Source organism: Blennius ocellaris (assembly GCF_963422515.1).
Source record: "Blennius ocellaris genome assembly, chromosome: 1".
Classification (NCBI taxonomy): domain Eukaryota; kingdom Metazoa; phylum Chordata; class Actinopteri; order Blenniiformes; family Blenniidae; genus Blennius; species Blennius ocellaris.
The window spans coordinates 7,614,228-7,758,406 of NC_137650.1; the positions used below are offsets into that span (position 1 = coordinate 7,614,228).

At 40.1% G+C, this 144,179-nt stretch overlaps 1 protein-coding gene across 1 annotated transcript; it reads left to right on the forward strand.

Annotated features, from left to right (window-relative positions):
• Positions 1–3,533: 3,533 nt before the first annotated feature.
• Positions 3,534–117,140, forward strand: unc13c (unc-13 homolog C (C. elegans); the record flags this gene model as incomplete). Its single annotated transcript, XM_080499578.1, has 32 exons — positions 3,534–7,602; positions 19,959–19,981; positions 20,665–20,711; positions 23,131–23,209; positions 27,017–27,088; positions 32,451–32,670; positions 35,019–35,246; positions 40,458–40,599; positions 43,303–43,472; positions 46,728–46,843; positions 47,019–47,182; positions 51,991–52,147; positions 53,040–53,108; positions 60,803–60,892; positions 61,930–62,058; positions 69,331–69,464; positions 71,457–71,542; positions 88,028–88,154; positions 92,179–92,275; positions 93,496–93,639; positions 93,875–93,952; positions 96,408–96,485; positions 97,278–97,304; positions 100,392–100,480; positions 100,889–101,026; positions 102,063–102,186; positions 102,552–102,611; positions 105,667–105,747; positions 108,793–108,940; positions 111,865–111,957; positions 114,518–114,677; positions 115,577–117,140. The coding sequence occupies 32 exons, from the start codon at positions 3,534–3,536 to the stop codon at positions 115,860–115,862; spliced, it is 7,725 nt and encodes a 2,574-aa protein (XP_080355704.1). The 3' UTR covers positions 115,863–117,140.
• Positions 117,141–144,179: the final 27,039 nt, after the last annotated feature.

Genomic DNA, 144,179 nt, shown 5'->3' on the forward strand with positions numbered 1-144,179 from the left:
TCTGCAGCTTCTGCAAAGGGCATCAAAAATTAGATTGACCAGAAAAAAAAGAAGGGAAAAAAAAAGCAATACTGCTATGATATGTGGGGAAGACCCAGTATGGCTGACCCATTACGCTGATGTTATAGCTTGTCGAGAAAAGCTTCACCTCAGCAGTCATGGCAAATAAAAGCGGCTCTTCCTGCTTCGGAGCCATACCCTCAACCACTTTCCTGTAAAGGCCAAATTCAACTCAGCTTCTTGAAACATCCGAGGGGACTGAAGAATATGACACCAACGTATTCTTAATGTATTATTTACTCCATTAGCTTATAGTCAATATACTTGTGGAGGCCATCTGCTATGTTCCTATGTATATTTGTTTCAGTAATATATATATATATATATAGTATTTCAAATCTATATTCAGCTGCCATCCAAAATGAAACTCATTTTGAATGTACCCTGGTTTAATTTGACTTCATTTTGCTGTTTTTAACTCACTGCCCACTTGTTAGGATTGTAATCTTCGACTTTCGTCATGTCCACATTCCATTCTGCTCATTATATTGTGTTATTCATGTGTGTTGATAATAAGTATGTAAATGTAATATGGCTGCCAGCTTTAGTAAGCTGCTGTGAAAAAAACAGAATAGAAATCGGCTGTTTCCCGCTGACTATAGCAACAACATTTCTTTCAGTAATAATTATAAACTAACCTGATTTGACAGTGTATTATTAATTCCCCATCTTTGTGAAGTTTAATAACTAAGTCCTGCTTGATGAATAGAAAGAGACCACTGAATCAGCATTCAGCGTCATTGCATTTGTCAAAGTGATGACGGCTGACATGGAGAATATCTTGTGTAACATATAACCCTTCACTTCATCACTATAGTCTGAAATGCAAGAGTTTGTTAACAGAACCGTCAGTGACGTGGGACCTTTTGTTTATGTTAAAAATCCAAACTTGGAACAGCCAATAGACATGTATGCTACTTCCATCTATTCATCCATCTTTGATATTGCTTTATCCAGATTGGGGTTGTGGGTGTTGGAGTCATCATGTGTGTTGTCTCTTCTTAATTTAGACATCAACAGTTTTACCTCAGGGAATGTTTATTATTTTCAGTCGTCATTGTCACAGTACATGCTCTTCAGATGACACAGTTTGCTGTGATTTTGGTTTGGCCCAGCTTGTAACTCTTTCCTTGTTCAGCATCGTGTCGACAGATTGCACATACTGTAATTCAACAGTGGTGCAAGTATTGTCTTTATTTAATTTTCTTTTCTCTGAAGTTTTCCGCAAACCCTGAACTTTCTTCAGAGATGATTAAAAAGGCCTTTACCCTTGTAATCTGCAGATATCCAACTCTTGTCTGTGGCATTAACATCATTTTCCAAACTCTGGTTCACTTTGGTGGATTGTTGTTTGGCTCATGGTTTCCATCCATTTTCAAATTCAGAAAACAGCACTGATATTAAAACTAATCATAGCAATTTAACAGCATGTTCATACAATACCCAATGTCAGTCACTTATGGGGGCAGAGTTTTAGGTTGTGACCTATCCGTTGTAAAAGGCAGATTGTGGCTTTATGCCAGTCAGCAAAAGAGCTGCGTCATCAACCCCCTTTCTATCATAAATTATAGTGAGGACCTGCTTCAAATTGTCACAACATTTCTACAGTGATTCTTTTGGATGATTTAAAAATGAAACACTTTATAAAATGTTATTGTGGATGCCTGTTTAGATCCCCAGGCAATAAAACACACAGGTTTGCCATTCATTTTCATTATCTGGTCAGTTTGCAACCTTGACATAAGTGTACCATAACTGGTACACTGATGGTTTTGCACAAAAGCTTATTTTAGTTTTATTTTTTTAACAATACATTAACGAGTGTTTCATTGAAGGAATCAATTTTCCACTCGGCTAATTTCTTTTCATTTTATTTTCTTCAGAAAGAAAAGAGAAAAAAAGAATCATGTTGGAAAGAGGTATCCCTCTTATCATCTCGTGTTACTGCCACCCACCATTGGAAATCATTCAACAAAACCTATTGATAATATCATGACTTTTTAAATAAATAAAAAAATGCTATGATGACTACACTTAATTAATTGACTACTTTGTAAGGTACTTATCTTAAAATCCACCAATAAAACTAGTACTATTGTACTTTGAATTGAACCAAGATATTGATACAGAATTTTAATCTGCTGTGATGGCAAAATATACTGTATGTGGCTGATAATGGGAACCAACATGATATGTTGCTCTGTTTGCCAATGTGTGACCCTTCTTTGGAGGGCAGCAATAAAAGCTAACTGTGAAGCTGTGTTTCACAGCTCTTTTAAAGTGAGCATGTCTGTGTGGTCACGAGACTGTCGACATGTCAAGCTCTAAACCCCAGAACTAATGTGAAGCAGCTGTCAGATCCTCAGCACAACAAACATCCTTCTTTCGATCCAGTTGACCAGTTTCACTTTATAGAAAACACACACCTCTAGGAGCCACTTCAAGCTGTAAGGGTTTGACACTGATGATTGCAGCATGATCTGGCTTTTCCCTCAGTTGAAGGCAGATGTTTTGTTATCTTTGATCTGCCTCAGGAGCCTAATTATTACAACTAGACTAATTGGGACATGAACTTATGACAACACAAGCCATTTACTAAATCACATTAATAATTGAAGCCACTATATCATCCTAAATATAATCTGTTTCTCAAAAGAACAAATGCACATTTGCTTCTTTTGTTATTTTTTTTATTGTCATGTGTTGAACAAAAGTAGTCAGGTTACTGTAATAACATCAGGCATTACAATAACATGTTCCTATTTTCATTAGGACAGGTACTTATTAATCATGTAGTCATGATTGCTGTATGAATACTCTTAAGTATGGTGATTATATTTGGTGCTGCGCATGTTCATAGCTATAGACTACTGTAGTACTGAGGTAATTATAATAATTGGCGAAATAGATATACATCAATGCAGTGGGCCTATTGGCCTTGACTGACAGACGCACACACATGCACACATGCACACATGTGATCATACACTTCGTCATGTTCCTCTTATCTAATGTCTTTCTTTCCCATGAAATTAATGTCTGTGTGCGATGAGTGACTTGAGTGATATAACTTTAAGAAAAAATATGCCTTAAGACAATTTTCAATAATGCTTCAAATGAAAAAACCCAGTTCAGTCGACTGAATGAGAGACATTGTCCTCCTCTGAGATTTCTATGTCTTGGTGAATGGACTGTAATAATTCATCTGCTGTGTTGTAGGAAAATGCACAACAACATTTTGAAAGAGATTCTCTTTGTTTTTTCTTGTTTTGCAGAGAGATGTTCCTTTTCCGGAAGAAGACCACTGGATTCAAGAGTATTTGTGAATCTCTACGCCGACTGTGGTTTTAGAGCTTGTGAGCTGAACCCGCACTGTCAAGCACAGGTTGATTGTGCTTGGCTTAGTGACGCTGCATTTCCAGCCAACTTCTCCTTTCACTAGATGACAAGAACTGTTCACTGGATTGCCATCCATGGTTTCTGCCCTAATCAAGACTATATCTTCCTACTTTGAAAAGATTTGCAAAGGAATGTTTACAAAGAAATTGGCAAACCCAACAAAGAAGAAAGAGAGAAGCGAAAATAAAGAGCCCAAATTGACCACTGATTTGCAAGCACAGAATCTAACGATATCCACCACACTGAAGACAACAGTAAAAAAGATTTCCAAATGCTCTTCGGCACGTAACATATCGCTTGAAGAAGACGACGGAAAGAACGACTGCTCATCCCTGTCGCCCACTTTCAGTTATCGTGTAGCTATAGCCAATGGACTTCCGAAAAGCTCTCTGTTTTTAAATAATAATGAAAGTATCTTTCCTGAGGTTCTTTCAATTGACAGTAGTTACTCTGACTCTTTGAGTGAGACCAAACCTGTGCGGAGACTGGATGAGCATAAATCACACACTATGCCAGTACGACGAAATAGGAAGAGCCTCATCAGTTTGGCTCCCTCCGATGGCAGCTCGGAGGGTGAACGAGTGGAACGCTCCAGTCTACACACACTGAGGCTTGGTGCTCTACGCAAGCTAAGAAAATGGAAAAAGAGTCAGGAATGTGTCTCCTCAGACTCGGAGGTGAGCAACTGGAGAAAAACTCTGGGCATCAGGAGCAAATCCTTGGACCGTGCTGGACGGCAGCAAAAAAGCTCGACTCTGGAGCCTGGCTCCTCCTCCACAGGTTGCATCAGTCAAACCCAAGATGTAATGGAAATGATTTTTAAGGAGCTTCAGGGTATCAGCCAGATAGAGACAGAACTGTCTGAGCTTCGTGGCCACGTAAATGCCCTGAAAAGCTCCATTGATGAGATTTCTAGCAGTGTAGAAGTAGTTCAGAGTGAGATTGAACAACTTCGTTCAGGTTTTGTCCAGTCTAGAAGAGAAACACGCGATATTCATGATTACATCAAACAAATAAGCCACCAGGCTAATAATTCAACCTTGCGTTTCTTAAACGTTCCTGAAGAAAAGTTGGAGAAAACCGAGAGTGTAATATATAAAATCCTGAAAGAGAAAATGGGTCTTGCCGATGCCCATAAAAACATTAAAATTGAGCTTGCTCATAGGCTGGGGCAACAAAGAGAATGTTCTAATGCAAAACCCCGGCCTATCATTGTTATTTTTGCAACACCTCAAGATAGAGACGTAGTCCTGAAAAAATGCTATAAACTTAAAGGAACAGGCATTACGGTTTCTACTGATAGTTTAACTCACGATGGAAAAGAGAAAAAAGACAAAGCAATGTCATCCTCACAAACCTATGAAAGCATGGATATAAAGGTCTCAGGAAAAGACAAAGTAGCAGAAAGTGATGACTGGGATTCTATGGACAGTGATAAAGAACTGGATGAATTAAGCAGAAATAAATATGCAATGGTGATTTCCAAGCCAGTTCACAAGAGCAAATCAGAGAAAAGACGGTCCCATGACCATAGCCGGTCAGGAGATGATGCAGGCTACTCAGGCACAGTTCACTATGCTGATGACACTTACTATGACCCAGACAAACATGCAAAGGCTTATTACTCTGATTTGACCCCTGGTTGGCTTTCCCAGAGTGACTATTCCACCCCCAAACTCAGTCGTTCAGAGTCTGACTGCTCAAAACTTTGCCAGTCATACTCAGAAGACTTTTCAGAGAGTCAGTATTTTACACGGGCAAATGGCTGCTCCCTGCTCTCTTCCTCAGATCAGGAACTTTGGCAAAGAAAACAAGAAGACATGGCCTCTTCCTGGTATGCTAGCCCCACTCACCCTCTTGGCCATGGGAATCATAATGAGGTTGAGACAACAGAGACTATTGACAGTGGGGTTAGCAATGGGCTTGTGTGCATGTCAGGGGACAGAAGTCACTATAGTGGCTCCCAGATTTCTCTACAAGGTGATTTATCACCCTGGAAAGACTGGCATCATCTGGAACAAGGGGCTGATTCTGGTTTAGAAGCCTCCATAGAAGTTAGCAGTCCCTTTGACCCATCAACCATTCCAGGTTTTCCTGAAAACATCACTAAATGCCAGGAAGTTGATTTGCAGTTTGAAGGCGATGAGGAATTCATGATGCTTGACAGAGAAGCTTCTCTACCACCTATTACTACCCACATCATTGCTCCAATTACAGAACGGGAGTCTGTCATCAAGACATCTACAAGGCACTCCAAAGATGGGTCTAAGGTTATGACAAAAGAAAGCACGAAAGTATCATCTAAAGACACCACTAAGACTACTTCTAAGGTGACACACAAACAAACTAAAACATCTCAGAAAGAAGAGACTACTAAAATATCCCAAAAGGAGACCCCCAAGGTATCTTCTAAAGTTCCACCTAAAGTGACCTCTAAAGCAGCTCCGAAAGAGCAAATAAAAGAGACTTCAAAACAATCGGTTAAAGACAACTCTCATGCCCTGCATAAAGATATTCCTAAACATACATCAAAAGACACCCAAAAGCCCACAGTCAAAGATGTTTCTAAAGTGACATCTAAGGCAGGTTCCAGTGAAACTGGGAAAACGTCCTCTAAAATAACCCCAAAAGACAGTCCAATAATAACTCCCAAAGATAGTCCCAAAGAATCACCTAAAGAGAGCCCTAAAATAACTCCAATTGACACCCCAGTCTTGACTCCATCCTTGACTCCAATCTCCACTCCTAAAGAGTCTCCTAAAGAATCTCCCAAAGAATCTCCTAAAGCTGTTGTTAAAGAACCGCCCCAGCTTGCACCTAAAGAAATTCCTAAAGCAGCTGCTAAAGAGGTTACCAAAGAAGTGCCAAAAGTACTCCCAAAAGAGGCTCCAAAAGAAATACCTAAAGTCAAATCTAAAGAGACTATTAAAATCCCCTTGAAAGAAGTTGCCACAATTCCACCTAAAGAATCTGTCAAGGTAGCCCCTAAAGAGATCCCTGTAGTGACCCCTAAAGAGACCCCTAAACCAGCTCCAGCAGAAGCCCCTAAAGTAGCTCCAAAAGTAGCCTCAAAAGATTTATCTAAGGATACCCCGAAAGTGGTTCCTAAAGAAAAATTCCCTGAACTTGATGTCAACCATAGCTTTCACCAGGCTCAGAGTAAGACTTCAAGCATGTATCGTAGTCAGAGTGAGATCCGAACAGAAAAAGTTGAAGAGGTTCCAAAATCTTGGAGCAGTAGACTCAGCATCGATCTCAGTGAAAAATCCTTTGGCTTTGGTTTTGGCTCTACGCTGCAACGAGCAAAGTCAGCTCTGGAGGTTGTTTGGAAGACAGGTTCTCAGCCGACTCCCACTCCACCTGAAGAGCCAACAAATTCCTCAGCATCATTCATGGGGCGCTTCCGCACCCTGTCCACTTCTGGAAACAACTCTACTACTACAGTAGACTCAGATGTCAGCACAGAGCCTGTCTTCGTCAAGGCTGAGGAAGAGAAAGCAGCTGCAGAAGCTGGGGAACAAGAGGATGGTGAGACACATTATGTTGAAGTGATGGAGCAGGTATTAGCTAACCTGGAGAATAGAACTAATACTAATGAAACAGAGGAAGCAGATGAGGCTTTTCAGGAGTGTGAAACTTCTCAGGACTATGACGTGTCTGATGACATTGAGGGCTCTCAAGACAATGATGCCCAGGAGGATTTTGAGGCTTCTCAAGATATTGAAGCCCCAGACTATGATGCCACTAAAGAGGCACAGGTTCTGGAGTACGATTGCAATTTGGATGAGCCGTACGATGAAGAGTACAATGAGGATTATGACACCCATCTTGCTGAGGACACTGCTGAATACGATGCAATGGTGGAGTATGTAGACGTAGAGGAACCTGATGAGACCGAAGACAATGATGTGACAGAAGAGATGGAAGAAGGCGAGGAAGAGATCTTGGAGGTTGAGGAGATAACAGAAGAGGTTGCTGAGGTGTCTCAACAGCAGCAGGAGGATGAAAACAAAAATGTTCCAGAGGAGGAAAAGCCCGTGGAGGCACCACCTAAGAAGCGCATTCGACCTACATTCAAAGAGGCAGCACTGAGGGCCTACAGGAAGCAGATGGCTGAACTGGAGCAGCAGATCCTGGCCGGGGGTATGAATTGTGTTCTCTTACTCTTTGTTACCTACGCAATCATTTTGAACAGTTTTAAATAGTTTTGACATACTTTTCAATATGCTATCATTTGCAAACCATTAAAGCTACTCATGGTAGATTAACAAATTGCATTGGTAGTGAGGGGTCAATAGTGGTATATTTTGCACTCTTCTCTTATTTCTACTGTAGTTTCTACTGGGCATTGAGTAAAAAAGGAATCCTGCTCATTATAACCATGGACACTTGAGAAGGAAGGTAAAAGTAAACAGAAAGCATCAACAGAGTACATAAGCACTAGTACATGTCTGTGAAAATTTAATATGCATGTTTCGAAACACACAAAACAAGTTTCTTGATTCTAAGCATCTGTCAGAAGTTTTTTTGATGTACAAACCTGTTTTTATTTTGGATGGTGGAGAAAAGCCCAGGACTTGACATTTCATGGTTGTATATTTATGGATTTGTAGGAACCTTAGACTTTGATCTATCTGAAGGACATCTTTGAAATGCTCATTTGTTTCAAGTGGAAAGACTGAACAGAGGGGATCTCTCTGAGGGTGGATGGTAGTGCTACTGACTTCATATTTGTATTCTCATAGCACACTACTGGATTCTCTTGCAGCAGACTGTGGCTCAAGGGATAAGGCTGTCACATTTAAAAAAAAAACTTTTTTTAAGGTTTGTCATTTACCATCAAACTTTGATAGACACTAAAGGTTACAGAAAAACTGACCTTCAAAAGTAATATCTGTTTTTCTAAATGGGAAAAAAGCAAAACAAAACTTGACTGTACTGTTTTACCAAGTGTGGATGTGTTGGCAAAGTTGCTTTAATGGCATCTATAAACATAACGACTCCAATGACTTACTGCAGAGAGTGCTTTTCTCATGTTTGCAGGGCTCAATGTTAACACCCACCAGCCTGCCAAATGCGAGTGGGAAATGGTCTTGGCATCCAACTCAGCTAATGTTACTAGCCACAATAGTGGGTGACTATTTCCTCTGCACTGTCTGTCTTTTTGTAATAAGAACCTGTGCAACCTTCCCACAATGCACTAGGAACTATGAGTCTGATGCGCACAAGCTGCACATATGATTGCTTATCTGTCTAGTCAACGTCTAATTTTAGGCACATGGCCTGATTAGAAGTTTTAACCGATTTCCTATTAGTGGATAAAACAATCCAGAAATTAAATGGCAGTCCATGGTGTTCAGCTATTAGGAAGATGGGGGAGTTGTGGATCCACTGCATCCATGTGGAAAACAGGACAGCCAACGCTCTATAAATGGGTCAGAATTATGATGCTTCTGACATTGCACAATTCATGTGTGGCATCTTACTGTAAAACCTGAATGCTTTGTAAATAGTAAATAGTTGTACAACATAGCTAGTAGTTGTACAAGAACACCTTAGACATGGAATCTGTGAATTTAAATTAAGAAAACTTCACAGAGCATGTTTGTCATTTACGGCGGATTAAAAAAAGGTTCAAGAATGCTACTAAGCTCAGCAGGGCCAATTATAGAATAGTAATATTTTAGTTCCCATTATTACATTAAAATGGTTTTAAATACTGTTTTGCTGTTAAATTGTAATCCCGCAATAAACTTCAATCAGACAATAACGTGATTTATCAACACAACAGTTGTGGCAAGTGGAAATCTGTACTAGCCACAGTGGCTTGTAAGAAAAAAAGTTAGTGTTGAATCATCCATGTTAAATAAGATCATTTCCATCAACTCTAATCAGCAGATTTGCAGAATCGTATTTCTTTATTAGTTTATTTCCAGAGGATAGTGCACATTAATGGACACTCAGTAGTCACTTTTTGTAAATGCACCAGATTTAGCTATAGGCTACTTTCCATCCGTAGTCCACGTACATTTAAGACAACAATTATTTAAAAACAAACACACATGGACATGAATCGGTTGGCTGTGCCAGGTTAAACTTTGCACCAGATCAAACATGTGCATCATATCTGTGGTGACACAGAGAAAGGAGCAGCACGCCTCACTGCTTTGCTACAATGCTGGACTTGAATTAAAATCCTGTATAGCTGATGGGACAAGGCTTACCCAAAAGAGGGATTGATTTATGGATGAAATGCTGGGAAAAAAAGATACCAGGGAATAACCATGCATACTAAAATCAGAAATCTCTTGACCTACATATCTGGCTGTAACTGTGGTGCTCATGGTGATGCAAGTTACCCCAAGGAAAATCATAGCATAACATGGCACTGAGGAAGTGACGTAGAGTAGATGCAAAAATCTTTTCAGTACATCAAGTTACTAATCAAAGAATACAGTCACCAATACCGCCTAAAAACGATAATTGATCATGCTTCCTATGCTTCTAAGACAAACAATTAATCAGATATATGACATGTAGAAATGGCTGTACACCATATACAGTTATTCAGAAACAAATGTCCTTCATATACTGACGTGATGTCATGCATGAGGGAGCACTGTTGTACCAAATGCTTAATAGATATTTACAACTAATATACTAGGGTGTTCAGTATAGCAGCAGGAAATTGAATGCTCTTCAGATGTTAAATTGCATTAAAATTACTCATATCATTTCACTTCCTTATTTAAGAATGTGTTTGTCTGTGCTGACATAAAATTCTGAACCATTTGATTGTTGCAAAACAGCAAAAAGCTTTTCTGGACAACATTTCTTCACTTAGTTTTTTTTCTTTTTTCTTTCTACTCTGTCCAGTTTTACTCCTTAAATCTTATGCATTTTTTTGTACAATTCTATTCTGTGTGCAACCACAGTAGACAAAACCAGATAGAGGTCTTTGTTTTAGCTATCGAGAGTAAACCCTTATCAGTTTCAATAGCTTTATTTGAGACGGCTGTGAGGCTGAAAACCCTCACACGTGTGATGTCTCTCATCCAATCACGTTCTTCTCATATTTAGCTCTCTTATTTTATTTTTTTTATTTTATTTTATCAAGTGAAAACTTTTCATACCAAAACAAAACCTTAGTGACTGTACAATCGTAGTCAGTCCTTTCCATTGCTTGACCAAACTATTAGCTAAGAAGATGTTGATCATAGTGACTGACTCACTGTCGGACTAAAGTCACTCATCGCTGAATCACACACGTGTGAGGTGTCATCCATCAGCCTCAGTTTTCAGTTTTTTTCTGTTTTTACACCTTTTATAATCACTCTGGTCTTATTGTGCAGTGATGCTGAATAGTTGACACTGTTATGTTTCCAGACTTTGTGATCATTGTTAAAGTTGAGTGTTAATTTTCTCAGCCAACGGTGCAAATTCATTTAAGAACATTGTTGAACATTTTGTGACGAGGAGACATAAGAGGAAGGAGCTACTAATGAAATGCTAAATTACTGTTAGTTTGTTCTATGGTCTATGAGAAACATATCTCTCACAGATCTCTGACAGTGTGTGTCTTTGGTAGATTGTTTTAATTGTTGGAACAATCCTCGGCACTAAACCATATATCATTGGAAAGCCTGATTATTTTCGGGATTATTTTTGTAGGCAGATGTGGGATTAACATCAGAGTGGGGTTAGAAAAAAAATATAATGTGAAACCACTCTTCTTTGCAATTGAGTTTTGCTTGGTGAAATGGATGATTGAAGTTTGCAGAGGCAAAACATTTTGCCAATTTAATGATTTATTTATTGAAGAAACAGAAGCCTTAATAGTGTGTGGATGAGCCATACAGTGTGACAGCGACCTGGCCCTTTCTCCTGCTGGTGGTCACCAGCCTGCTCACACTCTGCTGTGGGAGGGCATCAGCTTTTGTCACAGTCAGCACACGTGTTACTGTTGGTCACTGTCACTAATGGCTCAACCAAGCTCATCCCACAAGTGTTCAATGTGTCTGAGGTCAGGACTACTAGTCGGTCATCCCATCCTCTCCAATCCAACATTCTGGGTGTAGTCTCTGACAGGTTCCGCTTTGTGGATGGAGGATAGAGTTTAATCCCACACTGTGAAGAAATGAGATTGCCAGTGGTTGCAGAATTTCATATCTGTATCCTTTTTAAAATGAGAAGTGTCAGTTATACCACTATTGTTAGTGCCTGGGGCCACCAGAAGCTTAAAACAAGAATCAAGAATCTTTCATTGGAACGAATGACATACTCAGCTCTACACCTCATCTTTTATTGCCTAGAATCATAGGAGCAGCAAAGAGATAATCCACCAATCATCAATTTCACTACTTTTTCTGTATAATTTATTTAAACTCTCCTGAGATAAAGCCAAAACATTTCATTCCCTCCCTGTGTATTTTTGCAGTTTATTTAACAACCCTCACCCCCAATGTGTCAGCAAATTAAAGATTATTGAATTAAGAAAATAAACCAAAATCTTAAGATTTTTGAAAAGTTTTTTTTTTTTTTTTACCAAGAGATTTTTCTTACATTGATAGAACGAAACTTTGTTAGATTACATTTATTAGTGTTCATCTTTCTGATTAATTTTGTCGGAAGTATAGTTGATGCTTTAAAAAGGTGTCAAATAATGATTGACAGCTGCTCTAAGTGAAGTAGACATGATGACTGAATCAATCGGGTGTCTGGGAAATGGACACCGCTTCCTGAATACTGAGACTAGTTTTAGATGTTATACCAGTGAGTCTGCAACCTCCTCGATCACGCTGCGAATTTATAATACCGCTGCCTTTGTTGGCTTGTTTGTTAAGATACATATTGACAGTTATAGGTTGTATGTAACTACATCTGCAGTCCTATGGTTCATCTATTGTCTTGTGCTAGAAACCACTAGGTGTGCTGACGTTCTCCTGCTCTGCTAGCATTCAGAATATCGCTTAAAAGTTTTGTTGGACGTGCCGTGAGAAATGCTGTTACTCCATGTAATTTTCAGTGGCTCCATCTTGTTTTACCTACAATTATCCGACATCCTACTGTTTTACTGCCTCAGAAAGTCCATGGGAATACACTGAAGTTGTACACATTCGTGCCAGTAAGTCCAAACTGCGTATAGTTTATTTTACTAGCGATGGAGAAACAACCACAGATGCATGCAGCCCCTATAACCTCCCTCATTAGCTTCATGCCTCCATGTCTTGTTGCTGATGTGTGCTCATCATGCTCGTGCTCTGAAGCGTGCTGGCCGTTCTGTGCAGGAACAGTGTAGGGAGCCTCGGCAGTACTGCCACTCCTGCCAGGCCTGTCTTCAACTGGCTACAGCAGCGTCTGTATTCAGATGCTAATTCACGCTCCCAAGGGCATTCTGTAACCAGGTCAGCCTTGCTTGGAATATTTATAGAGGTCTGCTGCTCGTGAAGTTTGCCGATTGCTCCTGGGGGAACCAAAGAGGTAGACCCTCTTTATGCTTAGTGCACCATTTTTCGCGAAAGTGGGGATATGAAAAATGCAGATTGCAGGAAATGAAGAGTCTCTGTCGTTGTTTTAGGTGATACCATCTTACTGATTTAGTTTCGTTGTTGAGGGCAGTGGAAAAGGAAAGCCTCCTCAACAACATTTACATGCCCTTGCAACTTTTATTAGCTCCAACTTTCAGAGTAAGCATTTCTAAAATCATAAATTCATGCATACTGTTGATCCGCATCGGGTTTAAATTCTTCTCCTTGTACATGGAATAGCATATTTCTCCAATTTTTACAACAAAAACAGAAGAAATGTTATTTTGTGGAATAAATGACTGGACAACAACCTCTTTCACCCCATCGTATTCTTGGTTCATACCCTCGGAGTCTCTATTTTTGCCCTGAAATATTGAAGTAAATAAACCCTCTGACATCAGCCTGCTACAGCCTCCAACACTTAGTCATAGTTGGGGGGGAAAAAAGATGAGCTAAGGGGAACAGTCAGTGCGGATATTGCACACATACAGTCGTTGATGTGTTTTCTTCCATAGTGGGAAATGCTGTGGTCATGTGCAATTATCTGAGTCATCGTAGAGGCAAGGAGCCTACGAAGTGGCTCCATCAGCAGCCGGGACATTCATATCTCTCTGAACTCTCACACAACACATATTTATTAATCCTCTCATGTTTTGTATTCAACATTTGGTTCCCACGAAGTAATTCATGTATATTTCGAAGATGCAGACTGCTGATAAAATTAAAGGTTTTTGCACGGCCACTATCTGTGTATTTCCTCGCAGGTCAAGGTGATTATTGTATATCACAAATTAAATATCCAGACTCTGCTGCCAACAAGAATTTATCAAGCTGCAGAGATTGTACATGCCAAAAAACAGCTTTGAAAGAAGTGAAAGCAATCAGAATCTATCATAGAAAAATACCAGTATGGCATGAAATAGACTTTTTTGCAATGTACTATAAAAAGCTTTCTGTTGATTCAGATGACTTACTAAACAGCATATTGCCAGGAAACACTCTGTCAATCAGATTAGGCTTTACAGTACGATCAATACAGTAGTAACAGAGAGACTATTAAAGTCCAGGGAAAAACAAATAGATTAAAAACACTTTTGAAGAAGTAACGTAACTGGACTAAATAAAATGGTTAATGTTAAGTCCAAAGACAAAATATAGATAGAACAATTGATAATAAAAACAATGTAAAACCTGTAAACGTGACCTTGAAACACAAAATATGTCGATAAATTATTAATATGACAAAGGTTGTGTGCAATGTAACTAAAAATGACGGGCTAGATATATGGCAGAAATATAAGATTACAATAGCAATGGAAAGCTATAATGTAAGAAGAGGGTCATTTTTTGTTTTCAATTTAATCGATTTTTATTTGTTTATGATTAATTGTCACAACACATTTAAGTAGGAGAGTTTTTACCGGGTGTGCTTGTTCGCAGGACCTCAGCCTCCCACATCCCACACAGTGAACAAACTCCTGGGTACAGGTGTTATGTTTAGAAGTGGAAGACAACAGTAAAGAAAGATGTCTGGTTCCTTGTTTGTCAAAGCTTCTCTCACCAAGGTGACTCCCTTGGGAAAAGAAAAAAGTTTTTTGCATTGTAGCTCATTACAACATTACGAGTTGAGAAACAGTGGACACATCCAGTCACGATGTTCCTACTCTCGCTCTTTCTGAGTAACATAATATGAGTATGTTTTCTGCTGCATTGCATTTGCAAGAACAGCATGACTTATATGCATAGGGAACATTGTAGGTGGAGGGAATATAAATGTGACTCACTGAAACAGTTGAAAAGCATCTTTGCGGTCTTTCAAAGCTGTCATATGTTTTTAATCAGGATCCCAACGAGTGTGTCTTGACAATGTTTAATTGTTTGAGCTCTGCAACACCTGAAACATGTCCAAATGTCCTGGATCCAGTTCAAATTGAAAGCAGCACGACTTCAAGCTGGGTTTATACTTTGTTCCCGGCAGCCACAGCGGTCCCGTTTAACTGAAACGTAGTGCGCTGTGGGATTTTGGGGAATTCTAAGGAAGGTCTGGCACACGTATCACATTCTATCAAGGCTTTGTACGGATGAAATGTGGACACCGGGTCATTCTGAAGCACGTTTATGCCCAAAAAGGTAATCATTTAGAGTGTGTACATACCTCTTGATTTGTTTTTTGGGGGCATACCTTGTAGAGGTGTTCTGTCGTTGATTGCTCAGACTCGAATGAAACCCCCCCACCAGGCCCGGCTCCTCCCAGACGGTGGCGCCGTGGCAGACCGGAGTAGAACGCAACGCGTCTGGTCCACAAAGCGTCACATGCCGGGACGATCCGCGATTGAACATGATGAAATGGCTACCATACACCGTAACTTGCTGTGAGAATCGTAACGAAGCACAACGTGATAAAACGCGAAGCAACTGTGAAACAACCACGATAGAACGCGCACTTAAATGTCACATCCTGTTTACCTTCCCGTCCCGCTATGGACCACCTCCAAGTTCTATTACGGCCAATTATGTGCTGCCATGTGTCGTGACGTTCATCCCGGTTTGCTGCGGCCTACTGGGTTTCTCATCTGTACTGTGGCCGCTATTTTTCGACAGTTTAAAAATCTGTCAATCATGACCTCTTATGTTTGCCCATCCCCCCCCCCCGCCCCTGCGTTGTCTGACGTCCATCCCGTTTTGGCCTGTAATGTGGCTGCTGGGAACATGGTGTAAACCGAGCTAAAGTCAAAGAAGTCTTAGAAAATGGGAACTCAGACTGCCTATCTACTATAAAATATCCACTCTCAGCTGCAGGCTGCTCAATGCTCTCACTGAACCCAGTGAAAAATAATACTAGTTTCTAAGGTGGCTGCCATGTAAACCAGCCAGGTTTCTGTTGCTAATTGTCCACATAATAAAAACAAAAGAGGAACCCTTGACGTGTTTAATGGAAGTGGCTTGTGCAATGAAAGGTTTTGAGCCTTGTTCTTCACAGCAGAAGTAATGGACCAAGTATTGTCCAATAGTAGGAGGCCTTCTCATTATTAGTTAATTTATAGATCATGAAAGTGACAGTTTTGTTGGAGCTAAAATACATGCATGAAATCCACATCCTTTAAAAAAAAAAAAAAAAAAAAAAAACATAAAAAAAATCCAACAACTATTAGATGATCTGAGCCACTTGGTGCTAAAACACACAGTATAGTGAAATGTGACAACTGGAAAAATAAGGCTAAGAGTAAAGTAAATGTATATTTAATTGTCAATGTAATGTTTCAGTTCTTTCAGTTAAATTGAACATTTTGCTGTAAATGTTTCATAACTAACTGTAAGCATGATGACATAAAATCACACATAATTACAGCACTCTATTTTGTTCAGATGTTTTTATTTATATAGTGCCAAATCATAACATGACTCATTTAATTTTTCACTCATTTTTCAATAGTGAGGTGAAGGCAGAGCAATAAAACAGAGAGACTCGACAATTCAGGAATTCCCTCCTGAGCAACAGTTGAGAGGAAAACCTCTCTTTAACTGGAAGAGGTCTTCCACAGAGCCAGACTCTGAGGTGGGCGGCCGTCTGCCGCAGCACAATGAAAGGAGATACAGAAAAGACGAGCTCCAAGAAGCCACATATTGTGTTTAACTCCAGATATTGAGTTCATTTGTGGTGCTCGTATTTGACACCTGAGACTCAAAACTCTGTATTAAAGTTGTTGTTGTGCTTTGGCGCCGTTGATCAGTTCCCAACTTTTAGACGCCAGTGACTCCACTTCTGTGCAACACTTGCACTTGCACTTGCACTCCTCCCCCTCCTCTTCCTCCTCCTCCTCCTCCTCCTCCTCCTCCTCCTGTAAATAAACTTTATGCTGGCAGTACAAATTCAGTTGTGTTATGGTGTCACGCAGGTTATAACACAAACTGCATTGGAAACATAGACGAGAGCTAAAATGTGAACACAACCTTGCTTTCTTTTTAGTGAACCCAATACTACACTCATAATAAAATTACAATTTACTGTATAAGCTAAGTGGATATGATGTGCCTGATATAACTATGCCTTTAAGTTAAAGTCCGATACCGCATTGATGAACTGCAGATAGTTTAGAATATATCAAGAATGAAGCATGGTATATTATAGAAGCAATAACAACATTGGCATCAATATTATCTCGGTTATAATATCTCTTTTTGTTGTTGTTGTTATATGTGTGAAATGTATTCTACGCCACAAACCTGTTTAAAGCCTTGAGGCTGTTCCTTTCAAGAGCACATCAAACAATCCCCTACATTTAGGATTTGTCCATTCACTTTTCTTCCTGTCTGACACTCATATGTGAGCCCTGAGCTTCAAAGTGAGGAAAGAGGTTTTAAAAGACTGTCGCTGTGCTGAGCCCTGCTTTGTTATCTCAATTTCCCTCCGATGTCCTCGTGCCCTCTCACGCTCACACTGCCGTACTGTTATCATGGGATACTTTGTCACCGTGCTGAAAGCTGAAAGAATATCTTGAAATATAGTGTCTCTGAAACTAGATATCATCTTGATAACATGATTTTTGCACTGGTGTCGTTGTATATGCTGGCCACACGTGTGCATACCAACATGACAGGGTAAGTGGGGATCTCTATAGCGGTATTCATAAAATATCGTACTTGATTGCAGTGACTGATCTTTTCTTTATTAAGTAGTGGAGTTGCTTTACTAATTGATAAGGAAAGTAACGACTTGGAAGAGGAATTTGGGTATTACTTAAAATTCCCTGCTTCAGTTAAGATGCACTAATAATGTGCTCATAGTTGCATTGTGGTGTAGCTTGACACATTAGTGGAGCTGTGGACATTGTATGGGTCATTCGAATGATGGATTTACTCATTAAGTCCAGCTTGTATTACAGCAATTAGTTGGTCGTCAAATGGTTGTACAGTCATGTGATTTTGGATTGTTTGAATCAATCAGTTATGATTAAAGTACATTACTTCCAGTAGCTCGAGCTCCCATGAGGAGATTTACATTCCAGCTGTAATAGTTAACTTGCCATTCCTACAATAATGATCAATAAACATATGAGCAGCTGCAATGTTTCTGTCACTTCTGAAATCAAATACTAATACGCAGACAGCAGCAGGCAGCTGTTATAAAGATAAGGTGAAGTTTAATTTGTGCTGAGATTTTGTCACAGACACGCTGGAGCTGAAGCCAGCTCAGGCAAGCCAGAGAGACAGCAGCTTACCATGTTATGGGTTTTATACTCTTTGTTGTCAAAAGTAGTGGTGTTCTTTTAGTCGTTTGGTCTAAAGAGCTTCAACCTGAGCATGTTGTGGCCAGTTGCTCTTTGCCCTCTACACATGCACAGGCGTGCACAACATAGACATGACCTGTCAGTTAATTCTAACTTTGTTCCACAGATTTGATAGCCCCTGTGAAATGAGGTCTGATAAAATAAGATGCTTAAGCTTTTCTCTTTGGTTTGGCTTTATTTTGTTCTGCAGCTGCAGATCAGTTGGCTCTTCTTGCACCGCAGTTCTGAAAGTGGCTTGGCTGGGAGCTGTCCATGGTATCAATTGAAGCTCAGCTCTTTGGGTGCAAATTGTAGGAACGTGTGCGCCGCCGTTAGTTGTTGCATTGTTATGTTTCTCCATTTGAGCAGCACAGCATACTAGTAGTAATATTTTAGTTTGATGTTGTTCCTAGTTAATCCTTCTACACATTCATTGGTGATTTAAGTGTGACAAAAGTGTGATCAAGCTAACAGGCCACTTACATGTGAATAAACAGACACGGATTCTGACAATAACAATCAAAAGCTATAATATTAAATAGGAGTTTATTCCATGAATTTAAACAACAACATATTTGGTTATGTAAGACTGCACGGTTTGATATTTTCCATCCATGTTAAAAAAAAAAAAAAAAAGTTTCCAGCACTTACTGGTTGAAACACACACAGTACATTTTATCTTTCCCAGATGGAAAAAACTTATAACATCTCAACTCCATTGGATCTGTCGAAAAAATAATACATATTCTGATATTTCTCTGTAAATTGCAAACAGAGACCAAATTCATGCATCAAAATGACAATATGCTGCAAGAAAATCCCCCCCCCCCAATAAAATACACTGAAAACAATATCTATGTTTTCTACTGTACACCGTTGACTAGAAAGCTTTTTAAATCCAGTGGTACTACGAAGACCACTCATCATGAAAAGATACACTCTTGTGGTGAACAATAATGGCATTACAAAGCACTTTGGCTTAAGGCATACCCCCACTACTGCACACTGCACTCTCAATCAGTGCCAAGGTCTCAAATTATTGTAGCTTTAATAGTTATCAATTGCTATTTTACTTTTCAACAAATGTTGCTGTTCAATCTAGAAGATAAAAGGCGATCAAGCAGACATGGTGAAATCAAACGGAGATATTATATAACAGCCTTTTCTTCTGTTAGTGATGCGGTAACGGCACGTCAACAGCCAGCGCTCTGTTGTATCATTTTAATTAGGATGGCAATTTGATCTTTCTCTTGTGAACAGCTGTTTTCTGTTTGTAACACATTAGATCATGATTATGCTGCTATTTATCACCCATGGATCAATAGCACAGTAATTGCACCGCTTCAGTATGGCTTATTCAAAGGGCTCGTCCTCCTAGAGTTCCTCTCTAAAACAGAAAAGTGACACCAGTGGGTTACGCTTACCTAATGTCCTGTGTCTCCACATGAGAGTTTTAAGTTAGATGTTGTTGAGCTTTAAAGGAATCTGGGTGCAAGGACTGAAGTTGGGATTAAAATCTCGTGTTGTGTTGTCTACATTTTGCTATATACATAATTCCTCTGGTCATGAGCTACACATTCTGTCTCCAGTTCTTTTGCTAAACCGTGATTGTGTCATGAGGTTGTATTCGATTTGTGCCCCCCCTTAGCTGTATGTGGGGTCAATCTTTGTGACTCTTCACCTTTTTCTCATTCTCTCCTTCCAGATGCCAGTGCTTTGGATACTCAGGTTTTTAGTCACCATTTATCATTGACTAGTTGGACACTTGTGATCGCATGTGCATGTCTGTGCTTGTGTGGTATGCTTGAGAATCAAGTGTCTGTGTCTCCTCTACCTGGGTGTAACTGTGAGTGAGTGAGTGAGTGAGTGAGTGAGTGAGTGAGTGAGTGAGTGAGTGAGTGAGTGAGTGAGTGTTAAATGGTGGGATAAACAAAAGTAATATGTGCAGGTATGAAAAGGGAATGCAGCATGTGCCTTAGAGCCGTCACCCTGTGCTGGTTGTTCCTTTCCCCCCCCCCTATTTTTCGCAGTAATGATTTGTGTTTCAAATGGGAGATTTGGTCAGTGAGGAGAGCGCGTTACACAACAGGCAAATCTGCCCCAAAGCACCGAGAGCAGCAAAACTCTCAGTCTTGAGCCCACAAATTACATTGATGTGGAATAATTTGGTCTTTTGCCTGTGGTGTTTCCCTCCCCTCTCCCTGTGCTGTACTCCTCCTCTCCTATCATTTATCTTATCCCGAACTGACCTTCAGATGTACTGTATTTTCCCACATATCTTTTGTTGCACTGTATTTTTCGACTGTACACCTCTTCTGTTTGATGTGGCTGTTGTTTGCTTTGTGTTTAGTTGGGTGTGTGTGCTAGCCCTGGATGGATTGTTTTACGCTGTGTGTCTCTTCTCTCCACAGCCTCGCAGTCTTTTGGATCCAAAAGTGCTCGGCTTACAGTCTGGAGGGTGAGTGGTGGCTCGCTTCCTGAGCCAATTGGTTTCCCAATTAAACAAATCGGAGCTGCTGTGCTGTTTTCTGTTCTCTGTTCTGATGCAGGGGCACATGTTGCTAAAATGTCAACAGCACACCAGCTCACGAGCAGGACGCCCCAATTAACATATCAGAGACGAGACGAACATCCCAAATGTTTCATGCCTTCACGGCATTCGTGGAATTTCTCTCTGAACCTCACGTATCTGATGAAATGCTTGTTCTGAAAAATCGACACACGAAGCCAACTGTTGTCGTACACCATATGGGATGAAACAGTTAATAATCATCTTTAGCCTTCATTACCCCAGCACATGTCATGGCTGTACAGCCATCTGCAGCATGCATCGCACATATACGGGGGGGGGGGGGGGGGGGGGGGTCAGAGTCCTGGGGATAAGGCCAAGGCCCGTGCAGCATGTCACGTTGCGTATCTTTAGGGTCAAACCACTGATGTCGCTCAGAGGCCTGACAGAAAAGCTTGAGGAGCTTTATCTGTGTGGAAGCATTGGGGCCTTGATGTCATGTTGAGGTCATTAGAGAGGCTTTGAGTGACAGCTGAGGTGATGCCACTGAGAACCTCACGGGAAAACGGAAGACTGGTGGGAAAGCAATGAGGGAACAGTTGGGTGCACACCAGGGAGATAGAAAATAGAGAGAGCAAGAAAACCGGAGCCGAACTGCTCAAGTGTTTTATCCTGGCAGCAGCTGATCTCGAAATGGAGGTTTTTGAGGCTTGGAGTCGCTTGTTTTACAAATGTTTTTCTTTACAACACACTGAGTTATGCATTTACTGTACCCTTGATGGCCATGATTTCCAAAGATCCTGTGTGTGTGGAATTTGTTCTGTAGGTGATTAGTAGTAACCCTGGAAGTGATTTCACATGCAAACAGGATTATTTAAATGTGGGTTATGCGTGCATTACATACTGCTTACATGAGAACAGTCTGCTGTTTATTTGCTAACGTTCACCACTGAGTGATTGGATGGAGTGCTCGTCTCTAGAAGCACAAAACAAATTGTGATACCCTGGAATTGGATTTGTTAGTGTAAAACGTTATAAAACATGATGGCGCGTTGCAGCAAATAAATCTGTGTAAAATAAACAAATAAATAAAATGCAACATGAGAGATTATTAGTCACGTCAAAGGTTTGAGGTGCAGCACGGAAAATATTGTAAGACCTTATAGGAGAGTCGTTGGGAGTTAGCTGAGAAAACGAGTCTCCAAACCATAACAGAAACACTTCCACTGAACGCTGAGCTGGTTTGCAGCTTCTTTTCACGTGTTTATAAGAGAAGCAATTACAAACATTGCAAACAGCTTCATATGTCATTAATGGAATAGCCCATTGTATATTACTCACTTAAACATAAACTTGCTCAACCTCTTACATGTATATGTATGTACATGCAATATTTTGGAAATATGCTCGATATTCTACATTCTGAAGGAGAACTTGCTCAGTGGATTGTGTGTTATTTTATCCTTAAAGCATTAATAGGTCAGCTTTCACACGTGCTGCCTGAAATATCATATTTGCAATTATTATGCAAAACTGTTCAGTACATTAGGACCATAGTCTGTAATATGGCAGCGGCTTTTAAAGTCATTGGTGAGAGTCGCTCAGAGGCGCCAAAGAGAACAGGGAGAGCAAAGTAGGAATCTGGAGGTTCGGAGATGCCTTTATTTTTATTTTTTTGTTTTGACAATATTTCATCATAATAAAGAAATATATTGTGTGCAAAACTGTTATTGTTATATCATTGTAACTATTATTCTAACTGTGATTTGGCATACATATTAGTATGAGTGCTATTGGAATAGATCTAAACCTCAGTTGTTAAGATCAATGAGACAAAATAAGATTTGGAAAAACCTTTTTTTATTAATTTTTTTACAAAACCTCAAGTGTAACAGTTGTAGATTGAGATTTACCAAATATTTAACATTAGCATCATTTAGCATCCACATGAAATGGTCTGCTTTTTTATTGTCTTATCATATGAAAATCTTTAGGTCCAGCAATAAACCAAGTCCAGCAATAAACCAAAAATTACTACTTGGTGTGAGAGTAGAGGGGCTTGGGGCCACATTGTGGTTTAATCTCTTTTGCAAATTTATAACAACAAGTGGCATTAGTGAAGTCATTGTGGGAATGGATTCAGCATTTAAAATGGGGAAGTTCTAAGTGAAATGATGAGGGAATCCTCTGATTTCCAGTGTCGGTGGTCTCCACCGGGCGAGGTGCAGAGGACAGGTTATGAAGGAGGTGTGATCCATGGGGTTTGCCGGCTGCGTAAATCAAGACCCCCCTTTTCATCCCAGTAATGTCTCCCCCAGCATGGCATTATTATGATATTAATACACCTTAAATCTGTCTTCTTCTCCAGGGCTGGCAGTATTCTTTATGGTATTGACAGCATGCCAGATTTACGCCGCAAGAGGACAGTGCCTCTTGTCCGAGACCTGGTGAGTCATCTGCCTCAACAGGGTTATGTGTGATTTATGTCAAATCTATCTAAGTGACCCCATGTTATACCACAGTGGTGGAATCCTGTCCCGTGTGAGTATGGACCCGTGCCGAGAGCAATAATATCTTTACTGGCACCCGGATAAAATATGATAGTGGTCCAGAGTGACACTCGTTATTGTAGTTATATAGCGTCCTCAGTACTGCCATAATAACCTAAAACAATGTGACTATTAAGCAGTTATTAAGACGTGACTCAGGTTGGCGCTTATTTACTGCACCTGTTATGGCATATCACTGAGATCATTCAAAACACATTAAATGATGGTGAATTTTACATATTGTGTAAATATCCCAATGTGATCAAATAGACCTTGTAAGAAAGTGATTGGTGATAAACGCTGGCTATTTCATTTCGAGCACTACTTTATGATAATGTTGCTATGGCCATAAGTCTATTGCTTGATTAATTACTTGAGTGAGGGTGTTTTAAGACGTTGCATCGCACTGACGCGTGGCCATTTGTTTTTATCGCAACATAATGTGTCATAAGATACCCCACAGAGAGGCCTGTTGCAGTGCAGTCCATTTCAGCACTGTGCCACATGGTTAGTCTTTATGACAGACGACAGTCAGCGGTGATGCCAGTAGCATTCATGTGTGTGTTTTTATAACTGTTTGTTATGTGCTGCACAGTATGTCTGTCCTGTGTATGTCCGTTTCTCATCATCATGTATTTTAGCCAAAACATTTAACGACTTTTGACACAACTCTTTAAAATTAAGCCTCATAAAAATGTTTATCACGTTGAACACATACAAAATGCATTTTAATGATAAAGCAGCTTGATGTCATACACATAGATGCTGATGAATGTTTATATCACAGTGAACAACATGAGTTGATGCTGTATTTGTCCATATCTCTCATGAAATTAATAACCAACAATGTCTTGGTAAGTATGGGTTGTCGTTTTTTATTTAAATTTTTTTGGATTTTGCGTGTATATATTTGCCATTCCTACATAGACCCATAACAGCTATGGGTAATATTTTTCTGTGAGTTGTCAGATTTCAGCCTTGCCGACGCTCGCAGCAGAGCCATTTCTCCACCCCTTTTTTTTTGGTTGTTCGGCAGGTGTGAAAACATTTGATTTATAACTTGAAATGTTGACAACTCAGCCCAAAAATATATCCGTGAGACTTCATTGACTTCTGATTTAACTGTGTGGGGCTTTTAAATCATGTAAAAGTGACACTGAACAAGCCTTTTACACGTGGGATGAAGTCAGTAGTCAGCAAATTAATTGGTCCCCTTTCATGCCTCTCCTTTGTCAATGTCCCCCATTTGCTGTGTGATTGCTTCAGGGCAGCAACAGCGTTTGATTGGAATGGACAGCAGGGTTCCCGCACATTCCAGCGGGATGCAAAAACATTAGCAACAACAAAAAAAGTTGAAGATTGATTCACAACGCTATATTGTAGCCATATAGATAATATCTGGATACCAGGGTTTTATTTGTATTGCCCGCAGCAACCTCAGCAGTGCTGGTGCATGTTGATAAACTTACATCAACACTCACGGTTCATGTAGAGGTCACGTTCCCTTCTACATTTTCCATGGCTTCCATGGATCTTTACCATAGCTGGGCTGTACAGACGAGAGGGTCGTGGTAAAGACTGATCCAATATTGTCAGCTGTCCATGTCTGCATTCCTCTGTTACGTAACTTCCCTCAGTATGGGATATATGTTTATCAAACTCTGCTCACCCACACTCTATGGATATTAATATAGCTGCTAATCTATGTAAGAGTGTGTGTGTGTGTGTGTGTGTGTGTGTGTGTGTGTGTGTGTGTGTGCGTGCGTGCGTGCGTGCGTGCGTGTGTGTGTGTGTGTGTGTGTGTGTGTGTGTGTGCGTGCGTGTGTGTGTGTGTGTGTGTGCGCGTATGCGTGTGTCCTGTTTCTGTTTGAGTGTGCTTCATGTGGGTGTTTACTTGTTTGTGTGTTCATGTATGTTTGTGTGTGTGCGTGTGCGACTCGGTATCGTACAGTACAGCTGGCTTCAACCATACGTGTGTGTGTGTGTGCGTGCGTCTTGTGTTTCTCTGTTTGTGTCAAACCGATGTGCAGAGCAGACAGCAGAAAATATGATCAAAGCTTCATCCAACAGAGAACTGAATATAAATGCCAAGCATGACTGCAGTTTAGTGACTTCCAGTGCATGAGTGAATAAAAAATCATGCAACAGCTGTATAAACTCTCTTTGAGAATAGTTGAATCTTTTTAGAGCTTCATGCCCTAACCAGCAGTCCTGCATGGCAGTTGAAGCACCTCTGCGCTCAGTATGGATAATAAGTTCAATTCCTCTGCTGTTTGTGCTTTCAGCAGCCACCCTCCCACTGCCTGTCTAATTCACTTTCATTCTTTCTTTCATTCTCTATTCATGACCTCCTGGAAAAAACAGGCTTTGGTAAGTTTGCGCACTATTTTGTCCCTATGCTGAAGTTACTTTTCTTTTATTCATAGTTATTGATTTGCAAACTAAGTTCTATGCATGAACAGTCTTTTTTGTATTGTTCGATTTAGAAACCAAAGTAAATGTTTCCATTTAGTGCAAGTGATCCAAGCACCCACCAAAGTCCAACCATAAACAGAAAGTCTGTAGAAATGAAAGCCGCAAACAAAACCCTAAATAGGAAGTTGACTTCAATTACAAAACAACTAAAGTTGCTGGCAAATCCAAATCCAAAAACTGGGGACGGTTTTCTAGTTTGGGGACTTAGCAAGATAATTAAGGAGCTGAATGACTATAACTGTGCTACAAAGTGAGGTTAACATATCAAATCTCTTCATTATCTGACTACACTTGCCCAAACATCCCAGAGGGAGACACGTGGTGCTCCAAAGTCAGGTTATCAACATTATAACTGAAGCCACCTTTTTCCAAACTCCCTCTGCACAACATAAATAATACTGAGTGGTGGGATAACAATTTCCTCACCATCATTTCACTAGTAAATTCCACTTAGTGTGTGGTAAATATGTTTCTGAACATTATCATTGATCGTTGTGTTCTGTACGATTATTTTAGCTTAACTATTTCAGTGAGCAAAAATAAGTTGAAAGTAAATAGTTCAGTTTACTTATTATAATATATGATTGCACATTTTATAGGTGTTATGGAAACAGGAACTTCCAACACATTGCAGAAATGCTGCAGTTTTTTTTTATAAAATACTTAATTTGTAAAACCAAGAGAGTTATATGAAGCTCTGAAAAATCTTGCTCTCCTAAGTGTTCATCAGGCATTCATTCGTAAGAGAAACAATTGGTCGATATGTGGTCTTTTTTCCCCATGAGCTCTCTCTGTGATCATAACATACTCAAGTGCAGGTTATGTCCAGAATAAGCAACAACAGCAGTGTACACTATAAAAAGTGATCTTTGTAGTTGTACTAATACCACAGGGTGAAATCGACATCCCGATTTGTTGTACAGCCCTTAGGAAACCAAGGCAGATTGAGATTTGTGTGACACCAACATGGAGAGGGATATATATATATATATATATATATATATATGACCATGAAACACCAGAACATGAGGAATAATGAAACATCAAGGCAATATATTGACAAACCATTAAGATATAAATCAAGTTTAACATCTAAAAACACAGAGACCATGGCATTTAGAGTTTATTTCTTCGTGCTGTTCTTTGCAAATCCATTAAGATGCCACATAAAACTGCAGACAGGTAAAATGGCTCAGTGAATTTGTCTCTTTCTGTTCCTCCGTCCATCAGACTCTCACTGCTCGAAAGGCAGGCATCTCGTTCGCTCTGGTGAACCGGTCCACCCTGAACAACGAGGAACTGGTGAGTAAATAGATATGATTGTGTTGTTATTGTGGAGTCTCCGTGGGCGATGAAGAGTTTCGCAGGGACGAAGGATGCTGGATCCTCATTGTCACGGGCGGGGCGTGGAGAGAAATGTTGCTCGAATTCTGGCAAATGTTTATAGCTGTGCGGTTTGCTGCTGCCACTGTACTTTAGGGCAGAGAGTCGTGTTGCCAGGAACACAGGGATCCAAAAGGAAAATGAGATGGACTGCATTAGTTGAAGGCCTTATTTCTTTGGATACACATACAGTATGCCATCATCTGTCTGTCTGCCTTTTGCTGTACACACTGCAGTTTATTAAATGGGTCTGTCTGCTCAGTTATTCATTCGTTCTACTGCGGACCTTTCTGTCAGATGATTTGGTCGAGTTCACAAACAAAGCGACGGCCCAGTCCTAGTGTTTACACAATGTCCTGCGATTAATAAGAAGCACTGTACATCGAGGGTGACTGAGCCACATGGAAAGGGCAGAATATCTCAGTCGATGGTGTGAGACACTTTTGAGTTGACCTCTAAGGCTCCCTCTGCATTAATTGATTGCAATCCTTCCCTCCCAGTGGGAAGACGGCGTAACAAGAGGCAAATGGCAGGAGAAAGCAGTTTCTCATTGAGACAAACAAGCAGACAATTTCATGTCCTCTGTTGTGCAACATGGCGCTGCCTAAGCCTTCAAGATTACTGGATTTAAATCTGTTCTGTACATAATGCACACAGATTTCATCTTTTCAAGCAAACCTTAATACAGTTGTCCCTGATTCGTTCGTATATTCAGTCAAGTCAGTGGACTCACACACGACTCGTTCCTCATGGTCCACATGCCCAGTTGCCCCGTGGTGACAGGGTCTTGATTGCTTACTAAGAGCCGTGGGTTTGATTAAAGGGGCTTTAGGGATGAACAACTCATATCCTAGATGAGGGAGAAGTGACGTGAATGATGCAGTGTGTTAATTGGTGTGCGAATGGAAATGATTCTTGGGTAACATTAGAGATTGTGCTGCTGTTTTAAGAATGAACTTGAACTATAAGGATAGATGTCGAACATCCTGATTGCGGCCAAACATTGAACAATTTAATAGTTGGTCAAACGGAGCGGAGATGTAGATTGTGTGGTCTTGGTAAGTAGGACGAGCAGATGTCTGAGTTTTATCTGCTGCATTAAGTCCAGGAGAGTGCTTCCCTGTGAGTGCTGAGAGAGAGTAAACAACCATATGCTGTTGGAGAGTGTGGAGGAGTTGAGGAAAGGGAGGCAAAAGAAGGAGGAAGGGACAGTGAGGAAAGGATGGAAATTAGGAAAGAATGAGAAAAGATGGGAGGAGAGCATGATTTGTCACTGTGACCCGCTGGCCCTGATGCCACTGATCAGGCAGCCATGCTGAACAATTTGCACTCCCTGGAGAGATGTTTGGTTCTATTTAAAGTGCTCCATACCCTTTTCACTTTCCTGTCTGCATCATCTCCTCTAATTGTTTTTACTCTTTTACCTTGATACATCTACAACATGATTAAAGATTGTATTTCACTCATGACTGATTAGTAGACCCCATCCTCTCGTTGTTGTGCTCTCTTTGCGTCATGTGTCTCATGCATCTGCTTTTTAGAGCAGAAAGGAACATTATGTGTGGGCCGGCTAACTCCTTATTTGTCTGTTCAATGTTCCTCGCTGCATGTGATCTGAACACCAGAGCCTTTTAAATGTTACTGTCAGCAGAAAGTGAGGCCACGTTTACCTGCTGAGACAAGTCGAGGACTTTTACAAAGGAAGAAGGAAGCCACGATCTGACATGGGTCAACGACTATCTGGAAATAAGATGTGATGTGTCACCATAAGTCAGGTCAGATAGCATCAGGCAGGTTGTTAGCAGCAAAATATACACTATTGATTTTGAAATGCTTTTCTGTAAGTTCTGCCCAAGTAATTTTGGATGGCTTTGTGAATCTTGTTTTCTAAGATTAGGTTTAAAATCCGTAAGGTCATGGATATGGACTCCTTGTTAGGGCTGAGACAGTGAAGCAGTTAACAAAAGACTGGAGGTCTTGAAGGCTGGCGAAGGATGCGCAGGATGGGGCTGTCGATGAAGGGGTTGGCAAGGACAATAGGTGGTGAAATTGGAAAGGAGGGGCAAAAGGAGGAGGGTGAGATTAGATCCTTCTCCGACATGTTGCTCGCAGGCACAGGCTGCGGCTGTCAATCAATTCCAGCACTGTCTTGCACAGAAACACCAGGGTTACCTCACAGTCTAACACATGCAGCGCTCTCCTCACATCTGTTGCACAGTCTGACATACAGCGTCAGGGCTGGGAGTGAGGAGACAGCGAGAGGCAGCAAGTGTAAGGAAGACGAGGACAGACAGTGGTGATGAAACCAGCGCTAAAATATTCTCCATGCAGTGGAAAAAGAAATCTAACGTGAGATAAGACATACACAGTACCACTTCGAACTCCACTGTCAAATTTCCTTCAGGAGTCACATATCACCCAATTTGATTTTGAGTGACTCTGACCAGTAAAATGATAACAACAATCTCAACATAAAGACAATTTTAATGAAACTCATTGTTACGAAATACAGTGAAATGTCCAAAATCCTTATCATTAAATTGCATGTGTTTACAATTTTAGCTCCAGAGTACATTTTTGATGTACCATATTTTCCACACTATAAGGCGCACCTAAATACCTCAAATTTTCTCAAAAGCTGCCAGTGCGCCTTATCACCCGGTGCGCCTTATATATGGAAGAATTGCTCTACTCGAGACTGCTATTTGACAGCTGAACAACCAGAAGCTTTTATTTTGACAACTCTAGCTTTGCAACTGGATCTTCAGAGCGGACGACACTCCACACAACACCTTAATCACTCATGGTTGCACACCAACATTCTAACAAACCAAAATAAACTAGATGAAATAATTACTCCCTAAACTGGGGAACAAAAACACAGCATAAACACAATCAACACAACACCAAGCCCAAGAACAACCCACAATAACCTCCAACAACACAAAACATGAATTCCCATCATGCCTTGCATCCTGAGCTCCTCAGTGCAGCCGATAGCTGCAATGAATTATGGGAGTTTCTGTTTGTGGTGTTTTAAATGCAATTATTGGGGGTTATATTTGGTTTGTGGTGTCGGTAATAATTGTGTTGTGTTGTGTTTTTGTTGCTTAGTTCATGTAGTTTAGTTTATTACCAGTAGTTGTAAGTTGTCAACCAGCAGTGAAGAAGGTTTTGTGTGTAGTGTCCTCCTGGCATAGGCTGTAGGTAGGACTATCAAAATAAAATGCATGCACCTCTCTGGGTGTTAGAATCAATGGAAAATGTAACCTAATGGCTCTGAGCTATAAATGTTGCTGACCACTGGTCTATTCCATGCACCTTATAATGCGGTGCGCTTTATATATGAACAAAGTTGTAAATTATGTCAATCAATGTAGGTGCGCCTTATAGTGCGGAAAATACGGTACCTTGCAGTAGTGGTAAGGTTGGCAACTTTTAATGCTGCATCACCCGTCTTTAAGTTTTGGTGTCAGAATGACTCACTAAAAAATGAGCCATTTCCTCACAAGGTGTGTTCTTTACAATGTCATCCAGCGAGAGGAAGCTGACCCTCTGGCAGGCCAGCCTCAGCGCACGGGCCATAGCTTTGACAACCATGACTTCGAAGATTTTGTTAAAAAATAAGAGGCTTAAAACTCAGTTGGCTCACTGATGAAAACCGAGCAATTTCAGCTTGGAGAAAGTTTGATTCACTCATCTCCTCCCGACTGTGCCAATATTAGACGTTTCTGTATCAAATTTGGTGAAAAGCAGGCTTCTGAGTGTTGCTGTAGTCAAGCGTGTGTTGCAAGTTGTGGATAAATCTCAGGCATCTGCTTCCACTCATCGTCGCCAGATTATAAAGGAAATCTCTGTGTCGCTCTCTGTGTTTCATTAAAGGTCCTGCAGGGTTCAGCAGCCTCTTGTGTTGTGTCAGCGAAGTTTCACAATGTTAGATCGCCTTGTTGTCCTGTCATCTGGTGTCATTTAATCATCTCCACAAGCGTGTGTGTGTGTGTGTGTGTGTGTGTGTGTGTGTGTGTGTGTGTGTGTGTGTCAGAGTCGTCCCTGCTGTTGTCCTGATAAAGTACACAGCTACTATTCAGGTGTTGAAGCACGTTGTCAACACACTGGGGGCTGGTGGCAGGAGGAGGGCTGAGGAGTCGGGCTGAGGAGAAGTGGAGAACAAGTAGCTCCTGAAGATTTATTTAAGCTGCCATAAATCATCTTCTCTTTCTGTCATTCTCTCTCTCTCTCTCTCTTTCTCTCCATCCCTCTCTCTCTCTCTCTCTCTCTCTCTCTCTCTCTCCCTCCCTCCCTCCCTCTCTCTCTTTCTCTCCATCTCTCTCTGTCTCTCCCTTTTTTCTTTCCCTCCTTCTCCCCCTCTCATTCTCTCCCTTGCCCACTCAATCTGGATAATGCTCACTTTTAAAAACCTTATTTACAGCATCCATTGATCCTGCCTTCAAGAATTGGCAAGTCCCTGCCTTTCTTTTCCAGTCCTTGAAGAAGGCAAGGCTACTGCAGTGAAGCATTCAATTTGAAGATGCTTCAGTTACACAGCAATCAGTGTAGACAGGCCTTCTGTAGACTTTTAGTATTTGGTTTGGGGGGGGGGGGGGGGGGGGGGGGGGGGGGCTTTAGCCAGTAAACCACTCAATCAGAACAACACCTTTGGGCTAAGGATGCTGTTAATCTAAGCTTAATGAGATGTAAGGCTGATTTACTCTGATACTGCTGACCTCCCCTTTGGCGATAAGGCCGTCCGAAAGGGATCAACAAACCCCCCCGTAAAAGGTGTCTGTTGGAAAATGTACCAAGTTTAACCTGTTTATCTTAGGTTTGTGAAGAATCACCTGTTGGAAATGCTGCATTTACTGCATGAATGCTGTAATTAAATCAAGTTATATTATTATGGAGAGAAGAAAAAAGTTGTGAATTCAAAATTCCAGTTGCAATTTTGTTTGAACTCAATCTCCCGAAGCTGCGTTCCTATTAAACGTTCAGACTGTTTTAACCCCGACTTTATAGAATCAGGTTGCTGTGTTACCTTAGCAGGAGCAGGAGTATTTCTTTCTTGGATCGCAAGATGTATTGACTATTTCTGAAAAGCAATTTAAGAACAAGCTTGTTTTTATTAAATTTTGAAGTTGTTATGAAGTCTTACTTTTCCCAGCTTGCAGTGCCATGAGACTGTAGCAGCATCAGCCTCTCTCCTCTGTCTCTCAAATCCCTTCCATCAATCTCTTCATAACCTTATTATTTGCTCAAGCTTTTCAATGTTTTGTCTTTCTTACAGAAACTGCATGTCTTCAAGAAGACTCTCCAGGCCTTGATCTACCCAATATCATCCACAACACCCCATAACTTTGAGGTGTGGACGGCAACGGCGCCAACCTACTGCCATGAGTGTGAGGGTCTACTGTGGGGCATCGCCCGGCAGGGAATGCGTTGCTCCGAGTGTGGCGTCAAATGCCACGAAAAGTGCCAGGACCTGCTCAATGCAGATTGTTTACAAAGTAAGGAAACTAACCATACATCTATTCATCCACCCTCAGACAGTCTCAGCTGCTCCCGTTTTATTACAGCCATATATTTTTTCAATATGAAGTGCAACTTGAAACAAATTACTCACCAGGGAAAGATACTGGTGTTGAAAGTCACTGCACATATTGGATACGACTGATATTTATAAACTGGTGCCACAGATTTATTTCACTGATTCGATCTGCTTTAGTTATTGGAATATTGTGACATGAACATTGTGGAAGGACTAAATACATCTTTTAATCACAGTCACAGATCAGGGATTAAGAGGTTTGTTTGAGGTGGTTAGATGGTTCAATACCTACTTCAACACAACTATTTCCTAAACCTAGCCCATTTATGGTGCCTACCCTGAAACAAACTGCTGCCATCACTGAATTTACTGTTGTCAATGTGATGATAAAGATCAGTGGAAACTAACACTTTGAAAATGGAGTTTTCCATGGTTGCAAGTTGTCTTTATCTGTGTGTGAATTTTCACTGTGCGCTGCGGTTTTCTCTCACTACTTCAAACACATGTATTTCAGGCTAATTAGTTGCCTTTGGTGTGAATGTCAACGTGTGACACTCGTTTCCTTTTACTTTGTTTGTCCTTGGACAGACTGGCGATTTGTCCAGTTTGTACTCTGCTTTCACAGACAGTCAGTCTGGATCCCTGCAGCCCCAAACTAGGAGGAAGCCATCTTAGGGATTACAGTATGAATTGAGAGTGCAAAAAAAGGAATAAATAGATTTTATAAATAATACAATATTGGTTTTATAAAACCATGTTGTCCCTCTGCATGTGTGGGGTTTCTTGACACTAAATTGCTCTGAGGCGTGAATGTGAGTTGTGTAGCCTTCCTTTGTCCACAGTTGGCTGGGATGGGCTCCAGTGCTCCTGAACAGGATAAAGCTGTATAGCAAATATACGGATGGAAATGTTGAGAACTGAATGTGGTATAAAGCTAATGAAGACAAATAAAAAATTTAAAAATGAAATGATTTGTAGTGAACAACCATAAGAAAGTATGATGACAGTTGGAGACCCACATATGTACATCCCTACTTGATTTCCTGTTCCTAATTTGGGTAAAAGCAATGATAATCATTTTGAAAGCCTATTACCACCAAAATATTTCCATTTTATTACAAACTATGGCATCAGCCAAAATCAGGCACTGATGATCTTGGTTTACAACATACAGACATTGAATGTGTTTTCCAGGTCTGCAGGCAAGGTAGCATTGATCACTCTAAGAGAGATAGATTTGATCCATCCTTGTAATTAAATGGATTCAGCAGAGGAGGGGTTGTGTCGACCAGGGGGGTGCTACATATCCTTTGGCAAATAGCACCGTGGATATGTGTGAGTCAGACACTGAGTACAGTATCTCACATTTGTAGCTCAAACAGACTTATGCTGTTGTCTGATTAAATAATAATGCTGAACCTTTGGCCAGCTAATGGGCAAATCATGACTGTTCATGTTAAATTAGTTTTATTTTCCATAAATTATTGTCGTTGATAATGCTTACATGCTTCTCCATCTTTATTGCTCTTGTTTAAATTATAGAATTAGATAAAAACATCCTCATTTGGCAAACAGGATACATGCAAGATGCTATGATGGTTAGCATTACACATACAATTTGTCCTTGGATGTATTATGTGGTGTGTTTGAACAACTCTTTCCATCACTGGCCCTCCTTACGGTCTCCAATCAGTGTTTACAATCAGGCAGACCCCCGTTGTTACAGTGTAGATTAATGGGAACAATGTGACATGGGGGCTTCAGGATGATCCCCGCGGCAATCCTCACACACTCCTAAGTGGATTAGCTACACCGTGGCGCTACTAAAACTCTGTGTGTTGTGACACGTTCATACCAGCCTAACAATGTTTTACGGTTCAAACTGTGATGCATCTTTATCACGGTTCAATCTGCAGGCATACACACACTGCAGACTTGTGATACTCCAATCAGATAAAAAGAACAAAAGCTGTCATGTGGGCCTCTTTTGTCTGATAGACACATAAAACACTCCCACATTCACAGTACCATGAAAGTAGATGCAGCAAGAATTTCAGTTTTGTCATTTTGCACATTCACATGAGAGCTGTTGTGCTGCTTGATGTCGATTCACTATACACACTGTGCACTTTTCAGTTACACTTAACGGTGGAATATTTTAGAATAAACAAGGTCAGCTAAGCTGAGTTGATTAAAAAAAATTGACTAGAGAAGGGACGATCAATACATATGACAGATACCTTATTAAAGTGGCCAGCAGATGTTTAGCCCACCGATCTTAAAGCCTTGGGTTTGGTTTTTTTCCAGGGGCAGTGGAGAAGAGCTCCAAGCACGGCGCAGAAGACAAGACCCAGAACATCATCATGGCGATGAAAGAGCGTATGAAGATAAGAGAGAAGAACCGTCCTGAGGTGTTCGAGGTAATCCAAGAGATGTTCCACATTTCCAAAGAGGACTTTGCCAGCCATCTGAAAACAGCCAAGCAGGCGGTGCTGGACGGGACTTCCAAATGGTCAGCCAAAATCAGCATAACAGGTCAGCCTGATTATATCAGAAAATCCATTAATTACGCCACACATTAAAAATCTCAATAGAGAATCACACCGTAATCAAAACTGCCAACTATGATGTGGGGCTTTGATTATCTCCCAGTTACACATTAATCAACAGCCAACGGTTGTAATGTACCAATACTGCTCTGTGCGACTCTTGACCTGCGAACCATGACCTTTGACCCTTTCCACCAAGACCAAATCATCAAAAGTGCTATTACTCATCCTAAATGACAAACACTTTTATTCTAATTAGCATTCATTTGTTATTAACCTCCAGGGCTTGGTCGTTAACCTCTGACAACGAAGCACACCCAGCACCGCACATTCATGCTGATATAGAAATAGGAATTGATTGGTTAGAGCAGAGAAATAGTTTGTTGATAATGCCATCAAACATGTCACTGCAGACAATCATGGATGATGTTTTGGTCATCATGTGAAGCCAGTGAACTCAGTAACTTCAGGTGAAGTAGAATACGAGCTGATCAGCGGAGAACTCGGGGTTCACACAATGCTTGCTACATTTTAAATAGTTGCACTTTAGATGAAAAGCATGTGTGATGCTGTGATGAAAAGACAGTGGCCCACTGCAACTGACAGAGCACTTTTTGGTTTGTTCTCTTCTCCAGCTCAATAGCATGCTAATCTGTCCGATAGCTTTGTGCAGCGCACTTTGGAAAGGAGCCGCCCTGAGCCTCACCTCAAGCTCTCTCACGGATGCCAATCAAAATGTCAGACCTGCGAGAGCAGTTTGACATTATAGCACATAAGAGCATGTCAGAAGGGAGAAGGATTCAGTCATTTTATTTCCTCTTTTTAATCCTTTGAGCTCGTTTTAGGGCCCCCTTTGTTTTTCAGGTCATGTAGAGATTAAGCGCAACTGTGAACGTCTTGTATTTTTGGTGTCTCCAAGGCGAAATTAATTGGGACCAGACTTCTTCCTTTTTTTTTAACCTAACTTCTTTTGTCTCTGCTAAGCAGCATTCTGAGAGAGATGGAATGAAAGTTAACCCAATTTTTATATTGTCAAACTTTGGTTACTGCAGTTATTCATTCATACTGCCGTTTTACTTGCAGCCCACTCTGAAATTACACGTGACGCCTACTGTTCAAGGCTCTGGATTTCACAGATTTGCTTGAAGGTTATTCTTTACTCTGCTTGCACAGTATGTAGGAGGGTTGTAGTCATGCTGCAGAATGAATTTCACATACAGACCTCTGAGTATTCACTGAATTTGTGGGTTTATTCTCAGTGATATCTAATAAACTGGCTCCTGAAAGAAGGTCAGAAAGTTATATCTGTAACCACACCCTGGACTCCAATCCATCCCCGTGGTCGCTGTGCCAGGTCCAACTCATTTATTGCCCACGTTGCATTTCTCACAGTGTCAATACGGCAGAGAGAAATAGCAACAGAGAGGGGGGCAGACAAATAGAGATGGAGTGAAAAATAATGGGAATTGAGAGGGAGAGGACAGCGAGAATAGAACTAAATTGAAGGAAGGAAGAAAAACAGAAGGAAAAAAAAAAGGAGTGAGAGACGTGACAGAGACTCGGGGATACCTCAGCCAACTTTCCACAAGCTTATTGAACGCCCCAGTTTAGAATGCTGGTATTGAGCTGTTTTATATTTACTCAGTCATTCATTAGATAAAAACAGACTGGTATCGGTTTCTCGGGCACTGTGGTCATGAGGAATTCTGCATGTGATGAAGCTGTGCATTCTCACAGTCAGCCAGTGCAGGGTTTGGAAAGGGTGATCTAATTCTAGGTTTTTTTATTGTGTCTTCAGGGCGGTGGGGGTGGTGGTGGGGTTGGGGGGGGGGTGAGCCGAGGGCAGAAGGAGAGGCAGATGGCGGGTGAAGCCGGTTGGAGAGGGCTGCTGCTTGGCAATGAGCATGGCAGAGTGGAGTAAGTGGAGGCAGGATGTGCTGTGAAAGCAGGGGAGGGCTGGTTAGTGAGAGAAGCTGAGCAGGCAGGTGAAATCCCCCCAAAAGTTGAGGATAGAGAAATGGCATGGGGAACAAACTTTGAATGTGCAATTCTTCGCAGCCTGGTAGGACAAATCCCACACAAGCTGACAGGAAAAACAGGGGAGAATAGCGGTGGGACCATGGGTGATAAACTGCAGATTGATGAACTGATTGGACATAGGCGTACAGGGGATTGTGCAGCCAGGGAGCTGAGAGGAGGAGGTAGTGCATCACAGTCACAGAGACATACAGGGAAACACGGAGGAAACGGCAATCACAGGAAACAATGAGGACAAAAACAGGCATCACAGCCAGAGCAGCGACAGTAAATCCTTATCACACCTGTACTGATGTCTTTACATGGAAACACTACTTTGTTCAACTTTTCTTTCTTTTTTTTTTTTTTTTATTCCTGTTCAAACATTTATTTCCTTCAATTGCTACAAAACCAAGTACGATTTTGTATAGGGGCTATATATCCCAATTTGATCCCAAAATGGTGCACATGCATCTATAAATAGATGCATATGCATCTACACCACAACTCAATCAACAATAAATTGACATTTTTAAAGTAAAATTAGTGTCATTTTGATATTGTACTATTCTTAACAATGATTTTAATTTTGGTGCATCCAAATGCAACCATTTACTTGGTTTTGTGTTTTTTTGACATATCTGGTCTGGCCAAAGATCTAAATAGGAGCCTGCCCAAGTGTTTAGTTTCAATCTAATGTTGGCAGCATGCATGTTTTCACATTACATCTCTTGCATGTGGTTCTGTCTGTATAGAAAACTAATAAACAACAAAAAAATCCACAACCAACGACAACCCTCCCCATTCAAATGTGGTGTCCTCCAGGGCTCTGTCCTGGGCATTTCCTTTTCATTATCCATCTTCAGGCCATATCATCAGGCCATTTGATTTGCTAAGTAATCACTGTTAGCAAGTGCTCCACTTTGTGATTACTTTTAGATGTTGTTGCAAATTATTTTTATTGAACGACACTGGTGCTTCCACCTCTCATGACATGGGTATTACAAGTGATCTTTAGACTGTTTTCAATTAGCCACTGGAATATAATAATAATAATAATAATAATAATAATAATAATAATAATAATAATAATAATAATAATAATAACAATAATAATAATTATTATAATGACTACTACAGAAAAGCCCCTAAAACCACACTATTATCATTACTTCCTTGTTCCTAGAGCTATACTTTCCATCCTAATAAATGGTACTATGGTTATGTGATGAAATATTAGTGATGCACAGGGAGCGTGTGTAAAATCCAATTTTGTTCCACTGAGGATCCAGATAATTTAGAAGTGAAAGCAAATAGCCTCATAATTGTTCAGCCATAATTGTAATGATATTGGTGAATTTGAAATGATAATATATTTTATATTGCACTACTTCAAATTGCATTTGATTCCAGTAATAGCTATATTGTAACATATTATATTTGATGGAATTTCACACATGCACTGATTGTAGTATTTGACTGTGCAAATCACCCTAAGATAAAGTATATTACAGGAGTATACATCAGTGATATTCAGTTTAATTATTTTGTTATATTTTTGTTATATCTTATGACAGATTTCAGCGTTGTTTTGTTTTTTTTATTTTTAATACTTCAACACAGAATCTCACAGATCTCCATAGTATATAAATACCCTGATGGTCATTTTATTATTTAGTCACAATAGTGACAATCTAATATTTCAATGTGCATCAAGTCTAATTTGAAAGTATTGAGGTGAAATGTTTTGGTGAGGTGAATTTATTTGAAGTGGTTAAAAGTGTGTTGTTATCCAAATATTTATGGACCTGACCAGGGTGTTATTTAACAGGCAATGAAGTGAGTTTAGTTCTTTTAAACAATCATTTGTTCAGTAAAAATGTGAAAACTTGCTCTGAAATGCCAAGTGAGATTCATTCTCACCTTCAGTGAGATTTGATTTGCGATATTCATTCGTTTTTTCTCGATTTGACACAGAGAACTGAATAACAGTGAAAAGAGTTGTGAGGATACGGGGTTTAGATGACATTAGATGATCTACTAAGCATTTAGTTTGAAGCATATTGAGCTCTTTGCAGATACATCACTGTCTCAGGCCCCTCCTTTGCTATTACAAGGCATTTGATTTTGAATACTCCTTGAGCACGCAGCCTGCGACTCCTCCAAACCTCTACATCCTTCCCACCGACTCCTGTCAGCATTGAACTGAAGGATATACATGTGCCCTGAATTATTTAGACTGTCACTGATGCATATTTAATGCAGCAGTGTCCTTTTTCCCTTTTATGGCACTGTGAAATACTACTGTCTGTCCTCTGCACTTTCCTCCATGTGTGGAAGTAAGATTATCAATCACTGATCTTTCTCTCAAGCCGGGGATTAGCAACATGTAGCAGGGCGCAAACACAAGGATGAAATCCACTGGAGCCTCATCATAGGAATTGTTAAAAAAATATATATATATAAGTATATAATATATTAACACATACAAAAGCATCTACAGTTTCTCTTCAACTGCCACATAATAAATATCAGTGAAACAATAAATATACAGAAATGGAACGGTAACTCACTTAAGTCAAGAGGGGTATGCTTTTTTTTTTTCTTTTTTTTTTGCAAATGAAGTAAATTTGTAAATGATTGAGGTTATTCAAAACCATATAAAACTTTAAGTGGAAATATGCAACGCATGAAGTATTAGTGTAAGATTAGGATTGAGTTCAACGGTGTGTACAAGATGAACAGAGGTTTAAGTGCCTTCCTTGCTATTATGCTCTGTCGGGTGTGGCTGTGGTCGGTAAAAATGATCAATAAATACTTTTAAAGAGTGAACATGTCTCATTTGTGAACCATGCCTGGCTAATCTGGTCAGCCTCTGCTGCTTTCTATTCAGGTTGGTCAAAGTGGCAGTACCGTCAAGAGTGGGTGGAGGTTTCTTTACAACATTCTACATCAGTTTACAAGTCTGGTAAAAATCAGTTCTGCTTGTAAAGATCCAGAACCGAGAAAATTAAAACAAAATAGATGGTTGAAATCCACACGACAAGCACATTGGAGATGGTGTGGATCAGCCCAGTGATTCCTGTTTGTGACTTTTAGTGTAATGGTGCTTACCTGAAGCTCATGAGTTACTGTTGGTGGTGCTTACATGACTTTTCCGTCTTTTCTGTTTTGTCTTCAGTCATGAGTGCGCAGGGTTTACAAGCCAAGGATAAAACGGGCTCCAGCGATCCGTACGTCACCGTCCAGGTGGGCAAGACCAAACGCAGGACGAAGACCATCTTTGGCAACCTCAACCCGGTCTGGGATGAGAAGTTTTACTTGTGAGTGCTGTCTAGTAATGTGACCCCTGTTTGATCTCATAATCCCTTCTAAGCTTAATACTCATCTGGGTAAGGATGTCTTAAGACACTGGTAAATAAATCCTTTTTTTTTTTTTTTTTTTTTTTTTTTTGTAACAGCTCAGTTCTAACACAGCAGTTGCTGGACATGCAAACAAGAATCCATCAGATTAAATAGTTTAACCCAACAAAATTGTATTTCACCTCTGATTTTAATTTCTTTAGATGTTCTTGTTTGACTTCAGGAGATTTTCCCTGAGTACATACACTAAGACACAGAGAAAGTTTCTCTCAGAGTTATTATATGTACACAGTGGATCCTCTCAGCTTTCTGCATCTGACTACATTTTATATTCTCAATTTATTTTGATCCAGCAACAACTACTAACTTATGACTGAATTACTTATTTGTCAATCAGATCTCATGCATTGGGAGTCGATGTCAGGAGACGACTGAAAACTTTTACTTTACTGCTAATAGATTTTGCAGAAAATATGGAAAACCTGAAACGTTAATGGACCCAAAGGGAGGCTAGTTCTTATCTTGTTTTCAAATGCTGGAATTAAATGTAATGCTGACAGGGAAAGCTGTTTTTTTTGTTGTTGTTTTTTTTCATCCCAGGAGTGACAAATATTATGTACCATTGGATCCTGGGGGTTGTTGGGCAGCCTCATGAGCACCACATGGATATGTTTTTCTGCTTACAGCCAGAATAATTAGCTAAACCACACGTATATAGGATAGATTTGTAAATACTCATTATGCAGCTATAGGTGAGCAAGTCAGGCTTTCGAGATCTGTCTGTAAAAACCAACAACACAACCTGGAGATATAATTTTACCGAAGTCAGGATCAAACCCACTGGGCATCAGAATGTGCATTGCATTATATGTGTTCTTTTTCTTTTCTTTTTTTTGTTTTGTTTTTATTGTAAACCTCTGTGCTGAGATGATGCACTGGGGAACAGCAAAGGTTTGTCACATTGAGTTCAACCAAACACAGCAGTTTATGGCATTTTTTTGTTTTTATGCCATCACATCAATTGCAGCCAAAAGCTGAAACTAAACACTCATGTTTTTTGTTTTTTTTTAAAATTGTGTTTAAAGTAATATTTATGCCTTTATTTTAGTGGTCCAAAGTATGCACTCTGGAGGACTACTGGTACATTTCAGTGCACCCAAGTCCTCTTTTGCTATTTTGATAGAGAATTACCTTCGTGCATAGTCTGACACAAGGTTCAGAAGATTACTTCTTATTCTCTTGTGGGATGAAAAGATGAAAGTCTGAGCTCACTTTGGGTAATATTTCACCGACCTCAGGTAAAAAGAAAATGCAAACAGTGTCATTTACTTCTCTTTTCTGCACCATTCTTGTGTTGAAATGTATAGAACTTTAATGTTAATGATATGCTACATGCACTGACATGTTTAAATACCCCTCTGGCCTCTTTTGGAAATGCACATAGAAGCTCCTGCTATAAATATGTCATAACACCACAAGACAGAGAACAAGTTAAGCTCCATCTGTGCTGGCTTTTTTCATTATTGAGTTGCTTTCTTATATGAACATAGTGACATTTGCTCAATTAGTAAGAATAGAACCTTCTGTCATACACTCAAAAGCTTTTTTGGAACTTGTCAGTTGCGTTTCCGTGTCTCAAGAAAGCAGAACATCCTCAAGGCACCTCACCGAATCTCATTATTCTTTCATTCATTCTATGAGGTGATGCTCTCACTATTTCCACTGTAACCTTATAATTTCACTGCACATATGTGTATTTATATACTAGGAGGCCTGTGTGCCTGCTAAGCTATTTACAGAGATGGCTCCACACCTGTAATGAGACTCCAGTGGTGGCTGTAATAAAACTCTTTCCCATTACTATAGGGATGTAGATTAATAGAGCGATACATTACTGTGTGCTTGGCAGAGACCAACATACTGGACTGGCTCAACAACAGAAGCAGTCAGATCTTCCACCAGAAAGGGATTAGTTAAAAAAAAGAAAGAAAAAAAAAACTGCAGATACTGTTGCTCTGGCTGTCACACCCAAGATGTGATTAGAACAAAATGTAATCTGTTGGTTTTAATTCCCAAGCCAAACAGCCTGACCCCACCCAAAGTGCTTTGGCCACCTCTGTTTAATTTTGCACTGTCATTATTGCGAGATGTCTGTCAGCTGCACAGACAACAGGGGGAACAAAGCCATGGGCATTTTACAGTGGAAATATCTCCTAAATGGATAATCCCTGCTGTAAGTAGTGCACAGTCATTCTGGTGAAACACTCAGCTCTTCTCTGATGATCATAGCATGTATCAGGAGAGAGGGGGAAAAACCCCCCACAGATGCAGAATAAAGGTCATGCAATGTCTTGGATTAATTCTCCCTGCTAGCTTTCAAAAACCTCCTCACAAATATATGCAAAGCATTCAAACAAATTCATACATGTGCATACAAATATCTTACGGTCTGGTATTTCAATCTGAATAAGAAGCATTTTAGACATGATCCTCATAGAATGGTCAGTATATGTTAATTGTATTTATGCCCCACTTGTGCGTCAGACTCCCATTCTGCTCATCAAGGACCTGACGAGCTGGTACTGAATCTGCTGCTACTGCCGTTGTTGTCAATGTTATCGAGATTGTTTTGACACAAGGCATAATCCTCTTTGAATTTGCAGTGAATGTCACAACGCCACGGACCGTATCAAGGTGCGCGTGTGGGACGAAGACGACGACATCAAATCACGAGTGAAACAACATTTCAAGCGCGAGTCCGACGATTTCCTCGGCCAGACGATCATCGAGGTTCGCACTCTGAGCGGAGAGATGGACGTCTGGTACAACCTGGGTATGTTGCTCATGTGGTTAGAGAATACTCGTTTGGAAGTCATGGTGGTAGCTACCGATACACCGTCACCTAATGTGACATGCTGTTGTGTGGTATGTGTACATTTTGGTTGCAATGTGGCATCATCAGCTCTCCACAAAAACCTGTACCAAATTAAAGTCAGTTAAATAAGTGAGGGAAAAATGAATTACATGTATCTTAACCGGCCAGTTAAAATAGTGGCAAGGCCATGGTTCCTGCTGATGAAGTGAGTGCCTGCCATCAGCTTCGTGTGGAAATTGCGGGTATACGCCACATGTTTTGATTGCACTTCAGACAATAGAATCAGAATCAGAATAGTTTTTATTGCCATTGCTTGTAAACAGGTTCACAAACTAGGAATTTTTCTTGGTGAGATGTGCAACATTAAATATAAAAACATATAAACATATACTTTAGATAAAAAAAAAAAAAAAAAAAAGCTAAAAAACTTTAAGCTATAAGGCTTTAGGAATATAAAAGGGAATATAAAAATAAATAAGCTAAAAATAAAAATAAGAGGTAAAATGGTACACGACAACAATAATCGTTGTTTTTTTTACTTCTTATACGTGTATGGATAATTACACACTTTAAAATTTTTCTGTAAAAATGGCACTTGACAATTATAGTTTTGCACGAGAGCTAATACATGTGCTACAATAAATAATATTTTATATTTGTCCACCATCTTATTTTTGATCATGATTTAAATTGAAAATGTTTAAATTGTGTTTTAAAAATGTTGACGTTGGATTGAAACAGTTGTGTTTTTAACACGACAGAAAGTTCTCAAATGTTGAACTCTGCAAATGCCCATAAGAACATCTCGCCTAAACGCCATAAAAAAAAAACAGTTGTTTAGGGAAACAACAGTCAGTTGTTTAGGGAAATTTAAGAGAACATGTTAAAAACAAGAGAAGCAAATATATCAATCATTCTACTACAGTCACAACATTGTAAATATATATATATATATACATACACACATTTATATATTTTTATTAATTTTGACTGACAGTTTAAAGACCTGTTTTCATAAAACAAATTACTCATTCATGGCACTAAAGCTAATGTGGAGTGCTGCAATTAAAATGACCCAAATAAAAGAGCAATTCATATGGTCTTTAAGGAATTTTTTAACATAGAAATGATGGTGTAATATGATGATTGTGACAAACTCCCAAAGCTGTCAAAGTACTACATGCTCATTGAACTTTTTACATCAACACCGTCCATTTGTTCTGTAAACACTCAGACAGTCCAGGAGGGAGACTATGTAATGAGGTTCAATGTGATGATGGTGCTGTCCGTGCGCGGGGCGGCGCCCCCTTGCTGCCGGCGCTTTCGTCCGCCGCTGGTTTCACTGCGTTGGACGAGGCTGAATGGCAGAATAATGGGAGCTCCCACTCCGTTGAAGTATTATGACTGGCGGGCGCTGTCTTTGTTTGTCTCTCCAGCTAAAAGGAAGCAATTTGTGGTAATAGTGACCCCTGCCCACTGCTGATGCTCGGTGCCTTTTTAAATGTCCACAATGAATGTTTAAACAGGCCTTCGCTGGTGTGGGTGTCCACCCCCTCCAGCTGCTCTCCTCTCCAAGCCTCTTCAGCTCCTCTTCAATCTGGGCTTTTGCGTAGCGCAGCGCTCGTCTCTGTCGCTTTGTCACGTTGTTGTATTTCACTTGTCTGTCTCTTGACCAATGGACTGTAGAGGAGAATTACACTCTTTTGACAGAGAGCAGTTGTATTGTTTATGAGAGCACAGAGGGGGAGGCTTTAAAGTCTACTAACTGTCTCCAAACTGTGAATTGAACCACTCTCTGATCGCACTTCTGTATTTATATATTCATGCCATTTGGCTACATTTGTGTTATCTTTATGTTCATGTATATTTCTCTTTTATATACATGTAATGAATTAGTTAGATCTCTTGAATCTACACAACTGCTTGCATGGATTTAGACATATGTGATTTCACTCCCGTTTTATAGTACATGCTGTAATGCTTTTATTGTCCCCTGTCAGTGTTTCAGATCATTAAATCAATCAGTATTTTATTTTATGTCTCACTTTCATGATGTATTGAAGGGCAGATCTCCACTGTGAAGACAGTAATGTTGTTTATTGAATGGTAGATTATTTTACTAAAGTGCCATCTCATGATGTTTCTTCTTTTTAACCTTTCACTGGTTTCATCATCTTCTGCTGTGAATAACATTTGTCAATGTGAGGCAAGACCAGAACGTACCTGTCAGGACGTTTACATGTACAGCTACATCGAGCTTTGGTTGTGGCTTAACTGAGCCTTTTAATTGGACTTTTGTCTTTGTACCAGCATACATACAATACATGTGAGTGCAGATGATTTATTGTTGAAATCAAATCTCACCTCCACAACAATCGGTGGTGATATACACTCTTCCGGCTTGTCAGTGTTCTATCATTTCTGTTTGACTTGTGAACTTAAACAGCAAAGCACAAGCCAATAGCGATGAAGTTTGTCTTTGTAACTGCCCAAAAACAAATTCCTGTGTTCACCGTTAAAAATCAGCCATCTTCCTCTGATTGAGCTTCTGTTTGCACTTTTACATGCTGCTTGTAATAACAAACATCAATTTTAGTAAAGCTAACATGTTTATATGCACCTTTTAAATCCAGCTATAGACAGATTGATGCAGTAATTGTTTTGTTTTTTATCGGTGTCATGTAAAAGCGGCTTCAGATAAAGTTATCAGACCATCTTTGGCTTTGCTATTGCACTACAATACTGTTTTCCAGCTGCCTCTGATGTTTGGCATTCCTGAGTCAGAAGCCGAGAGTTTATCACAGCATTGCTACACAGACAGCAAATAAACAGCGTAATTTCTTCTCTGCAGAATCCCTGGAGCAGAACTGTACCTACGAGTCACTGAAACTGTAAAGGAACTTTTATGTGCTGTAAAAATGAAATTAAAGCATTTATGCTGACATGCCACACTGTGTGCAGTCATCTTGAAAACAAAACCCGGAGCTCTGGATCCTGCCCTGAGTTCACCCTCTGTATACTGACCTAAAACTCTTCTTATTTTGTTGCTTCCAATCTGCAACACTGAAAACAGCCTAGTAATCTCAGTTGTGAAGCAGTGGGAAAGCAGAAATATTTGCACCTTCACTAGGATGTTGCTTTTACCCAGAGTTTACTTTCCTAATTGTTGTACATTATGCCAAGTGGCTAATCCAGTCCGATTTTCTGTTCCAGACAAGAGGACAGACAAGTCTGCAGTATCTGGTGCCATCAGACTCAAGATCAGCGTGGAAATGAAAGGCGAGGAGAACGTGGTTCCTCCTCATGGCCAGTACACCTGTTTACATGAGGTAACAGCATGTTCTCATTTCTGTTTTCAACTTTAAGGAGCTGAGGATTATGATTGCACCGACAGTAACATCAGTGATAAGGCTCTTCATTAATGCTGGGCTTTTCACACGGCTATGGCGCGGTGCTCCATCATCCGTGCTCCAACATTCCTCTTATCTTTGGTGCCACTCACAGAACCTGTTCCACTACCTGACGGAGGTGAAGAGCAGCGGGGTGGTGAAGATCCCGCAGGTGAAAGGGGACGAGGCGTGGAAGGTCTACTTTGACGATGTGTCTCAGGAGATAGTGGATGAGTCCGCCATGAGATACGGAGTGGAGTCCATCTATCAGGCTATGACGTGAGTACCACCCTGATCTATGGCCTTTTACCTCACCAATTTGTCATTGTCTCATTCGGTAGAGTGGAGGAGAGAAGGAGATAAGAGAAGGAAAGCAGGAGGACAAGAGGAGTTGTAAAGATGTCTCCTCAGCAGAATCAGAGCTTGGAGGACTATCGAGCTTCTGTATGTGATTGATTCATTCATGGACTCCTGTAAAATAAAAACCCTCCTAACTTACCGTGGTCACATTGATCACGGATGCACATAAACATCCTTGTTTCTCTCTCTCTCTCTCTCTCTCTCGCTGTGTCTCTGATCCTCCGTGACCCCTTTTCATCTATAAATGTCTCTCACACGCACGCACACGCATGCAAACACACATGCAAAGGCACCACTTGAAACATTAAAATCATTAAATATTGATCAAGGTCATGAAATGCCATTTTACACCGCAGATTGCTGAAATAATGGCTACCACTGCAGAACTCTGCCTGTGTGTATCTATTGTCTGGTTCACTGACAGCTGCAGCTCGAGTTACTTCTTTATAAAGCCTTAAACTTCACTTCACAGACACTGTTTCCCATTGAGATGTCTGTATGTAGCTCATCTAAATACAGCTCTCTTGGCTTTAAAATAAACATTCATTGTGCCTTCAGAAAAATTGTTATTGGTTACATGCTGGATAAACTATTGATTAAAAAGCAGCATTTACTACATAGAGAGGGAACAAGCAGTTCCTGACTGGGATCATTAAACCTGAACGTTGCACTGATGCCCACAAAGCTGGTTACCAAAGATTCCAGTGTCACTCCTGAGACTCAATTAAAATGTGTTCGCCTTCAACTCCAAGATTTAATGTTAAACTTTATGGCTTAAATCCTCATACTTAATTTTTTGTTTGTTTGTTTTTAACAGCAATCTGATCTTTTTGAGAACAGAAATAGCCTCAACCACAAAACAGTTAGGAAAAAAAGTGTGGCAACTAGCCAATTAAATATGGACATCACACGTATTGTAAATTAAATAGTTTACCATTAATTAACAGCTGTTGTCCAATTTGAAATTGATGTTGTTGTTGTTTTTTTTACAGCATATCAATGTATTTTTTTTGTTTGTTTGTTTGTTTTTAGTTTTGGCGTTTTTTTCCCGGAACTTCTCCAGTTACTGTTTTAGAATCTTCAAATAATGGCAGCTCTCACAGAAAAAAATATCCATGATTGAAGTCCTGTCCCATGGATTTTCTGAGTGGACTTTGCATTTTTATCTCTGTGTATCAGTGTTTCTTTCTTCAGACTCCAGTTTGCTCTCAACTTTGATGCAAATTGGTGACTCTGAACGTCCCTCTAGGTGTGAATGTCAGTCTGTCTCTCTGTGTTCTGTTCTCGAATGGACTGATCATTTGTCCAGGGTGTGTCCTGCTTTTACCGATAGTCATCTGGGATCGTTGGTGCCAATATGGCTGCGTCAGATGAGTGGTTGATGAAAATCTTACAACAATGTCCATTATGCTTGTTGTTAATCTCCTGAGCACCACCCACTCGTTTTCCATGACGTATTAGCAGTCACATATTATTGACCTAAATTTGATACAGTACGCTTTTTTATCCAACTGGGTGCACAAGTACAATATTCAGTTCAAATGTTATTGTATGTCTATTTCGTATGGCAGCTAAACAAAGAAGAAGGAGACATATTTTTTTCCATTAGAAACTCAAGAACAGGTAACTTCACAACCTTCAACCCATGTTTAAAGTTTCTCAAAGTGGGTTCTCATTCATTCCGCTTGCAGTAATGAGTTATCGAGTACCTCTGAAGCACCATCTGAAGCAGTCATTCCAGCCAGATCTGTGGGTTGAGCATCTCCTGTCACTGTCACTACCAGATTGCAGCTTTTCTGCTGTTTCTCTAAATGACTAAATGAAACTTTAATTATTTATAAGATTGTTTCAGTAATTTGACTGAGAAGTTAAGTCAATACAGTACAATACATATATATATATATATATATATATATATATATATATATATATATATATATATATATATTACTCACGACATGCCATGCCACTGGCGCTCTCATACCAAGGCTTAAGCCCACAATATATTCCACTGCAGCTCCTTTATCTGACCTCCTGCTGGCTCTCCTGGGCCAATCTGTCAGCGAGTGTTTGGCATTAACAGCATTCATATCCATAAGAGGAGAAAACACAGCTGTTTCACCAACAGCAAGGATACAGCTTTACTGTGGTTTTAGTTGCAGAGATGTGGGGTTGCTAGGCGACAGGTTGTTGTTTCATGGTGACAGCTTATTGCAGCACATTAAGGATTGCAGGCTTTTTTTAAGTGCAGGCGAGTGATGCAGTAAGTGGCCTTATTACCAGCGTTGTCACGTGGAGTGAGTTAACGCTCCAGGCTTGCACCTTGTTTAAGCTTAGCATTTTTTCATATCTGCTCTTATTATGCTTCATCAGGAATTTATGAAAGGCCCTACCGTTCTGATTTCTTCATCATAGAAACGTTGACTCCCAGTAACTCCTTCCATGATGGCTGCATAAATCACAGCTGATGCCCCCCCATCACATAACAGCTTCCACCATACTCCTCCCTCATGTTATGTTCGTTTTTCTTCATCTCACTCCATCACCACTCCCTAACCTCCTCCTCACCTCCCTCCCCTCCATTCTCCTCCATCTCTTATTTCTCATCATCTCTTTCTCATTCCTCCAGGCCATTTGAAACCATAAAACGATGTGCGAGAGTGTTGCATAGTATGCCTCATCCGCTGGTAAAACCCAAAGCATGGGGAACACGAGGGGATGCAATGTCTTCCCTCTTGGAAATTGGCTCAGGAGATCCAGCACTAAAAGCACCGCGGGAATTCAGCGGATGCCATCATCACTCTCTCCACATCACTCTCTTTGCTCGCCTAACCCCAAGTGCTCCTGGGTAATTTGGAGGCTGAAAGCAGAGTAATTAAATAGGCCTCCCTATGAGAACATACTTGTGTGTGTGTGTGTGTGTGCATGCGCGTGTGCGTGCGTGAGCTCCACTCAGGAGGAGTAAATCTGTAGTCATTACTCCACATAACTCTGCGCCTTCACAAGGCCACTGAGCAAGATGTTAGCACCTCAAAATGTCTCTCCAAGTTCAGTGCCCAGCTTTTGCAAAAGCCTTTGGTCACACACCACTCAGCTTGAATGGAAAAACCTTCATTGCATATCCGCAGAGATATTACAGGATATATAGAAATATCTATTTTTGATTTGTATTGCTCAAATATTGAATTATAATTGATGCGATTTGGTACCTAAAATGTCAAAATATAATATTTACCATGAGCTACATACTATGAAGTTCAATTTAAAAAAAATATATATAAATTCCCTCGATGTGAAGAATTTGCCCGGAAACCAATGCTATATTTGAAGAGCTCAATCTGTTTTTTTTTTGTGGTTTTTTTTCTTGCTTCAAGCTCTCAGGCATCTTTACAGTAAAATGTGCCCAATGCATCCAGCTGTTTGGTTGCTAAGAGTCATGCCACAGGCTGATAAGGAAGCTCCAGTGTATCTTGTTGTCTGATGCATAGAATTAAAGCACACAGATTCTTGCACTTTAAAACGTGGTATATCATAAAGAGTCCCGACAATCCATTTTCCGTGCTGTATGGATATGTTTGAGGACGGCAGCCAGCTTTCACTATAAGTACTGCTGATTTATATGTAGGAGGCATTCCACATGGCCTGTGAAGAAGCAGGATGAAGTGTTAAAATGAGCATATGCTCTTCACTCAAGGCAGTGATCTCTGCTCAGACCAGGACTCTCAGGCTCCAGCACTTCATTATTATTGGGTAGCACTATTGCACATGTGTCTTAGACAGAGAGACGGGATTGTAGCAGCGCTAAAGAGGTAATACTCTCCTGCCATGTGCGGCTCAAAGAGTTAAAAAGGCACTCGGGAAAGGAGAAATAGATTTAAGATTTATTCAAATGGGAGGCATCGAGTTTGCAACAAAAAAACTGCTTCCCTCAGTCCTTCCCCTGGGAGAGATGGCTTGTGTAATTTCAGAGCAGCCTGATGCATGTTCAGTCTCCCCAGTGGAAAACACTTCAATTGGCAAGAGCAAATACTGTGCAGGAGTTTGTCTCTGTGGTGTATGTTACAGAACTAAACAGCAAAGTTTTTAAAATTTACATTTTTCACTTCCGTTCCTCTGGGGGTGATTGCATCTCAGCCCCCACAGCATCAACTGATGTACTATCACACTTGTTTGTTCCATCCATTACTGTGGCGTTTCATGCCATTAATAGTGGAGCTTATACAGTATTGATTTATTGCCTAATTTGTCAAAGATAGTCATTGAAGACACTTTTTTTCACTACACGAACAGGGCAGTGGACTACTTACGTGCTAACTCTTCCTACAGGAGTAATTGTTTGGAACATTAAAATATGTTCTGTCTTCAGCAGTCAGGAGGTGAAAATAATAAAGTACTGCAGCATGTCTGCTCACTTTTTTTTTTATTGTAGTTACTGCGGTGCAAAGCGGTTGATAGCAGCAGGACAAGTGAGATCCTTCAGCATTTTACTTCAAATAATGTTCGTTTAAACTGTAATTATGCATACACTTCATTCAGCACAGTTACGCTTGTGGGATTTTACAATCGTGATCATTTTCTCTGAAATCATCTTGTTGGTGTGGGGTCCTAAATTGTCCAGAGTTCTTCATGTGATCACATTTTGCTCCTTGGAGGGGACATTATGTTTAATTGCTCAAAATCTCTGAGCCGGTTGTAGTAGGATAATGGCTGTTTGTTCTCCTCCGCAGGCATTTCTCTTGTCTGTCCGCCAAATACATGTGTCCTGGTGTGCCAGCAGTTATGAGCAACCTGCTTGCCAATATCAATGCCTACTTTGCCCACACCACTACCACCACCACCACCACAGCCTCCGCTTCCGATCGATTCGCTGCTTCTAACTTTGGGGTAAGTGCAACTGTGACTGTCTTGTTGGACCAGAGTGACGTCGCAGCAGTGATGCTAGCAGCCAAGTGCCAAAGTAATTCTGTCCACTGAACCAACTTCAGCGATAGAGCACACAATGTGATGCGAGGAATTTCGAAGAGCTGTTTGTAAAATTGGTTAAAGAACATGTCCAGAAAGAGATTTTCGAACGGGATAGCAAGAATCACCCATCGCTCTGTTTGACATCCCACCTTTATCTCTCCTCGTAGTGATTAAAGCAACTTCACTGACCAGACAAAACACTTAAAATAAATGTGCTTTATAAAAAAAAAAAAAAAAAAGAAGAAGAAGAAGAGAAGTCTAATTTCACCCTGAGCTCCTTTTAATATTGGCTCATTTTATCAGACTTCATAAGGAATTTCACATTGAAAGATTGTGTTGGTAATGAATGCTGAGAGCCATTAAAAATGAAGAGCATTATCAGAGCTGTGTTAGTAAGAGGCTTTCACTCCGACAGTGGGATTTAGATGGCTGGGTCCTTATATATAGGTCTGCAACCATTGACCCTGTTACAGTAAGTCTTTGTTTTCTGTACTAAACTAGCGACAAAACTGAATTTTCTGATGAATCTCAATCATTTGTCCACAATAAGCTGTGCATTCACAATCAACATCAACATCTCTGAGGTCTGCCAGTGTTTTCCATTTAAACTTTTAATAAGCTAATGTTGTGAGGCATCAAATAATATTTTCAGGCACAACGCCCAAGTGCGACACTATATTTTGTTACCGGGAGTGCAAATGAATCATTGCAGGCGAAGCTTTTGCCACAGGACACACTGTTATAAATTTTCAGCCACAATGCTTTTTGTGTGGTGACTCTCGACTGAATTATTCACTTCTCATCCTGACAGAGGGAGAAATTTGTCAAATTACTGGACCAGCTGCATAACTCACTGAGGATCGACCTCTCCAAATATCGGGTATGTGTGATTTTCTTTTTGTCTTTGTGAGGCACAAAACCTGACAGGTGACAGCATATGCTAACAAATACATTTGTATAAATGTATTTTAAGGACTCGGATGTGATTTAATGGCTTAAGCATGTGTTTAATTGTGGATCCTTGTGCGGCTCAAATGCCAGGTACGATGTCATTGTCAGTGTTGTTTTAGGGCTGATGCTGAGGTTTCATAAGCAGTGCTATACAAATACTTGTGTCAGGTGTGTTTTTCAATCACCAGAGTGAATAAGGCCTCTTGGGAACTCTTGTCAGTTTAGGGACAGGGTGAGGAACGAAGCATTTTTGGCTTGAATGGCTGTTAATGTATAATCTGTTAAGGTGTGGTATCCCACAAAAACCTGACTACACTTATTCTGTGTTCATATAGTATGTTAATTTGTGTCTCTGGGATGTCTTCTCCTGAGGATCTTCTCTACAGATGCTATCAAATTAGCACTGACATCCTCATATTTAACAAAAACATGTTTGTCTCTCAAATTTCCTTAAAGTGGTTTACAGTTGACAAGTCTGTGTTTACCATTCACATCTTCTAAAGCTGTCTGTTAACACCATATTGTAGTGGTGTTAATAATAGTAGTATACCACATAATTTGATTAATTTGATATAGTCACTTCTCTTCATATTACTCTGTCTACTTCCTGTGTGTTTATGGCAAGAAACTGCAATGCAGTTACGCTTCGTTGTTAATGCCAAGTGTGTCTTTTGTCTGTGGGGACCTACCAGACTCTGTGTTTTTTTTTTTTTTTTGTAATCACAATTCAGGGTTTGTGTTTGAAATGCACAGGGGGGCGCATTTATGTCAAGTGTAAATATGGAGACCAAGATGAGGTAAATGTCATGGTAAATGTGCTGATATCGAGGATGCCAAGAATGACATTTGATAATGTCACTTGGGCCACACTCAAGTTCCCTATTTTCTGACTAACATTAACGGTATGTGTCCTCAAACATAATACTACAAGCTGTGAAGATGAGCAGAGGAAAGGCAATATGTGCTACTTGTTGAAATGCTGAAGTACAAAATATATACACTTATATACGATGATCTTGATATTAGTCTGAATATGGCTGCACAGCATTGTAGTGCTCTCGTCTCACAGAGAGGTTTGCCCTGGTTTGAGTCTGATTGGGCATCTTTCTGTGTGGCGCCTGCATGTTCTCTCTGTGCTATCTCTGGATATTCCTACTACAGATGAAAAGCATGCTTTTTAAGTTTAATATGTCCCACTATTATTCCTATATTGTGTGGTTTGTCTCTATGTGGCAGCCTGTGATGTGCAGGCAACCTGTTCAAAGCGCACCCTGCCTTTTCCCACAGCTTAGAACTGGTTTCATGGCTCACAACCTTGAATTGGATGAAGTGGTATAAGAGGGATGGATGGACTTGAATGATAATCATCCAGGTTTCTTTGCAGTTTTCTGCAGAGAGCGGAAATTGGTGTAACCAGGCCCATGAATTTCATTATTCAGCCCGCAATGTCCAGGAAGCCTTTTGGCATCTTCAGAAATAGTGGTCTCCGTGGTCTCATAAATAGACACTGTATTGAGCATCTAGCAGTCTGGGTGGCTTTACCTGGGGGGCATCTTCTGAAATCTGTGTGGTGGGAGTTGTGCTTCACATTTCGATCAACAGCCTCTGGTTGGTTTGAATGTTGTTATTGGTATTAACATATACGTTGATATATTGTTTGTTATATTACTGTAAATATGCCCACTGTCTTATTCAATGGTTTCGTTGCACTGTCCTGAATCAGAGATTTGTCACAAATTCTCACCTGCTCACGCTGCAGCAGGAGCGGACAGCACTGTGAAGCATCCACTGGAGAGGCAGAATTATTTATCAGGATGTCACACTATAAAGCAGTTACCTGTCCAATCAAACATCATGGTAGTAAACATCTGTTTATGGCAGCTGTTATTGTTATTGTTGCTGTGTTATAGAGGCATTGAGTCAAATTTATGATGTGTTTTCCATTTTTGAGGCCCTGGTTGTGGCCCAAATGGATTAATCTGCATGATGACGGATTAGCCTTTGTCCACCCCGCGCCTTACATACCTGCGGAGAACAATTGTTACCGAACAGTCATTTGTTTAGCGATTGTCTCTGAATGAAAAGCTTTTCACATCTTTCTACTGAATTTTCTGGTGGAGTCGTCTCAACAGTTTGAAACAAACTGCTTTTGCCATGTTATAACATTTGATAATATTTTGATTATATATGCCCTGTATTGTTTTCCATGCCATGCCCCTTCTCCTTCAACTCTTGCATGCTGCTAATTCAGAAGTTTTAAATCAAACGTGTCAGCTCAAGAAATAGTAAAATGAAGAAAACCGATCGTTGATTTTTCCAGAGATCTGCCACATTGAGGCCAGCAAAGGTGCTGCTGCATCCTACTCAGACAAATTGAAATCCTGACATACCGCACATAATCTTCCTGAACAATCCCAGGAGAGCTAATCCCGTTAAACACCACTCGCTCACATGCACAGGCGTGCACCCATTTGGCCCACCCTTCATACCTGCATGTACATTGATCACCGTGTTCACCTCCAGGTGTACGACATAAGTGTGTCTCTCTCTTTCCCCTAAGTCTTTGCTTCACACAAACCAGATTTTAAACTCCCAAGTGTGCAGATGCCTGTACGAGTCCACACTTCCTCACAGCTGTTGGCATGAGACGGTGAACTTTCGCTGAAAGATGACCCTCTCACATCTGATGTGACACAAAAGACAACGTGTGGTCGAGTGGGAGATTGCCTCAGCTCCTCTGTTCTTCGCCACAGTGCTCCGTGTGAAACCACGTGTGATTACAGGGACACACCCTGCCAGCAGCAGAGACGGCTGTGTACCAACCAAGAGGGAAAAGAAAAAGGAAGGATGAGCTCAAGACATTCAGGGAACCGCAGAATGAACTTGCAAATGGTGACGGAAGGATAAAGAGGATTTAGACAGAGGGGTGGACATAACAAGCAGAGTTGTAGGAGTCGGGATTTGCAAGAAAGAGGGGAGAGGGTTGGAGGGAAAACAATAGATTCTAAAAGTCATGAGAAGAGAAACAGATGAAGAATAAAAGGCATGGGTGGGCAGCAAGAGAAGGAGTGAAACGGTTAAGTGAAGGAGAGATGGCCTCCATTATTTTCAGAGGGCCCAGCTGTCTGCCAATGACACCTCCACCCAGAAAAGTCACCGAATATCACATTGCCTTCACCTGCCAGCACCGCCCTGCTGCTCTCTTGTCAAACCTGACACAGACCAGTGCTTCATGCACACACATCCACTTCCACACATGGTTCATACTCCCACTTTCATTCTCTCACTTTCTGAAGCCATCCCACAGAGCCTGCCTGCCACGGCCGGACAGTAATAAGATTCAGATCTGGCTGCTCTGCCCGTTTGCTGTATGGATTTCCCTATAATGGCATTCTGAGGGAGATTGAGTTTGCTTTTGTAAAACAGAGGGCTTGAATCAGCATAGCGGGAGCCGGAGTACAGCTGCCACTCTACATTTTGCTACGTATGCAATTCTTCCTCTTCAACTTTACTCTAACAGTCCTGATACATGGTGACACCTTGTATAGCTGGGCTGTCCCAGCAAAATTCTCAGGGGGCGAACATAAAGCCTCAGTATTCAGAACATGCTGTGAGGGATTAGGGCTGCTGGCTTATATTTGGGCAGTTTGATATAAAGTGATGTTTGTTCATTGAGCACCGCTGGGTGTTTGGTCCTGCTCTGCTAAAATGGCACTTCAAGCCCGGGGAGAAACGTACTTAATGCAAACAAACGGTTTGCTGCTTCATGTGTTTCTTCACTATGCTTCAACCAGTGAGAAGAATGTGTAGTATACACACTACTGGGGGGTTTCAGGAGTTTATGACCCTCTGAAAGTTGAAGTTGAATATGCTAAACCAACCATAATATACACAGATTAATTATTTTATTGATTGGTAATAAGGACATCTGTTTGAGGAAGGTGTTTGCTTCCACTGTTGACCTTGCAGCAGATTTACAGGTATACACTTATGTCTCACCCCAATTAGTAATTATTACTTTACATTAAATTTTAAAGATGGTAAAATATTTATAAAATATATATTAGCATTATCTTGTTTTTATTGGTTTTTTTAATCGGTTTTGCCTCAGAAAGTAAAGATTACACCAATAAAAAGTTCAGATCCTTCCCTTCCCTCCAAAGAAAGTTGGCCAATCCAGTGTTTGTGCCAGTGAAGTAGTGTTGTTTTAAACTGTGATCGTAGCTGTCAACAAGATGCTGTAGCAGCATAGTCACTCATCCTGCGGCTAATACTATATATATGTTGAAGCATCAAACGGGCAACAAAAGTTATACCTCTGGGAGACATGTAAGCCAAGTTGAGTAGAAACCTTGACAAAATGCACCGACGGACATTTGCCTGCCGCAGAAGCATTTAACTACAGTTTGTCATCCTCACATGATTCATAAATATGTAATTTTACAAGCTCCAGAGTAAAAAAAATGTTTTGAGAACAAAGAGTATATCAGTGCTGTTGCAAATATTTAGAGTAATCCTGTTTGTTGCAGAGCAGAACCAGCATAATCCAGCGCTCACCCTTTGAAATTTCAAAGTGACATGGTGAATATTCAAATAGAGGAGACAAGTTTGGCTTGTCTTTCACAGAGGACATGAAATAAGTAACCTACATGCCAAAAGTGATCATATATAGATCTAATATGGCATGTGATCCCTTGTGAGAGCAGTCGTCTTAGGTCAAACACGAGACATAAAAAGCCAGTCAGGTCGGAGAAGCTTTCTCTCGGACTGCAGGGTGACCAGTGCAGTGCTCCTGTGGCAGCTTGTGGTCCGGCGCCCATCAGAGCATGACTGCTTTTCAATCTCTCTTTCCACATGATTACCTGCACTCACTCGCTCTACTTGTTGCCCCGTGTTTGTTCCACAACTTTTTTGTTTGATGCTCGATCCTTTAATCTGCACAGACCAAAATCAAATCCTGTTGTGATTGTGACTTAATCCCACACGGAGACATTAAAGGCAGTTGTGTCAATTTGAAGAAAAAGCTGTACAGTGTTTTGCATACAACAATGAAAACATCTTGCACTTTTCTTTTTTCTTCAGTAATCTCCTGACTTCCTTCGTTTTTGGTGACGAGTTATCGCACACCTAACATAAGCTGTGGCCCAACATAATGTTCATGTAGACTTGTATAAATACAAAAGAATAACTGAAATGCTCATCAACATCATCGAGACCTCGTTTCATCTCATAATGAATTTTCTCTCATCTTTGTGAGGCAGTGCTGATGTTGTCTCTACTTCTGGACCAGAGATTGATTCTTTGGGTTTTTAATATGCTTGTCTGCTTTGGGCAATAAATCTGTTTTCTCCTCCTTTTCTTTTTCGTTTTTCTGCTGATGAAGTGAGACCCGGTTTTTCCTGTTTTCAGCATTGTACAAGGGTTAAACAAAGTTCTCTTCACTGTTGTTGCTGCTTGTAAATACATCTAACTCTGAGCGCAGTGTTTCTGCAGAGCAGTGGTGCACTTGCTGCAGCATTTAATTAGCCACTTTTAAGCCCGAGTGTGGGTGAATCTCTGTGGTATGTCTGTCAGCAGGAGAAAGTAAGACTGAAATACAATGCTTTGTGTTTGTCAGTCAACAGTTTACTAGTTCACGATTGCCTACTCAAACTTTTCCCAACCAGTTTTGAATGCATCTGATTCATTTTCCCACTCCTTTATATACAAGTAGTGGGGTATTGAGTTGTTTTTGTGAACACATAGTATCTGCAGTCAAAACAGATTGTCAACTGTCAGACAGATTGGTAGCTGGGATGACAATATTTTGAATGTACACATTCATTTGCTGTTGCTGGCTTTGCTGCAGCCAAAGTGAGTGTCAATAGGCACTTGACATCACTTAACTTCAATCGCCATAATTATACAGCTCGATTACTTTTTGATGTCAGAGAATTCGCCACGGGAATTAAAATGCTCAAAATGCAAAAATATGCAACATTCTCCATTTAAATGTATGGGATATGATATAAGATGTTATTGTGTGCAATTTGAATGAATCGTTTAATTTCATGAGCAGCCGATGGATCAGACTCCTGTTATCAGTAAAATGCAGATTGGCAAGTAGTTGAAACTGCCCTTTATTTGAGGGAGAGCAGCTTCAGCTCTTTCTGAGGTGATTTGTCTCTTTCAGATCAAGATGTTAATGTCTCTCTCTTTGTAAAAAGCAAGAACGAACAGATGAGTTTGACATTACTAGAGGAATGCAAGAGCCCATGTGGATTACCTTTAGTTTTCAAAACCACTGCTTACAGTCACACAGTAGTCTCAATTAGTGTTCCCTCTATACAAGCTCCAGTTCTTTTACCAGATACTGAAGTATTTCAACATATGTTGAACTATCATTGTGGCACTATGGCAACATTCAAGGTTGCAGTGAGGTTACTGTAAAGTGTTCATGTTTCAAAAGAATGAATAGATAAATTGTACTTGTGTTCTAAGGCTACATATTGCGTGTGAATAGCTATTGTATGATTTGCTTGTTGTCACTGAAAGGGGACAAAGTGAAGTGATGGCTCCAACGAATACGAGTAAAGAATAAGAGTTTTTGTGCAGGGGACAGTTTGCGTTATTGAGCTCAACCCTCTTAAATCACCTTTTAGAATATAAACTGAATGCAATTCATCTGCTAAAAACAAATGACGAAATACTCCCCAAACTGAATTGTTGATGCAAAAGGAAATGACGCAAACAACATTTTATCTGAGGCAAAGAGAAACAACCATGGCTGCATGTGTTTTATTTTTTACGTCAGCAGCCAAATATAGTACAACTGGTCCACATTGCTAATGCAGAATGTGTGTCAAGCTTGTTTGCCTGGAGGCTGTTTCCTTTATTGGGGACTAACTTTCAATACAAAAATGGACTTCTATCAGTCATGAATTTGGTGGATGTACACTGAGAGGGTTATAGATTGCTGTCTGTCTGCCTGTAGGTGTTTTGCCAACCAATCCTAAGTTTTGTTGAACAATTGTTTTCGGGAAAACTCAGCTGCCTCTTTTGTGTACTTTACAACTTCTTCGTAAACTGGGCATCTTGAATTATCGACCAACTCACTCCCTGAGCTGCTCATGTCTAAAAGATATCAAGAGAGTTTTGCCTCTGCTGATGGGCCTTGATCTCAGATAGATCTCCCTTGTGGTTGTGCTGTCAAGCCTGCAGGCAGCTATAAAGATTTGGCTCGGTTTCTGTGTGCATTTATTGACAAGGTTGAGGAGGGTAGAAAACAAGCAAAATTTTATTAGAGCACTGAGAGAGTTGGAGGTATAGGGTAATGTATGGGCCAACGATGCCTTTCCTCGGAACTGTCAGAGCTTTTTTTATTTTATTCACCCCGTCATGGTGCTCTGCACCATCTGATGGTTTCATGGCCCTGAAATGGAGCTTTTCATCAGCAGAGACCTCCCTTGTCCACTAAACGATTAGACAGACAGTCATTTTGTTATGATTGCTGGACATTGCTCTGTAATCAATTTTATTGTTGCGGCCTGAGCATGGTGACGTGATAGCTGGAGATATGAAGTAAAAAAAAAAAATACTCCTACAAAAGAGACGTAATGTCATTTTCCTCTGTTCCTGCTTCAGGATAATTTTCCCGCTGGAAACCCAGAGCGTCTGCAGGATCTGAAGTCTACCGTGGACTTGTTGACCAGCATCACTTTCTTCAGAATGAAGGTAATGTGTGCGTATGAATTCATGCATGTACGTGTGTGAGCACAACTATGTCGTTTGTCATGGCAACGAACAATCTAAAGGAGTCAGAAAGTACGACTTTCAATTTCAGAGCATATTAGAGAAACTAACACTGCATTAAATATTTACAAATTATTTCTAGCAATCTATATTGGCCTCTGTTGCCACCTGAGTTATTTTCTTTGTCACTGAAGAACCTTGACTGAGTGATTCAGATGCCTTCACAATGGTCACAGATATTAATTTCTCAACATTCAAACATAAATCCAAAGGCACATTGATTTCAATCCATTCAAAGTCATATTTTCTGAAAACCTGTCTCATGCAACACCACTTCTTCATATCCAGACAATTTATTGTTGCACAACTTCATACCAATGCAGCTCAGTTGACTTTGTGTAATGCAGTGGCCTGCATTTGATCATGAACCAGAATGTTTAAAATGCACTCAGTACTACCTTGTTCCCTCCCCCATCAACCATCCTCCCCTCACAATATAAAGTACCTGTCTCACACTATATGAACAACCAGGCTCTATCCGGGTTGTAGAACCAGAGCACTGAGGAATAGTAAAGATGGCAGCTGTGAGCAAAGGAATGAAAACTGTCACTTCAGGTTACTAAAGCCTTCACTCTATGTCATGACCATGCTGAGGCTTACTGTGTATACAGTATGCATCGCTGCTCAAGTACTGCAATACCAAACCCTCCTCACATTCCTCCTAAATGCCAGTCTGTCCATATGCCAATTACAGTATTCATAATACATGTAACTAGCTTGCCTTCTCCCACAAGGAAGTGGCATGTTGGTATAAATGTTTCAAACTTTCAAGTTGATATCATTACATCATGAGTGGAACAAACTAATGCAGACAGTGAAAGCATCCCGGCTTTGGTTTTTGGGGTTAATTTCAGGCAATTTGTATGCTATGTATGTGGTTTGATACTGTGTAGGAGGTGTAACCCCCGAAAGCATACCTCTTGAATTTTAATTATGTGTGTACTCGTACATGTGTACAGGTACAAGAGCTTCAGAGTCCACCGCGAGCCAGCATGGTGGTGAAGGACTGTTGTAAAGCATGTCTGGACTCTACATATAAATACATCTTCGACAACTGTCATGAACTGTACAACCAGCTCCTGGACCAGGTAAGCATCTTTGATGTTTTCGAGGTTAAACCTTATTAAACAACACATCAGGCCTCTGTCTCTTAACCACAAATTGATACACCGTGCACAAACTGCTTGTAAAGCTGTGGCACTTAAACACATTATGAAATCTCACTCGAATGTTCTTTTCATGAATGTTGAAAATTCAAGGTTTCCTGCAATGTTGCTGGAAAAGAGATGTGTTTTCATTCATCCATGTCAGAGCATTTTAACAGATTAAGGTGCCAAGTGGTTTGAGTGCCAACAATTCACAATTCTGGGCACTTCCTTATTGTAACTTGTGGGCGGAATAGCTGCATATTACAAGATCTAAAGCTGCAGCCTGTAGTCATTTCGAAGGTTTGGAAATACTTATCGAAGATTGGCTGGTTGGACACTGAAACCTTTACCCTTGCCTCAAGAGATTTTGAGAAAGTTGTTGGTATTAGTATAAAGTATTATGCTTAAATTTGGTTTGATCCCATCGTAATAAAGTTGGGCTGATGCATGGCCACTGAACGACAATGATTGTGACACGCCTGATCTTGACTCACTGGAAGATTAATGGGTATGACCACAGATGCGAATGACACAATACACAAGAGTTAATGTGACAGACACATTTGACATTTGTGTTCGGGAACACACTGGGTGAGAGAAACTGCCAGCAAGTCAGCCTTGTGATATTACCAATACTGATGACAAACAATTTTGCGAACACCAATAAAGGCCAACAGATGAATGAATGTATGTACTGTAAAGTTAAAGCTGTTTATTAAGTTAATTTATTGTTCATATACAAGAGTGGAAATGCAGCTGTTTGCAGCTAATTAAAAAAATATTATTTGTCATGTGGATCCAAAATCTAACAGACTCCAATTTCATATGTCAATAACTCTGTTTGTACATATGTGCATAGGGCAAGAAAAAAGAAAAAGTATGTGGGCCATTTTCTTTCAATTTTCATAATCTTTTCGCTTGAATTGTTGATAAAATGTGATATGATCTACTTCTAAGTCACAAGTATTTATTCCCACTCCTCATTTGTCTGTTCTACTTTCAATGAAGACAAATCTCCAGAATATTCTCAGAACTTTTTGTCACATTGTGAACACAAAAAGGTTCACTGGGATCAAATGCAATATCTTTTGAAAGCCTACCTCGTACCATACCTTATACACATTTTCATTTTTACCCTTTTGTATATTACTACAGATAAGTTCAGATGTACTTTATAGTCAACAGTGACTTTGGTTATTGGTCGAGGCATGCAACCCTTAAGTGGTCGTTGTAGCTTAGATGTGCAGTTAGTGGTTTATTTCTCATCTGGAGGCACATTTCACTAAAGAACATTTTACTTCAATCATTTGTAGATCCAATAAAAAAGTTTTTAACACTGACCATTATGAACACAGCAACTGTGCCTTCTTTTAAACTTAAATGTTCTTTTGTGTCTGTTATCGTGATTGTGGGGGTTGCGGTTTCTTTGGGCTTGAAAACTATTATCCTGCCCACTACATTACGAGAAACAAAGCAACAAAAAGAGACAGTTGCAGAGAGGAAGGCATGTTTTTAATGAGGCAACACTTCAAAAACACCAATAAACATGAACATAAAGCGTGAAAAGTAAACATAGCCACCAGCATAATATTACATTGATTGATTCAAGGAAGAAACCTGCATAAGATAAGCAGTTACAATATTCAATTTCCTTCGAAACCTGTAGGATATAAGTGAACTTCTTGCTTTATTGCAGCTCCTAATTTAATAATTGGAAACTGACCTTGAAAACACTTACTATGTTTTCAAACCTGTATATGCAATTTCTTTATCGTCAGTGACATATGAGTGCTTTCTGTTGAGATGTGAAAATACGGTGAAATCTATACACGTTGTTACAACTGGCACTCACCTGACGACAAAATGCACTTGGTGTAGATCGCAAAGTTTGCATAAAAATGTCCCTTGTATAAGAAACATGCACTTTGCAGCAGAGAGCTATTTGAAAACAGCCACGCATCAGGCGCCGCTTATTTGATGCAAGTCACGGACAATTCCCAAGCTTTTTTAGCTTCCAACTGCTCACATGGATAATGTATGAGAGGGAGCATGTCAGCATAGATGTGATGTTGTCCTTGAATGAAAATATGATGCTATTCTCTTCCTTCATAAAAACATGGAGCAGAACATCCACAGCATATCACAAGCACCAAGAGGGCATGTTTTTTTCCTAAAGTTTTGGAGACACACATTTTCTCTATATTGAAGAAATGCAGCATTACCAAGTCGTCACATGCTTTTCCAAACATGTTAATATTTCCACGCTCATTTACTTGCGCTTTGGCCTTGCTGGAGTGAAAAAATAATCAGTCAACAGGCAGCTCTGCCTGATTATTTTACGGTTTACTTACCAAGGAGAATGGCCTCCACACCATGGAAGATAATGTCTTCTTCCGTTGTAATAGGGTGCAATCTGCTCAAAAGTTGAATAATAAGCTTCCTTTGTTTAAACTGCCTGAGGGGTTGTAAGCAATTACCAAACCGGTGAGATAGACACTCACGCTAATTACATCTCCGTCCACCCCGGTTTCACAGCAGACAACCTCTCTGTCAATGTTTTCTCTGCGGAAGAGGAAGAAGACATCAGCTTCACCCCGACGTAAACCTCACTGTGACTATAAATTATTATGTTCACATGCACTGGGTAGCCTCTTCCACAGCAGAGACTGCATCCCGGACCCCAATTCTCCAGTTTGTAACAGTGATGGAGTGTAGTGACACAAGGGCTGACACTGTGGCCAGCGAGCGGTGAAATATCCCGGCCACAATGAGGCGTCTTGCATAACACAACAACAAAGCTCGCTGCTACTGCCTGGGCGTAAAATGACCGGGAGGGAGGAGGAGCTGCGGCGAGATCTGTTTCTTAAGTCCTGGCAGTAAAGAGGGGATTTAGAGAAGCAGGCGAAAGAGGAATTGGAAATAGAGCAAAGAAATCATTGAAAAAAGACCACAAAAAAAATCAACAATAATGTTCTTGTTATTCATCCATTATGAAGGAATGCAGAGCAGGAGGGATGGTGCATTGAGTAGCCATAAAAAATGTACATATATATGTGCATGTTTGTATGCATTATGCAAATAATAATGCATAAGTAGGTGGAAGAATGGAGGCAATTTGGTTTTGAAGAGTCAGGTTGCTGATTGTTGACATGCGTGCACTGACTCTGTGCCTCTTTGTGAGAAGAACCACAGAGGAGCCAGAAGACTACTCCACTCACCGAGCAAGCAATTCAAATTGATTTGATAAGTGCGTCTCTTACGAGCATTATCACATATTCCCCATCAGTGCCCGAGTGGTGCATTCAACTGCATTTGAAGAGTATGTTGTTTGATTTCTAAATAGGTGGCATTGAGTAGGATTTTCCTTACAGACCATACATGCACATGCACACCTATTTCCCCTGCATCTTTAAATGCATCGCAGCAGTTTCAGCTCAAGCCACTGTGCATTCTCTCGGGAATTTGATCACATTCTCCTCCAGCATCCTTCAATCAGAGACTCTGTAATTTGTGTCAGATTGTGGGAATTGATGAGGAGCCACTTGTATGCTAATGCTGATTCCTCCCACACAGAGACTGGAAGTGATAAACAATGAACATAAACCACCAGCGACCCTGCAGAGAAGTTATACTCTGCTCCGAATATGTCTGCTGGCTCTCCTACAACATGTGGCGTCATGAGCAGTGAAAACTCACCGGACTCTTCCTCGTGCACTGTGTTCACCTCTAACTACCACTGAGAGTGAAGCCCATGGGTGTGTTGTTGACTGTAAAAGACAGCGGGCTATTTAATCACCTCTGACAATGCATTTGTTCTGACTTGAAGGGAATACTAATGAGCAAAGAGGGACCACACTAGATTTTAGCGGGATGCATACTGTATGTAATTTACTGGGGTTGACACAACCTTCAGTGTCCTTCATAAATGCATATAGTTATGCATAAGCACGCCCACACAAACACATGCCCACTGATAGCTTTTGTATAGCTGGTTCATCTCCTGGAGAGACATTTGTTTTAATATTCATATTTCCAATTTAAGAGGAAGTGTATCTTATAATCCAGTATTATAGTTTCTCTTTGTTGTCCTGGGCCTCTCACACTATATGATACACCTTCTCTTTGATGCTAGGTTCACTGTTTAAGTTCCACAGACTACTACCTACTTGAAATCCCTGTGATTTTCACATTTACTTCAGAAGTGTTGAGAATGCAAATTCAGGATTTACCTTCGTTTGATCACTATGATTCATGTGATGGAATCTCCATTGGAATGAGTCATTATCTTGTTTCATGTCTCTTGCACGTGCGATGATAGACTTAACTTTTGCAGTCCTAAACCCAAAATGATTAAAGTAATGAACCCTGGGTCGACATGATCGACTGTCGCACAGTCACCCGTAAGCTCCATCTGCGTTTCTTGTTCCTCTGAGATTAAATTCGGAAGCAAATGCGACGTCAGCAAGACATGCGACAGAATAGCCCGCCTTGCATCACCATATATTTAAAACAAGAATTAACGTCATCAGACACAAGTTCATTATTGTCGGAATTGATTGGTCTGTAAGGATTGTTTTGAGGATAAATTGCCTCATGTTGCGTTTTCATTTCCCCGGCTCCCTTTTCATCTTCGGTGTGTGTGCTGCACCACGGTCAATACACTGGAAGTTCTTAAATAATTAAATTCAATTATTCAGTGCCTGATCTCAACATGTTTCATTTCTGACTGATTTTTTTATTTTTTTTTGTAATCAGAAATACATTCTGCCCCTGTAAGAATTACCCATACACAAAATTGAATCTGTTGCCGCAGCCTCTTAAGAATGGTAAAAATCAACACTCTTGGATGATATCATTCACAGAGTGAAAGCACAACCCAGGTGGTTCTTCTATATTAGATGCAGTCAGTATGTGGGAGTTTGTGGCATTATATGAACTCAGCTGTGTTTCCATGTCTTGCGCATCTTTTTTTTTTTTTTTTTTTTTTGGTGGAGCCTGTCGTGGCAGGCTAAACGACGGGGATCAGTGCGGTCGTACTCAGTGTGGGGTGAACAGATGGTGGAAGCAGTGAGAGGTTTTGGATTCAGCATCTTTCACCTCAACACAGCAACACAAATTCCTGCTAGAGAAGTCAACACGCACAAATGTTTTCATACACAGACACCACTCACAATTGAGCTGTAATCTGTTAAATCTTTCCCCTGGAGACTTTGATCGTGCGCCATGGCAATTTTGGTAGGAAACCTCGCAACGGCACAGTTAAAGGCTTTGGTTTCCCAGCAGAGGGATTTGTACGTATGTACACTACAGTTTTGATCTGAACCAGAAAAAAAATGGTTTAAGTTGGTAATCTCATTTTGTCCTCACTACATTATCATTTCATTCATTTATGACAATGGATATTTTAATCAAATGAATAAATTGATAAGTCCCTCCCTCCCAGTTATTTAAAACACATACTCAGCAAACCACAGCATGGTTTTGAAAAAAACGACAAAACTGCTAAGGAGGTTTTTGCTTTAAATTACTCTTAATTTGCATTAAACTATAAAAAGCATGTATTTACAGAGCTGAATTGACGAAACTATAATTGCATTACATACAGTATTTATTTTGGTGAATTTCTTCAGTGTGTAACAGTCATTGGCAGACGCATCCCTTAAAGTTCACTATCATTGTATAACACAGGAACTGTGATTGTGATAATTATGACCACTGTTTTACAAATGAAAAGAAACATCTGATAAGTATTCTAATTTGGGATACATGACTTAGAAGCTGAATTTCCCTCCATCCATCTTCTGTACTGCTTCATTTAGTTTATGGATGCGGGGCACTGCAGCTGATTCCAACTAACAAACCGTGAAATCATGGGAAAAACCCCGGACAGGTCATCAGTTCACCACAGAACAAACACATAGACACAAACCTGGATTTGAACCTCTCGTCTCCATGACTTCTTGATGACACCACTGTGCAGCCTATATAAACTAAAATGATTGTGATAAAACAAAATGGACAAACAAACTGGTCTTGACAGGTTTACATGGTTTAAATGGTTTCCTAGTTTTCTCAGGTATTCACCACCTCTGTCTATGTTTTCTGAATGTAATAAATACGTCATATTATGCTGGTGCTGATATACTCCCGAATGTTGGAACTGTTGTACATGGACACTTCACAGCACATCACTCATCCCGTGGTTGTAATGTCCCTAATGACAGCTAACTGGAACATAATGCTGACAGATGAAGCTTTATTTCTGTTGGCACACATGGAAAATATCACACAACTAAATATACAAGAATAAACAGGCAATAATCTACAGTAATATAGAAATACTGTAAATAAGATGTGTTTTTGCAAGCAAAAGAAATGATGAAAGAAATATTTTTTGGTGTATTTTTGTTCCTGTCAACCAATACATAGTTTAACTGTCTCCCTGTCAGTCAGTCAGTCAGTCAGTCAGTCAGTCAGTCAGTCAGTCAGTCAGCCACTCAGTCAGTGACGTCTGACAGCAACTGTGTGATTGTGCAGGAATTTGAAAAGAACATTAATGTGGAATAGCGAGCATACCACTCTTCCATCTTCTGAGTTCAGTACTTGAGTTTCTTATAGAGTATGAAACATCTTAAGCAGAGCTGACTTTGTTTTTGTTCTTGACAATTTCTCAGTTTTTGCAGAGTTTGTATCCACGTTCAAGGTTGTACGGTTGTACTGTAAATCAGCATCGTTGTCATTATCCGTCCAAATCACATCAGGATAATAGCAATGGTAAATGGTCTAGATTTATATGGTAAATGGTCTAGATTTATATAGCGCCTTCTAACCACACTAAGGTAGTCCCAAAGCGCTTTACATATCAGCTCACTCACCCATTCACGCTCACATTCACACACCAATGGGACAGAGCTGCCATGCAAGGCGCTAGTCGACCACTGGGAGCAATTTAGGGTTCAGTGTCTTGCCCAAGGACACTTCGACACATAGACCGGTGTAGACTGGGATTGAACCTCCGATGGTGGTGATCATATGTAATCCAGCTTTCCCTCTTGTACAATATTGATTAATGGAATGTCTGCTTCTGAAAGTCTCCTCATGATAAAATATACATTTCTAATATCAGCTGTCATCACATAGATAATGCAAATGTTAATCCTTGAAGATATTGGTCCAACCTTCACCTCACCATCCATGTTTCCTTCTCCTCAGAGCCGGAAGCAAGATATTCCCAGAGAAGAGCAGGGTCCATCGATAAAGAACCTGGACTTCTGGCCAAAACTCATCACTCTCATGGTGTCTGTAATCGATGAGGACCGCACAGCGTACACCCCAGTCATTAACCAGTATGTACTTGTTCTTCAGTGAATCTTAACCTATGTCCAGACTGCTCTTTGCAAATGCCTTGCCAGCTTTTTTTTTTTTGCCAATGAATTGAATATTAGTCAGTCTTAAAACAGACTTGAAAAACATAATTTTCCCTGTATATTTCAAAGCAGCTGGATTTAAGATTAATGCTGATGTTTAATAAATGAACACATGACGTGTGGAATATTGATGTACAGTCAGTTATATGTATGGTTTATGATAAGTTTGAACATTTATGTATTTGTTCAGTAGTTCTAGTGTCTTTAGCTTTTCTTTCTTTATTTGTTGCTTTATTACAGCAACTTTACTTATCATAATGAACCACAAAGGATCAAAATAGACACAAGTTCAAGTAAAAAAAAAACCCTACTTTGTTCATAGATTTGAAGGGAAAAGAAATATATATATTTATTTCCAGTAAACATTTAAAAAAAATATTCAGATTGAGGAGAAATTAATGAATTTTGGCCTTGTACGGCTGCAATTCAGGCAAAAAACACTTTGAACCACAACGCTGATGGATAAAAGTGTAAAGCGCTGTTGGCAAATTATATAAGAGATTACAGATTTCCGTAAATAGGAAAATAGGGCTGCTGCTTGTGATGATGATTTGTGGGACACGCAAAATGTTCACTGTTCAGACGAGTTGGTTATCAAGAAAAAACAATAAACCAAAGGGAAAAGAAATGACATAACCGGAAGAAAATAGAGAATAACTTGCCCCAGAAGAAATGGCATCAAATAGGCTTTTCTCTCTCTGCTTCCCCTTTTTCTTTTCTCCTTCCTCCTGTTGATTTACGATGCTTATTAGAGCTGTTTATGCCCTGAGCTTTCTCTCCTGCACTGTCTAATGATAGATTTGCAATATCCGTGCCGAGTGGCTCCACGTTGCCTTGGTCAAGTTCCAGAGTGACAGAATGTGACACTCCTCACAATCCAATCCAGATACAAACCAGTTGCTAGTGATCTGGTGATCTTCCACTTCTTACTGGAAATATTTATATGGTAATATAATGTATGTGTTGAAAATTTCAAGTCAATAAATTTAGATTTGTTTTAACATTGAGAATTAAAAACTGAGTGACAGTGTTTTTAGAAGTGTAGAGCATAAGAAGCTTTAGAGATTATCTCCAGAAATACTCTTCATAGGGATATTCAACACACAGATGGATGTAACTTCTACAGATATACATAGTGGCTATAGGAATTATGTTCATTTTTACAAGAAGGTGGCCTTCATTGTTTGGTTTCTGTTCCGTGCACCGTGTGGGTGAACGACAGGGAGAAGAAGAATAACGGAGTGAGATTTTGAGAGCGATCGAGATGAAAAAGGGAACAAACAGTCCTGGGAATACTAATCAACCTTCCATGCAGTCTGGGTATTTGCTCCTCTGCTCCAGAAAAGGATGTGCTGATGGTTTGGAGAAGGGATAAGAAAGTTTTAGTGCAGGCTTTCTGCAGCAGAATCCTGACTGAGCAGATCATCAGAAATTATTTGACAAATGAGTTTATTAGAATCACACTGGTCCAGAATCAAACCAAAACATTTAAGTTGACCGTTTTCCCGCCTGAGGTCCTGTGATTTGTAAACATTCTCCTATCACTGTCTGAAGATAAGGACAATTAAACTATCGACCTGTCACATTGCTGCTTTGACTGAAAATCTATAAACATTTCAAAATCGCAGATTACTTGGCAGATAGGTTGCCACCCCGGTCTCGGTTCTTTGCTTTGTCATTTCCTCCTGCGCTTCCCCTCATTTGTAAGCAGCATCTCAATTCCGCCCCAATTCAACTTGGTTTTGAGATGACGGGGGATTATTAGATTATGAGAGTCACCAACCATGTCCTCTTGCACATCTGTTAAGTCATTTGTTAGAGATTCGGGCTGGGCCAAGCCATCAGGACATCCGCTGGAGCATGTCGTTAGATGGAAATAAGTCTGATTGGAATCCGTTTCAATTCCACCAGGTTTCCACAGGAGCTGAATGTGGGCAGGATCAGCGCCGAGATCACGTGGAACCTCTTTGCCCTGGATATGAAGTATGCAATGGAAGGTCAGTGACAATCAGAAAGTACTCCCTGAATGGTGGCGGTGGTGGGAGGAGGTGGGGGGGGGGGGGGGGGGGGGGGGGACTAACTACAGTTAGTCCTGCACTTGGTGATCAGTTACTGCTGGATGTGAAACTGTTTCTGCTATTTGCTGATGAGCAGTCAGTGTTATTTGTTGCTCTCTCGTTTGCTCTCACATTGGAAACGTGGCCGCCTTGCACTTCACTGTATGTGATTGCTGTTTATTGGCTGGTGTCACAATGTTGTTTATAGGCTGTGTCTGGCTGAGGTCAGCTCCGCTGCCTATCGAGATTATGGTTTACTGCTTTCACGCGATCGATCACGATAGAGAAACTAGAATTTATTTTAATCAAGATAAACCATTGATCATGGGGACAGTCAGTAACAGATGTAAGGCTCGGGTTTTTGTGTCCCTGTAGTATGGCGACTGCGTGGCTCAGTTGCTTCCAATGTAAATTAGGGAAATAAATCTAGCAAGGAAAATGATTTATGGGGCATTTAAGAAGTGGAGTAGTTTACAGGTCAGTATTTGAGTTAAACCTATTGAGAGAATGGACGAAATGCATGTCACTGGTTTAAACTTATGACGAATGGGTGGCTTTTTAAGCGCTACGGCTGGTAAGCTGCAGTGGGGTTTGTGAGTCAAATCAATAGATGTCTTTTGATAGATGCTTGCTTATGTGGAAAGTATTTTTTTTTCTGTAAAAGTGCCTTGAAATTAATGTATCGTGCCAACTAAAACACAAATAAAGTTGAATATAAATAATTTTAATAGGTGTACCACATTCTATTGCTGCTCTGCAATAGAATGTGGTATATCGATTAAAACCCAAGAAACAGAGTTTAACTTATAAGTATGCAACATAATCAGGATATAAGACGGATACTGCACATTGCACAGGGACAAATAATTTAAAAAAGGAGTTTTAAATCCAAAAGAAGTGATTAACTATCTGTAATCCTGCATGAATCAAAATAATCAGTCAACTTCATCCATCCTCACTAATTACTCAGGAGAGTAGTATATCAATCACTTTTTGGCAGCAATTTAGTGCCTAATTTAAAATGCTATTCTGCAAAATAGAATTTACCATTTTCTTTTTTTTTTTTAGGGGGGGGGGGCGGGGGGGTGAAATCTTCAATAAAATAAAACAGTTGTTCAAGGAACAACTGTTACTTTATTCGTTGCTACTCAGGAATCATTCATTATAACATTCACGTGCCAGAGATGCCATTTCAATCTCATGTCTGAGTACTTCATGCCATTCAAGTAACTCTTTATCAAAGGAAACATATTTGCCACCTGCCTGAATTTGTCACGGTATTATTTATTTGATCTATATCTTTTTATTTTGGGTGCAGAGGACGACGTTGTCCAAATGTATTTTAATGTTTTGTTTCTAAGTTCAATTGTTACACCACCTTTCTTCAATTTGGCATTTGTTGTGTTTTTGGGGGGTTATTTCATGAGTATTTTAACTGGGAAAGAATGAACTGCTAATTCACATATTTGCTGAGTTGAACAGGACAGAGTAGTATGAATTATTTATAAAAATAAAAACAATCCAAAAAAACTATTGAGTAGAAAAGTTGGGTTCGGCGACGGAGGTCAAAGATTGGAAATTCTGTTCACACTGTTCACTAAAGAGCAGGAGCTTATTGGTGATTTATCCTCATCTACACTACATAAAATACCTGATGCTTCCTCTGTACTAAGCCATTCTGAGTTGCTATAGCAACCGGGCGCAATGTGCAGCCACTGCAAACTGCAGTGTCTCAATACACACACGTACACCTGCATGTCTATAACACACACTGATGTATAGATTCTGTATATGCACCACTTTTCATTTGAGATTATTCTAAACCTCATCTGCAGTTTAGCAGGGGCCCGATGGAGAATCAGTTCATATAAAAATATGCGTTTGCATCAGGTGCATGTTTACACATGGTTGTTTTTTTCTATGTGAGGAAATGAGCTGGGATTTAAATATAGTCCCCTATCGTAATCATTCTTTATGATTCCATATTATTTTTATTTACATGTTTGCCAGAGTAAATATGGTATCTTTGGTTGGGGTATTTACTGATAGCAAGTGAAATAGTAATAAAGCCTCCATTCCTCATGAGGGTTATTGCCAAAGTTATGTAGCCAAACACATTTTTTTCGCTCATAAATATTCAGTTAGTTCTTCCTCGAAACTAAAGTGAAACGCCATTTTTAGTTTTTTCAGTTTCATTGAACTTGTTTGATATTTTGGCAGCGCGCTCATTTTTGAATTGGTTTCTTTGACAATATAGTGACCTCTATACCACCCTGTTTGTGATACAGTAAAATAATTTTTCACATTGTTATTATCCAGCATCTACTTCAAATACCAACATATATTACATTTTATGAAGCAATATTTGTTCCAGCTGAGCTTCTTCTGCAGCCCACTTTGGTTTGATTCCTGTTTTTTCATACAGGAACACGGGGTCACTTCTTGAGAAACCTGAGAAAATGAAATGAATATTTGATTAAAGATTATAACTTGTGGCAGAGTAGGAAACAATAGGTCAAATAAAAAACATTAATTCATGCTTATTTGTTTTGGAATTATATACAATGACAGGAACATTGTAAGATTTTATAACTTTTAGAAGCATACATTTTAAATCGCGACTCTATTGGACAGAGGGTGGCGCTGTTGAGCCGCCAATTTGTCAATACCCTGTTGTATTTTTGTTGTGTAGTTACAGGGGCATATTGGGTAAATCAACAGAGCAGAATGGCTTGCTTGGTAGAGCTGTTGTCTCCCAATCGAAGGTTGCAGGTTCCATTCCCATCTCTGCCTGCCTACATGCCCAAGTGTACCTGGGCAAGACCCCAAAAGGCCTGGGTGAATGGGTGAATGGACAACTCGTCCGCAAAACTGCAACCCCTGACAACTCACTATTTTTCTTCAGCATTATTGATTTGAAGGATTGGATTTCAAAGTATATTTGACACACTTGGAAGGATTATGACGTATATTAGACACAAAACATAATCATTGTCTGATTTTGCTGTGGGCTAAGTGGGCTGCTGCCCACAGTGCAAACTCAACAAGAGCGCATCGTGGAGCGGCTCAGATACGGTCTTCAGAAATACGGTTTTCAGAAACGTATTTCTGAAAATAAATGAGCTGCGCAGTTGAAAAGTTAAAACGCTGCTTCGTCGCTGACCGCTTTGAGGGATGCGTTAAATTGCCTTACGTAAGCCCGCCCTCCGACATTTTAACGAGCTGTGGGGCTCATGCAGTGGCGACTACAAATATGTAAAACCACATTGTACAGGATTTATTTTCTCAAAAAAATTCTGAAATCTCATCCGCGGACAAGTTTTCCGCGGGTTGCAGTTTTGTTGACGAGTTGCCCGTGGACGAGTTGTGCTAGAATTATGTGAATGCAGTGTGCGAGTGAGTGGTTGGTGGTGGTCGGAGGGGCCGATGGTGCAGTTTGGCTGCCTCTCCTCAGTCAGTCCACCCCAGGGCAGCTGTGGCTACATACGTAGTTTACCACTGAGTATGGAGTGAATGAATAATGCAATGTAAAGTGTCTTTGAGTGTCAATAAAAGCGCTATATAAAACCAATATATATATATATATTATAATCTTTTGTACTTGGTTATTTCGTAGATACCACAGGAATGTTGCATTCATGGTACTCCCGATACTTCCTGCTGCTTCTTCCAGAGACTCAATACATCATCAAACCATGTTGAAAAAACTTGGTCAATATGTACATAACTTTAGCTCCGTCACAAGATTGTCTTTGAGGTGACATCGAGAATGATGCGTCGTCTCATTATGCTGATTTGAGGCCATTTTGAATTAAAAGGTAATACTTATTGATAAGTGGATAGGTTTTGAGTATCGTATTCCACCTTCCACCTCTCTCTTCTATACACATACAACATGACATGTAAATATTTAAGTGGATCAATAATCCAACAGAGACACAAAGAGCCTTTGTGTTGGTGTGTGTGCGCATATCTGAGTCAGGGCAGCTGGGCATGTGACCACCTAGGGTGTTACTGACTGCTGTCACAGCAGGTTTGCGTAGTGCATATATTTGTGTGTGTGTGTCTCATTTGCCCGAGGGTGTCCGAGTTACAAAAGGAGACAAGAATCATGGATGCACTCAGTCACATATACCCTTATTCTCGCTCCTTGAGCCTGAACCCTCTACCCTCCTCTTGCCTCCTGTTGTCAGTACATCAGTGGATGCCCACAGCGACGTGTGCCAGGAGGAGGACATGACTGTCATGTTCCTCAAAGGAGCACTTTGTATGAATTATTGCTCATTTTTTGTTAGTTCTATTGGCAGTCACATTTCATTGCGTTGGGTTTGGTGGAGACAGGTTGGTGATTCACTAAAGTAGCTTTTGACTTGTGTAAATATCTAAAAATACAGTGCATTTATAGACAAATTACCAACACACGTCTGCTTGTGATCAGCTTACATGAAACAATGACATACCATCTTGTATATGGCATGCTTGCTTTTCACCCAAGATTAAGAAAATACATAATCAGAGCATCCATATGGCTTTGGTGAAGTGGAAAGTGGAGGTGTCTCTATAAATATTACATGCGGAGTGCTATGCACAATCTTTGGTGGCAGTGCCCAGATGAAGGCTCAATACAGTCTAATGAACATCTAAACACTTCCTTATATTGGGCCATTACCATTGTCACATTTCATATATCAGCCAAGTGAAAATGTACCATGGCACTCTTACATGGACACATTTCCTTTGTCTATTTATACCGCAACAGAATGACTGGTATAGAATCCAACCGGACTGCTGTTTGTTTTCTCACACTTTTTATAGTAAAACGCAGAAAAATGCTCAAATCATTTTGTGACGTACTGCATTGGTATGCACATCTTCTTTCGTGGCCAAGCAGTATGTGCTGAAAAGGTGGTAGAGCACATGTTAAGCGTGTCCAGGTTGCAGCAGCTTGTGTTACCCATCCAGACAAAAGGAAGTGACTCAGAGTGACCTCTTTATGTAATGTACATAAAACTGGCAGAGCAGCTAACAGAGACACCCTAAAGGAGGCTCGTCGGAACGTCTTGCTTTTTGTGTGTGTGTGTGTGTGTGTGTGTGTGCGCGCGCGCGTGCGTGCGTGTGCATTACTTAATGAAGTCTTTGATGCATCCTCTTCTTCCTGCTCGGAGGCCTTTGGTGCTGGTGCAGAAATGGATGCTGCTAAATTTAGCATTTCAGTTAGAATCTCTGAATGTGTGAGAGGAGCGGGTAGGAGACACTGAGAGGTAGGAGGGAAGACGGGGGATAAAAAAAGACAGAGTGAGAGAACACAAGAGGTAGAATGTGAAATAATGAATGACTGTATCTAAACTTGTTGCCTCATATATTTATTCACTCAGAGCTTTACTGTAAACACTTGGACTGTGTTGAGGGAAATTAAAATTTCAGAAACAAATCTTATTAGCCATCATCAGCCTCATTTTCTATGAAATTATTTAGTATATTGAGCATCCAGAGGCCCTTTATGGTTCACCTTAAACGAGTAAACATCATGCAACCACAACTTAAATTCTAAAGATGAAGAGGAGTAGTTAATTTAAGAAAAAAGGGGGGGAATCATTTTCAACAGTCCCTTGGTGGGAAAGGGGTGCTTTAACAAGAGTTAACCAAGTATTCCTTTTTTTATACTTCATAGTAGTTCCTGCAATAAAGCTTTTCAGTTCTCGCTGTATAGCTGTTTAATAGCAGGGGTCTCTGGAGCATGTCATTAAATATCTAGCGCTTCAGCGGCCCATTAACACATCTGCAGTCTCTTGGAGCAGTTTCACTCTGTAGCATATTTTAATTGAATTTCAATTAATGCATCTTGGCAAAAGTAGATTTGTTTCTGTAGAGTGATGGTGTTTATTGGCTGGGGCGTGGTTATATTTTGCGGTGTCAGTTTAATTAAACAACCGCTGCACCTTCAAGCCTAATGTCTTTGTTCCTCACTTAACGGCTTATATCGTTTTGTATTAATAGATGTTGGAAAGCACAGAGGTCTTATTTTAGCCTTGAAGGCTGTGAGTTTTTAACGTACATGGAAATCTTCATGAATGATTAATAAGTCTTCTCCATTTACTTCAGTACTTTCTGCCTGTCCAGTTAAAAAAAGAATGTTATATGGACATGCTTAAAGAACTCCATATATTATATTTTTATGCCATGTGGAAGTTATATCTCCCCCTCCTGCCAGTGACAGTAACTACAAAAACACAGTGGACGTGTCATGGACAAGAAATGTGTTTCATGCCATATTGTAATGTTAAATACATAAATTTTTAGCTGGCAGTGATCAGGATAACCAGCACTCATCTAATTTTGTGCTGGACTTTAATAGACATTGATTTATGTGTGAGGGTCCTGCAGTGTAGCTTTAATAAAGTGAATGAAAATCATCTGTACCAACACTATTGGTGTGATGGATTGTAGTTCATCTCTGATCCGTATGGATCTCCCATGGAGTTCTGCATACCTGTGATGTGCAAATGAAGTTCAATCATAATTGTCTCAGATATGGTTTTACTGCCACTGGTAATATGATAGGTCTTCTTTTAAATCATAATGTAGATTTGCAGTGAAAAGACACAGACAGATGCTTGATGGAAGCAACAGACTGGAATGAATTTTGAATGATTCATGCATGAACCATGTAGATTAAATCTCAGTATGCACTTCATCCTCAGATTGATGGTAAATTTGAACTGTGATTATCTCCAATCTATCTATAAACATATCGTTGGAAATGTACTGAAGAATAACTATAAGTGGCGTATGTTTACATTTACAACTGAGTGAGTGTAAGAAATATTGACGGTATAGAAATGTCCTTTCAAATTGAAATTAAAACAACTGTATACTGTCACAGGAGATATGTTGATTCAGATATTGTCCCTCCACATTTGAATAAAACAAATCAATATCTCAAATGTTACAGCACTTTTTACAATCATCCATTTTACTGGACCAACAAGGACCTTTAACATCAGTGACTCACATGTTCCGTTCTGTCCCACTTCAGTGTATTTTTTGCAGTCACATCAATGTCAGTTGGTGTCTCTGGTGTTTCAGCAGAGCTGTGTCAGTAGGCCCCTGTAATACAGCTTAGGAGACCCTGTGACAGAACTGGGTCATAAGCCAAGATGAGGGAATTATGTCACAGTGAAAATGACACTGGCCCGTGCTGCCATGTTGGTCCTCCAGTATTTTGTGCAACTTTTGCAGCGCTGTACGTGTGTAGCCGCTGAATAGGAACTGCAGAATGGAAACGCTGTCGTGAACGGCTGCTACAGTTCATCTTGACATCCCCGGCATTTAAATCAATGAAGCAGGGAGTGAGTGAGCCTCCTGTGAGTTGTCTGTCCCTGTGGGCTGCGTCAGACAAGATGACATCCTCACCAGGGACCTTGAGCCGACTCCTCCCACAGGACAGCCCACACTGTTTACCACCAGCAGGGCACAAAGACATTCAAAGATGCAAACACATGCAACAGTGTATCATTGCACAGATGTGCACATAAATGTAATTCCGATATGCACGGGCAGGCAGGAGGATGCTGTTTTGAAAGAACGATTACAATAATGTATCAGACAATCAGAGCACACAATAGAACATGTATGTGTTGCACACTGTGAGTGAAACACAAAGGAAATGGACTCGCTGTGGTGATTATTCATTATTTTCTCAGCCTGTCACATTATCTGTTGAACAGATGTGTTGATTACTAAGGTCTTGAATGAAAACGTCCCCCTAAATGAAGATTTTGATGATACTTGCATGGTAGAATAGTGATAAGCATGCATTAATGGTGAAATAGTCTCTGGTTGAAATGATTGTCTGTGCTGAATCTGCTGAATCTACGTGTGAGTGTATGCATGTCCAAATGTAGATCAAGTCGGATGTGTTGTTTTATTGTTGTTGTTGTTGTTGTTGTTTTGTTTTTGTTTTCTCTTTTTTTTAAGCTATTGAAATTTAAATGTTTCACTTTTCCTTTCCTTCTTTTTCTTTACATTGGTATGTTTATAATAAAGTGTTATTCATTCATTCGTTCATCCAATCATTCATTCAGTCATTAATTCATTCATTCATTAATTCAGTCATTCATTCATTCATTCATTCGTTCAGTCATTCATTCATTCATATTTGTATTATGAGTTCCATCTAAAACCATGCTTTTGAGGTTTGACTGGTGACTCTTATTTGCCCATTAGTGTGAATGTGTGTGTTTGTGACGGTGTCTCTGGGTGTGTTTGCCCCGTGATGGAATGGGAAGTTGGTTGTCAGCTGAGATCAGCTGCAGGCTCCAATAGCAAAGGAGGATAAAAGATTCATGTATGGATAAATGCTGTTCTCTGGGTGGTTGTGAATGTTCATGTGTGCATAAGCCTTCAGATCACATCGTATTTTAAAAGATAACAATGTACACATCCATCAATCTTCTTTGACATTCAGTCCACCTGTGTTCATGGTAGCAGCAAATTAGCTCACTTCCTGGTCCTCTGTGACTTCTCCGGCTCCTCTGGGGGACCCCGACCTCCACGAGACCAAAGGAGAGATATAATCTCCTGGGCCGACCTTGGAGTACGCCCGGTAGACCTTTAATGAGAGAAGATCAAAATCACCTCAACTCACCTTTCAATGTAGAGGAGTAGCAGATCGACCTTGGACTCTCTCCCGGATCATTGAGCTTTTATTTGGGATGTCACTCTTTGTGTTCATGACCGTGAATGAGGGTGGGCATGCAGACTGACAGGTAAACAGAGAGCTTTGCTCTACAGCTTCCTCCACAACAGTCCGGTGACTGCATTACTCCGGCGAGCTCATGATGCCTCCTGCTGTCACTCGTGAAGAAGAACCAAATATACTTAACCCCCCCTTAAGTTTCTCTATATTGTTTCAATTGTCTCGACGTCACGTTTGTGGTCTCGTCCCCAGCCTTTTTACCCAACCAATACTTCACTAGTTACCAGAATGTGAGCAATTGAACAGAGTGCCTGATCTCAAGTAGGAGCTACAGAACAAGGAAGAGCATGTCTTCTTTATTTCCACCACTAAATAGAATAAAACCTGTTTACAGGCTAACCAGACTGCATTTTATTTGCTTTGTTATTGTGACTTGAATACGATGTGTCCTGTTGAGCAGAATACAACTGAAAACAATTATAATGTGCTGTTATTTGACAGACTGGTTTTATAGCTTGATTTTCCATAGATTCTCTATGAAGCGTGCTGAATCGCAAGCTCATGAGAGCAAACAGATTGCACTTTCAATTGGCCTACGTATTGCAGGTGATAAACTAAGAACAATACTGTGAGTTATTTGACAGACACAGGAATGTTGAAATTGTTTAGCATTCATTGCAGTGGTCACGGAGGGGTTGGATGGAGCGATGAGCCTCCACCATCACAAAATAATATGAACATGTTGGAGGAGGTTATCAAAGCTGTAGCAAAAGACAGACAACAGAAGAGAGTCAGAATAAATTGAGAATCTGTTAGCTGAAGTACTACTCCCAATAATATGGTACATATGGCCAGTATTCCAAATTCATGAAAGCAAATGTGCTTTATTGATTGTGCTTGTTATTTTGTGCATCTATCAGACACACTTCTGTGTGCCTTCCTTGCACTATAAACTTTGTCCCCTAGTTTTCTAAATCTTATTAGTATTGCAATCAGGAAATATATTGTAAATAGAAACATTTTCAAATATTGCAACAGTCCGGTGAGTCCATGCAGCCATCCATCATCTTGGGTGCTTCATTTGAGTCAGTGCTGGAACAGATCCAAGCTGACATTCAGCGAAAGGCAAGATACACCCTGAACAGCTCCAGCACAGGACAACCAGAGAGAGCTAATCACATTCACACTCGCAGGCAATGTTAATGTCACCAAATAATAACACACACACACACACACACACACACACACACACACACACACACACACACACACACACACACACACACACACACACACACACACACACAGGAAAAACATGCAAACTGTACACAACAAGGTCCCCAAACCCAGAGATTTACTGAGTATCTTCTCTCTGCTTATTGCTGCTTTAACATATCCCTATGCGCCAGTGCATATAAAGTTAGCTATTTGTTAGTTTATCATCCCATATGACGCAGTAATAAGGGTATTTTCCATTTATAAATATATTTATACAATAGCTTCTTGGTGGCAGATTTCATTTCCGAGGAAATTGCAGTGGGTCATTTTTTTTCTTCTTCTGTTTATTGTTTCGCCATGTGTGAAACGAAATGTTCTCCCTCGCGTACACATCCGCTTTTTGGAAGCGAATTTGGAAAGCCTGGTGAATGTGAGGGGTGGCTGGAGAGTGAAGTGATGCAGAGAGAAATTAGATTTTTCATGGAAGTGTGTGAACTGCGTTGGTTCAATGCATTTGGGATGTTACTGACACCTGCGCCCGTAATTTGCACTGCGTACGACCCCGAAAACACAGGGTGAGGCCTGGGTGGGCCGACATGAAACAGGAGAACAGTGGTATTATTTAAAAGGTTTCATTTACGCAGCTGAAAGTGACTGATTTTACTTCTAATGACTAAATATAAAAAGTGCGTTTGATTGAAATGTTGCAGTTACAAAAAATACAACATTGTGGCAAAAGGAGATGTCAACTTCAAAAACCTCGTTCCACCTCATTTGCTTGCAGTTACAGTTTCACTTGCCAGCTTTTGAGTTAAAAAATAAATAGACAAGCTATATTCCAAGGTCAGCTGTGGTGCTGCAGGCTGCCCCCTTTGTGATGACACAATAATAGCGCACATTAAATTCATGCACATGCCGGCACACATGGTACGTTAAATCCTTTCTATATTTTTAATGTGTCAGTTCATATAGCAGTACCAGGAGGCCTCCGGAGGCTGAATTAGCATAAATAAGCATAGCATCATACATAAATATAAATTGACTTACCTTCTTATATGACAGATGTCCCTTTGGAAGAAAAAAATAAACAAATCTGGAACTTTGGCTTGTAAATTAATTACTGTCAAGGCAGTAAAATCCATCAGTGAATGATAAATTAATTGTATTGAAATTTGCCAGCTATTATTTGAAGTTTTTTCAGGGGATCTTGTGTGTGTTATAAAACACACAAATTGCCATCGTCTCCAACACTTTCTTAGATATAGCATTTTTCAAACCATTTACAGATGACTCATTGTAAAGTCAGACAGCTTCTGTGTGTTTTCTCAGTGTCATATTTTCGAAACATTTCTTCCCAGGCCTCATTTCCCTTAGATTCGCTCCTTTATTCAAAAGAATCACATTGGACCCAGTGAATGGAAAATTATTGCTTTCAGGATGTGCAAAGAAGCACATTATGCTCCTCCGTGCCTCCGTTCTCTTGAAAGATCATCTTGATGAATCAAACTGAAGAGTTTTGAAAGACAAAAGCTTTCAAGAACCTCACACTGTTTTAACGAGAGAGAAAGAGACTCTTCTGTTTTCTTGCCAGACAGACTTCAAAGTTGGAAATAAAAGTGTTTTTTGAAAATCTTGGGCTTGCAAAAGAAATTGTTCCACTGAGTGAGTGTGAAGTCCTGAATAGCCAGCACTTTTGTTGGTAACACTGATTAAAGACAATACGCTTTGTGATTCCAAGATCTTATTTTATTGACCCTCAAATTTTCTGTCGCACTAATACCAGGCCTGGATTTCCAAGAAATACAAACTTTGGCTTTTAATTTTCTTTTTTTTCTCTATTTTTTGGGGGGGAGGATTTAGATTAGATTAAATATTCATGATCCTTGAAGGAAAAACACTTTTATCTCTCATACTCATACTTGAATGAATTCAAGATCTTTTTTTTTTTTTTAAGGATGACTAAAAACTGAATAAAACGCCAGTATTGTAAATGTACAGTCCACTTAACAAGGCTTCGGACCTCCGCATTACATTAATAGCTGTTCATACTTGTATAGCTCTTTACAAATCTATCTGAAGGACCTTTTTATAAAAATAGAAAATCTGAGCATAAATACACCAAATTCAACCTTATTATTGGATTTTCTCATTAAACTTGTGGTTCATCCCACAGCGAAGCTACCTGGCAGCACCAAGCACCTGCTGACCTTCACTTTTTTAGTCTCAGATTTGACGGCCATCTGTTTCTTTAGGTGACTCCGTGTGTGCGTGTGTGTGTGTGTGTGTGTGTGTGTGTGTGTGTGTGTGTGTGTGTGTGTGTGTGTGTGTGTGTGTGTGTGTGTGTGTGTGTGTGTGTCAGCTCAGTCATTAAAGTGACACTGCCACAGTGAATGCCTCTGCTCGGATATCACACATCCTCCGCAGCACAATGACTGCAGGTCCTCTAGTAAAACAATCCCCACTCAATATTCACAGTCTTTAAACCAGCTGCTCCTTCCTATATCACCAGATTGAATGGGTGAATCCAGGTGAAACTTTAAATCCCTCTGCAATTTCAGCCTTGGAAAATACTTCAGCCATGAAGGTTAGCTGCTGATGAAAGCAGCGACATTTTAGAGTGTTGGACTCTCAAAGAAAATAACTGCACACAGCGTCTGAGATTATTGTAGTTTTCATATCAATAATTTGCAGACCATTGCTTCAAATGAGCCCCAACTGTTGCCGCAGGGATTTGTGCAAATATGTGAATATCTGTATGAGAAAGTCTAAAAAATTTCATCTTTTTACAATTTAAATGATATGTTGAATTTTCTTATTTGATGAGATGGGGATCGCTTTTGCAAGTGAGAGCTGACTAGAGCAGGAGCCAATAAAATATGACCATTTTAAGATAAAGTAAAAAAAACAAAAAAACATGTATATCTCAATAAAGAACAAGATAGAGCCATAAAACTCTCTTACAGCAGATGACAATAATATTCGGGTTTTTGTGTTACGAGCACAAAATCTCTTTGGAAATGTTTGTTATAATATATATTTAGATTGGGGATTCACCTAATATTGCTACCTCAAACCTGGAAACATTCTTTTTTAAATATTTTGTAACATGTGGCTACTTCTGTCTATTTTATGCGAAACATCATCCACTTGTCAGTCTTTTCTGCAATTACTGTGATTTTCTGTGAGTTTGTTTCTGGTTCTCGCCACCTATAATGTTCTTTCAGCTGTGGTTGCTATGGCACCTCTCTACTTATATTTATCTCCACACTTAGTAACAAAGCCCTTTATATCACAGACATTTTCTCTGGAGAGGCCAACACTGTCAAATGTCAGTGAAATGTGTTGAAACGGTTGTGTTCCACACAGTCACAGAGCCCCTCTAATGAGCAAAGCTGCCGTTTAACACACAGATATTTGTAATTATTCTCCTTGATCATGTTCATGTGGTACGCGACGACATGTCTGTGTCATTTTAATGAAGGTTCAGGCTAAGTGTATTCTCAACTCTGCTCCTATGGCAGCAGCCTGAAAAAAAGCCAAGGTAATGTCTCTATATTGTGTTTTTGTGTGAGAATGCATCATCGTATGTGTACATATTTATTTTCTTTAATGATTTAGGTAATTACACATCTCTAAAGATTTTCTTCACTGTGTGTGGGGTGTTTTTTTTTCCATTGTATTCAACAGGTGAAGCCTCAATGCTTTCTTCAGGAATATAACACAAAAGCCAGAGAGCCTTGCATTTAATGTAAACACAATCTGTTGATGCTTCAAGGATGTCTCTTTTCTTATTTTAATATACTTTTCTTTATTTATCATCACAAGATTGAGTCCACATTTGACATTATAGTACTATATATCTCCAAAGCAACTCTCCTACATTCTTCATTTGATCTGTGTAAAACCTGCGACTGCTACGAAACCAAGAAATTAATGTTTTGTTTTTTTTCTTTTCTTTTTTATCCTGGCATAGGGAGGAGAATTGACCTGGCTATTTGCATACTGTATATAAAGTAGACAAATGAAAAAGAAAGGCTGTGTGAAAAAGTAATCCACGACAATGCAAAGTCACCGGCAGCGGCTCAAACAGAAAGAGACTACAAAGTACACACTGTGGTGACAGAGGTCTGCAATAAACGCATAGCGCTTGCTTGGTGCTGTACTGAATACTTAATGTGGACGGACAATGCTGAAAGTGAAGTAAGAGATCTTTGTGGGGGGTTTTTTTAACCGCTGCCTCTGTGGTTGAGACTGTTAAACGTGTGCAGCTGAAGCTTTTGGTTAAAGTCTGGAAGAGACTGTTGTTATGCTTCAGTGAACTCTGTCTGCTGTTGGTCGGAGACGGGATGTGCCGTCTGAAGCAAGATGTCTGCCTGCGTACCTGCTGCCTTCTAACAGGCAACATTCATTATCTTAAAGGCTAAAAGTCACTTCCTGGGAAACAACAATCAGTCAGTTTACCTTTTTGGTCCTAAAATATGTCGACACCTCGAAGATGGATTGTTTCGTCCATCTTTCCATTATCTATACAAATATAGCCACATTATAGCTGAAGCATTTCTCGCAGACACGGGGACAAAAGGCACGGCACTGACCAAGAGTTCTTTGCTGGAGAAAAGCCTGTTTCATTCTATTATGTTATGTTTGATAAAGCTGAGTGGGAACAAATCAATACTGAATCGATGAAGTCATCAGGTTTTCTCGTTAGTGCTCGCTTTACTGTATCATTTAACGCATTTCTGTAGGTTTTTTTTATATATACATATTTGAAAGAGTGTTGCAGCTTTACACTCCAATATTAACCAATTTTGATTCAAGATGATACTTTTGTCTGTCATACCGTCCGGTCACTTCAACTGTTGATGTGTAGAACGACAAATAGCCACATGTAAAAACACAAAAGTAGTAAAGTAAAAGAACGTTCGCTCTTGACTTTTTTATTTAGCAGAAGGGACTGAACAAATTTACTCATCAAAGAAAAACATGGTGGAAAAATCCTTTAGGAGATTTTTTTTTTTATTGATAATGTTATTTTGAATACATGTCAGAGTTTCTACTTCCTATTTTTACAAGGCTAAAGAAATGGAATCAGTATTTGTACTTTTGTTGTAATGTCATTATGAGTTATTTAAAGTACTAAACATAAACAAGCCTCACAGTGGATTGTTGTTATCTTTCGTGCCTTGCAAATGTCCCTGACTCAAGTCCAATTCGTGGTTGTGTATTTTGTTTCCTTCCACAGTCCAAAAACATGCAATTAAGGCTGATCGATCACTCTAATTTGCTCATCGATGAGAATGTGGGACTTTTTTCTTTGTTTCTTATGACTGGCGATGTGACCGCAGTGTCCCCCACTTCAAACCCATATATTAATATAATAATACCCCCACCCCCACCTCATGACTCTAAATAGTATAAAAGCCTCACAGAAGAGAGACGGAGGGCCATAAGCACTTGAATGACTTTTCTCTTGGTGTCCAGTTTGTAGTTTGCTGAGGTTGATTTGTGCAGAGCAGCAGTTGTGGGAGGTCTCATTGCAACATTATGAAAAATAAATAAATTGCATGCAAATTGACAGCTGCCATCTTCCCAGTCACACCCATGAGAACATCTCCTGCTCTCCTCCTTCCTACGAGGCTCCAGCAGCCTCACACTGCTGACATAGGGCCAGTGCTCGCTGCTTTGTGTGCAGAGCTAATTTGCGGACTCGTCTTTGATCCATGTCCCGTCTTATCAGTGTTGAAAGTGTGTTTTCCATGACACAACACATTCCCCAATGATAGCCTGTGCTTTTGTGATATTTCACATTCCCCAGATTTCTTCTTTTTCTTCCCGTGCCGCCGTCTCAGCTGCAGTCCAGCATTGCAATGAAATAATTCTCTCTACTTCTATCGCGCTTTCTACCGTGGTCTTTCCCCTCCTGTCTGAAACCATTTTTCCTGGTTTCTGTTTTATCTTTCCTCACTCTGTGTTGCACCATCACCATCCTTTTTTTTTTTTTTTCCCTCAAGGGACCCCGTACAAGTGTTTAATTGTTTTGATATGGTTACAATGAGGTGGACAAGTGAGTCAGCAGACATGTCAGCTGACATCAAACTCTAATCCATTTTAGCTTTTGGTTTGTTTGGAGTCAGTCAACAGCTTTCTTTTACTGTGGCGAGGCTCAGCTTTATTTTCCTGTGTCTTTGATCGCTCAAGGCTGTGCATAATTGAGGCTGTTAAGATGTCAGATTAAAATCAGACACTCAGGTCTGTTTTATATGGCTGTGAGAATATTTGCTTATTTATATTGGTGTGTGCGAGTGTGGGTCTGTTTGTCTCGGGAGGATGTGTTGAAAAAGGAAACGGCACACTGTTTTGTTTAGTTTTTTTCCTCTTTTGCAGACGGATTATTTGATGCCTCTTTGCTGCTCTGTCATTTTCACGTGCTATCTAACCCGTGCAAGGCCATTTAACTCATGTATTACCTTGTAACGTGTGTGTTTCTTGTGTTTCATTCTGCGTTACAGAGCACGATAAGCACCGCCTATGCAAAAGCACCGAATACATGAATCTTCACTTCAAAGTCAAATGGTTCCATAATGAGTATGTCCGAGAACTGCCGGCCTTCAAGGGGGTCCCGCCCGAGTATTCACTGTAAGTGTCCTCTCATTTACACACCGACGCATTCACTACATCCACACACAGATGCATATACACAAATGCCTGAACTACGTTCACACATGTTAATGATGGTTTTTTTTAATGTAAAATTTCAGCTTCAACTCAGTGAATTGCAACTCGATAAGGCATTTTTTTAAGTCTATTTACATCAATGAGGCTAAACTGCAACCATTGCAACACAACTACATTAAGTTTGTTAGATCTAATTTTAGTGTGAAGCCACTGCTGATGCTTTGTTTTTCACTTGTTTCTGGTTGAAAATACATTATTTTAAGTCACGTTATAGTGGTGTCCTCCATGCTCCAACACAGTGACATAATGAGCTCATCAGTCTTTCTGCAGAGCTTCATGAGGACTCATTCCTTAGAGGCAGATCACAGGCCCTTCAGTAGTGGAATTGGACACCACTGACCCACATCTTTTAAAAATGTGCCTTCATTCAAATGTATTCAGATCGTATGTTCTATCTTAGCCACAAGTGCTAGTATCAGACCAACGGTTACCAATTTAACCTTGGAAGCCTTACACTTCACCTCTAAAATAGCAACTCTACAGTACATCTACACATTTATATCTTCAAAGGTCTTTCGATGGATGGCCATGCACAATGTACTGCTATATTCAGCAAAAATAATCTATTGTGCTGTTGGCCAACTTTCCTTGTTACAACGTCTATTTCAGAAAAGGTTGGGACCATGTGTGGAATGTAAATGAAAAGTTAGGATGGAAATATTTTGCAAATCGTATAAAACCCATATCTTATTCAGAGTAATGTTGTTAAGATGTGCACTGTAGGCGGTCTTTCATTGTCCTGCTGAATTATGCAAGGCTTTCCCTGAAAGATATAGTGTCTGGATGGAGGCATTTGTTATCTTAACACCTCCATATACTTTTCAGCAGTGATAATAACTTTTCAGATGTGGAAGCTGCCCACTCTATAGGCACTTATGCAACCGCATACCATCCCATATGCTGGCTTTTGATCTATGCACAGGAAACTGGCCTGGAGATAGTTGCTCTCCTCTTTGGTGCGTAGGACACAGCTTACATAGTATCTGACCACAGTGTTTTAATTCAGCTCAGAGAGGTTTAAATGACACAGGTTATTTTCTGCACTAAGTCGGATTTTTCGTTAAATGATGCAGTTTCAACTTTATTTTGCAACTCTGTTCGCTGACAATGATTTTTTTTTTTCAGGATTCAAAATGACAGATTTAACACTTAATTTTTCGTCTTTGTGGAAATTATTCTTTCCATATAACCCACGCTATTCATAGTTAACCTTAATTTCAGATAGTTGTTGGGGCTCAGCTACCAGCAGTGGGATTTGAATGTGCCAACGAACACAAGCTCACTTTAAATCCTCCAATGATATTATCTTCTATTGATGTTGTTATTCATAACGCTTTGTAAATCAATTTTTATGGAGCACTGAGATTATTCAAACTGTTTTTTTAACAAATTGACAAACTTATGAAAAGCTTGACAAGACTCCAGCTTTTGAAACTGCTCCTTTGTGTTTTGCAGCTCCAGCAGTTATTTTTTTTAGATGAATTCATAATAAAAAAGTATTGTACTTTCAACATCTGATATGTGATCTATGTTCTATTTTGAGAAGATTATTAAATTATGAGTATTGATGATCATACATGTTATTAATCTTTGTATTTTACACACTGTCCTAACCTTTTTGAAGTTTTGGTTTTACTTTAACAGAAATTTTAGGGAAACATTTTCTGAAGCTGATCTTGGTTTATAACCAAGTTTTTCTACAAACTAATCAAACCGTCTGCATCTTTGTGTCTTCAAAATTAGGCTAAAAACATTCATGCACTTAGCACTATCCATTTCCTGGACAGGATCAGTTAGTATTCAACCAGACATGTTTTTTTTTGTGGGTTTTTTTGTTTGTTTCTTTGGGGGGGGGTTCAGAAAGATGCAAAAGTTTCACTGATAATGGAATATTCCACAGCAATGCATGGTGTCAGGGCCCTCAGGTTTATAAAGAGAGTTGGAGATAGCAATATGATTGGTGAAGTTGATGTTATGGCTGAAACTCTCCTCAGAATAACAAAATCGAACAGATGCGGCACATTTGAACCCTGCCCTGGACTTTGGCTCAGTTCACTACTAAAGGCAATTTTGTTCTTGACTGTCTTCTTTAGTCTGGTCAAATACAGCCTCTCCAATTTTGGACTCAACTCCTACTTGAACTATTTGATGTTACACCACTAACAATACTTTCTGTGGATGTGCCATGAAGAGGCTTTTATCATCACTGAGCATTTTCTTCTTGGTGATTCACTTTTTTCAGACTGACACAAGGCCAGACTAACAATCTCTTACCTTGCTAGTGTCATTTTTTAAAATCAAGTTGTGTTCCACATCTTGCTTAACACAGGATAATTGAATTTAAAAAAATAATAATAATTCTACATATATATAAATATATATATATATATATATATATATATATATATATATATATATATATATATATATATATATATATATATATATATATATATATATATATATATATATATATATATATATATATATATATATATATAGTGTATCAATGTATAGAGTATATATATCTGCAAGATGATTGCATTTTCAGACATAGTTTGACATCCATCCTGTTGCTCCACCCTGGACAGGTGGCCAGTCCACCACAGGGCAAATGCAGGGAATACACCGCAAGCACTTGTTTTTGGACTGTGTGAGGAAACTGATGTGCAAGGAGAAAACTCAGTCATGCAAAGGGAGAACATGCAAACTCTGAGCGAGCCTCAAGTCCTGTCTGGACCCTCTTTCTGTGAGGCAAGAGTTCAAATCTCTACAACACTGTGTTACACCATTTATTCACATAATATGCGTAACAAATGTGCAAAAGGTGAATCTCTGTAATAGTTGATAGTGTGTTGTTTTCTAACCTGCAGGAATGTTATTCTGTAATCAAAAGAGTTTTCACTTGTACTTATTTTTCAAAGTTTTGTGACACCATGTAATGATTTGCAGTGTGATTATGGTGTCTAAGAATAATAGCTTAGATCAGTGTCTTTTATAGACTGAAGCTGAAAAACGACCCTGTCTGCATGTAATCTGTGCTGGCAGTTCATTAAAATAAGCCTTTAAACAAGTTGGTCACGGGCTGTTTGGGATATGGAGACAAATGTATAGCCTAAAAATGTGTTTTTGTTCTTCCTTTCATGTATCGTTGTTTTCCAACGTGCCTGCACAGCCGAGCGCAGCAAAGCAGGGATAGCTGCAATGTAAACACGTGTAATGCAAACAGGGATTGTCGTGTCCTCTCCCATCCAGCCAGTCTATCAGAGTAATGACTCTCCCGCCCCATCTCCAACGCTGCCACTCAAACTAAATTTCAAGCAGGATTGATTCTTCCCCAGGCGTACGCATCATGCAAACACACATTCTCACAAGCACAGCATTTTATCCGCCTGTCTCCCCCCCTCCTTTTCTCTATTGCCCCACGCACCTTGTTTTTGGCTGTCCCATCATGTGGCAGATGCCCTCAGTCAGAGTACAGGGCAATGTTTGGGCAACATCCGTAGCTGTGAGGACAAACTCAGGCTCTGTATTAAACAAGTACAAGGCAAAGTGAAACAGACAGAACTGAATTACTATTCCACTAACAAATGTGCATCTTTACCCAACTCATCAGGCACGGCCCCTGCTGTCCTCGGCTGTCCTCTGTCTGCGCCTGGCAGACTCATTTGTCCACAAGCGAAACCTGATATCAATGGCAGCATGAATTGCAGCTTTGGTCATATCAACAGTGAAAGATTTGACTGGAGCACGAACAGCTTGTACTTTTTATTTTCATTAATAAACATTTAATGTCACCTGATTTTAAGATAGCAAGACTTAATTTCTGATTGTAAAACATTTGTGCAAGAGATGATAACACTCTAAAAATATGCAAATTGTTATTTTGACCCCTCAATGACAGAATCCCTCTATTTTTTTTAAGGTGGTTCGAGCCATTTGTTATTCAGTGGCTTGATGAGAATGAAGATGTCGCCATGGATTTCCTCAATGGAGCGCTGGAAAGAGACAAAAAAGATGGAGTGAGTATTAAATTATACCCCAATATATAACTTTTGCAGTTACCCAAATAAGTCACTTAAGGGGGCTTTTTATTTATCCACAAGGGCAACTCACAAAGCTTGAATTTACCTCTCAAGGGGGGATAAAAAAAATGTCACAGTCAAAAACATCACTCGCCTTGAGACATCACAGGATGGAAATATAAATGAAACTTCAAAATTGATATAGACAGGAAACAAAGCATGAGTTTGAGGACAGAGAAAGTCTACAGGATATTAGGATATAATGAGAGGAAATATGCAAAATCTTGACAAAATAAATGGGGAAAAGTGATGCACATTCACACATTTGTGTGTGTTTATCCAAATCAGACAATAGAGGTATTCCGTCCTACATGCTTTTTTAATTGGTCCACAGCAAATTCTGAATTATGGCCCATATATGAAACTTGCAATTGACTGCATTGTACTTTTGAGATTTGGAACGTCTGGAACGTCTCATGGGATCAACGACTAAAACACAAGACCCGTGTTACCATCTAAAATTTACAGATGTTTACATGTCTTATTAAAAAAAGACCCTATAAATGATGGTGCTTGGCTCACACTTGCTATTAAAACTGCCCATCTGTATCAAAGTGCACCACTCAATCACTTTAGTACTCTTTTAAAAGTGATACACTGTGATAGCACAGTCTATATATGTTAATTTTGCTGACAACAAAACCGATAGCTGTTCATCTCCTACTCGTGAGAGCGCTTATAGCCCATGATTCACAGTTTCCATCCACTCTAGATGTCAAGTACTATGTATAATGTCGATATGGACCCATTTATTCATTCAAGGTTTTCATTGGACACAGTTTGAAGTTAACGCCCTTATTTATCCGGCGCTTAACTCATTAGATGAATAACAAAAAGCGACTTAACGACTTTATATGAAGATTTTTTTTTTTATATGAAAGCCTGCGTAATTTGTGTCAATAAATTTGTACATATTAATTAATTATCAAACATCATTAGCTATAATCAATTATCGAGATTGCTCTCTGGGAATTGTAGCGTTATAGCATAGTCTTGACAGTCAACACATTTTTTTCTTGCTGTATCAAACAGAATTACCCTTTTATAAAGGTTTTGAATCTCTGACAATGTGAGATTTTACCTCTCTCTCTCTCTCTCTCTCTCTCTCTCTCTGCCCAAACTAATATCAATCTCCCATCTTTTCATTCTCACAACAGTTCCAGCAAACCTCAGAGCACGCCCTCTTCTCCTGTTCGGTGGTGGATGTGTTCACTCAACTAAACCAGAGTTTTGAGATTATCAAGAAGCTGGAGTGCCCAAACCCACAGGCTCTGGCTCACTTCATGTGCCGCTTTGCGAAGGTCAGGCTCTTTAGAAATACCGTACCTGCGAGTGAACCCTAAACACTTCTGCTGAAAGTAATATCTCTCAGCTAAAGAGGTTGCCATTGATCTCAGCAGATTCTCTGTATTTATCAAATTGTTAGTGGGTTGTGACTGTTCTCTGTTTGTTCCAGTTGAGTTCTGGAAATTCAATGATGTACTGTAAAATGTAATATAAATGTAATTGTCACATGGTTTCTTTTAATCCCTGCAGACTATCAACAAAGTTCTTCTGCAGTATGCTGCAATCATATCCAAGGACTTTCCTTTGTATTTGAGTAAGGAGAACGTGGTAAGTGCCCACTCAGTCTGCAAGCGCTAATAGAAAAGGTTGCATTGAGTGGTTTTGTGACTGTGTGTGTGTGTGTGTGTGTGTGTGTGTGTGCGTGCGTGCGTGCGTGTGTGTGCGCGCATGTGCTCAAGTGCAAATATGGTAAATCAGATGCCAGTGTTTCTGTGATTACTCTCTCCACCAGCAGTTGGCATGGAGACTATATGAAAAAACATATTTCACTGTGCAAGCCCAGCCTGTTCTGCTCTGTCTTCTGTAATGTACTTAACACAGTGTCTCTATTAACCGAGATGCAATTATTCATCTCACAGCCCTCAGCTGATGGAGGGAAGTCATTGGTATTTTCTGGGCTCTCCTTCCATTGTTGAATTTGACAGATGACTAAACACAGAGCTTTGTGAGTGACCTAATTATCCGCACTGGTCTTTGCAGTTGGACCGAGAGATAACACATCGCGCATGGTAGGGGGAGGAGGCAGATGTTTCTTTACCGCGATGACAGGCTCATTACAACTGTCCCGGAGAAAATGTGAAACATTCCTTACCAAGACGCAACTAAGGAGACAGCAGATGGATTAAAGGAACACAGAGGCAATTAGAGTTATACGATGGCGGGATTACATTAAGGTTAACCTACCTTAAGCTTTCATTTGACAGCCTCACGGAGGGTACGAGACAGACATCATAGCAAGTATGTACACTTTGGACATGTCTCGTGGTTCAGGCCAAATAATAGATGATGTGTGAGGTTTTGAAGAGGAACCTGTTTTCCTTAGAGCCCCCAACATTCACGTACACACCACCCAATAACAATATTTTAATACTACAGTGTAAGAAAGCAATCATGTGTGCCTTTTATACATGATAAAATATCCAAAAGCATCACACTGTCTAAAATCCAACATATTTCCCCATTTTTGGCTCAAAAAGTCTCTAAATTGAAAACAGTTCCTGCTAGTTTTCTGCAAAGCTTTGCGTTAATGAGCACATTTATTCTGCTACATAATGTGTTATTTGCAAAGCACCCTAAATATGATTTACCAATCTATTCATGCTAATTGTATGTGTGCAAAGCAAGATGGCAAAAGCATAGCAGCAGCAGCATCCATCTCATCGTGGAGCAAAAACATTCCTTTATTGTAAAACATTTTTTAAATAAAATGGATATGAATGTGAAGGTTACCAAATCTGGCCATATCGTCATTGACCGGAGAGATGTTAGGATGTTATATGCTTATGCTTCTTCCTACTACTTTTCAAGCCTTTTGAGTTTTCATTTTCATTGTATTAGTTGTTTTGTTTTATATATTGTGTTTTAAATTAAATAAAACATACAGAAAAAGCCAAACATTTGTTGACAAGCCCATTTTCATGAAAGTAATAGCCTTCGTCATGCACAATTTCCTGCTCGAGATTGAAGAAAGTGTATTTTAATGTTTTTTTCTTTTACAAGTGCAAATCTATTTTTGACAACCTCGGCTGAGGGAAAACCCTCCGTAATCTCCCCCTCCCCCAATCAAACTGTCGGTTGTTAACCACCACACAAGCATATGACCCACTTTTAGGGAAATACAGCACTGAAATGACCTCTTCTTTAATATTAATGATGTTTTCTTGCAAACATGCTTGCTGAGCATCACCCTACTCACAAATGATTGGTGTAGTCAATGCAGGATGGTAGGACTGCCGTCTTCCATCTGTTACCTGAAATCTTGTCCAATATTACAGGAGTCTCTGGCGTTTAAATTATACTATAAATCCGCAGCAGTCATTGGTGAACTAAATCTGTTATCTTCTATTTGTCCTTCCAAGCTATGGAATAACAGTGGGAGATCACCAGTGCTATCTAGATTTAGAATATCTTATCACTTCTATTGAAATGTGCTCATAAATCTAGTGAGAGCGAGACACTATGTGTTACCACAGAGAGATCATTGGCTGCTGTGGGAATACAGAGACACAAATCATTGCTCTCCTGCGGGGCACAGAATTACCATGTTAACACCATCTATTACCACTGTCAACATTTTGGTGTGCCGTATCCTCATAAGTAGTTTTTTGGGGTAGATAATACACATAATGTGTGACTCTCTGACCATTTTGAAGAATTACAGTAAAAAGCAGTGTGATTAATGTCTGTCATCTGTAAAAGTTGTTGTGGAGCCCAGAATTGATCACATACATCCATTCTGACGTTCGTCACAGACTTTTCTCTCCTTGCATAGGCGATGTGTCAAGAAATGGATAGGTTTTACCGTTCTTAGCCTTTTTTACATGGTGTTTGTAGTCAATTTCAAGCTCACAAACTGTTGCAACAGATTGATAAAAGCTGTGGGTTGACAATTTGTTGTCCGAGAGATTTTCCGAATGTCATTTGCCATTGATTATTATTTGATATTTGATATTTCCAGACGCACAAAGCAACCCTCTGATGCTCATTCTTATTTCTCTTCCAGCCCTGCATCCTTCTCAACAACATTCAGCAGCTTCGTGTCCAGCTGGAGAAGATGTTCGAGTCCATGGGTGGCAAACAGGTCTGTTTCCCGAGAGCTACAGTATCTGTATACCAAGACTGATTGAAAGTTTGAGGCAATTCACTTTCAATTCTAATCATTTTGATTCCTAAATCTCAGAGATTAGTGTATGAAAACAATACAAAACAGATTAGGTCCTTTGTCACCACAAGGTTGGCCAAATGCTAATATCCCCAGGGCTTATAGCATTCAGACTCTTGCTGAAGAACATTTCAGCAGCGTTGACATGAGTCTTTAAACCTCACTTTTTCTGATCAGCACTCTGCCGCTGTGAAATAAATGCTGTGTCATTTTTATGTAAATTTCATTTCAGATGACATCTAAGTGAAAGTGAGTTGACCCCAACTGTGACGAGGTGTAATCCCCCCTTCACTCTCACTCTTAACCAGCCAGCAGACTAATCTGACACGTCGCTCCGTTTTTCTAATATGACCCCTTTCCAACAAGTATCTCGACTACTATTCCTCAGTAACTTGTATCCCATCGTCTTTCACCCCACATCCAACCCGCCCCCCCCCCCGTGTATAACGTGTGCTGACTTAACATTCTTCTCGATATTAAGTTAAACCTTTGAAATCTTTGTCACCTGTGATGCCCAGGTGAATACTTCCCCTGTCGACCTGTCAGTCTGTCAGTCTAACCCGAGAAGCCGCCGGCTTCTTGTGACTTACGTGCATGTTTCTCTCTGTTTCTTCTAACGCTTGTCTCGCCTTGCGTTTTGTCTCCTGTCGTTGTGTCTTGTGTTTGTTCCCCCTCCGTTTCCTTTTTGTGCTCTCTCTTCTCTGTCTCCAGGAGGAGGGGGTTGTGTCCTTCTGTAAGGTGTGTGCAATAGGACTCGTCAACACCCCTTCTCACCATTTTATCAAACGTTCCGAAAAAAAAAGCACGCCCCTTCCCCCCTCTACCCCCCGTGCCACCCTCACGCTCCTATGCTTCTCACCCCCCAACCCCCTCCAGCAGCATGTGCCACAGAGCATACGGAATCTGAGTTACCCATCACCCCTCTGGACAGGCTGCTAAAGCTCACCATCCCCTTCGCTCTGGGGATAGTGGATGAAACCACCCGATCCCATCTTTATTTTTAGCTTACTTTTTTCTGTCTGTCCACTTCTCTCTCCATCGCTAAATTGAAAAGTGTGATATTTATATAGATGTTTATTTTAGTTTGTCCTCCCCCCTTTCTTTTCTACACCAATGCAAAAAGTGGAGTCAGAGGCTTGTCATGTTGCTGTTTTTTTTGTTGTTTTTTTTCCCCCTTCCCCAAATAGCAGAAAATGCTTTGACGGGATTTCGCAGATTGGTTTTTAATGAGCTTCTCTTGAGAATCTGTCCGGCTGTACCCTCTGCTGAGGTGCTGCTATTGCCTATCTGTTTGCAGGTCTCACCAGGAACTACTAAGTTCATTAATATCTGAAAAATAATGACAATAGAGGTTTTATCTTCACTTTACAAAGTCAAGATGTGAATTTCAACTAATAGTGATTAGTTATGTACAGTTTTAAAGCTCATCCCAACTGATTTCTCTTACATGCTCACGATAGTTTCCTCACTGCATAGAAGGCTATTCATTACAGAATAGTTTCTTATCAGCAATTAAGTCCCAGAGAGCCAAGGTAATTACAAAAAGCTGGTATCATAGTGTTACCAATAACAGAGATTCACAATAATCTCTCACAGTGCCCATTTATGGCATTATGAGCTGATCTCCTCAGATGAATATCACCTTTATTTTGGGAGTTGCCCTGTTTGCTAACATGCGCTTCTCAGTATAGAGATGGTCATTTCTTCTAAACCTTTATTTGCTTATGTAAATAAAGGTTGGGATATGTATTCCTCATTATTTTGGGCGAACTGCTCTGTGGACTAAATACCTGCCAGCCAGTAGATATGGCATTGTTGAATCAGGCAAAGGGAAGCAAAGCTGGACCACAGATGATAGGCTGTCAGCCAGAGAGAGAGTTTATACACTCCGGAGGACTCTGAATGCCAGTCAGTGTCGAGTGAAACCAGCTACCATGGAGGTGCCAGGTGTTCCATGAATTCCAAACACCATGTCTCCTTGTGTATACTGTACATTTAATTACCAGAGAAGGAAATGTCCTCCATTTGTAAGTACCCTACCTGTGTAAGTTCTTAACGTGGGGACGGGGATACACATATTGACTTTCTAATAGAAATGCTGTTTGACTCAGGAGCTGTTTTTGCATCGTATCCCATTTTCAGGCAAATCCAAGACCTTATCTGTGTCCTGACATTTCTGAGGAAAAAGTCTCTGAGCTTTTCAAACCATAAAACTGCCTCTCAAATCCCAGCGACTACCTTTAAATGAAGGCATTACTATCAGGACTGCCATTTTCAAGTAGACTTTTGACTGAACTGCCAGAAACCATGTGGCATCTAAAGGGAATCTTCTCCTCTTAGGGGGTGACGGTTTAGCAGGGGATCCAAGGTTTTATCTGACAGTGGGGTGGATGTCTGTTACCAGCATTCCCATTGCACAAAGTGTTCTTACAAAATTGAGAATCTCAGTTTCTGCCACTGCCAGGCTGCAGATTAAAGCCAAATCTAAAGCTTTCCCCAGGCCAAAGAGGGATTGATAAAAGGCCAAGGCCGCCAGTATTTATTTATTTATTTATTTTCTCACTATCACTTGAAAAGATGTGATCTGTCACTTAAACGGTGAAATCACAACTCAAACCACTATGGGCAATTTTCTGTGTGACAGACAAATTCTGCATGCTGCAATCACTTCCATTGAGGTGACAGCAGTACGGATGTGCGTGCATGTGAGCACACATACACGGGTGTAGAAATCTGTCTTGTTTGTAATGCCAATGGAGGCATGTCTGCAGAATAACAATGTCTATAAAAGGTTTAGTTTACACATCCGCTTCCCAGCTGAGCCATCCGCCATTAGAATGTGTGAGATGAGCAGCTCCATGGCTAAGCTTATCGGGTCTAATGTGACGATCTGTCATGCATGTGGTGCGGTGCCTCGCCTCACACATCCATCTGAGCACTGAGCCTCAACATATGTTCTCCACCCCCATCCAAAACATCAATATTTGGACATTTGTACATGGCAAATGTAATTCATAAGCACCAAGACAAACAGATGCTCTCATATATACCGTTAATGACACAGAAATACACTCACACGCGATGCACAGTACCGTTCACCCACCCGTGCATTATTTCAGAATATGTACCAAACAGGAGTTAAACAAACATGCACATCCATCACATGCATAAATACGGTGCTGCAGAAACCCCACACATGCCATGCATGTGCATATAAATACTGTGAATACATTTTGGAACTGTTTTGTTCTGTCAAGTCTGGTAAAATGTGGAGTTTTGGATACAGAGTCCATACAGCTGTGTGAGAGGAATCTCTGAAAGTGTTGGAAGGTTCAATGTGTAATGATTTAGTCTTTTATGTTCCACTTATTTTTCTGAAAATTAAAAGGCAGAGGATTTCTAAAGAAAAGGATGATTGCATAGGTGTCAGTAAGCATGAACTCAAACAGTAAACACAAAGATATGGTTGACAGCATCATCTCGCCTCTGTAACCTGTGCAATAGTGCACAAAACTGCTCCAGCAGTAGCTGGCTACTTGTGTGCTGACACCGTGTCTCGTGACTCGGCAAGCAGTCATCATTGCAGCGCTCAGAGGTGAGCTGTCCATTGGTATTCAGAGCAGGGCTCTGCACAGATGGTAGGCAGAGTGAGTGGGGAGGCCACCAGCAAGGCAGGTAACCTCTCCTCTGAGCCCGTAGGCTCCCCCTCCCGCGCAAAACCCCACACCCTCTTTTGAGGCGCCCTCCACAGACATAGAACCATATTCAGTACAGGCAAGTGCACGGAGTGTAATGATGTATTAACTGTCTGTTTTCCACTGACAGCTGGATGCAGAGGCCAGTGATCTGCTAAAGGAGCTGCAGAACAAACTCAACACAGTGCTTGATGAGCTCAGCGGAGTGTTTGGCTCCAGGTGAGGTTTGGGGAGGTATAAAATAAGTTTGTGTGCGTTCGTGCGTGATTGTGTGCAAGTTTCCACTCATGTGAATACGTCTGCTTGTGATCATTTTCAATTGGGCAACAGTTCGCTTCAAGTCTTGCTCTGTCAACTATATTGTACAACAAGTCTCCTTAGTTATTGATAGACATGTATTCAAAATTTAATTGGTTCAAGCTCTCGTGCTGTGCAGTGTTCTTTGCAAGCGCGGTGAGTTACTCAACATTTCAGCCCAAAGAAAAGACACATCTGCTCCTCACTCCTTACAATAATATAATAGAAACAGCAGGTGTAAGCTGGCACTTTCACGAAGCAGCTGACATTGAGTGCTGCAGTGAACAACGTGTAAAGTGTTTAAAAGGCTGTTCCCTGTCCATCACACAGTTTTAAACCCGTGATCGAAGACTGTGTAAAGCAGATGAACCAGGAGCTGGTCCAGATGAAAGGTCCGATCAAAGGCAACAATCCTGCGTTGGACGCGGAAACTGTCCTCCGGCCTCTTATGGATCTTCTGGATAAGAAGTAGGTATCCTGTGAATGCAATATAGTAACAGTAGAGCTTTATCCTCCATTGGTCTTACCCTATCTAACCCTATTAAATTGAAAGAAATCATTTCAAGCTGTGTATTTCAACTAAAGAAATCACTGTCGAAACAATGGAAATGCATCATTTACAATACAAAGTACTGTTACGGTAATGGTGCATTAATGTTCTATTATAGCAGTGCTGGTGGTGAATGAGTAGGTTGGCAGGTTGATTTCAAATCCCAATATTGATGAGTTGATGCTCCATCCATGTGTCAGAAGAGTTCTTGGGCAACATTTTAAAACCCTTATGATGAGCACCTCTAATGGCAGCCTTCACCGTTTCAAAGTCCTTTTACCTTCAGCAGAAGTTCTCCTTTTAGACTCTGCACTCTTTTGCTGAAAACCATAATAAACTTTTTTTAAACCTCTGAGCACTGCTCTCCCTGTGAACTCACCCACACCGTGAAGCAACCGACAAAATCTGTTTTCCATCGCCACATTATTAGTCATGTTTCTTCCTCTAAGATTAATCTTGAGGCTGTATTTCCAACTTTCATTCTCATGCTGCTCCTTTGGGGTTGCTAAAGTACAAGACAATCATGATCACTGCCAAAAGAGAAAGAGTAGCAATGTTTTGCTCTAAAATTCAACTTGTTGGCTTTATTTATGTTTGTGGCATTCTTGAACATCATTCTTGAAAGAGCTGATATAGTTCAGCGGAGCACCTGAAGTCATTCTCAACCATTTGTTAAAGCAACATCAAGGCCAATGGGGTGTTATAGGGAATCCTCTTAATAATATGGAAATACCAAATCCTTCCTCCTGTCTCTGAGACTCTGCTTTCACAATGGGCTAAGATTAAAGCAGAAAGCGCCTGCATTTATTCTATGAATCACAGGTGTTTTTCCTTCTTTTAATCGTATTATTTATGAGGACTTCACCACTTGGAGCCCGCAGCCACGTTGGCTCAGCCGTAGACACGTGTTTCAAGTGTTTGACCTGACAAGTGCTCCTCTTTGCTGCTTCACAGTTTGATGTTATTTGCCAAGATCTGTGAGAAGACAGTGCTGAAACGAGTCCTCAAAGAGCTGTGGAAAATTGTGCTGAACACCATCGAGAGAACAATCGTTCTGCCTCCGCTGAGTGACCAGAGCGTGAGTTTGAACAATTATCTGTCTCTTTACCTTTTTCCCCTTCTCTTTTCATCCCTCAGCTTGACCACTTCCTCCCTCTTGTCCACCTGTCTCTCGTTTTGTCCATCTGTTCAGCTCTCTTCTGCTCCATCACAACACTCAAAAAAAACATGGGATATCAGTCTCATACTGATTTCAATTTGTTTGTGTTGTATTGTTGTTTCCAGAATAGTTCAAATGCAATAATGTCAAGCTTTATTTGTGTTCTGTTTTTTTATTGCTGGCATTGTGTTGTGTATTCATATTTAGATTATTAATAAAGGATTTGTTTTATTGGTGCTGATACAGTATTTCACCATGTGAAATGTGTCTGATTCACCCAACAGCAAGGAGCTCAGATGATCTTCAGTGCTGCCAAGGACTTGGGACAACTGTCCAAACTGAAGGTAACTATTGGATGATGATTGAATGTGTCCTATAACTTTTAAAGTCATTCTGTCTAAAACCTCGCATTTTTGGTTCTTAAAAGACTTCAAAAAGAAAACATTCACTACAGTCAGACATCATATTGTGAGCAGTCTTACAAACGGGTTATGGATTATAAGTGAATAAATAATTTTTAAAAAAAAGTCACAGAGAGCTGCACTATACTCACTTTTTGATCCTTTTCTAGAAAACACATGGCTTTTGCTTTTGGAACTGCACATAATAGGATCGTAAAGTACACTGAATGACCCGAAAGGGATTATATTTAACCTCTTAATGAGCATGTTTTATGAAAGTAGTTTAGGATAAGATGAGGAGTGCCATCTGCCATTTGGGTTTCCTGTTCAAATGCTGCTGTTATGAAGGCAGATTTGCTGAAGCGCAGACTAAGAAAAGACAAAAGGCCTGACTGTGTGATCAAACAAGTGAAAAACAAGGTAAATAAAACTATACAGAATCGGTTGAATTGTCTCTTCCTGCCAGAGATAATTGATGAAGTGAATCAGGCTGTTGAAGATTCAGCTCTAGAGACTAATCTATATATCCAGCTGCCGTATGATGATACAGGTAATACAATAAAATGAATAAACTACTGAGGAAAGGCTTGAAGGAACAAATTCTTCTCCTTGTGGCATTTGTGTAAGAGCTGCATAGTCTCAATGTAAGGGACTTGTGCACTATTGTACTAAAAATGCTTAAAACAACAAGAAAATATCTTAAGACCTTGTTATTCATTGGTAAAGCGCAATCGCATTCTGCAGAAAGCCACCGAAAACAAAGAAACACAGAAAGTTACAGCGTTACGTAAGACCATATAGGCTTTGATATTGTGCATTACAGTTGATGCGACATAAGTAGGCAGGTGTCTAATTGCCGCTTTGACTGGAGGATGTTTAATCCCCTGAGCTCTACGTAGTGAAGCAGTGGAATGGATCAGTGGCAATGCTGTAGTTTCACTAACAAATATGCTTTGACAGTACCTCTGAGAGGTATTTCACTCCTCACACAGGGGGTCCAAACACTGAATGTGTGTTCACTGGTGTACGTATACGTGCGTGTTCTGTATTTGCTCGCCTCCTTCTTTGTCTTGTGTGAGACTCTGATTGTCAGATGTCCTTTGAGACAGCATTTGGGTACTGATCATCAGTGCACAGATGGGTGTTTCTACCTCCCAAAGCATTAAAGTGCTTTATCATCCTCTTGTTATTCATGATTATGACTGATTGTCTCATTCACTCGTTGTAGTGTTTTCCGTTCATTCGTTCATCAGATGATCTTATGAGTCAGATTTTGTGAGATCTTTATTGTTTTTGTTGATGTTGTGGGTTTGCCTGTACTTAGTTGTATCTTTATTTAATAAATTTTCACAGTTTTTATTTTATTCCCTTGCTGTGACTTTTGTAACCTTTGTGGTGGATTTACTGGAAGAGCCAAAGAGGTTTTTAGTGCTGATATGCTGCTTCCCTATAACACATAATGAAATTTGTGCGCAGGACCACTTTGCCAACTACGTCCTCTGACCTCCACAAATCCTTTGCCCATCTCCACTGAGCACTTATCTGTTAAACCAAATATGTTACACAAGCTGGTTTGTAGTGTTTTATCTTCAATCCCTTGTGGATTTGATGGGAATGTAACCGTTCCTATAAAAGACTTGTGGATTCACAAGTTTAAATGGAAAAAAAAAAATGCTGATTGAAACATTTATCCAAGTCGACTGCCTCTTATGGACAAAAATAGCTTAACAACACCTGGCTGAAAAAGACGTCAGAATCCATACAATATCCAAGCATAGATGTCGATTAAAGCCATTTATCCCTTATGTTGGTAAAACTGGTTCAATAATAAAAAAAAAAATGTTTTATTCAAATTTCAGCTTGATCCATGTGTCTTTGCTTTGTGTTTCATTTGGAAATTGCAAAATACAGTTTAACAGCTTTTCACCTTGCACGTGCATCCTCCAGTTATGTTGGTTAACTATTAAGATTCAACACCAACATGCAGTTTTGCTGGGAAACAAGATGGGAAATCCTTCTATTTAGATCTGGTTGTTGCTGAAACTGCTGACTTATTATTACTGCCTTTGGGAAGAAAATATGTTGTGCTCTCATGGTGATGAATGGCACTGGCGAAACAGTGCATGTAAAATAAATGTGTTTATATTGTGTGGAAAGTGCTCCAACTTGAAAGCAGTGCAGAGTTGAATTAAAATGTAAAATGAGAAATGGATTTCCACCTTCTGAATGCCACAATAGAAATGTTGCTCCCAATGGATTGACAGCACTTTGTATAGCAGCAGCCTCATTGGTACATGAATGTGTTTGTGAATGGACGAATGTGATTAACCATGTAAAGCGCTTTGGGACTCCTCGTGGAGTTGAAAAAAAAAAAAGCACGATATAAGTTAAATCCATTTGACCATTTGACCATTTTACCATTTACCATGTGTATACCTGTAAGAGTGTGTGATGATGACTGTATATTCACCAAAAAAAATCAAATCTCAGGTACAATATTTTGCCTCGCCCTCCTTCTAAGACCTTTCCAAAAGCATCTATTTATGTGGAAACATTGCACTCTGATTTGGACCAACGACTGCAGCCATGACTGCGTCAGTGATTTGGTTCCTTCGAAGCCGGTTTCATAAAACATTAATGCTGCTCTATCTTTGCCCTGTAAGGGAAACACCTGGGAAATAAAGCAGTGCCACCAGTTATTTACTGTAATCAATTCACAACTCAGGAAAGCTCCAATTACAATTGACAAAAACATTTTTCATGATTAAAATAGATTTTTAGAGTGCTGCTGTGAGACAGCGAGACTTAAATTTATCACTCGGCGCTTTAAATGACTGCAGCTGGTTCTGTTTTTGTCTGAGTCTCAAGTGGCTTGGCTCACCTAAGGTCATTACCATTATCCTGGAGAAACAGTTTGAAATTTAAAGAGTCTGAACGTAACCTGCGATGGGATGTTTTCGCCCACCGCAGTGGTTCACGTTGTCTGGTATCTCTCCAGGAGCATGTCATTCGAGAGGAAGCCAGAAGTCTGACACCACGTCAGTGTGCAGCCATGGACCTTGTGCTTCCCACCATCAAGGTGAGTTATTCTCCCTTTTTTTTTTTCTCTGTTGATAATAATGTTTCTTTCACATGAATGGCTAATTTTGACCTTTAAAAAGCACAGCAGATGCACGTGGTACAACTGAGATATGCAAATGACTTAACTGAGCATATTGCAAATCAAAGACAAAATGTGTGTGTGTGCAGCCGAGAAATCTGCTTTTAGGACACCAGGGGCTTAGGTGTTACTTTATACCAAGTGTTGTTTCCTTCTGTTCTCTTAAACCTCCGATTTATAGTACAGCCACCAACTGTTGTGACTAATGTGGACTCCAAATGTCGGTATGTTTTGAATGTTGAAAATCACAAATTATCCAGACCAATTAAAGTAACTTTCAAATTTTGAAACTCTCTTTCATCAATTTACCAGGAAAGATTTAATTTCTTGACTGGAAAGATTTGTTAGATAAATAAAGAAATATTATTTCTTCTTATGTAAATAAAAAACTAAAACCTTGTAATCAGGGTTTTAATGAGCTGCTCTAAATCAATGCTGTTTTGATCTCTGATATTTCTTGATTAGCTCTAACAAAGAGATTTGGTGCATTTGAATTATTAGCACATTCAGCATGCTGGGGAAAACAAATAGTTACAGAACAACAGATTCTTGTAGCGATTAGATTAATTTTAGGGGCACGATTAACATCCCGGATAAATAAAAGTTGCTCGGACCCCTGCAGCGAAAAGCAAACCATTCAAATGTTTCTGCCTCATCACTGTTTTAGTGGGAGATATTAAACCTTTTCAAAAACAAGGCTCCGTTACTCAGGGACAAGAGAAGAGTTATGGGGAGGTGCCACCAGGCAACAGTGCATCATAAAGTGCAGAGAAAACTAATTGATTTCGCTGTCACAGAGGAAACTACCTGCAGGTTCAGATCAATCACGTCACTGGAATTCTTCTCATTAGTATTCTAATGAGAAGAGTCAATTAGCAGAGTTGAACTGGGGAGAATGAGCTGATCAGATGAGATTTACCTCCAGTCTAAACAGACAAATGGGAGACATACATTAAAAGTGAACACTTTTAGTACGTCAACTATAAATGACCCCAGAGGAATCGTGGCTACAGCCAAGAAAATATAAATATGGATAATTGGCAAGAGTCCTTCAGATTTCCACAAGCAAGAACATATTCAACAGGGTAAAATGTTTGTAGTGAAAAAATAAAACAGTCAACTCAGTAAATGTCCTTCAATATTTACCCCAAAAATGGATTTAAGGATTACCCCGCTGAAAATGCTTCATTCTGACTGAACTTTGAACCTCTGAAAATTAATGGCGAGGATAATGGGTAAATGCAGTGACCCAGAGAGGAGCTGTTTTTAAAAGATTCCCAGTAATGCTTCATTTGCTCCTTTGTTTGAACTCTGACCTGTGAGCTTATTGCGAGAGAGGCCCGTGGCGGTTCTCACATCACCTTTAGATTTCATGTTGAAAATTGTTTATACGTCTATTCAGTGCAAAGTGCATCGATAGGTAGACGAATAAACAAGTTGTGATGTGATGTGATTACCGGTGGTCTGCTACATTCCCGGATCGTCACAGTGGGTACATGAGTGAAAAAGAATTTAAGAAACAAACTCACTTTCCTCGCCTCTCGGCCACAACTGGCAATAAATAAATACAAATTTAGCAAACAGAAATAAGGGCATGTTAGGAATATAATAAATATAAGGATTACAAGAAAGATCGATGGGGAAACTCAGGGGAATAGACACGTTGAAAGGATGGATGGGTGTCGGAGGATTTTGCCAGAAGCAGGTTCATATTTTAAGCCTTCAGGTGGATTCAGGTCTTCGTGCCAGAGGCCTCTCAGTGCAGCAGCCCAGCGGTAACACTGTTAGCATCCCCAAACATGACCTGCCCACGTTATTTAATCACTCAGAATATTGTAACAAGTGATTAGATTTGCTTTTTTTTTTTTTTTTTTTTTTTTATTAAATAAACATAAAATGCAACAAATAGGATTAACAATGACTCGCAATAACCAGCAGCGAAATGCATTTACGTGCAGGCTCTAAATACCAAACGTCTTCTTCCATCCGGCATGACATTTCTATCGCAGAGAAAACGGAGAGAGACACACACATTCACATTCACACCTATGGGTAATTTAAACACACCTATTGGTCTGTAATGTGTTTTTGGAGTGTGGCAGGGGACTGAAGCGCCTGTTAAAAAAATACGTGTCGAGAACATGTAGACCTTGCCGACTAAAACGCGCAACCAGCCATAAATATGTTTATAAAAAAAAGTCCTTGCAGTGTGAACGCATGCTCCTTCCTTTCCTTTTCTTCATTAACTCCACCCATGAGTCACGTCTGCACGCCAGATCATGTACAGATCACGAAAGGCACATGCCGGTCAAATTGTATGACTCACGAGTCGTTGGTGAGGCAGAAAGCAGCGTCTCCCGTTGTGTTGAGTCACTGCCAAGCACTGACCTGACACAAGTCAAGAAATATTAGCCAGCGTCGGCTCTGCTGTGGTGTCCCTCTGTGTTTGATGAGGTTGGCGTGGCTCGAATATCACCTGGCAGCTGTAATCCAATTCACGCACCATGTCCCTGTCTACTGTATTTGTTTTGTTCTCTGCTTCTGAAAGTTTAGTGTGTGCCAACTTATTGAGTTGCGTCACGACAACAGTCTCCAAAGTGACACCGGGAACACCCTGACTCCTTTGTTTTTTGTAGTGATCTCTTTTTTTTTTTGTTTACACATGTGGGAGTAGTGAAACCAATTGTAAAGAATGCAAACACTCGCCTTGTCCGCCTCCATGAGGCTTACTGACACACAAATGTGTAATAATTATCCAAGCAGGGGATCCAGATTTAAAGACATTGTAATTAGACGGCGAAGTCGTTATTGCTGTCGTCCCCTGCTTGGAAAATACATGCTGTATTCCTAATGCCAGGTTGTTTGGTAGCCAACTTTAACTTGTTGTTTTGCACACACTTAAAAGAGGTTCTCTTTTTGTCCTGCGGTTCTTTAAGATGGATTTTTTTTTCTCTTTTCATGCAGCAATACTTCCATGCTGGAGGAAATGGACTGAAGAAAACCTTCCTTGAAAAGAGTCCTGACATGAAGTCCCTCAAATATGCTCTTAGCCTTTACACTCAACCTACAGATGCCTTGATCAAGAAATATATATGCACCCAAACCTCTCAAGGTAAGGAGCACGGCTGGGTTACTCTGTTTGATTAAAAGCTGTTTTCTCTGTCCATTAAGATTGTCTGGTTTAGGGTAAGAAAGTGTTTATCAAAGCACAGTGGAAGGGGTTCAAAAGATGTGGGGAAAAAGTGGACAGACTGCAGAGCAGCACTTAAACACTTTTGTGAAGTGACCGATCAGTGAAACCTAACAAAGTGTGGTGGTGAAATGGTTCTCTCAGAGTGGATTTAATTGCAGCAGTTGTTCACAGTTCACTGTATTTGGAACAGGAAGCTTCATGCCCCCCCTCTTCAAATCACTGGCTTCATCAAACCTTTTTTTGTCCCTCTCACTCTCATCTCCAACTGTACCACAGCGATATGTGTGTTCTGAGGATCTCCTGGAGACACTTCATTTTACTTGCACTAATTACATTTATCCTCTCACTGCATGTCCTTTTTCTTTCGCTGTAAATAAACAAACACATAATCAAAGTATCTGTGGGATCTCCACAGCCATCTTCTTTCCCCATCCATGACAAATGTTTAATATAAATGTGTTGTATGAACCTCAGAATTCCCTTTAATGCTCTGTGCTCACTCTCCCTCTCCATCAACAGTGACCCACTTTAATGTGTTGTCGTCTCATTCATCTTTCTCAATATGGAGGGGTTATTTTTTTCCTCCTCCTCGGTCTCTGTAACAAGACAGAAATACCTTGAGATGTCCAGAGATGCTGCAGAAGGAATTCTGCCCAGCGGGGCGTTGAAGCTTTAAGTTCCTGCTCGCCTCGGTGTGCTCAGCCTTGCAGAATGCTTCACAGGCAGGCGGGAGGATGCAAAGAGGCTGTGGGAGAAGACGAGTCAGCCAGGCAGCCAGCAGGCCAACCAGCATCGCCGCCCTCACTGACTGACAGATGGGCCCAGACGTGCTGTTTCGTTACGTGCTATTTTGAGAACGCTCGACGTCGCTCTCTCTCTCTCTCTCTCCGCCCCACGTCTCTCTACCCATCCCACCCCCGACTCTAATTTCACACCGTGTTTTCTCTCTTTATCTGAGGAGGTCTAATGTCTATAAGTGGAAGTAGTGAGGTGGTTGATGTGCATTAGGTCAGTAAACAGTGCAGAGATGTGCTGATGCTTGATGTAGCACAGTGGACACTGTTCCATTAATCACCAACCAACCCTTGTGCTCTGACACTGACACATTTAGACTGTGGCATGCACTACTTCCACCCTGCCAAGTGTGCTTGTGGAAGCATACGTGTCCCTCTGTTTTGTCAGGGAGCTGACTGAGTACTTTATACTTTATGAAAAATGCAAAAACTGAACTGAATAGAACGTTGGATATTGAAAAATCAATTTGTCTTGTGATTTGAGCTAAATTAAATGCGTTAAGTTACGCTCTCGACGGAGACCATATACTATTTGGAGAAACAACAAGGATTTAGATCGTTTTAACATCATGAAGAAGTTGCAAAATAAAATGACATTCCTCATTTGTTCACAAAGGTGTTGATATAAACAATTGTTCATAAAACAAAGCGTGAGGTATTGAACTCTGAACATATTTAATTGACATTGTTTACACTCACTTCGTCTGGCTATACATTCTGCGCTGATTCATTGTTTAAGGTTATTAGCTTCTAGGCTTACATCTGACAATGTTCTGTCTGTGCAAGTGAGACAACATCCAAAATGAGGATGGAAGTGATGCATTTAATAAAAAAGAAGTCCCATTACAATGAATGCCTCGTACACACTATCCTATCTTTTTGCATATCTTTACATCTAGTCCCCTGACCCAACTCTGCCACCTTTGTTTTATCCACTTTGTATTTCTGTTATCTTCATTGTCCATGATTTGTCTTACTCACACTGTCTCTCAAACTGCCAGACTCACTGTCTGCAGTGTGCATCTGTTTGTTAAGGCACTAACTAGGTGTGCTGTGCAGAAAAGTTACAGAATCAATTCAGCTGTAGCACTATTTAAACGGATAGCTGAGGGAAATGTGCAGTGGCATGGCTTTGTTAATTCCCGGCAAGTCCAGGGTTTAACAGGAGCAGCAGCAGCGGCGGGGTCTGTTTCTCCCCTTCCCCCGGCCTCCCGGGGTATCGTCACAATAAATCTCGAGGCTTGTTTCTTCATTACCAGCTATAATGGGCACTGCGTGTTCGGCACATATTGATTAGCTATTGGATCTACATGTACCTTCATCAACCACAGTGGCACTTGCCTCCCCGTGTTGAGCATGCTTGTCCTGGTCGAGGGGTGATACAGAGGGCCGCAGAAGGAGGTGGTGCAAGGATTTATTTTCACAGTTTGTGCAGCCCGTGCACAATGCCATCTCTAAAGCCTTTTCACCTGTCATGTTTTTGTTTAGCTTTGTCACATCTCTGCTGCTTCTTGATTGCATTGCTTTCAATCGGTAATAAGTTGCGTGCAACCTGTGTTTTGTATTCCCATTGAGTGAAACAGTTCGATGATTTCATCATGTACGGCATTATTTATTTCGTGAATTCCTCCAAGCCACCTGCCTTTTCTCTAGGCCTTCAAACCAGACAGAATATTTCATGTTTCTTGTTGTTTTTTCCCGGATTGTTCTTGTTCAGCCTGAAGCTAAAGGAAAGCCTGGCTTTGCTTAACAGGGTGCTGCTGTATCAAGTTGAATTCAAGTCTACTCTCCTGCTGCTTTTCTTAAGTTTAGTCTTGTAGCTTTGACACACCATGAGGTGTTTATACACAGCTTTTTCAATACATTTTTGATACCAAAAAAGAAAAAAAAGAAATGCTTCACCCAGGTTTGGATTTTGTCTCTTTTATAGCTGATCGCTCTCTTTCTCTCCTTGGCTTCCTCTCTGCATCTTTCCCCATTACTTGGATTTTTTTTTTTTCTTCATTATGCCTTTCTAATTCTCCTGTTGCTGTCTTGGTATGTGTCCAGGTCAGTCATCCAATGGATCGGTGGGGGAGGCGTCATTGCAAGTGAATCTCATCTCTCACCCTGGCACCGGAGAGCACAAAGTCAGCGTGAAGGGTGAGTCTTTTTTTTTTTTCTTACACTGAGGCCTGTTTTTCCTCATTTCTATTCAAATGTATTCACACCTGCTAATATTCTCAGACTCAATCTCAGTTGTCCAGAGAGAGCTGCTTTGTCCACAGTGATCAGCATGATCCGATAATGTTGAATTGAGAAAGTGCAGTTCCAAAACTGCTTCTGTGTGAATTTTGTATGTTTTTCCCTTTGTCTTTGTCTGTTTTCTCAGCGTATCCTCACTCCTCCCAAACTCCATGTTTGAGGTTAATTGGAGATTCTAGAAATGCCCGTCGGTGTGATTGTCAGTGTGTTGGTTAAATAAAGCTTATCGAAGATGGACGGAAGAAACAAAATCCAAAAAACAGGCCTGACAGTGGAAGTTCTTTGGTTGTTTTGTTTTTTTTTGTATCGGGCTATAAAAAGTGGTACCTTAGCCTTGGAACATATGATTTATGAATCTGAGTCATCTATATTTTTGTTGCCTGTATTTTTATCATAAAGCCAACATGCAGCGTGGGTTTATGTATGAGAGTGCAGTTCCGCTGGTTGTTTTCAATTCTTTTACCCTGACTGAGTTCTAGCAGCTATCAGAGGAATTGCAGTAAAGTGTTGTTCAGACATTCATGTTCCCTAGAGGATGGAGATTAACGTTGATTATGATTCGACTTGCTTCGAGTACCAATAGTTTATGCGCCATCGAATCTGATGTTCTGCAAAAAAATTTTTACAGATAGTTTCACATTCCGTGCAACATAAAAATAAATGGCAGCCCCGCAATCTTAGAGCCATCAGTTTCTCCACTTTGTGTTAAGTTGTAGTCATCACATTTGAGAATAAATATGGAATAAATTCAGAGAGAAAACAAGACAAACAGCTTTGTGAAATGTCACAATTTAGCCTGTTTACAGAACCATAGAACCTGAATTTACTGTGAGTAACCGGATAGTAGTAGAAATGATCAAATAAGCCAGGTTAACCCGTTTCAGTTCTTTATTGCGGTTCTGACTGGAAATATTAGCAGATGTACACACTATGTCGAGTTTTCATTTAATGTGAAATTAAACTCGCCTCCCCTACAGTTACACAACAATCAAGTCTTTGTTGACTTGCCACTGCTGCATGTCATGTTTGTTGTCTTTTGTCTTCTACTCACATTTGAACTATGTCACTTCCATTGTCTACTTTTTCCCCCACACTTGCACAATTATAAAAGAAAACCTATAGAAATGATGTAGATGGGTACACATGCACAAAGGCACATTTTGCTGAATACCACTTGATTAATTGAATAACTCCAAAAATTAGACAATGATCTGATTTTTAGAGTACCAGTACATGTAAATCAGGGTCATTGTTGCTGCCCAAATCTTTAAATATATGTATATTTTTGCATGTCCAATAAAGGCTGAAGCAAAGACATCACTATACCACAGATTACTTGAGTGTTAATATACAGAACTACTTGTCCAAAAGATTTTATTTGCCTGTTCACGCATTTGTACGTCTGACTGCAGGTCTAGTGTCTTGAACACCTCATTTTTGGGCTAAGTGTGTTGATTCCCATCCTTGTTCAGCCCATTAAGGCCTAAAGCAAGATGAATGCAGTTGTTCCCCCAAAGCCAGATGTTCTGTGAATGTGTCTGTATGATGCCATTTCAGGAATACATGTGGGAAAAGGTGAAATCGTGTCACATTGAGCTCTGAAGTGAGAAACACTCGCTCACTGCAGTCATAAAAAGATGGAACCAAATGGTGCCTCAGTTCTAATTGGTTTGAATAGGCATAGCTGCTTTAACCTCATGTCTATTACTGCTTATTTTGGGATCTGGTATTTCCGTAACAACAATTTAACACAGCTAAAAACATGAAACACGTAGCTGCAGTGATATTACCACCACACACAAACACACAGCAGTTGGAATCAGAAACTCTGGCACCGTGACAATATGATTGCTAGTTTGGTTAGGTTATAATTTTGATCATATTTATACATGTTTTTTTTTTTGCATTTCATCCTCACAGGTTGAGAAACAGAACTATGTTTCATTTATGTCCACATTTTCCAGAATTATCACTTGTGCTTATCACTGAGCAAAGGATGAAATTTAAAATTGAGCAGTTGTGACAGCACACTGCTGCTGCAGTACAGCTTGGCGAACCTGCTGTATCAATCAGCATCTCTTGTCTCCTTCATGGTGGATTTATCCTTTGTACATTTTTGGGAATGTCAGAGCAGGATGTTGAGTCTGGCGAGAAATCCTTGCAGTTTGATTTACAGGGACTAACACCCTGAGATGTTTACCATTAATGTTCCAGATAAGTGGAAATGGCCGTGCTATCAGGCTCTGTTGTACCTGTTCAGACTCTGTATCCCAGAGTAATACAACATTTTCTACATTTTCTCTGGTTATCTGAAGGAATAAGATAACTGCCAGCCTAAAAATAGAAATCAGAGCTGGGAATACAACTTATTATTTGTTGGATGCATCTTGTTCAATATTGGTCTTTATTTGTTCTCTTCTGAACTGTGTCATCAATTGATTTCATCTGTGATCTTCAGTGGTGGGAGTGAACAACCTCATCTGGCAGACCAGCGCCATGTTCCGCCCGTTCGTAGAGGTCAACGCCATCGGTCCACACCTGGCTGACAAGAAGCGCAAATTCAGCACCAAGACCAAGAATAACAATTGGTCACCAAAGTACAATGAAACATTCCAGTAGTGAGTATTGTGTTTCCTGGTTGGTGCTTCGATCCATCCCCTTCAATCATCGAATATACTCAAGAAAGTCTATACTCTGAAAAGACCTATTTCCATTTGGTAAATTTAATTTGAACAAAAACAATATAATACCATCTCAACAGAAACCTTGGTACTTGTTTGAGGCATGCCAGCCCAGTGTGGCAGTTGTAATTTTCATAATTTAGTTGTTTGATTGATCTTGTGCACAATAAAACAATGTTGACACTGCAGGTTGCTGCACTGAAATCTCAACCAAACATCAAAATTGGCCAGTTTTAGTGAAAAATGGAACCCCAACTTGGAATTCCAAGGTGAGGAACAATCAGGATTTCATCAACTCGCCATTCTGTCTGCAGACGTTTGCAGGGGATGTTTGCAGAGCTTTGAAAAGAAAACAAAATGTTGAACAACGTTTCAGTTTTTCATATTCACACGGTTGAGGAGAATCCAGAGACTGCTTTTGCAGTCTTATCCCTTCTCGAGCACTACATGTTCCCGCCACGCCAAGTCGCAGAGGCAACAGTGAGCTTAACGTGAGTGGTTACGGCATCAGTGCAGAGCTGTTGGCGACTCTCCTGGCGTTGGCAGTGGAATTTTAAACGGTTGTTAAGTTCTCCGAGAAAATTAAGAAACAGCCTTTAGAAACTGCCTCGTGAACAGTGATTGCTAACAAGAAATATCAACTTCACTCACACAACATGCTTGAATTGACCCATTTCAACTCACATACGAATAATGAAAACAAGGCCAAAATTGTTTGTTTTTTTATACTTTTTTGACTGCACCATTACTTGTACATTTGCAATCTCCATTCAATTTGTCCATACTGGTTGTTTTCGGTCTCTGACTTCGACCTCTCTCCTCGTCTCTTCTCCCAGTGTTCTGAGTAATGAACACGGGCCGGAGGCCTACGAGCTGCACGTCTCAGTAAAGGACTACTGCTTTGCCCGCGAGGACCGCATCATCGGCATGACGGTCATCCAGCTCCGAGAGCTGGCGGACAAGGGCAGCTGCTCCGCCTGCTACCCGCTGGTGAAGAGCATCTCCATGGACGAAACCGGCCTCACCATCATGAGGATACTCTCTCAAAGGACCCACGACGAGGTGGCCAAAGAGTTTGTGCGTCTCAAGACCGACACGCGCTCAGCGGAGGAAGTGTCATAATTCAGAGTGAAAAAAAAAATGCAGTGTGAAAAAAAAACAAAGCAAGTTGTGTTGTCTTAAAGCGAGAGATAGAAAGAGAACAGTGGAGGGCCAGAAAGCAGTGGAAGCAAGATGGGAAACAACGGCAGTGGAAGAAGAGGTTGTCCAAAGAGAAGCAGGGGAGGCCCAGATGGGGCGAGGCAGTGAAAGAGGGAGAGAGAGAGAGAGAGTGAGTTGTGTTTGTTTGTTTGTTTGTTTTCGTGCATGTGCGTAAAACATCTGTTGGAATGTTCATTTTAAAACTACAGTATGTACAAGTGTTTACTTACCGTATGCTTACTATTAAGTACTATATTCTACGAGTTATGTTAATGAGACATGATACCTTTTGTACAACATTTAGTCTTTTTGAACAGAGATTTGTTCCAATAAAGTGCCAAACCAGTGGAGAAAAAAACAAAAAGAACAAAATCAACGTATATGAATTATGGTGAACTTAGTATGTTTGAAATTTGCTCGATTATTTTGTCCGGTGTAAGTCATTTTCTGACCGTGTGGCGTTCTGATTGTTGCAGAGTTGTTCATTTTGCACCCCTCGTTTTTTGGCTTCACGTTCTTCCACACAGCACTGTTGTGCATGTCCTCTTCTCGGTCATGTCTCTCCCATGATTCCACAGTGACCGCCGAGCAGGGTCCTGTCCCCTTGCCTTCAAACTCTTTGTATTTTAAGTCCGACCTGAAAATAGACCGTGTTTTTTTAAATGGCGATGACTGCTATGTAAACCTTCATAGGTGTTTGTAATTTTATAACCATGACAACAATGACGACAGCCTCCAGTGCTACCAGTCTTTAGCAGAAAGTGTGGAAATGTTTTTTCTTTTTCTTTGGGCTTTTTTGTTCTTTCATTTTGGCCATCGGCTTCCAGCCTTTCTGAATGACCACTGTGAACATGAGCTTTGGAAGGCAAGCTTACATGACATTGCTGACAGTTTGATATTATTGTTTCATATTTTTTCCGATAACTTTGTTCCTGATAAACTGCCAAAGTTATATAAAATATTTGTACAAAAGCAATTCATTACATGTATGAAGATACATATGTACATGTGATCTATTACTTTTTCAATGCTTAATATTTGATTGTTGATAGGGTGGTACTAAGATTTTATTTTTTTTATTTCCTCTGAAGCTGTTAACTAATATGAGAGTTGCACATGTTACTTTACACATTAATTATATCAGCTTCTGTCATTGGAATTATTTTTCTTCATAAAGGAAAGAGTCTAACATTTGGTAAATATGCAACATTCCTATGTATTGCACTGATGGCGAATTGTATGTCATGTAAATATATTTAGTGAGATATTGTACAAAAGTCTACTTTTCTTCTATGTGCATAAAGTATGTGCAAATGTGGTACAACATCCGGGTCATTTTCAACAATTGTCCAATAAGCTTCCCTTTAACTCTGATGTATTTATCTTATTCTCACAATTTTCATAACTTTGCCTCAATCTGATATTATTCACTCATCCCATTCCTTATATTATGTGATGAATAGTTTGCAGAGCTTTTCACTTTTGTGTGTGTGTGTATGCTGGTCTGACCACTGGTCCAAATAGCATGAATACACTTCATGTGCAGGACCAGCACGTAGGATTTAGTGGCCTGACTGGAAGCAGAACATTTCCAAACATCTGTCTCAAGAAGCATTTTTTCACTCGTCCATTTAGACCTAAAGTTGAACATTGTCTGGCCCAGCGGTGGTTTGATGACCACAATTTCATCTGTCATTACCAGAAAAAACACTTAAAAAGAACTTAACTCATGCAGATTGGTAACATTGGTTTATCAAACCGATGGTACATGCTGCTTTTTTATAAGGGATGTACTAATTTGTTTTAAAATTAGCTTCGATTTACTGTTCGGGCCACAGTTTATCATCTTGTAAAAATGAATTGCCCACTTCAGATTTCTGTAGAAATGCATTGGGCTGTGTGAACAAGGGTGTCCTTACAGTAATGTAGGATTCGTTCTTAGATTGTAATAATACTATGGTGTGTGGTCCTAGGTGACATTACACTGCTGAAAACTGTTAGATGTACTACTTTCATCAGCTTCTGTGCTTTTGCTGATTCCTTCCCACTGGGCCGGAACACGTTTATGTCGATTGACTATCGCTGAATCGTTGTTACACATCAGTAACTTACCCAGTGTTGAATAATGAAGGTCATTGTTTTGTAAGTGATTGTGACCTGAATAATCCAGTTCTTGATGGCAACTTTTCCAGGAAAAGTCAGAAGCAGTATATAGTTTTGTTCTGTGTTTCAGATTGTCTTAGATGAAGCTCCTGCAACTAGGTGTCTCTTTATTCAGTGTGCTGAAGCTGCAGCACCACACAGAAAATGGAAACTGTTTCCATGCACAATGTGATTTCCGGAGTTATCAGATTATTCAAGTGGTCATCGAAACATCCTTCATCAGGTATCTGTCATCTGATTACAAGAAACTGGATGAACAAACCTGTTTCACACCGATGCACGTATACGTAACCTTCGATCTGATAGAAACCGTAGAAGCTAAAGTGATATCGTCACATCGCGAGCGGAAGACGGGAAACAAAATGGACTTCAACACAGCTACTTTTGGAATGAAGAAGAGACGATTTACAGTTGGATGAAATGAAAAGCATCGACAGCCCAAGTAATTACCACAGGCTTTCTCTCGCTATGTTCATCAGGTTTACAAGATAACAGTTTTGAGTGTAGCAACTTATAATGTAATAATGGCCAATAATTTACTACGTTTGATCATTGCCATGTAATTAAGCAATGATTTAATGTAATATAAACATTTTTCCAACATAATCAAAAGGAAGTGTTGCATACTGTCAATCAATGAATGTGACAACTACATACTTGCCATCTAGCATACTTATACAGTAATTGAATTCAAATTATAGTTGCACAAAAAACTATTAAAAATACTAATAAATGCATGTCCTATTTATTTAAGAGTCCTATTTATTAGAAATGTATTATTACAATAAAGTAACAACTTGGCAAAGTATTGATTAAGTACTATGATTCTGGCTGAAATAGTTTATTACACCATTGGTTAATTCTTACTTTATTGGCTTTATCACATTTGAAATGACCCAGATTATTATATTATTTGCCATTATTACAATAGCCTTCCAACCACACACTGAAAGAAATCTAACAACAATGTGAAACCTTTCACACAGGTTTTTCATCCATCCATGGTCCTCTTCTTCCCTTACCCGACTGAGGCTCGTTGTACGCTAACGGGTTGTGGTTATCTCTGACAGATGCTTGTTACCTGGAGCTGCCAAACTGCTCACTCACCCTAATTTATATTTATTTAAAGTGGTGAGTCGGAGTGGTTTTTGAAGATCCACTCAATAAAACCTGAAGATTATCACACGCACCTCTGGCTGTTTCACATCAAATAGTTTCAATCATTTCCTTTGAAGACATGGATCCCTCTCCTAAATGGACAAGTCACAGGTGACCACTTAACGCCCCTCAGCCTTCATCTTCCTGTCATGTGGTGGTGAGCAGACCAAGAGAAACAATATGTGTAAGTTACCGTGAGCACATGTCTTATGGTTGTAGATGCTGACGTGTTGAAATTTTGTGAATTATTCAGATCTGGTTCTTTTTTGTTCATGAGACTGGAAGAATTTATAGCTTGAAAATAACAGAAGGTGCAGGACTATGCCAAACCTACACAATGTTATGACTCTGGAAGCGGTCATGCCACAGGCTTATCATTTTATGATTGGTCAAATGCAAGAAGTCTCTGTTCCTTGGAAATATGCTGCATTAGTGGGACGACCTATTCATTTCAAATCGTTCACATTCAGCTTTAAAACATGTTTTTTCTTTCTTTTGCTGTGACATAGTAACGTTCCAACAAACACATCTAATCCAGCAGAGCAGACAGTTATTACTTCATACACTCTTGGTCTATTTTGTAGTGTTATTCATGTGACTGTGTCACTGTCTGAGGGTACTTTTACAGAAAGTTCAAAATAAAGGCCACATCACTACCATTTTTGAAATCACAAACGATTGATACAAAGTTGATGTAAAAGCATATATGTTATATTGTTGAGGTTTGCAGAGACAAAAACTTCCAGGTTGATCAGAGGTTTGTGATTTCCCAGGTAACAAACATGATTTCCCCCCAGGACACTGCACACAGCGTACTTTTATATCAAGCAGAATGTTGAAGATATTACCGTTTTTCCCATGTAGGGATACACCTACAGATCCTCCCACAAGATTCTGTAATCCTTTTCCCAAAACATGAAGACTTTGCTTCTTTTTTTTCTATGTAATTCACGATGGGTGAGATGAGAGTTTCCAGATCAGTTATGCTCTACTTACTGCCAGTCTTTCAACACCCACAAGAAAACGATGCGCAAATCTCCCCGAAGACGTCACCTGGCAAAACCATCATACCACATTCTTATTTTTTCACATAAGCCACGTGGGGTGCTGTCTTATGACATGGAACACACTCAGATGCTCAAAAACAGACCGATCTCCAAAAACAAGTGACAGCTACCACAAGCCATGGTTTATTTATCTTTTGAGACTGATGAAATCTTGCTTCTGCTTATTCTTGACATGACTTCTTGTTTGGTGCAAAGGCCGCAAAGAGTCTAATCACTGAACCCAGAACAGACGACGGCCAGGTCAAGTAAGCCAATGTGTTAGTGTCTCCAGCTCTTCTTTGTTTTTGGTGTTTACAGATGAAGTAAAATTCTGGGAAGGAGGTGCAAAAAAGAACATGAGAAACAACAGGTGTGAGCGAACACTACATAAAATCAGGAGGTCTTCATGACCGTCACGGCTTTGGATCAGGACCTTTTCAGTTTACACTGAGCAGAGCTGCAACTTTCCCTGGTGACTTGATTCCAGGTTTGGACCTTTGTGGGTGTCTTTTTTTCTGGGCTCTTTGGTTTCCTGCTATAGTCAGTAGGAGGCTGATGTCTCTGATTTGACTTTATGATTGTGTGTGTGTGTGTGTGTGTGTGTGTGTGTGTGTGTGTGTGTGTGTGTGTGTGTGTGTGTGTGTGTGTGTGTGTGTGTGTGTGTGTGTGTGTGTGTGTGTGTGCGTGTGCGCGTGTGCGTGCGTGTGCGTGTGCGTGTGTGAGACCAGTTTGATGTTTGAAAGGACCCCTCATAAGTGTCATTACTGATTGACCATGGAGCATTCCTGGAGACTTGTCTTTCTGCGGGAAGTCCAGAGCATACATTTGTTTGGATGGATGGGTGTATGGATGTATGGATCTATGGATGGATGGATGGATGGATGGATCATTCACCTTATGTTTGCCATTACACAGTAGATGAATTAAAGACCGCTGAGTAGAATAGGTTAAACTTCAGAGGAAATTATCATCAAGCACAAAAGCCTCTTTAAATAATGTAGCTCACTTTGTGATGCGCAGTCTGAAACATTGCAGAAAATTGCATCATTACTTTGAGAAAGACAGGGGGGGGGGGGGGTGCATTCAGAATGTCCCTGTCTTACATTTCACCTGAAAGTATGTCTTCATTTCAAAACACATTTGAACGTTTCCTTTGCCTGAGCTGGTTATGCAACTCATGTCAGTTTGTTTTGTCACTGTGCAATCAGACAAACTGGAGGCCGGGGAAAAAACTCTATAAATGGGAGCAAAAAAATATATCGGAAAGGAAAACACCGTCACTCTCAATTGTGTGAGGAAAATCTGTGGAAAACACTAACCTGACTGTTCCCCCTGCAGATCTGCCAAGATACAAAATGACATTGTCTTGCACAACCTTGACCTCTCATTTGCATACTGTCAACTCCTCCGGGAGTTTTCATCACCGTGCAGCTTGTCGCAAAGGACAAACTCACGGCAGACAAATACAAAACATTGTGAAATACTGACTGTTGGCTTAAACTGCAGAGAATACGCTATCTGTGAAATCCAGGGGGCAACTAATTGAGCATGTGACAGGGGGATAAAACCACGGTGAGGCTCAACAAGAGGAGGATCCATTATGCGGATGTTATGGGCCACAAGAACATGTCCATCTGTGTGCTAATGTAATGCAGCCAGCTGTTATGTATGAGCAACAGCCTGACAAGCATGAAGCATCCAACCTGGGCTTGTGTGTGTGTGTGTGTGTGTGTGTGTGTGTGTGTGTGTGTGTGTGTGTGTGTGTGTGTGTGTGTGTGTGTGTGTGTGTGTGCGTGTGCGTGTGTGTGTGTCCTTCATAGCAAAGGGCTGTTTATTCTTCTGGGGAAAGATTGATGGACGCCCCCTCGCAGGAAGGATTACTGGCCCACTGCAAGGTTTTTTTTTAAATAATTTTTTCATTTTTTATGTGTGTCCAGATTGACCGCTTTTCTCATTTTGTTTTTGCAAACTTTACAATCATAAGTTTGATATGTGATTTAGAAATTTAACTATAACAACAGCTTTGTGCATTGTGCAAAGGGAGATGCAGTGGGACATTCATAGTTTGCTCTATTATAAACTGCACACGCTTACAATGTGTATTAATAAAATGCAGTACCTGATATAGATAGCTCCGTATTGATTAAGATGTTGTAGTTAAAGAGGGGATCGAGGCAACTGAGGTCTCTGCAGAGAAACACTCCAGTTAAATATTTATCAGCCTGTTGTGCATCAATGCAAACTAAGCTGGATATACAGTAATATTACCAAAGGCGTGCATATACATAATTTATTTATCACTTGAGTTGTTTTCATTCTCCTGTTTCTCCCATTTATATGACCTCAGGATAAATAAGTGTTGACTGTATTTTATTAGTAGCTGTGGGCCACAGTGTTTGTTGCCGGTGATGTATACCTGCAGGGGAAGCTGGAAAATACTTCACCTGTTACCAATTACGTGTTTTATGTGTGTGGCTGTATTTGAAATTGTCAGAGCGATGACAGGAAGGAGGTGGAACCTTGTGTTCTAACACAATACTGTTGTCACTGAGCACTGACAATAAAAGATAATAGATGGGAAATTGAACTTACGTGGTTATGTGGCCAACATAGGGACTAAAGTTGCACTAAATCTCAAACAGAGAACAAATCGAAAAAGGTCTTGAATAGACACTAACTCAAACTGAACTGAACTAACTAACCGAAGCACTTAATGACTTTTTTTGTTTAGTTTTTTTTTTTTTTTCTCTTTACAGTGCTTCATAATGACACATTGACTCTAAGGTGTGTTGGAGCAGGAAGCGATTGAAAACAACGCAGGACTGTGGACCTGGTAAGTCCACCTCAGGTCTAATTACTGAATCACTCGTGAATTTCTGCTGAAATTACACTAGCTAATTGGAAGTCAAATGGTGGCACACACACACTATTTTGCTTTGTTTGAGTTAATCAGTCATTATTATAGTCTGGTATCTTCAACTGGAGGAGCTCCACTGCAAGTGGTCCCGAGAGGGTGATGCAATTTCCAGCAGTCGTGCAGAACTCACCGTAACACCTGTTCCTTTAAGAGACAGATTAATGAACGAATGGCGGAGAGATGAAGCAGCAATACAACAGCAGAGATTAAGTACAAATATGGAGACATCTCTTCATGAGATAAATGTCTATTGAGGGCAGTCTACATATTACAGGTATTGTGGAATGATGATAAAACACTGACCGATATATATTTTTTATATTTTTGTACTTTATTAGAATCCCTTCATCAGTTTGCCTCACGGTCAACCTCAGTAAGCTTCTTCACAACAAAGCCCTAGCTGCACACCAAAGTGGATTTTGTGGAGCTTGAAGGATTTCATTGTGTGATGTAGAGAGTTTATTACAAATGAAGTTAAGATTTTTTAAACGTTTTTTGGGGGAATTCAGAGAGAGTTGTACTACACAGAGGACTCACAATTCTGAAGAGCTGGCCTTCAAGGATTCATGAAGAGAGCTAAAACAGACGAAATAGGTTGAATACAGATGAGGATGTGTGTGGACGTCTATAGTTGCTTTGTCTTAGCTATGAACATTTAGACCTTGTTTTTAGGGCCTTCAGACGGACTGACTCCTTCCAATGTCACAAAGTGGAGCAGTCTCTCTCTTTTAAAAGATGTCAACAGTCTGCAAGTTGAGATCAGGGATCAGACAAGGATTGGGTCTATATGGAAGAGTGACCGTGTTTTACGTATTCAGTATAGAGCCATACATTGTTGTATAATAACATAAAGATCCTAATTACAATTATAGTATTAGTAACTTTAGTCCGTGTTCCTGAAATCTAAGTTTCTATACAGAGTTTTACTCACATGGGCCTCATTTATAAAAAAATTGCATGGGATTCCAACTAAAAATATACATGAACCCAAAAGGTGAAAATGGCGCACTTTCCTTTTATAGATCACAATCCACCTGGAAGGTTGGTAGTTCATCTCAATCAGCCTGTTGATCGCCAGCATTTGACGTTAAATCCAAACAGAAAAGACGAAGAAAAGCAATTTTACGTACAACAAAGTAGTCATGGAGGAGGTGGAGGTCTTATTTGGTGTCCCAGTACTGGAATCACTAATAAAAGAAGCGCGCGTCGTCACCAATGTAAATAGTGTGAGAGTCATAGAGAGATCAGTGACTGCAGAGGTGGAGAAGAAGAGTCTGATCTGAAAGTGGAGGTCAGAGGAGCGTGACATCATGGAGGCAGCACCCGAGCTCCCTGGTGGACCCAGTGGACTTTGTGTTTTGTCGTCACTCACTCGAGAGTTGGAGGTGGAGGGTGACGAGGATGTCGTCTGTCTCCAGCAGCAGTACATCCAGAGCGCATGACCGTGCCGGTGTTGTGCCCAAAACTCATTCACGTCCACCCGAGCGGCTTTTATCAGGATGTACAGCCATAATGTAAAAATATACTCAACTGTATCACGTATGTTTAATAATAAAATAAGCAATATAAAATCTAGAATTTCTTTATTTAACATGTCACCCATGGGTAAATCATCTCAATTGCAGTTCTTTTTTGCATGAGACTTTCCCAGATACTCACTTTAGTTCTTAAAGTGCATTTGTACGTTGTAGCTGTAAATCCTAATACTGTAAAAGCAGCTGAAACAGAACAGACGTACTCAGCGACTGACGACAGCCTCAGTGTTGCTCCCAACACTGCAGCTTTGCGCATGGCTGTTACTGCGCTATTTATGTGGTTACTCTGAAACTAGACTGATTGTTACACACTTTATCACAATTGGTAATCAATCACTTCTATCCACCACTCTGTATCATTTTAAGATGAAAGTTTGACATATGAACATGGTGTGGCTGATTCATTAGTAATGTTCCACTAAAGAAACATGTATACCTGCAGCTTGGCTGTTTATGATTACGTGGATCTATAAGCCTGATATTTGAAGACATTAAATGTATGAGATGAATCTGGCTTCAATTCTCCACTTCACCGTCAGCGCTGCCAGGTTCCCATCTCTCAAAATGTGCATGAGCAAGGTTAATTGCTCCATTAATTTTATTGCATCCCATTACTTGTCTTAGCATGATACATGTTACATTTTTTTCCCCTGAATTGTGCTTCATGGATATGAATTAGCTGATTGTCATTTGTGCTTAATCCCTAAAAAGTCTTGTTTTAATATATTTTTATCGAGTTTAAATAATAGCTCTACCAAGGTGATCAAAAGAAAATGTCAGGTGTGACACAACATGTCTGAACATCTAAAAGACTAATTTCTACTTTTCAGGGTTGTGATTTCAGTCCAGAACAATTGGCTGTAGTTAAAGATGATTACAGACCCGACCTGCGCATACACGCACGCACGCACTGAAGTCCGGTATGAGTGTGAGAAGTCAAGCATGTCTCCTTTCCACTTTGTCTCCCTGTGGCTTTTTCCTTCCCTCTCCATCACTGGAGCCTGGTGCTTCTCCTTCTCTCCTCTCGCTGCTTTAATAAATCATCAAGAGCATTTCTCGGGGGAGTGTGTGTGTGTGTGTGTGTGTGTGTGTGTGTGTGTGTGTGTGTGTGTGTGTGTGTGTGTGTGTGTGTGTGTGTGTGTGTGTGTGTGTGTGTGTGTGTGTGTGTGTGTGAACTCAATATGGTATGTACTGTAAGTACGATAATGCTGTGTGACCTGCATGTGGATTTATTCTTGCTGTATTGTCTCATTGAATCTCTGTGTATACAGCATACTGTACATCATACCCTTAAACATGTGTTTTTTCCCGTGCCCTGTGGGTGCACACTTGCCCTGCCCTTTCTCCCTAACCAATCTGGCAGAGTGTAATTACAGCTCTATGTGTCTCAGTGGGAATGGGCAGCCTGCTCCTCCTCCTGCCATTAAACAGGAAAAATGGGCCATGGTGGGAAAGTAAGAAGCAGCCATTAAAGCACTGGGGTGGACACTACATTTGTTGAACACAAAACAACGTTCCACCATGGTAGCAAAAAAAGGGGGAATCATATGGTCATTACACAGGTGGAAAGACTGCAGAAATGACCTCTGCAGCACATGCAGGACAACGGCTCCTCCGACTTGACCTTGATAGATGGCCCGCTGAATTGAACCATGACACAGAGCAGCCGACCGTTAGCTTGTACAACACTGTAATTGCTTCTGTTGATTCACGGTTTTTGAGAAAAACACACATAACGGCAAGGGAAGGGTGAAATATAATTTGTTACTTTCTGTGCTGCAGTCATCTGGGTGTAGTTTTCAGTCGACTGCGCACGATTTCATTTTTCGGCTTTTGATTAAAAGGAAGCGTCTGAATCGAGAATCTGGTCACCAGAACACTCTGTGGAAAGTAAATCAATTTGATTTGACAAATCATTACATTTTAAGGCCCGGAGCTGTTCTATCTCTATCCATTTGCTTTCAGAGAAAACGCTGGCCACTGGAGGCAGCACAATGGGGGCCCCTCGACAGGAAATAGCCCATGTTTGTTCCAATACTCCATGAATCATTTCTGCGATGCCTTCAAGTATTTTGTCTCTAGCTTTATTTGAATGTTAGATAAATCCTGTCCATGATTTTCTTTTCGTTTCTTTTCGTCACTGGGCTGCAAGATGTTGCACTTGGACCACTGGAAAACAGCAAAACAACAACCGAGGGATTATTTGTAGTCCTCGCTCGTAAATCACCTGCATGATTTCAAAGAGAACAAAAGGACACGGTGAGCATGCGGAGCATCTATCCCACTCCATCTTTATCTCATGGGAGTTCATTGAACAAGTCGCACAAAAAGCCAAATGCTCTGCACATTGTGGAACAATTTTCTCTGTGCTGCAGCCAGTTAGCTGAGAATTTATTTAAGCCTGAGAATTTATTTTACATGACCAGTAGGAGTCTTTGAGACAAGAGAAGTTCTCCTGAATGCACATCTTCAACGGGTTCTTTGATTCCGGGGCGTTCTCTGCTGCTGAATATATTTCAGAGGCACAATATCGCCCTCACTGATGAAGCTCATGTATCTCTTACTATAACGCCAACCTCCTCCCATTCAATGTGGACAATAATCTCTGCATAATGATGCTTGGAAGACAGCGAGAGCTCAGTGCACTGCAGGTAGTGTGCCTGTAAAAAGGAGGGATTGAGGGAGGAGAGTCTTCCAGCAAGGCCATCTGTTCATTTGTAATTACAGCTCTGGGCCACATTCGGATCACGCCCCGCTCAGTCTAAATGTGGGAAAGCCCTGGAACAACCTATAGCCTGTCTGAGAGGTAAATGCTGGATTTGCCTCCTGCACCAACAGCTTACACACTTTTAACTCCAGTGAGATGACAATGCTGCTCCTGTCAACTGGATGTGAGCAGGACTAAAATCTTAAAGGTGAGGAGAAACATCAGACGCCGATGTGTAATTTATTATTCGGAAGACAGGCAATAATGTCATTACAAAATAATTGATGAGCTTTTGTTTCTTCCCTGACAACCTTTATGACAAATAGGTTATTTACAATTGTTCCTACCCACCAGCCTGCCCATGATGTTAATAATGCCACATGAAATTCTGCTTGACATGGGGGTTGTCCAATATGTTAAATTAATGTTTCAATGCCGCTTGCATGCCCATGCTGCCTCACAAACCCACCGACAGTGTGACACGGCTTCATAAAGTAAAGCATAATCTCATATGCAAGCACTCAACCGGAGCTGCTGCACAGTGACAGTTTTGCTATTAATCTAAATCACCAGAATAGTGCCACCTTTCACACTGTATAAACACTCTATATATGCTCGCCAGCCAATTTCACAATGATGCATTGTAGGATATGTGTGAAGTTTCGTGTATATTTGTGTGTGTGTGTGTGTGTGTGTGTGTGTGTGTGTGTGTGTGTGTGTGTGTGTGTGTGTGTGTGTGTGTGTGTGTGTGTGTGTGTGTGTGTGTGTGGTCGGGCAGGGTGGGGTGGGTTCTGTGTTTTGACACTGATGGGGGATTAACCCTAACCCTAAGGAACATTCTCAGGCTTGAAAATATCAGCAGTGGCAATTTTAAGGATGAAAGATGAGCAGCTACCTTGTGGATACAACTCCAGCTCTGACCATCAGTAACCAGGCGGGGGGGGGGGGGGGGGGGGCGTGTTGCAAGGCAGCGATGCTTCAGTTTGAACATTGGGTCACCACAGTCTGCCCCTGTTACAGTCCAGACTGTGGAGGATCGAGGAAAGCCCTGCAGCAGATGGTCAGAGAGAGGGGTCTCATCACTTCCCACCAAACTGCTAAGTGTTTGTGGTTCTCTAAACGGGCATGTGGCAATACAGCGTCCACGGCCATTCATCGTCCACTCCACATCATGTCCAGTTTTATGTCATAATCTGAATGGATTTGAAAGCACTAAAATACAATGAGTCAGAAGAATGGGCCACACGTTCACAACACTGCACAATTAACAGGCAGCAGTTCTTCTCTGATGATAAATCTGAAAATCAAGTAGCTATGAAATGATTCTGTGCTCCTGTCAGACTATGAGCAAGGCAGTGTTTTGAAATTATTAAAAAAAATATTAAATAGATTAATCTCACACTGAAAAATGTAAAGAAAAACACCAGCTGGTATGTTTTTTTTGAGCAATCTGAAATATTGAAATATGCTCTTTATAGCGCAGACTACCTGAAGTGACTAACATCAACATCAATCATGCAATCATTCTATGTATTGTGCACTTAGATAAAGGAAACCAACATTCATTCATCTTTTACACCACTTCATTCGTTTCTGGGTCAGGGAGCAATAGATCTAACACAGCTCACCTTAAGTGAAGTCAGACAGTGTTCAGGACAGGTCGCCAATGCATCACAAACACCGAGACATACAGTCACACATGAGTATGCCCACATATGAAAAACTGCCGAGTGCATAAACCATAAATTTACCCTGGTGAAACAGGAAGAGTTACACAGGACACAATAACAGAACTACTAACTCGAACAATGTCCAGATGAACAGAAAAAAGGTCAAATGTGATGTGGGTTGAAGAAGACTGTACTCAAGCCATTGTACCTCTCTCATTCATGTGTTAGTATATTGTGCAAGTTCAGAATCCATTTTATGATACAATGATTGTAAATGAAGCAATGTTTCCGAAAGCTGCTGCACAATAAAAGCCTTGTGTTTATTTGCTCATGAATACTTTTATGTGAAAGAGTCATCCGTATCTATTGTAATCCATTGCATGATTTTGGTGGTATGCATTGTTGTTCACATCTGTACAGAAGGATGGAACGTCCTGTAGGACTGACACTTTTTCAGTCCTCTAATGGTTTTCACATCAATATTGCACATGCAGTATTATTGCATATACATGAAGTATAAATATTGTATGTCAGCTAGTAAATTGTGTATTATAAACATTGCCCTGACATACATATGCTTATTATAAAGTAATAAATGTTTTCCCGTTAATGCAAAGCCATTGTGTGATTTTACTTTTTGGATTGTTTGGGGGTTTTTTTGTCCAAAGAAATGAACCTTTCTGTGAATATGATCTATTCTATCTATTCTCAGGTCACACCTCACAAATTTGATGCACATTACATCATGTGAAGAATGAGTATTGGTTGCATCAAACGACTTGATGATTTGTGGTACCTTGTATTTCAGGTTTAAATGGATGTGTGGCTCATTCATCTCGATAAGGAGCTGAGATTGTGCAGGTACACAGGCCATGTTATGAAGCTCTTCTCCTTGGATGATGCATCACCACCAGCAGGCTGCTGTTTTATGCACTCATCTTTGTTTCCGCGTCTGACAGGATCCCTCACACACACCCCGGGCCATCAGAGAGCCAGACAAGGACCAGGCTGCTGTAACACAACACCAAAATCCCAGTGTGGCTCCCAAACCAGCACTCAGGAATAGAGAAGAACTGTGGGGACAGGTCATGTGAACAAATGCTCTAATATAATAATCTTTAATTTTTTATGGCATATACAGTAGATTCTTGCCCCACCCCCCCAAAAAAAATTGTATTCAAAAAATAGATAGATAGATAGATAGATAGATAGATAGAGAGATAGATAGATAAACCAAAAAAAAACCCATCTAAATAAGACCAAGCATTGTTATGAGAAGTTACCTAATATTACCTGAATAATATGACAAAGGTAACCTAGAATATCATCATAAAAACAGATTGTGTCCCAGCACTGTTTTTGTTTTTCTTGCTGTGAATTATGAAAAAAAAAGAAGGATAAAACTATAATAAAGTGTGAACAGGGAAGCTTACAATGAAAACCTCTATAAAGCCTCCTGAGGAAAGGTAGCTTTTGCTCAACATCGGCTGGTAACTTCACATCTTTCAGCAAAACTCTGTTTGTGTTTGGAATAAACTTAGTTTATCAACCACTTATCAGTTCCAACACCTTGAACCTACATGCACTGCATTTTAGCAACCCACTTAATTGACCTGTCCCAGAGAGGTACCAAGAGCACAGTGAGGTAGTTGAATTACTTGTTAAGCACAGCCAACAAATTCCACTGCGAGCCTACTCCAGCAACAGTGCTAAAATATTTTATTGTTTTTAATTCAAAACAATCCAATATGAAGAGATTAACGGATCCTTAATTTATCTAAGTTTGTCTTTAATAAATAGGAAATTGATTGGAAATTATGAAGTGAGACAGTTAAACCAAGCAAGGTCTTTTAAATTGACTAGATTTATTGTAATATTGTCTTCAAAAATAATGCAGTTGCTCTGCTTTTTTTTTGTCAATATGACTTCAACTTTTGTGTTTCTTCTTATTTCTGTGTGTTCTTATTAAGCAGCTTAAGGATAAGTGACATTTTGGTGAACGTTATCTGTGTTCTTGGGGGTGGCCATAATGACAAGTTCATGGGTGCAGAGCTCTGTTTCTCTCATTTCTAATAGTTTGTTTTAAATAATGTAGATAATATATGGTACATGCAAGTATGAGACCTGCACATAAAATCGTATAATGGGTGACAGATTAGAAATATGACAGTCTACAGGGGAAGCCTACTGCCTCAGTGTTAAGGTACAGTATCTTCTCAGGGTTAGTTAGTTGAAGCACTTATTGTTCATTTTAAATTTGTTGCAGGGTTTGTATTGCAATCATCAGAATTCTGTGTCTTCTGGCCAGTGTAGTCAAACATAGCTTTAATTGTCATGGTCCTGTTAAAGAGGCACATGGGAGCTTCATCTACATCTTGCTCTTCCAGCTCTTCTTAGGTTGATGCCTTACTTTGTGTAGCTCGCTGTGTAAGGTAAAACTAGCAAGTCTATCAATATCTGAACAGTAAGGGCCATAAAGGGAGTGAGCCGCCCTCAATCTCAATGTTAAGAGTATGCAGGAGAAGTAAAACTCAATTAAAGTTTAAGTGATGCAAATAAATAGGAAAATGAATGCTGGCTCAGTGCAGCAGGGCTTGATTCAATATGGGTGTGTTCTGTCAGCGCAAATGTTAGAGAAGATATTCTGTTAATGATGGCATGACTGATGGCTTATTTGGATTTGCTCCAGCTGGTCAGGTGACGTCACATCAGAGTACCATAGGAGATATTAGTTTTCATTTAAGTGAGGCCTTTCACTGCAGCACGGTAATAAAATGCTTTGGAACGAGGCCATGATGAGGTGAAAAAGATTAACTGGAAGGAGGACAGCAGTGATATGTCACACTTATGTTGTGTTTGCAGAACCAGCTATTGATTATCCACGATGGCTATAGGTAATGAACTGATTCAATAGTCCGGAGTACTCCAGGTCAAAAATTTGTCTCCAGTGATTTATTTTTACAAGTTCGTAATGCATATATTTCTTTTTAGGGTCACAAAAGTAGTGGACAGTGTAAATACTGCATGGAAGGTCACCAACTTATAAGACCTAAACACACAATAGAGCAACATCCACAATGAGAGGTACTGTGGAGTCCCTGGTTTACCTGGATTACGAATCGCTGGAGGGCCAACTATGTTTCAGACTTTTCACAAAACAAACAAATTAGGTTAAATGAAAGAAGTTAAAGGAACCAAGACACAAACAGCCATTGTTGTTATTGTCCATCCACCTGTGTATGTGCAGAAGAACTATTTACCCTGGAATTGAAAAGAGTACATTTTAAACCCTTTATCTCAAAGTTACAGATAATTTTGTCAAATAAAGCTTCTGTGATGTATATAAGTACAAGTACTTGATTTTTAAAACATTTTCAATATTTTGTCGGTGGTAATCTGGGGTGATATGCAATTACTCATGAATTCATTATAATAATTATTGTTATTAATATTAAATTATTTGCTAGCCAAGATACACCAATTCAAACATGAGCAAGAGTGCAGATCATGATTCCACTTATAGCAAAGTTTTAAGTGGGAAACTAAATTATTTACTAGCATTAAAAAACAACAAGCATTTACATGGCTGGACTGAACCAGGGGAGAAAAAATGTGTTGGTGTTAATTGATTAAACTAAATTGCCTGTCTTCAGACATTACCAGCTTGAACTGACTCTAAACTTGGTCGAAGCGTATTTTCAACAAATGGATAAAGGTGTGAATTTTAATACTTCCGTGTAATATCAGCTTGTTCTATACCAGTGCAAATCAACTGTCATAGACATTGCACAGTCACTGTGTCAACATTTATTTAAAAAAAAACAAAAAAAAAAACAATTACACACTCTTTCAAATCATTGGTTGTTAAATCCGGGCACAAATGTGGTTGTATGTTCGGTTCAGCAGATAGAAAAAGACTTTGCTCAGATTGAGATTCATTACCTTGAAAGACCCGTGTAATTTGTCCTCTGGAGTAAGATTCCTCTGACAAGTCATTAGCCATACCTTTGGTAATCTTCAAAGTCACGGACTGCTGGCCCCAGCTGCCTACAAATGGGCTGCACTGCCAATAAACACATACATGGCAGAGAAAATGACTTTACATGACAGAGCCTTGGAGGATCAGCATGGAGGAGGGAGAGTCAATCCCATATCGATCGCTCTCCCTCCCCTGAGACCCTGAAAACAGTCTTTGGCCGAGGGCTGTTCAGGCCCTCGGTGGGAACCACACAGATTGGCTTGTTGTGGCAATGCAGTGAAGAATGGAAGCTCAACGTGAGATTAGAAACTTGGATAAGAGAAAGTGAAAGTGTTTGTGCTTATTGAATTGTGATGACCGGCTGTGGATAAGTGATCCCAACTCCTGTGAGGGATTGGATTCACAGTGCGGCCGTTAAAAACTCATCTGTGCAGAGTCTCTCCATATGGCTGGTTGTTGAGTGGAGGAGCACCTCTAATAACCTTTATGGTGCTCTCTGGTTCCCAAGGAGGCGCCTGCATAATCATCTGAGCTCCGGCAGAGGGCTGAAATCATAAATCAGCTGAGCTTGCTCCGGCTGGGCCAGTGTCCTCATGGCCTCGCTGCACAAGTCATCTGTTTGGCTGAGAGTCGTCTGTCTCTCCAGTGATACAGACAGTGATACTCTGTTAATGTCCCATCATGAAGAATAAGTCTCAAATGAGTTGCAAAATGATTAGAGCCTTTCAATATGTCAGTCTGTGCCTATTGTGTCAACCAAAGTCAAGCAATGTCAGAAAAAAATCGTCAGAGCACTCTCTCCATCCGGCTTGATGAGTTGGAACTGACACCCGGAACTTTGTCAAGGTACAGTCATTAAATGATCCGAAAGTCATTTTGATGAACTTCTCTGTAGATGACAGCCTACCGTTAAATGATGCCTCCTCTTGATAGTGAGCACTGGTATGCTACATGTCTTTTTAGCTGCGCTTGATCTTGTTTGGAGGGTTTGTCAAAGCCTTCACTCTCCACAAACTCTCCACGGGATTCGATTCAAGTCAGAACAGTTGCAGCAGCGAGGCTACCTTTTTACTAGAGAAAATACCAAAGCATCAGATTCATGTCTGGAAAGTTGCATCCTACTGAAAACAGTAGTCTGCGAAAAGTCAGAGGATTTCATTCTGCATCACTATTTCAAACAGGCATTTTTAGTTGGTCATAATAATGGATTTTGTAAAAAAATAAAAATAAAAAATCTGAATCAGTTAATTCAATCTTCTTCTTCTTCTTCTTCTTCTTCTTCTTCTTCTTCTTCTTCTTCTTCTTCTTCTTCTTCTTAACAACAACAATAATAATAATAATAATAATAATAATAATAATAATAATAATAATAATAATAAGAAGAAGAAGAAGAAGAAGAAGAAGAAGAAGAAGAAGAAGAAGAAGAAGAAGAAGAAGAAGAAGAAGAAGAAGAAGAAGAAGAAGAAGAATTATTTATTTGTTGGGTTTTTGTTTTTTATAGCCCGCCCCCCCTACTGCAGAAAGGGACCGAGGTGACCAAGCCCGAAAGGCCTGGAGGCCAGGACTTTATTGTATTTCATGTGTTTGTTTATTATTATTTTTATCTTCATTTTTTTGACTCCTGACGCCTCTTTGAGCCCAAATTTGACCCACGAAACACACTCAAATATTGACAAAATTTGGCACGCTCATCAAGACTGGCAAAACATTTAAGGGAATGTAAAAATGTAACCCTCGAGTTCCATAATGTGCTCTCTAGCGCCACATAAAAATACAGTGCCCGGTCCCCTATAATAAGAAACATTACATATACAACAGGGTCCTGGCCTGAAAAATGTATATTTGATCATTATTTAATGGGCCAGAGACCCTGATTGGGTCAACCCCGACGTGCCGGAATCCAGAGTGCGATGTCCCGATTAATTAATTTGTTATTTTACATTATTTTACTGGTGCACGACACTTGATATTTTTCCTTCTTCATTTTCAGTTTCTCTGTTAAAAGAGTGCTAATTTTGATTTGAAACAAGATGTTTGGTGGACCAAACTGTGAGATAAACCAGGAGAAAAACAGATAAAGGTGGTCTTGCCGGTGATTAAAAGTCCCTGATTTGAATAAGGTAGATTTAGTACATGCCAGATGCCTGTGTCCCTGCACACCTTTAACTTAGGATAGTCATTAACAACATGTCTGACACTGTTGCCCTGGAAGATTTGTTGGAAACAAGGTGTAGGGTATTTCTCCAGGGTGCTGGGCTGGAGCCAAACTGAGGCTTTACAATATAAAGAGAAAATGAGGGTCAAGCTCAGGCCATCCTTGCATCAGGAATCTGCGTGATTGCTAGCAGATGAAAGCTGATGAATGGAAAACAACTGCCAAGAAGCATGATTCAAATCAGCCAGCCTTTGTGGAGTGTTTTCTGTTTGTTTTAATTGCTTTGCATAGCAGAGATGCTCGCCAGCCGACTGAACAACAAATCCCTCTATGCATCAGAATGAAACAATGAAAGTTAAATAACTTCCGAATGAACACACATGCAGGCTTTCTTAGATCCGTTAACTTAATCCAGGCAGAGTTGCAAAAGAAATGCCGAGCGGGCAATGCATCTAAAATATGTCATTAACCTCTGCCACTTCTGCCAATGCTGCTTTTTTCCCCACAAAGTACCAGATGTTCCTTGTAGTTATAAAACATCTTCTCATTTTTATACAGGGTATTGTAAATCCCACTTTTAAAACATTTTTTTTTTTTTTTTTTTTTTTTTTTAAATCTTGTTCCTCTATTACAATACAGCTTTATGTCAGTTGACCGTATTGTATTGGAGTGGTCTGCTGTTGAGATGAGTGAAACACTTAAATGAATGTCGGAGAGAGCAAAACAATGACAGGCATGTTATCCTGATGGACACATAGAGAGCCCTTAATGTTACCTTCTCGAGTCGAGGGGATACAACACGTGGTCCGTGTCCATGAGCGATAAGCCTGAAGACAGCAAGGCTGCATCACCCACCACCCTGATGGCCTGTTGCATTAATGGTGAAAACCAGATTAGATATTCACACTGTAGATCACAGTGAGGTACCTGTTTTCTCTACAGCACTTTGCATCTCATTCATCAACATATGCATGAGATGCATGCATGTTCTCTCTCTTTTAGTCATGTTGACTGACTGATGCAATGACACACAGAGGTGATGAGACTTCCCACCGCCATTATTCATCCCACTATCTCTCCACTTTAGCGTCATGTGTGAATAATGTGCCTCTAATAATAATGGGGCAGATAACGCTACGATTGCTTGGCACATTTTACAGACACATGACCTTAAACGCACCACATGGGAATTTACTGTAAATACACCCGGCGATAAACAAACCACACATAAAATGTTGAGCCTTTGGGCTTTATTATCTTGCCTGCTCTGTGACGCCTTTGGGTCACGGCTGGTTCAGTGTAGCTTGAACTGACTTGAATGTAAATGCAAAGTTTACTGTGTAATTGTACTATTTGCTCTAGCTTGAGAAAACGCATTCAGCCAACACTATGAATGTTTTGACTGGCTGCACATGGGCAATGTAAGATTTTCAATGTACGCACTCAGGGCCGTGTAATACAACTGGCTCTGTTTTGGAAACAAATCTAATCGGTCATCGTGCACATCAAAAAAGTGTAACAAAGTCTAGGATTCTATCGATTCAAATGTAGTATTTTGACCCAGGAGGCTGCTGTTCAGGCATGTTTATCAAACTAAAACTCCACATTGAAACCTATATTCCTTGTAATGTATTGTTAGGAGACATTTATTTAAAAAAAAAAAAAAAAAAAACCCTGAATATTTCAAGTACAAAGAGATGCAAGGTGCTCATGGTGTTCGGGTAGAGAAGAATTCACAGGCTGAAGGAGGTTATCCCTCTAATGATGATACAAATGAAGACTGCATGAAGCTGTTAAGCTACACTTGCAAAATTAAGTCCAACCATTTACAACTTTCTTAATAAAAGTGTATTTATCTATTTTCAAGATGTTTTCCTGACTTTAAAATAACACACTCCCCCCCTCAAATTGATTACTATTATTGTTCGTTTTGTTGTTGTTGTCAATTTTCACTGTGATAATATCATTTATTTTAAATGTAAGTTTTCAAATGTCAAAAATACAGAGGTGGCAGCTTTCTGTTGCAGCAATTGAGGTAAGAGAGAAAACGATTGGAGGGTGACAGGAAGTAAAAAACAAACAAACAAACAAGCACTCACTGCAGATCTTTCTCTTCCAGTGTCAGTGATCCTGCAGGAAGGTACAGAGAGAACAGAGACGAGAGAGAGCACAGGCTGTAGAAGAGCTTCGTGAAATACAATGGTCACATATGAATAGACTGTGAAAAGGAGTGAATCTCATTACAATACAGGTCTAAACTTATTGTAGCATCACTAGTACAGATAAACCAATCATGCCCCACATTACGAGATTTATATACAATAGGAAGGCATTTACGTTACGTGTAATATCACTAAATATTTTTAAACTGGATTTTTTTTCCCGATTAAATAAAAAGGATGAATACAATTTTAGGTCTGTCTCTACAGTCCAGATTCCTAAAAATTGAAACCATGTTTAAATTTGCATTACAGTAACGTGTATCAATTACAATGAAACATGCACAACATAGCAAATGCTGAAAGTAAGACATCTTGTGACTTTCAAAATGGTTCACACTGATACATTTTTCACAATGTCAGTTTTTTTGGTCTGTTCTGGATCTGTATGTCTGCTCTGGATCTTTCTGTTGCTTGAGCAAATTACAGTACTTTTTCTCTGTTTGTCTGGGACAGGGCACTTCAAATACTCTATTTTGATAATCACACAAAACCGTCCTGTTTTGTTCGGCCTGTGTCTTCGGATATCCTGGTAACACTGTGCTGAATAGAGGCAGTGTCTCCCAAAGAGACAGAGTGAAGAGGACTGCAGTGCACAGAAAACTCACTGTTCAATGCACAACAGAAACCAATAAGTACAAATCAATTTTTTTTTGAAAAGCCTTTTAAAAATCTAATGATTTTGGAGAGTTATTGAATTGGTTCCAGGCTTAATTTGACCTTGACAGTATTTTTAACATTGCATTTCAGTGCTATTTAATGGAGGTATTTTACTGTAGTTCTGTGGAGCACTTCCAACAGTTGATTAAATTTCAAATAAACCAACAGTACTTTTACCACTGAGACCTTTTTCACCTTTCTGTAAACATTACAACTGGGAAACATTTGGGATGCAAACACATATTTCCACTTATGTCATTCAGCTTTGCCTTTAAAAATATTTGCTTGCTAAACTATGGGTGTAGTACAGGAAAACTATATATGAAATGTATTCAGAATAAATAAGTTAACAAAAGAGGCTTCACAAAGTAATTAATGGAAACATTTTAAGCAAAGGGTTGTTGTTTTCCCATGTATACTTCTTGACATAAGACACCATATATTACACCAAAATGGATTAAGTGATGATAATACAATCAATAAGTTGATTTCCAGGAGCCACATATGTTATACTTTGGACACAAAATCTTAAATTCTTCTTATACAGGAATGTGACAAACTACACAGCCACATGGCAGAATCGTCCACACAGGAGTTTGGCACGGTTTAAGAAATACTACACGTCATACAATGTATTTTATACATTAGATTTGGATCATTACAGATAAACATTGGCTCAGGAAATGAAATAACAACACTGAAATACTTTTACTCATCTGTATTTCACTGGAAAATGTATTATTTACTCGTCTATACAAAAGCCAGTATACAACAAACTACCTATTGTGTAGGTTTACAATAAGCTGTAATGCAGTGTGCGTTCTGCCACTTTTCTATCGGAGCCAGCAATAACTTCTGCGGCAGTTTGAGTTCCTGTCACAAGGATCAGACCACATTGGCCAGCCTTCACTCTCCACCTCCGTCAATGAGCCTCAGCCACCCGTGACCCTGTCGCCGGTCCTCCAGCCATCACAGTCTAACCCCTGTCATTCTCACTCAAATCCTCACACTTGCACTTATTTTTTATTATTATTATTTCTTCTTCTGCCAACCCATGACATATGAAGACACTAACAAGGACCACCTGTCAGTGGTCTTAATGTTATGGCTCATGAGTGTATTTATTTGGCACCTCGTTTACTTTTCATTGTGAGTGGAAACAAAGAGATATAAAACAACAAATACATAAAAATAGGAGGTTATGTAAATGAGAGCAGTTCTCTTTTCAACTGAAGACAACAGGAGTCAATTATTTGGCAGCACAGCTCGCACAAAAGGCAAGGCGACCAAAAATTGATAACGTGTGAGGCTATAATTTATATCTTACAAAAGCATTTTAAATCATAATTAAAGCAGTCTCTTCATTAGTATTTTCACTAAATAGTATTTAATGCTCTCGCTAAACTTGTCTCAAGTAGTTTTCTTTTAGTAACTGATGAAAATATCTATGTTTGATGAAGTTTTTGCATCAAAATATTTTACCGACACGCTAATAATTTACTGATCTGCTGTTTATTCATGATATCATTTAGAGCCTTGCTGCAGCTCTTAATCATTATTCGGTATTTACCAGCTGGAAATCGGTGACTTTGTAATCTATCTTCATACTGCTGAGAACACAATAGTATATATAGTGCATTACAATTGCAACAACACATCATCAGTAGGGTAAAACTAACCTGAACCCAGCTCACGTTCCCTGTTAGTGGGTGAACAATCTAACGCTTGGTGAAAGTAGCTTTAGAAGGCCAGCTGGATAACATGCTGATTTGGTGTGTGGTGCATGTATACAAAGACCAAAACAAGCAGGTTAATAGCCAAATAGTTCTTTTCAAAAACAAATGCAAACACATTTACTCCACAAGCAAAGCCTCTTCACCTGGGTTAAGATGGTTTAACTACAACAACAGCCTTCGTAAGACACGTTCGTTTCAATGCCAGTCTCAATGCTCTCTGGGATGTGACGTCAATGGTGGGCTCACTCTGCTGCCGCGCTCGCCACGAAAAGCTGGCAGCGACTCGTGAGCGAGTCTAGATAACGGCCGAGTGCAATGTGATGTGTAGTGCACAATGCTTACACATACTTGGAGAGCTGGAAAAGTGGGTCACTCAGCCCACTGAGATTCAGCCTGTACCATCCACTGATGTGGAAATAAGTCCCCAGCATTGGGCCGAGCGAGCGAAAGGCTGCGCTACCAAACGCCGCCACAGACAGCAGCCGGCTTTGTACCGCACAAGGGTCCGCAAAGAATGTAGAATTTGAGCCACAGCCTCGTTTGTTAGGCAGAACTACTGTCATTGTTATGCTGATTTTCCACGCTTGTTAAGAGGATAATGCGTTGTGGCGGAAATCGCACCACTCCACACCGCACACATGACTGACTTAGAAAGGAGCCAGTTTGACACTCTTTCAACTCAATCCGACATGATATTTATTCAAAATGTGTTTTAAGTAAACATACAATGTAAGATTTTGGGGGCACAGTTTGGACACTACGCATCATAGGTCACAGTCATGGTCTTAAAAAGGTATTTTATAGGTGGACTTTCAACCTTGAGGGTATTTATATCCACTCATGTGAAGAAATATGGGATTCCTTATGTGTATATGACTGGTTGTTGTTATTATTTTGTAATTGTACCTGTGTACATAGTGATGATGCACGAGTCATCTTAAACTTCCATTCTCTATTTAACCCTTTCTTTTTTCCATCAATGTGTCCTTTCAAGTCACTTTTGTAAATATGCATTTATTCTTAATGACTTACCTATTCAACTAAAGATTATATAGTAAAATCAACTGTATGAGAGTTAAAGCATCTTTTATGTTCCTTGCATCTTTTTTTCAGTAATTACATAATTGGCTGAACCCATTTCATATCCAGGTCATTTCCTCCTCATTTTCTATTTATTTAGAAGGAGCAGATGAAATCTCGAGAGCAGGAGTGTAAGTCTCTTTTATTCAGATGACACATAATGATTGGGACAAACAACTCTGACATTTTCCATTCAATTGCAGTGCAAAAAATAGAAGTACATTCAAAAATGAACAAGCTGATAATTCTTTTAAAAGTAATCAGTGAATCTACGTTTTCTGCAGCATTCAGCATCTACGATTCACAAACTCGGCTTCATTGTATGGCTTTGATGCTAAAGTTATTTACATGTTCGACCGACATTTACACGGGAACAGTTTACATTACAATGCATTCATGTCAAAATGAAAAACTTTCGTTGTGTTTCGGATGTCTACTAATGGTGCGCTGAGCCACTCAAAACAAAATGGGGAAAAACTTGGCCAGAATACTGCTCCTCCAGGGTGTCATGACTCCCAGTCTATATTTTCTTGGTAGTTATATAGTTGTTGTATGTCCCGTCATGTAAACGGGGGCTTCATTTTCAAGAATTGTTGAAATGGTCTTCTTTGTATTATTTACATTTAGCAAAGTCCTTCTTCGGGCCCGATGAGACCCTCTTGTGGACCTTTTTCGGGTCCCAGGCCACATGTTTGACCCCAGGACCCTGGACTTCATATGTAGGTGAGGTCAACTCTTTCAGTCCAAGCAGCTGTCACGAAAGGTGAAACAAACAACCATCATGCCGAGAAACCAAAACAAACAAATTGATGGGTTCTGAAATGTCCCAAACCCTGGAAGATCATGAGAACATTTTTTTTTTTTTTTTTGTAAATGAGAGAAAAATATTTTCTCTGGTCATTAAAAATCAGTCACAACTGTTTGACCAGCTGAAGGAGGTGTGAATTCAGAAGATTCACAAAGGTGTATCAGCCAGCTGCAAAACAAAAAAAAGGAAGTCAAGATTGAAGTTTGGCAAAGAATCACCTAAATGTCTCAGAAAAATATTAACTTGTATGTTTTGATTCTAAGAAGTAACTGTATTACTAATTGTCTTTTTTCCATACAACATAGATGTTCTTACTTAACAGAGTCAGTGGCAGAATATGGCTGATACTAGTATGAACAATGGTGTGCAGTCAGGGGCAGCAGGGCGAGCACTGCCAGCCCTATCAAAAAATATTTTTTTCCTGGAATCTGTGTCTGGATTTAAATGGTCAACCAAAAGTAGTTGAACATTTCTAAACTGGGCCTATTTTTTAGGTTTCTGCACTAAAAAGAAAACCTCATATAGATATATTATCATTATCATTATCTGTGGAGATGCTGATTTATTTTGCTCTGTAGATTATACAGTTTCTTCAAAATGTGAAGAGTGGCTCCACCAAAGAAAATGTGTATTTCCCAATTATCTGGGCCACTCCTACACCCACAGAGTGTCGGGTGATGAGTAGCTGTGACAGTGGGGTTGTGATTTTAAAGATTGAATGTTTTACTGCAGGCAGCTGCACAAAAAAAAAAAAAAAAAAAAAAAAATCCTTGAAGCAACCCTGCATGTTTGCATGACTCTGTCAGTCCTGGTGTAATCTATGCAGAGATTTGAGCTCCTGCAGCTCGGACATCAGGTCAGAGTTGGATATAATGTAAGGGCGAGTGAAACCCTTGTCGGATGACTGATGGCCAGGTGCCAGCACCACTCTCAGCAATCCCTCACTGGCAGGCATCAAGCAGCCTTGAATCTACATTCACTGCCTGGAGCCGGAAGTTTTCCTTGCCACGACTGGCTCACAACGATAGCTGGATCAAGTCTCTGTTGGCCAGCTGGAACACCAGCGAGACACGACTGCTGTCAGTTCATTACCAGATTCAAGGCATCCCCCAGCGAGAGTATATCTCAAGATGTAGACCTTTGACAAAGGAAGAACAAAACATGAAAAAATCTGGATTGAAAAAAACAAACAATCCTTAAATCATTTTAAGCATATAATAAATCTTTTACATCCAATTTCAGTACTTGTCTTTAAAAGGGAGTCAAGGATGCAATATTTCTACGCTTCAAAGACGAGCAAAACATGTTGCCTCAGGTTGTATAGTAGAAAATTGGTATACATTGTGTTTTAAAGCTGTTCCCTCTCTGGGGTCTAATTGTGGCCAGTCAACAGTGAACGGAGGGAGGTAGAGTCGTCCCAGAGGAGGCAGGAGACAGAAGCAAAGAGACCACAGTTATTACTGACAGCTCCCTGCTTCCCTTCGCCAGAAAACCCCCGTCAGCTCACCTTTTACAACTACTTTATAGAGAATATTAAAGCTTGTTGCAAAGCTCACGGGACCAAGTATAATTCCAGATATACGGAGTCCAAATAATGCAGATGACTTCCTCCATCTGCCAACCTCCGAGGTCCCCCTCTCCCAGACTTCATTTATTTATCACCCAGCTCATCTTCCTTCATTTTCTGTCTCATCAGGGGGCCTGAATTGGGTTTGGGGGATTTTGATTGGCAGGTTGTAGGGCTGACATTAAGAAAGTGCCTTATCTGTAAGTAGCAGTAATTTTTTTATTTAATTTTAGACCGTATGCAGCAAAAGAGAGTGTAGAGATTATTGCAGATAATAGCTGGAGACAATAACTGGAACATGAATAGAGATTGCCTTAATTTTTTCCTCTCTATGCAAAGGAGATCTTTTATATATATCACCCAGCAGAAGGTGTATATCGTGGAGACAAGGTGAACTTATTTGGATTTCCCCCCTGTTGTTTGCGTGCTTTATTCAGTAGTGAACGGTTAGAAGGGTAACATACATGGGATGACATTCAGTTAAGGTCACACAGCAGACCTGATCTCATAATGTCACCGCCACACGTCAAACGCCCCGCCAACACAGCAAGAGCTTTATTTCCTTTTTTTTTTTTTATAAATGAGAATGTAAAGTGCAGGGTGGTGGTGGTGGGGGGGGGGGGGGGGGGGGGGGGATTGACATGCTTTTATTGTAAAATGCTGAAGTAAGGAGGACAAACAGATTTTAGGGTGTTTGCTTCTCTGGTGAAGATGATAAAGACACAAAAAGATCTCAAGAGCCACCAAGGCTATGCTGATAACAGATTTAGTTATGTGCCAAGGGCAGATCCTTTCATGAAATACGAGACTTTGACTTTTTCTCATGACTGGTTAAACTC